At 39.3% G+C, this 144,179-nt stretch overlaps 1 protein-coding gene across 1 annotated transcript; it reads left to right on the top strand.

The window, feature by feature from the left end:
• Window positions 1–63,085: 63,085 nt before the first annotated feature.
• LOC149146534 (xyloglucan galactosyltransferase XLT2-like) lies at window positions 63,086–65,312 on the top strand. The gene has a single exon (XM_089447399.1). The coding sequence runs from the start codon at window positions 63,455–63,457 to the stop codon at window positions 65,060–65,062; it is 1,608 nt and encodes a 535-aa protein (XP_089303525.1). The 5' UTR covers window positions 63,086–63,454; the 3' UTR covers window positions 65,063–65,312.
• The last annotated feature ends 78,867 nt before the right edge of the window (window positions 65,313–144,179 follow it).

Raw genomic sequence — 144,179 nt, 5'->3', positions numbered from 1 at the left:
ATTGGGTCATTTTACACCTTGTTCATGCTTCAGTTGCGCCTAGGTAAGGTTCATTTCCCTCTCATAGGGTTTTGGAGGTAATTTCTCTTGGATGGTCAAATCATCAGTAAAACTTGTATCCTAATGTTCATATACCTTCCCCTATCCATAATGTACCTTATTAAACACTTCCCATCACTAAAATCCCCCAAATTCCTCATTTTCGCACAAACCCTAGTTTCTTGCTACAACATGACAATTTTCTAGGTTGGGCCTATGTTTAGCCCTTTTGGACCCCTTCCCCTCACTCAATTTCTGAGATTCCACTTTCCCCTAATTCCTAACATCCCTCCCTACTTCCAAAATTTTCTCAAGAATTTAGAAGCCCCTTATCCCCTTCATTTCGCTTCATTTTGACAAATCCCTTGTTCCACACACTAGGATAGGTTTTACTCGAATGATGTTTTTGAGCAAGAAAAGATGAATTTGGGAAAACTGGGAGAGGTTTTTTTCCATAATAGGCTAAGAAAGAAAAAATTCCTTCACTTTTTACACAGGTGTCATGGTTTTAGAGAAATGTCAAAAATACAGTTGCCTCGGGAGAATTGATGCACCTCTGAAGTGACCTTGGAACAATCAAGATTTCTCCTAGCTTGGTTCACCAAATGACTTTTTTGATGAGTAAAATGATACGTAGACATAAATATATTTCCAATTAGCTATCATGAGCTCAATTTGGAGTTGCGGAAGCCCTTCAAAAGTTGACTGTAACAGCGCTCTGCCTTTAGGCAGCCTCATTTTGCACATTTTGACCAGTCTTGGGAGATTTAATTTTTGATAGGGAAAATAAACTCCAAATTGAAAAAGTCCAGTTTTTTTGGAAATTAGACTCCAATACCTTTCCAACGAGCTATTCCATGCCTAATTTGGACACCGGGAAGGCCTCCAAACGTTATCTGCAAAAAGGCGCAGCGCACCTGGGTAGTGGCGCGGCGCATTCAGTGGTCCGCACCTTTAACGCAGGAAAAGTGCAGTCAAGTCCACTGGATACATGACCATTAGGTGTGAGACTGTAGGTAATACATAGAGGAAGTGCAGACCTAGAATTTTTTTAGCAAAAAGAGGCTTTTCTTCCCAATGCGCCGCGCCACTTGGCGCGCGCTTATGATTGGGACATCTTCTGGAGGAAAACTTTATATTTTTGGGTTTGTTATGATAAATTATGCATGCTCAGGAATGGCCGAGAGATTTCATCAAGTTTTGGTTGGCCTAAAGCATCAAAACCACCTTGAAAATAGCCTTTCTACCACTTTTTCCACACACAGGAAGCAGTGTTGGGAGAACTGACTTTTGGATGGGCAAATGGAGGCCAAATTGAAAAATTCCACTTGGTTTGGAAAGTAGATAGGCAGGGCTTTCCAACAAGCTATCTTGTGCTCAATTTAGACTCTGGGAAGGGCCTAAAATTCAGCTCCAAAGTGGCATGATGCATATAGGTTTCAAGCGCGGTGCATAGAGGATTTTTGCCTATTTTTCACTCAGCATCTCAGAAATTCGCCCAGTTTTGACCAGTTTTACTTTTTGATGTAATTATTGATCTATCTTGATGTAACTTGATGACTATGATGTAATTTTGGCACATATTTACTTTTTCTAGAAGATTCATTCACTAAAAAGTGAAAATTAAATGAATGAATCAGTTTCCTAGCATATAGGGGTAAGTTGTTTGACTACCTAGATTTCAGTTCCTTGTTTAAAATTAGTTCAAACAGCTCCTAGAATGATGAGCTCGGCCCCTAGAGGCAAGGGAATAGGTTTGTCTTGTCTATATTATGTAATTTCTAAATCATTTTTAGGGTTGGATACTTGGGATTGCTTGGCACTCTATTGTACATTTCATTTCTGCAATTTTGGCAAAGGAAAGACCAAGGTTTTGCAGCACTTGTTGGGATCCATGTGGCTCTATGTTTTGATGGTGTGTTTCTCTATGTATTTTTAAGTTCACTGATGTTTATGTGTATCATTTTCCCTTCTCTTATCTTTGCAATTAAACAAATGAGTGATTAAGGTAGAATTCAATAGACTGCTATTCTCTGCCTTGAAATTTTGTTTAATTCTTCATGCTTTCATCTGTTTGAGGAGGACTCTTGAGACATTATTGCCCTCCTTAGCCCCTCATCGGTCTGATCCATCCATTCATTCAATCCAAAGCATCAAAACGATTTCCTTCCTTACCCCAATCAGAACTCTGCAAAAACTAGGCCTCATCCCCAGACCCAAAATTTGCCTGTCCCTTTTTTCCAACAAAACCCCCAAAAACTCAAAACAAATCCTTGTACTTCATACCTAGCCTAAAATTAGTTTATATTTCAGTCATCTCAAGCCCCATAGATCATCTTTCGCTGAGATTGACCTTGAGAGAGCCCTCTCTTGTCCTCGTAGGGCTAGCTACAAGGCTGAGCGTGGTTCAATGTGGACCTAGGACCTTGTCTTTTCAGCCTGAGGCAAATCTAGGCTCTAACATAACCCAGCCGACCTAACAATAATGATATAAAGCCACAAAAATAACAATAGAGGGACTCTATGGGGCACAATAATAACAATATGGGGACAATAGGGGCACAAAAAATATTAATAAGGGATACAACTACAATAGTAATGGGGTAATCACTAGTATTATAGGGACCCAACAGGTGTGTACAAGGTGACCTTGCTCTCATCAATGTCCTTAAGCACCTTAACCTTTGCCCCTACGTGGAGGGACTTACTTAGGAAATTTAGTAATGGGGTCAAACACCTCAACTTCAATGTCCTCTGTATCTATCCCAAGATCCTCATCTTCCATTGGGCTATCCTCAATTTATTCCTCCTCCGATTCATGGTTAATGGTTTTTCCCTTTTCTTGAGTAGTGGGATTGTCCTTCGGTAGGTTTCTCCTAGGTGACGCATGCAGCAGTGGTATCGCGGCCTGCTTTCCTTTCTTGCCTTTCGCGCTTTCCTGGTTCTGGGTAGGCCTTGTTCTAGGAAACCGTGGTGACTTAGGTATCTCTCCAACCTTTGGAGCAGTTCCCTTTGCTTCCATAGCAACCTCTGGCACAGCCCCTCCGGTTGTCACTACTTCCCCAATATCTACAGTTTCTGCTGGTGTCAACATGACGCTATTCAATAGTTCTTGTGTCTCCTTTGGTAATTACTCAAACGTCGAACTCGCTATCTGAGCTTCAAAGAATTCACGGTTCATACGCATCTGAGAGCTCAACAACCCAATGCTCAAAATGCCAACTGTTCTTTGTTGGGTAGCCACATGTAATTTATAGACCATTTTGAATTCAAATCAGACCGTTCCCCCCAAAATCAGTTCATTAATGCTAGATTAGCAGTAGATTTTCAAGGATCTTGCGCATAAATTTCATCTTAAATGTCGCCCCCTCACTCCATTTGGTTGTTTTTTCGTTGTCAAATCATGAGCAGTGACTTTAATGGTCACTTTCTAGCTGACCTGCATGATTTTATCCCAGGTAGCGCAGCCTTCTGCACGCTCTTGTGGTCTCTGTGACATCTCCTCATTTCGTGCAGTTTCTTCATCACGCAGTTCCCCGACCCGGGCAGTGTAGTTTGTAGTCCCACGCTTCCTTTTAGATGCCTGGAGTGCTAAGATTGTGCTTCCTTCATATAGTCACCTAGCTGGATCACCAGTGTATGGCTTCAATCGGCTACCATTCACCTTTCCTGGGAAGGACTCCCCATTTAACTTAACCAACTGAACTGCTCCACCATCGGTAATCTCTTTGATGACACAGGGCCCCAGCCAGTGCCTCCTAAATTTTCCTGGAAATTTACCAAACTTGTTTTCATATAGCAAAACCAGATCATTTACGTCGAAGGTGCACAATTTAATGTGCCAATCATGTCATGCCTTTTTGCGCTCCTTTTGGAACTTCTTGATGAAATCCAGCTAGAAATCGGTCCTCCTCAAGCTCTGCTAGCTGTGCGAGCCTCTATTCCAAGGCTCCGTGGTCTGCCATTCCTATGATTTCCGCTATGCACAAGCTAGGTACAATGTATTCCATTGGCATCACAGCTTCTATGCCATACACAAGTCTGAAAGGAAATTGGCCAGTCAACTTTTTGCAAGTCGTTCTGTAGGCCCATAGCACCGCTAGTACATGCACATCCCAGTCACTTCTCTGAGCATTACATACCTTTGTTAGTGCATTCTCTAGTATTTTATTGAATGATTCCATCGTCCCATTGGCCTGTGGGTGATAAGGCGTGCTCTTCTGATGATACACCTGAAATTCTTCCGTCAACGCGCTGATTGTTTCATTCAGGAAGTGTGTATCGCAATCGTTCATCAAGATATTTGGAAAACCAAATCTTGTCAATACGTATTCAAAAAGAAACTTCGCTATTGTTGCGCTGGTACAGTCCTTCACAGGCTACGCCTCTACCCACCTGCTCAAGTACTCTATCACGGTGATGATGTACCTCGCACCTATTTTCTTTCCTGGGGGCTGAATTGGCCCCATAAAGTCAATCACCCATTTCTCAAATGGTTGTAATGTCACCTGCAATGTCAATGGAATTTCATCCCTTCGCTATGGCCTGCCAGTCCTTTGACATGCATCATAGGCCCTACAATATGCTTTCGCATCCTTATGCACAGTTGGCCACCACAATCCAACATGTAGAACCTTCTTCGTTGTCACTTTTCTTGCATAATATCCTCTTGCAACTCCTACATGAGCCTCTGTGAGGATGCTGCTTCACTCAAAGTCAGGTACATAGCGTCGCAATATTTCGTCCGACCCCATTTTGTATAGATGTCCTGCAATGACGGAGAAGTCTATTGCATGCACTACTAACTCCTTCTTCTGCTGGCTTGCCCTTCTGGAGCAGTCCTCGTTGTCAAGAATTGTATGATATCTTCAAAGTGACTGTCGATGATGCGTATCGCAAAGAGTTATGCGTCAGGCAGTCCTTCTTCCAAATTAGTGGGCTCCTCTCCTATTTCAATGTGCGACAGATGATCTGGTCCCGCATTCAATCATCCAGGCTTCACAATAACTTCAAAATCATACTCCTGGAATAATAACAACCACCTGTAGATATTCCCCCCCAACACAGGCTTATTAACCAAGTATTTTAACACAGAATGATTCGTATACATCTTAAAATGTCCACCCAACAAGTAGTGCCTGAACTTTTGGAGCGCATATACCATGGCTAGTCCTTCGCGCTCTGAAGTGGAATAGTTCTTCTTAGCCTTGGACAGCTTCCTGCTCGCTAATGTTATAGGATGGTCCAATTCCCCCTCACGCGCCTATGTCAACATGACCCCCAGCGCGATACATGAGGCGTCCACGTGCACATGAAATTCCTTCTTCCAGTCCGAAAGGACTAGTATTGGAATAGTGACCAATTTCTCTTTCAGCGCATCCAAGCTCTTCTGGAATTCATCATTCCAACAGAACGTAACATCCTTTTTCAACAACTTCTCCATGGGCACGGTGATCTAGGCATAGATATTGATGAACCTTCTATAGTATCCAATATGCCCCAGGGTCGCATGCATCTATTTCACATTCCTTGGTGCCTCCAAGTTGATTATCACTGTGATCTTTGTGGGTTCTACCATTAATCCTTGTCTGCACACCACATGCCCTAGCAGGATCCCAAAAGCGACACAAAACAGACACTTCTTCAGATTGAGCGCAATCTGGTATCTTCAACACATATCTAACATTAAGCGCAGACTTACCACATGACGCTTGACTAATCCAAACACTGTCTAATCATCAAAGTACACCTCCAGGAACTTATGAATGAAGTATTTGAATGTCGGAATGACTACGCGCGAAAATATTGTGGTGCATTCTTCAGCCCAAAAGGCATTACAATATACTGAAAACATCCCCATTATATCACAAAGGTCATCTTGCTTCTATATTCAGGCGCCATTTTGATCTGACAATACCCAAAGAACCCATCAGTGAAAGTGTATGCTTCTTGGCCACCTACATTATCTAGGACTTCATCAGTGAACGGAGTCGGGAAGGGGTCATGCACGCAAGCATCATTCAACTTCCGGAGATCCACGCATATCCTTATTTCTTATTTCTATTTATTTTCCTAAACCACTATCGGGCTTACCCAATCAAACTCCTATACTATTTCAATAATTCCTCCCACGGGCATCTTATCCAACTCAGCACGAACCCTTTCCTTATAATTAGGATTAAGGCGGTAAGGTCTTTGTTTTACATGCTTCACATATGGTTTCAGGATGATCTTCATGACACCCAGGTCTCCTATTATCCCTTTTAGATTAGAAAACTTTGTGGGGAACAAATCCTGATATTTGCGAAGGAGCTCAGCGACCTTGTCTACTATCACATCATCCCAATAGTCCCCAATATTTGCAAATTTTGGTTCTGCCTATTTGCCAATGTTGACCTACTTGGTTTTCAGCGACGTGGTTATTTCAGGATCCTCTATCTTCAGACCTTCAACCTCGCGGTGACCTTCAGTTTCCGGAATATCAATTTTTCGAGGATCCTCATCTTCTTCTTCAATGGTCACGTTATAGCATTCTAGTGCATGACTAAACTGGGTAGTCCAATCAGGTTGGATCAGGTCCAAAGGATCTTGTCGTATCCTAAATATCGCTTCTTTAACCTCCTGTAGCATCGCGTCAATACATTCAAACCCATCCTCAAAGCTGAATGTCATTAAATATCCTTAGTGCAGGATGTCCCATTCTTCCGTTCCATGGTAGAGTTCGATCTCCAAGTACCAATTCATTGGTATGACGCCAAGGGTATGAAAAAACAGATGCACCCATTCAAGTTGGGGCTCCGCGCCATAAGCCTTATTCCATTTAGCTAGGTGGTCACGTAGGTCATCTCTTCCATCATACTTATCTGTCATTCACAATTTTGGTTGCCCAAAACATATTCTCAACATCCTCCTATAGTCATGCCAATCACTGAAAGTAACCTTGTGTGTCCCCCACCATCTTGCAGGCGTAGCGCGCAGTACCCAGTCCAAGGCCTGGAAGTGATGTTTCTCCAGTACTTTTTCAAATGCATCCAAAAAGAAATCAACATCAGTTAGCCCATCATAATGAGGCAGATCCCTGACTTCGAATGACACACAACACAGCGACTTTGTCATCCTATTGCAATGCAACATCAAAACTTCATGCAACCGGTTCTACCAATACTCCAATTCTTCATCTGATTCTGACGTGCAGGAGCTTTCGCGATCCCATGCAATGCGTCTGTCCACTATTGGATTCACCCAATCCTGGTCTTGCATCATTATCTTGTAAATCTAGTCTAGATCTTCATTTCTTTCATAATCTCGGACTGGTTCTGTATAGCATGATCCCTTCACGGGATCCAGTGGCACCACTACATGGAGTGACTTGTTTTCAAATGTCATCTTCCACTTCTTCAGGTTGATTACCCCATTCATGTCATTAGCCCAATCGATTCCAAGGAGTGTAGGGTAGGATTTCTATCATCCACAATCTATATTACCTCAAAATCCACCAGCGTGCTTGCACCCTCAATGTCAACTGTGACCCCTTGTAGCCTCCCCATTGGGATAATTTTCTGTTGATTCACCATTCTTAATTGTATCAGAGACCACTAGAGTGCAGGTCTCCCCATTCTCTCCCAGGTATGTTTTGGCAAAACATTCGCATCGGACCCCAGATCTAGGATAACTTGGTCCATCTCATATTCCCTTATCTGTGAGGTGAGTCTCATCTCCCGCCTGGTCCTTGCCTTGTGCTTTCCAAGCTTCCTGACCATGCATGGTTCACTAGTAGCACCATCCTTACCAGCACATCGAATGATTAGTTCCTGCAGGCCCTTCACAGCCTTACTATCAAGGAAAACCCTTATGCAGGTCTCCAAGAACTTGGTAATCATGGACGGGTCCATTTCTTCAACTAGTGTCTCCTGAATTCCGGAGGTAGAGGCCTCAGTGAAGCTTTCCTTGCTTCCACAAACTTTTCTTTTGCATGCTCCAAATCAAATCCAGTCTCCTTTTCTGGTGCTTTGCAGACCCATACACCTTCTGCAGGTTGCTCCCTTTATCCTCTCCAGTCATGGTTCCACTCCGTAGCATAATGTTTAACTTAGGTTCTTCCTCATGAGGATCAGCCCTCATCATCTGGAGTTTTTGTGTCGGCTACGCCCCCTTTTCGTGAATCGTAGCTAACAATATTGCGTAATCCTTAGTTGCATGGGCAAACTGAGTACATTAGCAGCATGACAATCGTGTCGGATTCGGACAGTCCCTTGTGTAGTGTCCTGGGCCTCCGCAATTGTAACAAATCAGCTGCCCTTGGCCTCTCCCAGGCCCTCCTTCCCCTTGACCTTGGCCGTGCCCCTAATACTCACCCCATGTTTCCCCAACGCCTTGGTCTGGAGGCCGCATTTCTGTTTGCACTCTGTATGCAGGTGTCCTATCCATCATCAATTCATAACTTCGACAATTGTGCTCATCATGGCCTACTGATTGACATAAATTGCAGAACAGTTGTTGCGGTGTTTGTGCAAATTTTTGTAGCAAATGGAAATTATTAGTCATATGTTTCCCTGCTACCTGACATATAGCACACCATAGTGTAGGCCCTACACTTGGCCCTGCCGCGGCCTTTGATTGTAGAGTCATTGGTCCTCCTACTACAATGTAGTTCATGAAAACTGGGTAGTGATCCTTGTCATGCCCCTAACCCTTGCATTTTATGCACCAAACCTCTTCGCACGCCTTCGGCCGAGCAGTTCTGTCCTGCTTCAGATTTTGCATTTCAAGAAAAAGGTTTTGCAATTGTGCATGAATCTGTTAAACCCCCATATTTGGATCTTGCATCGGTGTTTCATACAGTCTGTTAGGACCCTATACTACTAGTGCAACCCCTTATTTTTATTAGTATAACCCACTTATTATATTGATGTACCCATGTAGTGCCCATATTGTTACTATTGTTCCCCATAGAAGCCCACTATTGTTATTATTGTGCCCTTACATTATTATTGTTATGTCGGCTCTGATTATGTTATAACCCCTTAGACTCCTATATATATAAAGGAGGTATTTTCATTTGTATCATCCAAGAATTGTTCATTTATGTAATGTAAAGGAGGTTTCCCCCTCGAAGAGGCTGAATTCTAAGGCGTGGATCTATCTTTTCTATCTTTTCTTGAGCTCGTTCCATAACATTTGGTATCAGAGCTTTGGATTCTAGGGTTTCGCTGCTCCAAACAGGTCATCGTGGCATTTTCGCTATAACGTTTTTTCTTTGATTTTTCAGAAGTCGCAAAAAAAACCCATTTGAGAAGAAATCACGTTGAACCTTGGGTCCGAATTTTAGAGCTTTTCGCGCGATATTTTCGGAGATATGATCTGAGGAAGTTGGTCTTTTTGCAGACTCCTGAATTACACTCAAAATAGGTGACCTGGGGAAAATCGTCATAACTTTATTTCTGAGCATCGGATTGAAATTTTGTAAGAAGGTGCAGAAAGAGGACGGATTGTAGTTTTCTTTTATACAATTTTCAGAGTCAAAGGTTGAAGCAGTGACACGTGGCACTTCATACAAGTTAGCTCTACTGAAATAGTCTATCATCAGGTCACTGCGGGAGATTGTGCATAACTCTTTCTTGGAGAATCCAATTTGGATCAGACTGGTGGCATTGGAAAGAGGACACAGAGGGATACTACAAATATCAACTTCAAAACTTAAATATCTGAAATTACAGAGCGACAATCGTTTCAAGATCGAGGTCCTAAAATCAAGAAAAAGCAAGATGAGGAAGTTTGATGGCAAGGATCCGGTAAATTGGATACTTCAGATGGAGCAATATTTTGATCTACATGGTGTACCACAGTTACAAAAGGTATGTATTACATCTTCATATTTAGAACCGGATCAATTTTTATGGTATAAAGGGCTTTGTTCTCGTAAACAACTTGTTACGTGGTCAATTCTCACGGAGGAAATGATAGCACATTATGAGGATACAAAGAGCAACACCTTCTTTAGAGCAACACCACAACAATTGGAAAGAGTAAAAGGGCTTTGTGACATATTGGAAAGTAAAATTATGGCAACAAGGAAGTCTACCCCTCACAACTATAAAGATGGAAGTGTTGTTTCTCCTAGCCTTCCACAACCTACAAGGGTTACACCACAACAATTGGAAGAAAAAAGAGAAAAAGGGCTTTGTTACAATTGTGATAGCAAATGCACTAAAGGTCATAAGTGTGCCGAGAAGAAATTATTTTACATAGAGTATGAAGAGGAGGAAGAAAAGGATCAAGAAACATCAAAAGAAGAGGATATATGCCAGGACTCAACCCCAGAGAAAGAAGAAATGAATCAGACCATATCTTGTAAAACATTGGCAAGAATTACCACTCCTCAAACTCTCAAGATAGAAGGACATATCAAGAAGAAAAAGGTGCAAGAAGTGAAAGATCACATCGAGAAAGAAGAAATGAATCCAACCATATCTTGTAATTCAATGGACAAATTTATCACTCCTCAAACTATGAAGATAGAAGGACACATTAAGAAGAAAAATGTTCAAGAAGTGAAAGATCACATCGAGCATCAAGAAATGAATCCGACCATATCTTGTAAAGGACTGGAAGAAATTACCACTCCTCAAAAGATAGAAGGACATATCAAGAAGAAAAAGGTTCAAGCAGAGAAATATCACATCGAGCATCAACAGCAAGTTCTCCAACTTTTAAAGGATAACGCCACTTCGGTGCAAAATCAAACGAAACAACAGGTAGATCAACATCGTAGTGAAAAATGTTTTGATGTAGGTGATTGGGTATTTTTACTGCTACATCTCAAGCAAGCTATTTATGAGAAGGAAATGTTGGCAATACTACATGCACTTAAAAAATGGCGACCTTACCGAATGGGAAGACTCTTCAAGGATGACGATGTGGAAGCATTGTTTTGTGCTATTTATATTATCCAACCAAATTGGATAAACGAAGCAAGGGATCAATGGAAGAAGGATGAAGAAGTAGGGCCACTTATTCAAAAGTTGGAAAAGATCCCAATTCATGCAATATTGCCAGAAATTGAAGAGGAAGGAAAAATCATATTGGAACCTGGAGCAGTCACAGAAACAAGAACCCAACAGCTACAAAATCAATCAATTTCAGAGTATCTCATCAAGTGGAAGAACTTACCCACTGAATATTCCACATGGGAGGACAAGAATTTTATACAGAAGCATCAAGAACTACTCAAGCGTTGAGGACAACGCTTTTTGAAGGAGAGGGGCATGTTAGGACCCTATACTACTAGTGCAACCCCTTATTTTTATTAGTATAACCCACTTATTATATTGATGTACTCATGTAGTGCCCATATTGTTACTATTGTGCCCCATAGAAGCCCACTATTGTTATTATTGTGCCCTTACATTATTATTGTTATGTCGGCTCTGATTATGTTATAACCCCTTAGACTCCTATATATAGAAAGGAGGTCTTTTCATTTGTATCATCCAAGAATTGTTCAATTATGTAATGTAAAGGAGGTTGCCCCCTCGAAGAGGCTGAATTCTAAGGCGTGGATCTATCTTTTCTATCTTTTCTTGAGCTGGTTTCATAACACAGTCTCATTTCAATCTCCAAGGCTTCTGCCTGAGTCATAATCTTCTGTTGTGACAGCGCAACCCTTAGGTGAGGCAAGAGTGAAGTCATGAACCATTTGCAGTGCCATCAAATTCATATTAGCTTCGCAGATTTTAAACTTCAATCTCTGATCTAACTCCAAAGGGGTATCACATTGTTTCATTGTGATTTCCTTGAATCCCACAATCGACTGTGCTTCAAACTTAGGCCTACTGAATTCTTTATTCAGTGTAGTCTGGATCTCTACCAACGTAGTTGCCTAGTTGTCATTAGAGTACTTGATGTACCAGGTTATTGCATGATCCTGCAAAGCACTAACCAACGTCGCCTTCTTCATGTGATCATCTGCGATGCCATGACCTTTCCATATAGCCTTTATGACGAACCAAAATTGGTCCGGGTCCTCATTCCCTATGCCCTTGAATTAAGGTAGTTTTACGGAGTTCGACATATTGAACAGTGTAGGTGGCGGTGGTGTGGGTGATGGGGTGAGTGGTGGAGGCGAGGATGGAGGTGGTGTGGATGGATGTGATGAGGGTGGAGGTAGTGTAGGTATCCACGGGAACCCTTGTCTTATCAACTAACTAGCACTTAGGTTAGAAATCTATGGTGTTCCTTCGTTGTCACTTAAAGGGGGTCCAATCGGTGGGCTATACTCAAGACCTTTTCTTCCTCTATCCCTGAAAGGTTTTCTGCTTCACGTATCTCTAAACATCAAGGTAACCATATAACCCGTTGTTCACACAAGAGCATCTTAATCCATGTATTCAGTGATTTTAAATACTTACCTCGCGGTCCTTTGAAGAAGCGGCACTCTGCTTCACTATAACTGCCATAGGTATCGACCGCGAACTCGGTTACAAATCCTCCGATGATGCGGTTGAGCCAATGGTCGACAGCGCGCGTGATCTTATCTTCAGAAGCTTCTAGCCTCCTTACTAGCTCCAGTGTCTAAACAATTGGCTTGTCAAACCTCCACCTTCCTTAATTGTCTGCCAACTTCGCGATCCACTCGTATAACTCAACCGGGAAGGAACAGAAGAATATTTTGTGTATTTCTGTGTACAGGTATCTATCCACCACTGTTCTTTCGAATCATGGATCCTTGTTTTCTTGTGCTATGAATTCATGGATCTTTCTATCGAACCAGGTTTCAATTTCTTTCTTAGTTGGATTCCAATGATACAACATCACACATCTTTCATGAAGATCCCAGTCCCAGCAATGGAACCATTTTTTGGCTTGATGGGCCCTGACCTAGGTTCATCGTTAGTCAACCAAACAAATCCTTACACTACTGGCCCTTTCGGCATCAGCCCGTGGAGCGTGAAAAAAAGTCTCACCCGAAGCAGTATGGGAGGATGCAGGAACCAAGTTTCCGCACCCTGACATGGTCGTGATGTCGATCCATACTTCTTGATCCTGCCTTCATGCAGATCAATAAGCTTTTAGGGCTTATTGATGTTCCTTCTCTCCTGTCCTTTAGTACCTCCACGATGGTACCCAATTGATCTTCACGCAACCATAACCCGAGGTACAGGAACTTACGTGCCTCTATGACTGCATTACTGTATAATTTCCCAAGTTATTTTAAGTTTTACCTAATATACCATGCATTTACAATTACCTTCATGTAATACTTTGTTCTTTCTTGCATTCATTTAATAGATATAATCGAATACATTCGCGCATTAAATAATCATTATAATGTAAACCCAAATCGTATCATAATATAAACAGATGCATTAAACAGAGACAAAATACACAGTGATTTGCAAAATGTTTCTCTTTATTGATATCTCAAGTTCAGGACAGACTCGATCCATCTTATGCACACAGCTGTAGGGGTTTGCGCACTCAGTTGTGTACTTCCACTCTAGGCTTATGTGCACTTAGCTGCAGAGCCTCTACCTATGCTAAGACCAAATAACACTTAGAACTTCTTACCCCAAAATCCTTCTTACCTTCTACTTCTTACTACCCTCTTAAACTCTTCTAAGACTCCCTTTTTATACAATCCCATGGTCCGCAGACCATGGGTAGATCTTTACAGCCGACATGAGACTTCACAAAACAAGGGAGGACAACCCTTTGACCTCTTCACGCTCCGTGACCACAAATTGCAGAGGCTTTACATCTTTATTACAAAATTTGGGCCTTCTGCCCCAAAACTGGCTCTTGGCGGAACCCGTTCCCAACATTTAGTGTAGTGTTACACAAAAATATCGTCACCATGATTATTTGTAGTCATTATGGGTCTATCATCACTTGTACTATCCTCCTAAGCAAGTCTCAGACATCAGCTCTTCAAATCAAGCTTTGGAAATGAGAGAAAGACATTAAAAATCAACGTAACTCTGGTTCCGCACTTTCTCTCATGGTCACCTACGGTCCCGCACCTTCTATGTACAAAAGCTGCGGACCTGCCCGCTCTGTCCCTAACGGTGTAGGTGCGGACCCCTGTGAAAGTCAAAAGGCGCAAGTTTTATCTTAAAAAACTCACTTTGGGTTAATTCTAGAGGTTTCTAGAAGGAATTTTGACGTGGATTGTTCGCTCTGAGGTGGTTCATGCATCCCAAAAGAGAAGGAGCTAATCCCTTGATGAGAGGAGCTATCCCTTTGAAGGAGGGCTTTATCCCTTTGAAGGAGGACCTAGTAACCTCCCTCCATTGCACTATAAATATAGGCATTGGGCTGGTTGCTAGAGAGGTTAGAAGCTGAACATTTTTGAGGGTAAATGCTGGTGAAATCAAGACTTCCTAGTTAAGCCTAAAGAGGAGAGATCACATACCTTTTTGGTTTCATTGGGGAGTGAGTGAAACTTGCCAAAGTAGAGGAGACTTCTTGCTAGACCCTGGGAGGAGCTTTTACAGTGTCAAGGCAAAGGTTGTAAGGTTCTTCTTCTTTTGAATTAATACAAACAAACTCATTTTTCTCAACAAGTATCTTATGTTATTTGTTTCATGGACTCCTTGACTTTCATGTTAAATATGTTTTATGAAATTGGCTTTTCAGGTGCTATTTAATTTGTTTGCCTTGTTTGTGTTTGCAGATTCGCGAAAAGGAGCTCATTTGGATCGAAGAAGCGAGGGCATCCAAAAGCTTGTGTTGGACCTAAGGTAGGCCCTAAAAACACTTGTTTGCTATTGTTTATTAAAGCATATTTAGAGAAAGATAGTGTCTGGTTGGTTTGCTTGTCATTAGGTCTTCTTTAGATTCTAGGAAGGTCTATCTTGTCCACAAGATCGACTTATTCCGTGTGACAAAATGGCGACCATACTGGGGACTTGATTGTTTTCCTTGTTTTACTTTGACCTGAGAAACTCTATTTTTGTTTCTGTTTTTGGCTTGATGATTGTGGGATTGGGTGGATTTAGTTAATTTTGAGTTAGTTTTTATTTTTCATAGTTTTGGGAGAAGTACGCACCCTCTAAGTTAAGCACAGTGCGTACCTGTACACGCTTTTGCTTTGTGCACAGAGCGTGAACGCACCTGTGTAAACAGGCTGCCTGCGTACCCTGTCAAAATTTTGAGAAATTTTAAATTTTTCTCTTTTTTATCAGTTTAGAATTTGTTTATAGGTTTTATCCATTGCCCAGACCTGTGTGTACCCTATCAAAAACTTTCCTTGGATTGATTTCACTAGTGTTAGGGTTTTAGGTGAAATTCCTAGGAGTTTTGCTTGTTGGGTTTGTTTTTCATTTTGGTTGTGTAGTGGCTCTGAGCTTAGAAGCTGTAGGGACTTCAGATCACTTTAGTGTCTACCAGCCTTCTTATGAGTCTGACCATGTATGAAATCTCCCCTTGTTGAGGAATCTGCTTTGTATTTTCTCATTTCAAAACTTCGAAAAGCTTGTGTTTGAGAGTTTGGATTTTCATTTTCAAAAAGAAAACGAAATTGGTTGTTCTTGACTGATTTGTGATTCTACATAAATTAGTCCTTAGCTTGCATCTAGCTGAGTAAAACATACTTAAAAAAGACTTTTAGTAGGCTTTGACTTCAAATAGGTTTTTGTAGTTTGTAGCTCTCAAAGTTAGTCATTTTTATTAGTTTTAGGTGTTTTATTTACAAAATATAAAAAAAAAAAAAAAAATCTCTTTTGGAAAAGTTTGTCTTTTGTAGTGTTTGAGTGCTTTGAAACGAAAAGGGAAATTTTTGTGAAATAATTATTTGTCTCGTTTTGAGTGCTTTGGAAAGGAAAAGCTCTTCTTTTAATTTGTTTAATTGAGAAAGATTTGTGTTTACAAAGTATTTGCATTCTCGAAGTCTTTCTTAGTTTAGAAGTTCATCGAAGAGAAAAAGATTGTTTAGATCATCTTAGGTTCATTTTTAGTGATTTTGAGTCGAGTCTTCATACCACGAGTTTCATCTCCACACCTTTGGACTTAAACAAAAACCACTAAAATTAACGCTTAAAGTAAAATTCACCTAGTAACATTTTTATTTATAGGGATCTGATACACCAACTTAGCTTAGGCTAGTGTCTTGGAGTAGGATAGTAATTAACTCTCCAAGACAGTAAAAACAAACAAGTAGCTGTATCTTGTGGTGGGGAAGAAATCCAATTGTTGCATTTATGCTCTAGGAAAGCTCCTCTTAAAGGAGAAGCACGAGATCGTGTCCGAACCAGTGTGGGAATCAATCCTTCCTCATTGGGAATGGCGCCAGATATTCACATATTAAAAACGGTAAGCCTCGGATTAACCATTGTCGAGGAGCCTGGGGTCACTTGTTGGTAAACCTTGGATTATGTCAAGGAACCTTCAAGGGGATTGAGCTTGCTACTCTGCCCTTGCGTGCGTATCGTATCGTAGACTATTCCCCCAGGTGTATTTGTCTCAGTTGGTAACCTTAGTGGCCATATTCTTTAGGACTCTTCCTGAGGTGACAGTGGTGGGAAGATCCCACTGTACCTGGAGCATACATCGGCTAGACTCACTTGGATTTTCTGGGGGGTTCACTTCACTCGAGACGGTTAAGTGGAGGAACTTGTGCCAATCTATTCATTAAGCAGGTTGCCGGGGTAACTGTTCCAACCGCCATTTCTGTGCTGAACTCTGCGACGTTGGATTTCATCACCAACTAGTGTTTTCGGTCCAGAAAGTTACTGTTTGTGTGTGTTTTGATCTCCTAGATTCTTTAGGCGTATGATTCAAATTTGTTTGGTTCTTTAGAGACTTTAGGTGCTTTTCTTGGATATTTTACTTTGTTTGCGTGTGAAGTAGTTAAAATTCTTTAACTGTGGCTGAATTACCAAGACAGTCCCATAGAATTCGGGGCCAGTCTCCTGAGATTATAAACGTGGCTGAGTTACTGAGGAAGTCCCGTAGACTTCAGGGCCAACCTCCTGAGGAAGTACAGAGCCAACTTGAAGGCTTAAAAGTCCTCGTAACTCCTAGAGATAGTAGAGTTGGGTCACCGTAAGAAGGAGAATTTTCTTTGATTGTACATCCTGATTTTCAAACGCCAATAGCATAATATAATCCACAGTCAGTGTCTGTCTCCGAAATCGGTGGTAGCTTTTCATCTACTAGTGATATAGGTGAAGAACCCGAAATATCTGAGCCTGAAAGTGAATTTGCTGCTACTCCGACATCGGGGTTTGTTTCTCCAATTTTTAGTGGTCCTGATTCACCTAGGGTAGAAAGAGTAATCACTCAAGATCTTCGTTCTGAACTTATTTCTATTGAAGAACTTGCTCCGGAAGAAGAAGAAGTAGGCATCCCTATCCCTGAAAATCAACCTGTTATTGAGCTAAGGGAGCGTGAATCAATTTTTTACAGTCCACCTAGGAGTAGTTCTTGGTATCTTTCTTTGACTAATTATTTAGAAAACTCAGGGTTAAGTTTTTCACCACCTCGTGCTCCTTATCACTCAACACCTAGAGGTTTTTATACTCCCGTAAATATGTCAGGACAGTCGTCCATGTTTACTCAATCGCTCGAATCTTTTTTGTACGGCGGTCCATCTGTTCCCTCTGGGTATCAGTCTCTTTCTGGTACTTTTTTGGGAGCATCTCCTCAACCCATTGAGCAAGGGTTATTAACTGGAAGCAATGGTGCGAAGCTGTTGAGCGTAGAAGACATTCTTATGATGTCACGTTCTATTCCCAATCCTCAACCTCAAGGTGGCCAGTTACCGCCTGGGGGGCAGCCTCAATTAACGCCTGGGGGGCAACCTCAAGGTACACAATTTGCATCTGGGGGGCAACCTCAAGGACAGTACATACCTACGGAACAGTACGTTCCTCAAGGTCAACCCCATACTCAATATGTACCCCAAGGTCAACCCCAGTATCAATTTATACCTCAAGGTCAACCCCAGTATCAGTATGTGCCTCAAGGGTATCAACCCCAAGGTCAATACTCGAACCAAGGTTTCCAACCACCCCAAGGTCAAACGTATGTTCAAGGAACAGGAAATGTACCTTTCAATTATCAATCCTACCCTCAACCCGGTTATGGTCCTCAATATTCTCAACCAGTTATGGGTCAGTACCCCGGAATGAATATAGCGTGGGATCCATCGCAAACCCAACAGGTGTTGTAGCCAAGTGTACAGTTGTCATCTCAAACTGGACAACCCCTAGTTTCTGGTACACCCCAGCAACCAGTCCAGTCTAACATTCAAACTTCTGTACCTTCGGTAGTTTCTCAGCCTGGGCCTAGTACACCTCGTACTCTGCCTCAAACGACTGCTACAACTGCCGCTACATCTGTTCAATCTACCCCACCTACTTCTGGAGTATCGACAACTCCGATTTCTACTGTTCCTGTATCTACTCCTCAGACATCTTTACCACCATCTAGATCTATGATTCAAACTTCAGTTCAGATGCCTGTAGGACAACCTGGTTTAAGTACGGTTGTCACAAGTCAACCACAATTCACCTATCAACCATACCAGGGACAGTACCAATTCGGTCCTGCTGTCCAGCAGCCAATTTATCAGTATCAACCATATCCTGGGTACACTTATCAACAACCTCAACAACCCCAGTACGGTCTGGTTAATCCTGGTTTTCTGGGAGGATACAATATCCCGAACGCGATTCCTATTCCTAGTTATCCTGGATATCCTCCTCCTAGGGCTGGTCTCATGACCCAGAGTTTTAGGGATCCTAATCGGCAGTTACCGTTTATCGCAACTTTGGACTTACCTGACTTGTCGCGCCTAACGAACGATCCCATTAATTATCTTCCGTTTCTGCCACCAATGCCGAATAAGTTGCCCAGTGACATTCCCAAGTTCGAAGGTAAATCAGGAGAGGACCCGTCGAACCATGTGATGACTTACCACCTCTGGTGTGCATCTAACTCCATTACAGATGATTCAATTTGTCTTAGACTTTTCCAGCGCACTCTAATTCGTCTCGCATCCAAGTGGTACATTGAGTTACCGCGAGGCACTTTTTATAATTTTAGTCAGTTAGCTACCTCTTTTTAACTTATTTTCAGTTGCCAGCCTGATATGACAATGGCATGGAATTGTTAACTTCGCTAAAACAATCGACGTCCACGTACATTTCAGATCATATTCATGAGTGGAGATGTCGATGGCGTTTAGTGAATGTATTTATTCCGGATCAGATCTTGGCTGAGTGGTTTGTAAAATCTTTGTTGCCAAAGATCACTGAAGATGTTGCTAAAGCCGGAGTGGTTACTGAGGAGCAAATCATTGCTCAAGCACAGTACCTTGACTTGGTATATACTCAGTCGGGTACGTTGCACAAAAAATCCCCGATCTTCCCAAGCAAAATCAAATCGCTGCAGCTCCTTCGGGATCTCATGCCGTTGATGGTATGATTGGCATGGTTAACAGTAAAAGTAAGAAGAAGTCTTCCAAGAATTCTTCTCCTATCATAACCTTGCATGATTCCCCAACAGGAGATTCTTCTGCAGAGATTTCCGTCGATATTCACGTTGTAGAGTCATCTACAGCCAAATCAAAATCGGTGGGAAGAAGAAAGGAAAGAAGAAGAATAAAACGGACAAATATTCAAAGGAGAAACCTGAAAAGGCGGAATCCAATGACGAAAAATGCAAACCTCGTTATCCTTGTCTCATTTGTGACGATGAACATTTTACAAGAGACTGCCCTCATCGTGCAGAGGTTGCGAAGATTGTCAAGGGTTCCCAAACTCCTACTGTTTTGAAGGATCCTTTTCCGGCTCAAGACAGCAAGATGATAGGTTCATCCTCGAGTGCCAATGAAGAACCCATATTGATGATGTCCCATGTTAGGATTGCGACTCGATCGCAAGATTATGTTAGTAAGAGTCCTATTGATGGTAAAGAAGCAGAATCTTCTCATTCTAATCCATCAACCTCAACTCCCGGTTCCGATCCACTACAGATCGAGAAACCTAATCCAGACTTGGTAATCAAACCACCCACCAAGGGTATACTTCGAAAGTCAGCTTTCAATCCACATGCGAGAGCGGCTCAGAATTATAACATTGTTGAGGATTTAGTTGTTTCACCCTCAGCAATGTCGGCTTTGGAAGTGCTGCAATCATGCCCAGCACAACGTAAATTACTTTTGTCGGCTATAGGAGCTGTTGATGTTCAGGATCCGAACCTAATAATTTTCGATCTAGAAAATAGTACACCGCGTTTGCCTCATCAAATGGCTTTCCAGATTCCAGTGATAGTCAAAAACAGGCCTATTCATCGGACTGTAATTGATGAGGGAGCCTCAACGTGTATTATGGCGATACAGTGTTGGAGATCGCTTGGTTCTCCTTCACTAAATCAATCCCCGATGATTCTAAAGGCCTTTGATGGCCGTGGGTTTCATCCTTTTGGCATTCTACAGGATTTGCCTATAGGGGTTGAAGGAAAAACCGTTAGTCTAGATGTGGAGGTGGTTGATGCCCCTCTAGACTACAACCTTCTCTTGGGTTGAAGTTGGTCTTACGCTATCACAGCGGTCGTTTCATCGGTCTTTCGAGTAATAAAGTTTCCACACAATGGAAAGATCGTAACAATAGACCAGCTGGCTTACTTTTCATCCGACCCAGCCTCTTCGGAGAGTATTTAGCATGTTGGTAAAACGACTATCCCATATAAGGATGTTGGAGTAGGATTAGTTAAAGATGCCAGTTTACTGGGACCTTTTCCTTTTCCTCCAATCAATGCATCATCTTCATTTGCAACCATTCATATGATTACATCAGACACCATTATTTATGATGATCCTTGGATCATTCCTTCTGAATCTGAGATAGACTCATTTGGTAATTCCATGCCATTGAGTCCATATGAAATTGCCTATGAAGCCGTGCAGTCGTTTGCCGACCTGTGTTCAACCGAAAATGACTTAATGAATGTGGTCCGTGAGGAATCACTTTTCACATCAACCTCGGATTTAACTATGTTTTCTGAACTTGTTCACTCTGATGAACAAATTCGTGAAATCCTATGCGTAGATGATTTACCATGGGAAGATCTCCATCACAGATCTTCGTTTTTATTGAGGATGATCGTTTTGAAAATGATTTCTCATCAATTTTTACAACTGAATATGTCAAGGAACCTCAGAATCCAATGAAACATCCCGATTCAGAGTTAAATTTGGGAAACATCTCTCGAACTATTCCTATTGACATTTCGGTTAAGCCCGGAATTGTTGAGAACATTCATATAGGTGCCTCGTGTACAGATGACGAAATTCAATTATATAAGGCCCTATTTCAAGAATTCCGCGACGTGTTTGCCTGGTCCTATGAGGAAATGCCAGGAATTGGTCCCGCGATTGTTGTTCATGAGATCAAAACTTACTCGGACGCTAAACCCGTCCGGCAATGTTTGCGTCAGATTCACCCACAAAAAGCTGCTGCAATTAAAGCAGAAGTTTAAAAACTGTTGAAAGCAGGTTTCATTTATCCGATCCCGTTAACAGATTGGGTATCGAATATTGTTCCGGTTAACAAAAAGCAGGGAACAATAAGAATATGCATCGACTATAGGGACATTAATCAAGCCTGTCCAAAGGACAATTACCCAACTCCCTATATCGATCAAATCATTGATGATTGTGCCGGCAGCGAAATATTCTCCTTTATGGATGATTTTTCCGGATACAACCAAATCAACATTCTACCTGCCGATCAACCAAAAACGGCTTTCATTTGTCTATGGGGGACATTTGCTTATTGCAAATTACCTTTTGGGCTTAAGAATGTCGGAGCAACTTTTCAAAGGGCGATGTCTTATGCGTTTCATGACATCAAGCACATTGTGCAACCATATCTCGATGATTTTCCTGCTCATTCATTACATCGAGCTGATCACCTCATCCATTTACGAGCAATCTTTATGAGGTGTAGACATTATCAGATTCGGTTGAACCCACACAAATGTGTCTTCTGTATAGAAACGGGTCGATTGTTGGGGTTTGTAGTTTCGAAAGCCGACATTCGCATCGATCCCTCGAAGGTCGAAGCTATCATCAAATTGCCTCCTCCTTCGAGTCTTCGCCAACTCCAAAGTTTGCAGGGGAAAGCAAACTTTTTACAACGATTCATTCCTAACTACGCCGAGGTTACAAAGGGTTTTACCCGGTTGTTGAAGCAAAACACTCAATTCTATTGGGATGAGATAGCTCAGAAATCTTTTGATGCACTCAAACATGCGTTGACCCATGCACCGTTGTTGCATCCTCCCAACTACAACCAGGATTAATTCTTGTATCTCGTTGCTTCTCATTCCACCATTAGAATGGTCTTAGTTCAAGAAGATGAATTAGGAACTGAACATGTGATATATTACCTTAGTCGAACGTTAAATCCAACTGAGCTAAAATACTCACATGTGGAGAAATTGGCATTGGCAGCCGTCCAAGCTGTCCAACATTTTCGTCACTACATTTTACTATGTAAAACTACAGTAATTTCGGATTGCAACCCTATGATCTACATTTTGACCAAGCAATTGCTAGGGGGCAAGTACTCTAAATGGATCATTATCCTACAAGAGTTCGACTTGGAATTTGAGAAATCTAAGTCTAAGAAATATTTAGTTTTTGCGGAGTTAATGTGTGACTTCCCGCGTGCTGACACGGAAACTGTGGCGGAGGAGCCCATTGCGGATGAATCCTTGTTTCTAATCAGCACTTTAGATCCGTGGTATGGGGATATCATCGTTTATCTCCAGACCCAATCCTTTCGGCCGGAAATTTCAAGGTCAGAACGTCGGAAAATTCGATTCCAATCCCAAAAATTCAGAATTATTGGAGATACTCTTTATCGCCGTGGGACGGACTCTGTTTTTCGACGTTGCTTAACTCACAATGAAGCTGAAAGGGTTCTAAATGACTATCACTCTGGAGAGTGTGGCGGTCATATGTCTGGATATGCCACAGCCCAAAAGATATTGCACGCTGGCTACTTCAGACCATCTTTATTTAAAGATTGTATTACGGCGGTCCCAAAATGCCAGAACTGCCAGATTTTTGATCGTAAGATGCGCGCTCCACCTGCTCCTCTCCACTCTATAATTGTCGTTGGTCCTTTTGCCAAATGAGGTATCGATTTTATTACATGTAACCCTCACTCGGCTGGGGGGCATGCGTATATCATCCTTGCGGTAGATTATTTTACTAAGTGGGCCAAGGCGATACCTACATTCGAGGAAGACAGCAAGACAGCTGCAATTTTCGTGTTCAATCATATAATTGCTAGGTTTGGTGTCCCGCAAGCGATAATCACTGATCATGGGCATCATTTTCGAAACGTTATGATGACCGAACTTACAGGCTAGCTTGGTTTACGTCATGATAGTTCAACCCCTTATTATCCATAAGCGAATGGTCCGGTTGAGTCCATCAACAAAGTTTTAGTTATCATGATTCGACGAATCATTGGGATTCATCGGTCGAATTGGCACAACATGCTATTTTCAGCACTTTGGGCGTACCGAAATTCAGTAAAAACATCAACAGGGTTCACTCCTTTCCAACTAGTCTATGGTTTGGAAGTCGTGTTACCCATTGAATGCGAAATCCCGTCACTGCAAATGGCCATCGAGTTACTTCCAGCCACTTCCGAAGAGGAAAATCGTTTGTTATACTTAGCTCAATTAGATGAAAATTGACGTGATGTTGCATTGGCGATCGAGACTCACGCAAAACGAATGAAAGCTCAGTATGATCGAAATGTGACCCCTCGAAATTTTTCGGAAGGAGATCTAGTCTTAGTGTATGATCAAGCTAATGATAAATTAGGCGCTGGAAAATTCGTTCCTATGTGGCATGGTCCCTATGTTGTCAAGCGAAAGCTAGCCAATGGGGCTTATGAATTGGTAGACTTTGATGGGGACTCTTTGGGTAAATCCAGAAATGGCCTTTACTTGAAGAGGTATTATGCTTAAAAGAATGGGTATGGAGATTTTTAGTTAGGATAGTTTTTCTTTCTAGCTGGTGTGTTTTAGTTTAAACAGTGTGCTTAGCTTAGAGAGTGTTTTTTCGTCATTATTCCTGCTTATCTTGGCTTTACTCTTGATATTGCAGATGTCGATGCCTTTCCAAACATACACTGGTTTCGCTGATGGTGCTTGTCGTAATACACGGAACATCTCTTCCGCAGCTTGGGTTATCTATTGGCCCTCTGACGAGTTAGTATCTATGCATGGGGTAAGCCTCGGTCAAACAACAAACAACATTGCCGAGTATAGTGCAATGATTGAGTTATTGTCTGAATCTATTTCATTTGGGATTCGGAGTTTGATAGTGAGGTTAGATTCTGAACTCGTTGTATTACAGCTTAATAGAGTGTATGCCATTAGAAATCCAGTGTTATTAAGATTATTTTTGAGAGTGCGTCTCTTGGAACGTGAGTTTGATTACATTGAATATCAGCATATTCCAAGGTCTTTAAATACATTAGCAGATGCAATTGCTTCTCGAATGTTAAATAGACATTTGCAATAATCATACATGTGAATTTAAAATCATTCCATAACATGATTTACAAGATAATCCGGTAATAGTGATATATATATATATATAGGAGTGTGTCAAAAAATACATCGTCCTCGATCATAGGTTGAAAAACACCATATGATTGGCAAAAATGATAAGTACAAAAAACAAAAATGTCACATGTGCCCACAATAGGCGATCATCCTATCACTGGTGATGATCTCTATAAGAAACCACTGCACGGGCCACCTTGCAAAGGAACCTCCTAAAAGGTCCTGGGACTCCAATCACATAGCGCTGAAGTCAACGAGGAATGTCGTCTATAGTGGTCTCAGGAATATCTCCTATCAAGCACTCGAGATGACCCTCCAACTTGGCCAAAACCTCTGCTGATTCGTCCTGTGGGGCTGGCGCGGGTGCAACTGGTTGCCTCCTCCCGAAAGGCCGAAGAGCGGTTGGTCACTGTGGACCCACATCTGCATTTGAAATTTTTACTATCAGTTTTGAGACGATGAAAAAATAAAAAAAAAATTAAAATAGGAAAATGTTGGAAAGGATTTTACCTGACTCGTCCCACTGCTCTCCTGGTGGAAGAGCCATGTCTGGGTCACCATGAAAATCTATCCCAGCTTAAGGGAAGTCCTGAATGGAAAAGACCTGGTTTTCCAGCCATTGGAAATACTCAGGTTTGAATCGAGCAACCTTTGTCCTCTCGTCCGGGTGACGGGCCATGACTGTGACCCATCACATCAGTTTGGGCTCTCGAGGAAGCCCAGCTCCAACAGTAAGGTGTTGTGGGATCAGCATAGGAACCCTCTCCAGGCCAAAACTCATGACCAAAGCCCCATAACCAAATGTCTTTAGTCATTCGTTCTTGGCCTTGGTCAGTTGGCCTTTCACATTGGCCAACACGGCATCGCACAAGTTTAAGATGGTGCCTCGAAAGCAATCAACTGCCATACGCATCTGGGATCCGGTGGCAATATGTAATGCGGCAGCTCCGCAAAATCTGGTGACAGTAAATGCAATCACCATGAGTTCAGGACGGGATATGGTCTTTATGTCTATCCCTTTGTCTCTAGCATGGCTGTTGTAGTACTCTAGCCGGAGGCTATCGACAGACTAGCCACCTGGCCTAGTCCCGTGCAGAGTCAAGTCTTCGCCTCTCTTAGGCAAACCAGTCAAGAAATAAATGTCCGCCGGCTCGATTTCGAGCTGGTGGCCGCCAATGAAGAAGCACTGGTCCTGTATGCTCCATCTGTCAACCAGCCACTGTAGGAAATCCACCTGAGCCCTCATGCCAGGTGTTAGTGTCAGTCTTTCCAGCCTTCCTCCAGTGATCAGATATGCTCTTACAAAGTGATTTTGAAGTGTCAAGGTCAAATTTTGTCATTTCAAAGAGTTTTCAAGCAAAATTTGATCACTAGGCATTAGGTCTAGGGTTTGCTTTAAATCCTTCTAAAGTTGTCAAAATGTCGGTCCATGTCATTATTCAGCTGAGTCTATCATCATTCATAGGGTTTTCATTATCATCTCAGTGTCTAATGAGTCATTTTACACCTTGTCCATGCTTCAGTTGCGCCTAGGTAAGGTCATTTTCCTCTCCTAGGGTTTTGAAGCCAATTTCTCTTGGGCGGTCAAATCATCGGCAAAACTTGTATCCTGATGCTCATACACCTTCCCCTATCCTTAAAGTACCTTATCAAACACTTCCCATCCCTTAGATCCGCCAAATTCCTCATTTTTGCACAAACCCTAGTTTCTAGCTACAACCTGGCAATTTTCTAGGTTTGGCCTGTGTTTTGCCCTTTTGGACCCCTTCCCCTCGCTCAATCTTTGGGATTCCACTTTCCCCTACTTCCTAACATCCCTCCCCACTCCCAAAAATTTCCCCAAGAATTTAGAAGCCCCCTATCCCCTTCATTTCGCTCCATTTCGACAAAATTCATTGTTTCACACATCGGGACAAGTCGCACTCAAATGATGTTCCAGAGCAATAAAAGATGAATTTTGGAAAACGGAGAGAGGTTTTTGTCCACAACATTCCAAAGAAGAAAAACCTCCTTCACTTTTTGCACAGGTATCATGGTTTTAGAGAAATGTCAAAATTGCAATCGCTAGATCCAAGGAGGTTGGCCAAAGCACAAAAACGAAGAAAAAGGTCCGACCCCCTCCACATCTTGGCTGAGGCTTCCTTGAAGGAGCATGGCACTAAATAGCTCAGCCCCAGCACAAATTCCAAGAAATTTTGAGCATTTTGGGTGATTTTTGGTTTTTAAGGCAAAAAACAGGTTTTTCCGCTTGACGGGTCTCACCCCCCGCGCGACTCTTTCACTTGGCAACTCTATTTTCAAAAAACTCAGCATTTCTGGATTTGGCATGAAAATTTACACATGTTCACCCATTTCCAAGAGATTTTATGAAGTTTTGGGCCTCCTGAAAGTCAAAAAACAAGCAAAAAATGACTTTCTGCCACATTTTTGACACACAGAAAGCAGTCTTGGGAGATTGCAATTTTGGAGGGGCAAATGACAACCAAATTCAGAAATTACAGTTGGGTTGGAAAGTCGACTCAGAGACCTTTCCAAAACGCCTACTCTTGCCTCATTTGGACACCTGGAAGTGCCCCAAAAGTGCCCTCAAAGGCGCACGACCCGTCAGGAAATGGCGCGCGACCCATCAGGCAAATTTCTCAAAATTTCAGTGTACAGCTCAGCAAAACGCAGTTTTGACTGTATTTGATTTTTTGGAATGGATTTTCATCCTCCTTGATGTAAATAATGTAATTTTATGACACTTTTACACTTATGTATCTCTTCTAGAAGATTCATTCATGAAATAGGTGAAAATTAAATGAATGAATTGGTTTCCTAGCTTATAGAGGCAAGTTGTTTTGACTGCCTAGTTTTTAGTGCTTAGTTTAGAAGTGGTTGAAACAGCTCCTAGGATAGTGAGCTCGACCCCTAGAGGCAGGGAAAGATGTTAGATGATCTATATTATGTACTCTCTTGCTCATTTTCATGGTTGGACTCTTGAGGGAGAAGCTCTTATTGTATTATTCACTGTATCTCTGCAATTTTTGGCAAAGGAAGACCAGGGTTTTGTAGTCCTTTTTGGGATTCTTGTGGTCACATGTATTGATGGTGTGTTTCTCTTTGTACTTGTAAGTGTGTTATGTGAATCATTTCCTTACTTTTCCTTCTGCAAATTAGGAAAATGAAGTGTTAAAGTAGAATTGATGATTGTCATGCTCTGCTTTTAAGTTTGCTTAATATCAATGTTTTCAACTGTTTAAGGGGAATTCAAGGTTATTGCTTGCTCTCCTTAACTCCTCACCAGTCATTCTCATCCATCCATCTCTATCAAAGGCATCAATACTGTTTCCTACCTCGCCCCAAAGAACTCCCTGCGAAAACTGTGTCCAATCCCCGCACCCGAAATTGCCATTCCCCAATTTTCCACCAAAACTTTAAAAATCCCAAATTTAAACCTCTTGATCAGTTTACTAGCCTAAAATCAGTGTTTTATTGGTCATCTCGCCCATTGAAGATCTTTACTGAGATAGACCGGAGAGAGCCCTCTCCTGCCCTGTAGGGCTAGCTACGAGGCTAAGTGGTTTGATGTTGCCTTGAAGTTTACCTTTCTTAGCCTGAGGTGAAATTTCAAGCGCTAACATATTGGCGACCATACTGGGGAGAAAAAACTTGTTTGTGGGTTGATGTGTTTGTTTCATAAGTCTTAGACGGAGCCTGAAGTTATGCCAGGTAGCCTTCGAAAACGCTCTGGTTTTACATCAGCGTTAGTAGATAAACGCTGCTTCAGTCAATCTCTGTGAGCTTGTGAAAACAACACTTCGATGGCATTTTACCCCAGTACATGTATCAAGTTCAGATCTGATTGTTGATAGTGGACAGCGATCAGACACTGACAAGGCTGAAATCATTCACTGGCGACTCCTTCACTGAAAACTCCAGAGATCAATGCTTCATGGTGACTTCACTGCAGAGAGATCAGTAGCTTTGAGCTTTTCAAGATGGATCGGATCGCAAGAAGATATGCTCCCTTGAGCCGAGATTACATCCCTGGTTTTCCAAATAAAATTCCAAAGGTAGATTGGTTAAGGAATTTGCCTACATTTAATGATGATGGTAAGAAGGATGCCGCTTTACATCTAGCTAGATTTCATATGCATATTCGCAAGTTGAAGGTGGATTTTCCTGAAGATTGCTTGATGAAGATATTCCTGGACACTCTGGAAGGGGAAGCCCAATCATGGTATGAAAGTTTGCCGCCTGCTTGTATTTACTGTTTAAAGGATTTCCATGCCTTGTTCATTGAAAGATATAAGGACTCTTATCCATCATTAAATTTAGTTCATGACTGTTGTAAACATGCTTCAACTTTTATTGAAAGCCTTGAGACATATTATGAAGATGATAATTTTATGGACGTTGAGATTACGGAGGCTCTGTATGAGAATCCATTTCAGCAGCATAAAGAAAACTTAGAGAATTCCCATCAAGATGATCAGGACATTTTGCAGCAGAATCAAGATCAGCAGGCTGAAGATGGTCATATAGTGGAAGATGATGAAAGAGAAGAGCTTGTTTCAGATCTGCCCACAGAAGAAGACTAGATTGCAGAATGTGATAATGTTAGGACAACTACTTCAGAACAACATTTAGATTATGATGACCAGGAATATCTTGTGTTGAAGCCCATCAAAGAGAGCTCTACTGTTGAGATCATAGACAGAGTTTTGGATTCAGATGTTGAACATCAAGGTGAGATCTTTGTACAAGTAAGTGATGAATCTCCTTTCAATAAATCAGTAATAAATGATAGTTTGAGTGCCCTATCATATGAAGATAATTATTGTTTAAGCAAAAGAGAACAAAAGGCGTTGTCTCCTTTGTCTGAAGAGGAGATAGATCAGCTTTTGAAAGGTCTTGTTACAACCCAAGCTACAGCAGATTTGCAATGCACACATAGTCAAGAAAGTGTTGGGGAAACTTCTTCCTCTATTGAAGAAGATGATTGTCTTGTAGATCAGCAAATGGATAATGTTTTCCTTCACAAAGATGATAATCCGGCTGTCATATCATTTGAAGATGACCTACCATATTTCAGACTACAGAAGATCAGAGCATACAGGATTACCTTTCAGATTCTTCATATGTTTCATGTGCTGAAATGTTTTTCCAAGAAGAGATTTTCTCATCCATTTGTTCGGAGTTTTTTGAAGCTTATGAGCATACTTTTACTGAAGCACATGATGAAGGCAAATCAAAATTTGAAACAAAGGACACCTTGATCTTTCAGCAGGAGGTGGCAATGGAAAATCTTCATGTTTTTTACGATCCTCTAGCAAGTTTGTTGCAGCCAGCAGTGAAAGTGTTTATTACAATGTTTTGTTGCAGCCATCGTCAACTATGTTTTTGGATGCCCAGTTGCCAGTATTCATTGTTGACCAGAAGATCTAATCAGGAGAATCAATCAAGAAGGCATCTGCTTGATTGGTTGCATTGGCATTTTGATATAGTTTGATGTATATTGTCTTGTAAGAAACACAGGTGGTTGTCATCATGATTTCAAATCTTGATGGACTGCTGCCCTTCAATAAGCTTTGTAAGTTCTTGTTTTCGTTAAGTTAGTCATGAGTCATTTGTAAGTCAGTTTTCAGTGATGTTGGTTTCATAATTGTGTTGGCTTGAGTCAGGTTTCAGTCAATAAATGAGTCAAAGTCTTGTGTCGTTTGCCGAAATAATGACTCCATTGCCCAATGGTTGAAAGCACTGGTCTGCTCTCCCATAGGTTTGCGGTTCTTGGCACCTCCGAGGAGCTACCATCCCCATTGGAGCCAATGTTAGTGTCAGTCTTTCCAGCCTTCCTCCAGTGATCAGATATGCTCTTACAAAGTGATTTTGAAGTGTCAAGGTCAAATTTTGTCATTTCAAAGAGTTTTCAAGCAAAATTTGGTCACTAGGCATTAGGTCTAGGGTTTGCTTTAACTCCTTCTAAAGTTGTCAAAATGTCGGTCCATGTCATTATTCAGCTGAGTCTATCATCATTCATAGGGTTTTCATTATCATCTCAGTGTCTAATGAGTCATTTTACACCTTGTCCATGCTTCAGTTGCGCCTAGGTAAGGTCATTTTCCTCTCCTAGGGTTTTGAAACCAATTTCTCTTGGACGGTCAAATCATCGGCAAAACTTGTATCCTGATGTTCATACACCTTCCCCTATCCTTAAAGTACCTTATCAAACACTTCCCATCCCTTAGATCCGCCAAATTCCTCATTTTTGCACAAACCCTAGTTTCTAGCTACAACTTGGCAATTTTCTAGGTTTGGCCTGTGTTTTGCCCTTTTGGACCCCTTCCCCTCGCTCAATCTCTGGGATTCCACTTTCCCCTACTTCCTAACATCCCTCCCCACTCCTAAAAATTTCCCCAAGAATTTAGAAGCCCCCTATCCCCTTCATTTCGCTCCATTTCGACAAAATTCCTTGTTTCACACATCGGGACAACTCGCACTCAAATGATGTTCCAGAGAAATAAAAGATGAATTTTGGAAAATGGAGAGCGGTTTTTGTCCATAACATGCCAAAGAAGAAACACCTCCTTCACTTTTTGCACAGGTGTCATGGTTTTAGAGAAATGTCAAAATTGCAATCGCTAGATCCAAGGAGGTTGGCCAAAGCACAAAAACGAAGAAAAAGGTCTGACCCCCTCCACATATTGGCCGAGGCTTCCTTGAAGGAGCATGGCACTAAATATCTCAGCCCGAGCATAAATTCCAAGAAATTTTGAGCATTTTGGGTGATTTTTGGTTTTTAAGGCAAAAAACAGGTTTTTCCGCTTGACGGGTCTCACCCCCCGCGCGACCCTTTCACTTGGCAACTCTATTTTCAAAAAACTCAGCATTTCTGGATTTGGCATGAAAATTTACACATGCTCACCCATTTCCAAGAGATTTTATGAAGTTTTGGGCCTCCTGAAAGTCAAAAAAACAAGCAAAAAATGACTTTCTGCCACATTTTTGACACACATAAAGCAGTCTTGGGAGATTGCAATTTTGGAGGGGAAAATGACAACAAAATTCAGAAATTCTAGTTGGGTTGGAAAGTAGACTCACAGACCTTTCCAACAAGCCTACTCTTGCCTCATTTGGACACCTGGAAGTGCCCCAAAAGTTCCCTCAAAGGCGCGCGACCCGTCAGGAAATGGCGCGCGACCCATCAGGCAAATTTCTCAAAATTTCAGTGTACAGCTCAGCAAAACGCAGTTTTGACTGTGTTTGATTTTTTGGAATGGATTGTCATCCTCCTTGATGTAAATAATGTAATTTTATGACACTTTTACACTTATGTATCTCTTCTAGAAGATTCATTCATGAAATAGGTGAAAATTAAATGAATGAATTGGTTTCCTAGCTTATAGAGGCAAGTTGTTTTGACTGCCTAGTTTTTAGTGCTTAGTTTAGAAGTGGTTGAAACAGCTCCTAGGATAGTGAGCTCGACCCCTAGAGGCAGGGAAAGATGTTAGATGATCTATATTATGTACTCTCTTGCTCATTTTCATGGTTGGACTCTTGAGGGAGAAGCTCTTATTGTATTATTCACTGTATCTCTGCAATTTTTGGCAAAGGAAGACCAGGGTTTTGTAGTCCTTTTTGGGATTCTTGTGGTCACATGTATTGATGGTGTGTTTCTCTTTGTACTTTTAAGTGTGTTATGTGAATCATTTCCTTACTTTTCCTTCTGCAAATTAGGCAAATGAAGTGTTAAAGTAGAATTCATGACTGTCATGCTCTGCTTTTAAGTTTGCTTAATATCAATGTTTTCAACTGTTTAAGGGGAATTCAAGGTTATTGCTTGCTCTCCTTAACTCCTCACCAGTCATTCTCATCCATCCATCTCTATCAAAGGCATCAATACTGTTTCCTACCTCGCCCCAAAGAACTCCCTGCGAAAACTGTGTCCAATCCCCGCACCCGAAATTGCCATTCCCCAATTTTCCACCAAAACTTTAAAAAACCCAAATTTAAACCTCTTGATCAGTTTACTAGCCTAAAATCAGTGTTTTATTGGTCATCTCGCCCATTGAAGATCTTTACTGAGATAGACCGGAGAGAGCCCTCTCCTGCCCCGTAGGGCTAGCTACAAGGCTAAGTGGTTTGATGTTGCCTTGAAGTTTACCTTTCTCAGCCTGAGGTGAAATTTCAAGCGTTAACACCAGGAATGGCCCAGAATTTGTACAATGCGCATGCCCTCAAAGCATCAAGTGAAGGCTGATGATTCCATGCGGCAGCATCCACATCCTCATGCTCTCGTTCACGCCAATATAGCATGATGTACTCTCTGCATCAAGTATAAAGATTAGTTAAATTGCTAGAAAATATTTTGATTGGTCCATTTTTGAGAATTTTTGGGTCCAAAACCCTTGCGGTGGGGTGCGCACCCTCCGGCTTAGACACAGTGCATGGGACCGCACTTTGTCTACATGGAAGGTGCGGACCCAGAGCTTTTTCCCAATGGAGAAAAAGTCGGGGTCCGCAGGCCCGCGCGGGTTTTGCGCCTAAAAACCCTCCCAAAAATGAAATGAAGGACTAAAACAAAAAACTAAACGGTTGAAAATGAAGAGTAGGATGATGTGGATTACCTGGAGAAGATGGCGCTCGATTCCGACGGTTGGATTTTCCGCAATCTTCACGAGAAGTTTTCTGAGCAAAAGCACTATTTTCTCACCCAAACTCAAACGGTAAAAATGAATTGACAAAGGCCCTTTTTATAAGTTTTTTGAATAAATAAATCGCAAATTTTTTTATGTTTCACTTTGAAAAGGTATTTTGCGACATTTTTATCCATTTCAAACAGGTATGAGTAATGTTTGTGTTTTTGTGCAGAATAAATGATTATTCAGGTGAAATCTATCATTTTCAACAGAAAAACATGTAGAGTCATCTTTAAGCTCTTTTCTGACTCCTAAAACATGAAAAGATTGCTGAGTGTTTCTTTTAAACTTGTTAAAACGAAATTAAAAGACGGTCCCCTTACAGCTCTTTTCCGACCGTAAAAACATGAAAAGATTGCCAGATTTTTGTCGTTTCAAATTCGATATTGGTTATAAAACGACGTGTCATTGATCGCTTTTTTACTTTTTTGGGTCAAAGGCACTAATGATGAAAAGTACTCCTTGGTCGTAAAAGATCAAGCGGTTCTCTCAAGTATTATTTTATACTTTTTCGGGCTTGGGAGACACAAATTTACGAAAAAGGTCAACCCTGGAGTCTTCTTAAGTTTTTTCAGACTCTCTAAAATTGAAAAACGCCGAGTTTCCCCTATACTGGACTCGTTAAAATTTCACAGTAAAGGACCTGTTCAATTACAAACAGGAACGAACCACTCCTTCTTAGGGTTCAAATTTAAACTAAGTTGGACTCATCCGAAGGATGAGCTTACAATCAAGCAAATGTTATCCTCCTCAAGCTTGTCAAAAATAAAGAGGTACTTGCCAGAAATGGTGGGGGAAAAGAGAGAAAAATGAGCCTGTTTGTCATACTTTGTAACCACTCTTGAACACGACACTTTTATTCACCTGGGTTGGGAAATCCTTTGCCTAACAGTTGATCAAACCACATTGAAAGTCTTTAGCCAGTTTCTGGGTATTAACTTTGGGTCAATTGTCACCAAATCATCTGTCATATCGTTATGTGTTCAAGAGGTCACTGCCAATAAGCCATTCATCTGCAAAATATCTGTCATCCATCTTGACCATCCCTGAGTCAGTCCTTGCAACTAAATTTCTTCAATTGGATCTATGATTTCGTGTTGTGGGCTTGCCTACGACAGATCGCTTTCTATCGACATCAGCTCATTATCTAGAAAGATGATCTAGGAATCGTCAGTACCTTGAGATCTGCATGCATCAATGGCAGGTTTCTCACCTTTGACGATAGTTTACATCATTGACTTTCGATCAAAGGATTCCGTGACATGCTCGACATCAACACATTTATTCGCATCTCATGGATTGTAATGAGTACTTTGAGAGCCATTGACATCACTGGTGGTTTCTCTCACACTTGTTAACAGTTTACATCATTGACTGGTAATCAAGTGGTTTCTACCATGTTCGACATCAACACATTCATTCGCATGGATAGAATCGTACTATTTTGGGAAATAGAAATGAAGACCCTGGATCTAGTTCCCATAATCCAGGCTGCGAGGAATTTTGTATTCATTATATAATGGACTATTCATAAACAGATGGCTGCGCCCATACTATGTTCACATGAGTCTATACTTGTGATGTTTTACAAGATCATTCCTGTATCAGAGCAGTAGTTAGTTTTTCTAGACAGTTTTGATCTGAGCGTGGGAATGCCTACCTCAGCGATGATATGATCTCATATATATATTTTGCATTGAATGTTTTTACAGGTTCCAACCGGGTTCTCCACAAGATGATCCTCGAAATGATAAAGTACTTCACTCTTCCTAAATGATAAGAGATCCTCATCTACTACAGACTTCGCACTTTAGGGGGCAATCTGTTACACAAAAATATCGTCACCATGATTATTTGCAGTCAGTATGGGTCTATCATCACTTGTACTGTCCTCCTAAGCAAGTCTCAGACCTCAGATCTTCAAATCAAGCTTTGGAAATGAGAGAAAGGCATTAAAAATCAATGTAACTCTGGTTCCGCACTTTCTCTCATGGTCACCTGCGGTCCCGCACCTTCTGTGTACAAAAGTTGTGGACCTGCCCGCTCTGTCCCTAACGGTGTAGGTGCGGACCCCTGTGAAAGTCAAAAGGCGCAAGTTTTATCTTAAAAAACTCACTTTGGGTTAATTCTAGAGGTTTCTAGAAGGAATTTTGACGTGGATTGTTCGCTCTGAGGTGGTTCATGCATCCCAAAAGAGAAGGAGCTAATCCCTTGATGAGAGGAGCTATCCCTTTGAAGGAGGGCTTTATCCCTTTGAAGGAGGACCTAGTAACCTCCCTCCATTGCACTATAAATACAGGCATTGGGCTGGTTGCTAGAGAGGTTAGAAGCTGAACATTTTTTAGGGTAAATGCTGGTGAAATCAAGACTTCCTAGTTAAGCCTAAAGAGGAGAGATCACATACCTTTTTGGTTTCATTGGGGAGTGAGTGAAACTTGTCAAAGTAGAGGAGACTTCTTGATGGACCCTGGGAGGAGCTTGTACAACGTCAAGGCAAAGGTTGTAAGGTTCTTCTTCTTTTGAATTAATACAATCAAACTCATTTTTCTCAACAAGTATCTTATGTTATTTGTTTCATGGACTCCTTGACTTTCATGTTAAATATGTTTTATGCAATTGGCTTTTCAGGTGCTATTTAATTTGTTTGTCTTGTTTGTGTTTGCAGATTCGCGAAAAGGAGCTCATTTGGATCGAAGAAGCGAGGGCATCCACAAGCTTGCGTTGGACCTAAGGTAGGCCCTAAAAACACTTGTTTGTTATTGTTTATTAAAGCATATTTAGAGAAAGATAGTGTCTGGTTGGTTTGCTTGTCATTAGGTCTTCTTTAGATTCTAGGAAGGTCTATCTTGTCCGAAAGATCGACTTATTCTGTGTGACATGTAGTTTCTATCACAATTGTAACAAAGCCCTTTTTCTCTCTTTTCTTCCAATTGTTATGGTGTCAACCTTGTAGGTGGTGAAAGGCTAGGAGCAACAACACTTCCATCTTTATAGTTATGAGTGGTAGGCTTCCTTATTGCCATAATTTTGCTTTCAATTTTTCTTGCCAACCTCTATGCCTTCTCCAATGAATTAGGATCCTAGAGGTGAACCTCATGTTGGACGTTATCATTTAAAGTCCCTATGAAGAATTCAATCCTATGCTTCTCTAAAATATCATTTAACTTATATTCAATTTTTGGAAGTCCTCAATGTGCTCTGCCATTGAACCCTTTTGTTTGATATTTATTAATTGGCTAAAGAAGGTGTTTCTCTTTGTATCCTCATAATGTACTATCATTTCCTCCATGAAAATTGACTGGGTGACAAGTGGGTTACGAGAACAAATCCCTCTATACCATAAAAACTGATTTGGTTCTAAATATAAAGATGAAATACGTACCTTTTGTGGTGGTTGCACATCATGTAAATCAAAATATTTCTCCATCTATAGTATCCAAGTTACCGGATCCTTGCCATCAAATTTCTTCATATCTATATTTGGAATATGGTGGGTCTTAAATCCAACATTAGAGTTTATGAAATCATGATTAACATTTCTTTTGTTCTCATCATGAATTTCCTCTACTACCTTTTCGACATTAGGAAGCCTTTCTTGTAGTGACTTTGTCCCACCTTCCTTCAAACCTTCAATGTCTTTCTTCAAATCTTCCATGTTGCCATTCATTTTTTCTTCTATACCATTTATCTTATTGATAATATCTTTGATCACATTCTTAAAATCATCCCTCCAATATTGTTTACTAGGTGTTTCTATTTTCTTGATCCGAGTCATTCTTTTTCTTGATTTTAGGAGCTTGATCTTGAATCTATTGTATCTCTTAAATTTCAGAACTCCAAGGTCGTAAATTGAAACCTATGGTATCCTTCTGTGTCCTCTTTCCAATACCACTAGTATGATCCAAATTGGATTCTACAAGAAAGAGTTATTCCCAATCTCCCAAGACCTAATTATATACCTTTTTTAGTAGAGTGAACTTGTACGAAGTTCCACGTGTCACTATTTCGACCTTCGTACCTGAAAACAATAGAAAAAAATCTAGAGTCCATCCTATTTCTATAAATTCTTACGAAATTTCAATCTGATGCATAGAGAGAAATTTATGATGAATTTCCCAAGGTCACCTGTTTAGGATGTAATTCGGGATCCTGCAAAAACCCTAACTTCCTTGGATCATATCTCCGAAACAATAGCGAGAAAAGATCTAAATTTTGGACTTGAGGTTTGTTGAGATGTCGACTCAAATGAATTTTAATTTTAGCTTCTGAAACATCATAGAAAAAAATTATTGTGAAAATTCCACGATGACCTGTTTGGAGCAGCGAAACCCTAGAATCCAAAGCTTTGAAACCAAATGCTATGAAACCAGCTCACAGAAAGATAGAAAGATAGATCAACAACTTCAAAAGCATCCTCTTCAAGGGGGAAACCTCCTTTACATTACACAAATGACCAATTCTTGGATGATACAAATGACAAGACCTCCTTTCCATATATAGGAGTCTAAGGGGTCCCAATACAATTAGAGCCTACATAACAATAATATTGTAGGGGAACAACAATAACAATAGTGGGATTCTATGAGGCATAATAATAACAACATGGAGACTATATGGGCACAATAATACAATAAGGGGGTTGCACTAGTTGTTGGGTGTGGAGCCTGATTATCTTCTATATTCAAAGGTTTTAGCTGGATGTATACCCTAGGAAGACTGTACACCCCTCCACGCGGGGGGGTGCAGGGGGCACTTGTCCCCCCTGCGGGGGTCCAGGGGGCTAATCCCCCCTGGCTGAGGGGTCCAGGGGCCAACGGTCCCCTGGCAGGGGTTCGGGGGCAGCACCCCTGAAGCTAAAAATATATGAAAAATTGCTTTGTAAAAGTCTAGTAATTTCTAGTCAATCTGGGTCGTTCATTAGGTGAATGATCTGACGGTATAAGTTATGTTTAATTTATGGTTTCTTTCCCTAGAAGGCAACCCCTCACTATATATGAGGAAATTGTATTGCATCTAGGTGTATCTGTATTCTGAGTGAGGAAGAGAGAGGAGATTGAGAGCGAAGAGGGTGTTACAGTGGATTTGCTGTAGGTTGTATCTCTTCAGTTTGCTGGATAATATAAAAGGAAGGACTTGTTGTTTCTCCGTGGACGTAGCCCATGTAGAAATTTTGAACAATATGACACTTATTCACAGAGATTATCCTGATTATACATTATTTCAGAATACATGCACAAAACATAATCTCCTCTACGTTGATCATCAATTTAGAAGCATTAAAAATAATGAAACATCAATCGCATGCACACATTAACACAGTATATATCCAGGGGAAAGCTTACAGCTAAAAACCCCACACTATATGTATATTAATGATTGAGAACATGTAACAATACATAGTACAATACTCCTCACAAGTACTTAGTACTATCTCCACCTGTTACACACAAAACTAGCTCAGATCCGAACAAGTCACAGGTTCAAATCTCCTCCGCTGCTTTGCCTGCCTCCACTGCTCAATGCTTCAAGAGAATCACCCACACTGAAAATCACATGAACATAGGCTATAATTCCTTGGTATTGGCCCACATTGTGCAGTCTTCATTGGCATAACTCAAACCCATTGATTGTGCAAGATCTCATGCACAACTATAGTCACAACTGATAGCAATCTCAACCTCTAACACCTATCTCCACTGAACTATACATGCACTGACATGCAACTAAGTTAACTAATGTATTATTTAGTTGCTTCAAGAGTTAATAATTAATTCACACAACTCATCACTAGTCTATTTGCAGTTAGACTAATTACAACTAGTTCAACCAAGTCAAACTGAACACAACTCCATCAACTCCACATCCAACTCCACCAAACTCAACTGCTTGAGTTCTAACTAAAGTCCTGCATGCAATAGCTCAACTGACCCACAAATAAATCGTATTTCCTTTTGACAGCTACATGTGCCACATCTGTAGCTAAATCTGAAGTTCTCCAAGAGGATAAGATAATGTGTATAGTCTAAATATTATTATGAGACAATAATATTTGACTTTTCTATTTTTAGCCTGGCAGTCTAAAAATAGACTCCGATCACTCCGATATGAACCAAAAATAGAAGTCCATCTATTTTTCCCAACATGACCAATCATCCATAAACAACATCCTACAACTCATAGACCATGATCCATATGTCTAAAAATAGACATAGTCTAAAAATAGACTTTGCGCCAAAAATAGCCTGCAGGCCCACTTAGTGAAGGCAACTTCTTTCCACTAAGCTCCATCATCTTGTTGCATTCTAAACACTCCCTCTCAACAAGATATGGATTATCAGCAACCCCTATCCTGCCTCGGTGGTATTCGAATTTGCTCTTGGTGAGCGCCTTCGTTAAGATATTAGCATCCTAATCCTCCGTTGGAATGTCTGAAAGTAACATGATTCTCCACTGCACACAATCTCTGATATGATGGTACTTGATGTCAATGTGCTTAGATCTATCATGAAAAACAAGATTAGCCGAGAGTTTAATGCAACTCTGGTTATCACAATAAATCATAGTAGGCTCCAAGTGAGAACCGAACAAACCGACCAGAATCTTCCTCATCCATATAGCCTCGCATGCAGCCAAACTTGCTGCCATATACTCGACCTCTGCTGAACTGAGTACCATGGATCTCTGCTTCCTGCTGTACCAATAAACTGCTGTCGACCCGATAATGAAGACCCCTCCTGATGTGCTCTTTCTGTCCGTTGGGCTGCCTGCCCAATCTGCATCCGTGAAGCCACATAGCTTCACCTCATCCTCCTGTCTGTACCACAATCCATATCCCGATGTGCCTCTCAAATAATGCAATACATGCTTGCCTACCTTCCAGAAGAGCTTGGTTGGCTTAACCATAGCTTGTGAAAGCTGGTTAACAGCATAGCATATATCAGGTCGTGTATTGACCAGATACATAAGCGACCCCACCAACTGTTGATAAACAGTGGCATCCACTTCTTCTACTGAAGTGGCATCCTCCTTCCTCCAACCTCCAAGAAGAGGAGTATCAACAAGCTTGTAGCCATGCATGTTGAACTCCAGTATCTCCCGAGCATACTTACCCTGAGAAACAAATAGTCCATCACTGCGCTGCCAAATTTCCAATCCCAGGAAATAATGAAGGAGGCCCAAGTCCTTCATCTCAAACTCCTTAGCAAGATCATCCTTGCATGAAAGTATCAACAGCTCATCACCCATTAGAATCAAATCATCTACATAAAGTACAATGATAAGCAACTTACCCTCCACCACAATCTGGTATAGGTTAGGATCCGCCTCACTCTTGGAGAATCCAAGTCCGGTGAAATAGCTGTCTATCTGTGTGTACCAAGCACGTGATGCTTGTTTCAACCCATACAGCACTCTCTTGAGCCTGCACACATGCGACTCGCTGCTGAAGATCTCAAAACCTTCGGGCTGTTCTATGTACACCTCCTCCTCAATGACTCTGTTGAGGAACGCAGTCTTCACATCCATATGATGAATGTGCCATCCCATCTGCACTGAGAGAGCAAGAATCGTCTGTATGGAAGAATACCTTGCGACAGGTGCAAAGGTCTCCTCATAATCGACTCCCTCTATCTATGAAAAGCCTCGGGCAACAAATCTCGCCATGTACTTCTCCACACTCCCGTCAGCTGCCTGCTTAACTTTGTAGATCCATCTCGAACCCACCACTGATTTCCCTTCTGGTCTATGAACAATCTCCCATGCATTGTTTTTGACAATCGAATAATACTCTTCCACCATGGCATCTACCCATGCGGGATCCTCCACAGCTTCCTCGAAAGAGGATGGCTTAGTCACAACACATTTGCTCATAAGAGCCATGTATCCAGTGTACCGATCAGGTGACTGTCTCTGCCTGCGTTGGGCTGTAGGTGGTCCTACAACTTTCTCTGCATCTTGAACAAGTCGCTCAGCGTCTGTCAAGCGCTTTCGCCCTCTAATGGTTGGTGCTGCATGAGTGGTCTCTTCCACTCCATGAAATTTTTCCTGTGGCTGATCCACATCCTGAAGCTCATCTTTAGGAACTAATAGCTCCTCATCTGCATGCAAGTGTGGCTCCCTCTCAAGCGAACACTTCATGGCTTTCTCCTCCTGAAATTTTATATCCCGTCACACAACAGTCTTACCACTATCTGGCAAATACACGCGATAGTTGTGGGGTGTATCAGTGTACCCCACAAGTATCCCAACCTATGCGGTAGGCTCCAACTTCTTCCTGGCATCCTTCGTCACATGCATGTAAACGTTAGCACCAAAAATCCTCAAATGAGAAAGATCAGGCTTCTTACCAGAATAAGCCTCCTCGGGTGTACTCATGCCAAGTATCCTATGAGGACAATGGTTCTGCACATAAACTGTTGTATTGCATGCTTCCACCCACAAGTGAAGGGGTAGGCCTTGATCATGCAACATCGCCCGTGCAGCACCCACGATCGTTCTATTCTTCCGCTCAGCAACCCCGTTCTGCTGTGGGTTATGGGGAGCTATGAGCTCTCTTCGAATCCCTTCTACACTACAAAAGTCCTTGAACTCACCAGAGATGTATCCACCACCATTATCGCTCCTAAGAGCCTTCACCTTCTTCCCCGACTCCTTCTCGACCAGTGCTTTGAACTCATAGAACTTTGAGTATGGCTCGCTCTTCTTCTGCATGAAGAAGATCCAGCACTTACGAGAGAAATCATCAACAAAGATCACATAATACCTGTGTTTTGCTGTCGAAGCTACTAAGAAAGGTCCACACACGTATGTGTGAATTCTCTCAAGGATCATAGTGGTGCGACTATCCTTCTCTTGAAAGGTGGCTTTCACAAAGTTTCCCAAAGTACACCCCTTGCACTGATCTGACTACGCAAGAGTGCCTTTAGGAAGCCCTGTAGTGATCTGCTACAGTATCTTCAAGGCTCCATGGTGAAGGTGACCCAATCTCCTGTGCCACAGCTCGCCATCATCCCGGCTCACCAATCCTTCTGCCTTGCATGCCATTGTTGCGCAGCCATCTACATGCAACTGATAAAGGTTCCTCACTCGAACCCCTATCTTTCGCGTTTCTCCAGTTGTCTTACTGCGCAGGAAAGCCTTTCCCTCGCTAAAAGCAACATCATATCCCTTGTCTTTTAACATCGCCATAGAGATAAGATTCTTCTTCAATCCTGGAACATGCATCACTTCCTTCAATACAAAGGGTTTACCAGACTCCCTCTCAAATTAAATGGTACCGATACCGGTCGCACTGTATCTACCATCATCACCCATCTCGATGTGCACTCCAAGATCTTTGTCCTCCAGATCAGAAAACAAATCTCGATCTCCTGTCATGTGAAAATATGCACCACTGTCCAAGAACCATACCGATCCCATCACACTTGAAACCAAGCATGCGATCAATGAAAAATCAAGATCAAACTGCGAGGCTAGAGCCTCTCCTGCTGCCGATCCAGCAGCTTGCTTGTTCTTCTTCTTCTGCGGACAATTAGTGGCATAATGTCCGTGTTGGTGACAGTGAAAGCACTTCACCTTGGACATGTCCTGCTTCTTGCCTTTCACACCAGACTGAGAAGCTTTCTTGTTCTTCCCCTTCTTTGCTTTGGCAGCCAAAGCGCAATTTTCTTCATCGATTCCCTTTGATGAAGATCCATCCCTGGTATTCCACCTGATCTCCTCCTGCACAAGATCTGACCAAAGTCTTTCCCATCCTGGAAATTTCTCCCGGCCATTGATAGAGTCCTGATAGGAATGCCAACTCTTCGGAAGACCAAGGAGAACCAAGCTCACCAAGTCCTCATCATCGACAGTCACCCCCACACTTCCCAGCTCATCCCGACACTGAGTGAATTTCGTGAGATACTTGGGCATACTGTCTCCCTTCTCACATTTGATGTTTCTGAGTTTATCCTTGAGCGCCAGCTTCCTCTGATCACTCTTGATTTGGAATAGATCTGCCAACGCTTTCCACACCAAGTATGGAGAAGCCTTTCCATGCAGGCTGGACACAATGTGATCCTTCACGCCCTCCAACAGAATCCTTCGACACTTTGTTGTCTTCTTTTGCCAAGCATCAACTTGTGCAGTATCAATAGGCTTTGGGACCTCAACCTCTATGAACTCCTTCTGCTCATTATCATCCAACACTGCCTCCATCTTGTCCTTCCATGCAATATAGTTCGAACTACCCTCAAGAGCATACTCCAATCGCAATCCGTTGAAAGACATTGCCATGTTGATACCAAGAAAACATTGCTGCAAATTCGAATTCCACCAGCTCCAAACTCAACCGCCTCTGATCTAGAATTCATGAGAACAAAGTATTTCTCGTACAGAGATTGACTGTATGGGCTTTTACCATATATCTCACCTTCTAAAGGAAGGATGAATCCAGAGGCTACCTGGCCCGATTACAGACTCTACCTGAAGAAATAGAATGTAAACACTTTCTGAATAATAGATCTGATGATCAACAACTCTAATACCATGTAGAAATTTTGAATAATATGACACTTATTCACAGATATTATCCCGATTACACACTATTGTGGAATACATGCACAATACGTAATCTCCTCTACGTTGATCATCAATTTAGCAGCATTAAAAACAATGAAACATCAATTGCATGCACACATTAACACAGTATGTATCCCGGGGAAAGCTTACAGCTGAAAACCCCACACTATCTGTATATTAATGATTGAGAACATGTAACAATACATAGTACAATACTCCTCACAAGTACTCAGTACTATCTCCACCTGTTACACACAAAACTAGCTCAGATCCGAACAAGTCACAGAGTCAAATCTCCTCCGCTGCTTTGCTTGCCTCCACTGCTCAATGCTTCAAGAGAATCACCCACACTGAAAATCACGTGAGCACAAGCTATAATTCCTTGGTATTGGCCCACATTGCGCAGTCTTCATTGGCATAACTCAATCCCATTGATTGTGCAAGATCTCATGCACAACTATAGTCACAACTGATAGCAATCTCAACCTCTAACACCTATCTCCACTGAACTGTACATGCATTGACATGCAGCTGAGTTAACTGATGTATTATTTAGTTGCTTCAAGAGTTAATAATTAATTCACACAACTCATCACTAGTCTATTTGCAGCTATACTAATTACAACTAGTTCAACCAAGTCAAACTGAACACAACTCCATCAACTCCACATCCAACTCCACCAAACTCAACTGCTTGAGTTCTAACTGAAGTCCTGCATGCAATAGCTCAAATGACCCACAAAGAAAGCGTATTTCTTTCTGACAGCTGCATGTGCCACATCTGTAGCTCAAACTGAAGTGCTCCAAGAGGATAAGATAATGTTTATAGTCTAAATATTATTATGAGACAATAATATTTGACTTTTCTATTTTTAGCCTGGCAATCTAAAAATAGACTCTGATCACTCCGCTGTGAACTAGAAATAGAAGTCCATATATTTTTCCCAACATGACCAATCATCCATAAACAGCATCCTGCAACTCATAGTCATAATCATGTTTATTGTCATCTCATAATGATTTTTAATTTCAATAATTAATTAATTAATTTTTTTTATAATGATAACTATTTTAAATAAGATTAATAATGATAATTAAATAAATTGTAATAATAAAAAATGATCATCGTGGAGTTGCAAGTTTCAATGTTATAGTCGAGCTTTCTGGACACATCCTACATAATAAACTGCGAGTGAATGCATTTGTAGTCAATAGTTGGGTTTACACCTTTTTTGAATGATCATTTGTAATGTTGTCTAAATTCACATGCAAAAGGTTGCTTTCCGTGGAGATGCAGGTTTCAATGTTGTAGTCTGGCCTAGAAATATCGTGCACAATAGACTGCAAGTGCCTATATTTGTAGTCGGTAGTTGGGTTGCACGCCTCTTTTGAGCAATCATTAGTAGTGTTGGAAGTCGAGCTAGATGGAGAAGTGACATGAAATTAAAAATTGAAGGTTTCTTGAAAAAAATTGCAAGCTACTTTATGTCTTATGGGCAATGGATCGAAATTGCAAAAGCACATAAACTTAGTAATTTTAGTTAAGTGTTGTAGATATAACCAAAGAAAAATAGACAACATGCAACATCATAAAACAACAATTTGATGATAGAGTTCACTCCTCCTGGGCTACGTCTCTGGGTCCAGCTTCCAATGTTGGCCCTTTAGATTATATGCTCAAAATTTGAATTAAATCAATATAAAATGCTCAAATCCAAAAATAATGCTACCATTGTGTCTAGAACACCCAAAAACCCTTTTTAGGCTCTTCTTGGGCTAAAAAAGGCTGAAAATGGCCATGTTAGGCCTCCTTCTCCATTTCCATATTATCTGTCCTACAAATTCACAAAACCAGCAAAAATGGAAACGTTTTCCTCCTTTAGTGGCTCCTCCAAGCAACAATTTTGTGTGTTTTCGACGCTAATTCCGTCATTAATTGTGCAAAATGTAGGATCGTTAGTTGGCCTCCGCACCTAAACTCCTCCCTTTGGTTTCAGTCATGTGGTGCTTATGTGACTGGGGAGCGTAGGATAGAGGACACATGCCCCACCACTCTGACACTTGGTCATATTATGGGTCATGTGGTCGTGATTGAGCCACGCTCCATCCCTCTAGCTCTGAGCCCTCTGCCAATGGTCTCATGATTTGAATGTGACCGAGGCCAGGGCTTCCTGCGCTGCCCCTTCCGTCATTCTCTCAATCATACCAACTACCATGTGACTTGGGGTTGGGGCCACGTGCCCCACCCCATCCACCAACGCCAAAACAGTTTCATGTTAAATGAAACTTGCCCACTATACATAAATGAACATGTCCAATGGTTCAAAAATGTAGTGGTTGGTTAATTACAGTGAGGTTGTGGGGTCGAACCCCACTGGGTCGATCGACCGACCCAACAATATTTTGTACAAATACCGAGGGCCATGTGGCAACCTCCCATTAGGCCATGTGGCGCCTCTTTATTGGTCCAGCCAAAACCAAACAATCAATAAAAATTCATCAAATCAACCTGTACGACTTGTTAGTGTTAGCATAATATTGGCCCATTTGACTACCATACCTGTCCAGCCAAATTGCTGATTTTAGTGCCATGTCACTGTATGGCATGCCTAATCAAAATCCCAGTCAACCCTGCAAGTTGAATTTTTAGTCATTTGCCAAAAACTTCAGAACATGATAATTTTCACATACGGTGTCAGCGTGAGGCGATTCAAGCATCGTTGGAATCAGAATGACAAGACTTACGATTTGGCGCTAGTTTTGAGTGATTCTAAGAACTTGATTTTTTTAGCATATTTTTTATCCCCTAGATCATTCCTCCTCACTAGAAGCTTTTGGACCATCAAAAGTCTATTTTTACTCAGCAAGTAAGTGAGGGTACAACTCCCTAACTTTCCCAATCTTAATTCACCTTGCTTTACTTGGATTGATACCTTTGAGTCCCACTCGAAGGTATTGTACATTACCTCTGCGTGAAGTCCCCATTTTCCTGTCAAGAATTAAGTCTTCCTATAACTCATCTAAATATTGAATAGATGGAAATTGAACATTCTCTTCATGATCATCAATCATTGGAGGCTCATAAAATCTCAAGTTTTCCACATTCACAACAAAATAAATTTGCATATAAGGTGGCAAATCTAATCGAAAAGCAGTGTTACCAATCTTCTTTAAGATTTTGAAAGGACCATATATGATTGTCTTGAGATTTTTACCTTCAATGTAAAGTCTTTCCTTGCTGATATACAACCAAACTTGATCTCCCACTTGGAAATCATGATTAACTTGATGCTTTTCATGCCTTTCTTTGTACTTCGCTTTGATTTTCTCAAGCTACCTCGTACTCTTTGATGCACTAGCTGAATTTGTTCAATGAAATGCTTGTCTTTGTCCACATCACTATGTCCATCTACTGCAATATCTTTACCAAAGATTAAATCCAAAGGAGACTTTGGAAAATAACCCAAACAAGCTTCAAATGGAGATACTTGCATAGATGAGTGCTTGGAGTGATTGTAGGCATGATAGATGTAATTAAAATGCTCATCCCAAATATTAGGGTGCTTACCACAATATCCACAAAGGAGATGTACTACTGTTCTGTTTACCACTTCTTTCTGGTCATCAGTTTGTGGATGAAATTTTGTGCTCTTCTTCAACTTTGTGTCCATGAGTTCCCATAAACTTGACCAAAATTTCCTGAAAAATCAAGAATCTCAATAAAAAATAATAGAAGTGAGAAACCCAAAGTGAAGCCATACATTTTAGAAGAACATATTTGTGGTCCGTTCAGTTGTAACTTGTTTCTTACATGGCATCAACACACAAATTTTGCTAAAATGATCCACACCAACATATAGATAAACATGATCATTTCTTGACATTGTTATTCCTCCTAAAAAATCCATAGAAATACTTTCCCAAGGACGAGAAGGAATAGGAAGTGGAGAATACCAACCCAATTTCCTATTTCTAGGCTTGCTAGTAGCACACATGGAACATCCCTTTACATATCTTGAAACAATTTCATTCATGCAAGACCAATAACAATACCTCTGAATTTGCGCAACTATTTTGCCTACACCAAAGTGACCAAAAATAAGAGAAGTGTGGGCTTCCCTTATGACATTGACTCTTTCACCCTGTGGAACACATAACTTTCCAAGATGATACAAAAACTTGTTATGAACATGATAATGGAAATCTTCAACATGATTGTCTTGAATCAAAATTGCATAAACATCTTTAAATTTGTCATCTTGAGCATACTGTTCAATATAACTTTCATGCATAATTGATTTATGCTTAAGAATGAAATATGCATTAATAATAGGCCTTTATAACATATCAACAACTTTGTTGTATATACCTTTCTTGTACCTGATTACCAAATGAAATTGTTGTAGGAATCCCATCCACTTGAATGTTTAGCTTGTTGTAGCTTGGTTTGTGATTGTAAATATTGCAAAGGTTGATGGTAAATATGAATAATCGTTTCTTTACCCATCAAATAATGCTTCCATTTCTTTAGGATTTGTACCAAATCATATAACTCTTTATCATAAATTGGATAGTTAAGAATTGCATTGGTAAAGGTTTCTGAATTATAACAAATAGGCTTACCATGCTGCATCAAAATTTCTCCCATAACATAATCACTTGCATTGGTTTGAATCTAAATTGATTGCTTAAGATATGGTAGTGCTAGAATTGGTGTTGTACTAATTTTCTCTTTCAATGTGATGAAGGATTTATGTTGCTTGCCTCCCATCTAAAAGACTTGTTTCACACTTGTCAAAGCATGTAATGGTGCTACAATGAGTAAGAAGTTAGCTATAAATTTTCTCCAATATTGGGATGCTCCAAAAAATCTCCTAACTTTTGTTGCATTATTGGGTTTAGACCAATTCACAATGACTTCAATTTTTGAGGGATCAATCTTTAATTCAACCCCTCCTACAATATGACCCAAATAAACCAAATAGGTTTTCCCAAATTCACACTTATACATATTCAAATACAATTTCTCTTTCTTCAAGACATCTAAAACTTGTTTCACATGCTTGAAATGTTCTTCACGAGCCTTACTAAAAATCAGAATATCATCTAAGTAGACTAAGACAAAATCATCAAGGGATGGTCTCAACACATCATTCATAACTCTCATGAATGTTGCAGGTGTATTGCAAAGCCCAAAAGGCATAACTAACCATTCAAACAAACCTTGTTTTGTCTTGAAAGCAATCTTCCAAATGTCATCTTCAGTAATCCTTATCTGATTATAACCGCTTCTCAAATCTAATTTAGTGAAATAAACAACATCCTTTAACTGATCTAGAACATTACCAATGTAAGGAAGATGATAGCGATTCTTTACTATGATATTTTTCAAAGCTCTAAAATCCTCACACATACACCATGTACCATCCTTATTTGGAACCAAGACAATAGGAGACAAACAAGGAGATTTGATAGGCTTGATGACCCCTTTGTCAAGTATCTCCTCAATTTGCTTCTTGATTTCTTTATTCTCCAAAACTGACATTCTATACATGCCAATGTTTGGAAATGGTGCATCTTGCTACAAATGAACCTCATGTTGGATTCCTCTTTTAGGAGGCAACCCTTCAAGTTCCTAAGACATCTTGTCATAAGCGTTAACAACTTCAACCAAATCATGTTTGAGTTTAGAATCACATCCTGTGAAAGCTTCATATTCAATAGTATCTTTAGCTTTAATCATCAACAACACAAAATTCTTACTATCATTTACAAGCCTTTTCATCTAACGGACACTTATAAGAGATAAGTTCATCTTCTTGTGATGTGATCTAACAATATACTCAATTCCATATTTAAAAATATGATATTTGTTCTCATGAAGATAGAATATGACTTTTTGTTCATACAAGTATGGACTCCCTAAAACAATTATGCATATGTCAAGTGGTGCAACATCAAGCTCTACCTCATCAATAAAGTTTGGAGTGATGGCGGATTTGAGTTTACATTTTCTTGTCACTTGAAAGTTGGCATCTTCACATACCCAACCCAAAGGGTAAGTTTTAGTATGACGTATAGTTTCTTGACAATAACTTCATAAATAAGATTGACTTGGGATCCGCTACAAATAATGTATCAACTTTGGTATGTTTTGTAATGACCCTGATATGGAAAAGATCAATTCTTTCTTTATCATTTTGAGATTCAATAGGCTTACTAGAAGAACTAATACTTGCATAGAAGCTTTACCTTTCATTCCCATGGTTGTGATTTTGTTTCATCACCTAAATCAGATCCTAGATCTTGTTGAACTTCTTTGGTCTCATTTCTGGATGTAATTTCCAACAATGGTCTTCATCATGGCCTTCTTCTGAACAATGTTTATAGGTAAGCTTCCATCCCTCTTTCTTGAATGTAGCATTATTTTTGCCTTTGCCTTTAAACTTCCCCTTTCCTTTGTCTCCAGATTTGGAAGGTTTCATGCTAGTCTCTTGAGGAACATTCTTGCCTCTTGATTCTAAATGAGTTCCCTGAAAACGTACTTCATCTAGATTGGTGGGATTAAACATAAGCATACTATGTCTCAAACGATTATGTAATCCACCTATGTATTTAAGGAGAGTGTCTTGCGAAGGAAAATCAACACTTCAAATTAAAGCTATTCTTCTAAATTCTTGCGTGTAACTTTGAACACTCTGACCTTTAGCTTGTCTAAAAATTTTCCAATACATAATTGCTTTTCACATATAAGCTAATGGATAAAATTTCCTTTTTAATACAACTATAAAATCATTCCAAGAATATATAATTTTACCATTTTTCTTCAAATCTTCTTGAGTTCTGGCCTCCCACTAAATGAGGGTTGTACTTTCCAAATGAAGAGAAGCAAGTTGGATCTTTGAAACATTATCCTTAATATTTTAAATCCCGCAATAGACTGTTGAAAATTGGTAACAAGAACTTGCTAAAAATAGTAGTTTGGGCATCAGTGCTAGATTTGGCAACAGGGAATGAAAAATGGAAGTGCTAAAAATAGAAGTTCTATTTTTAGCAGTTCAGGATGGATTCCTATTTTAGTCAGTCCCTGGACTAAAAATAGGAAGTAAAATTTGAATTTGATATTAGCAACAATTTGAAAATTAATTAATTAATTCATATTGAGTTAATTAGTTAAGGAAAATCAAACTTGAAGTCTATGTGAGGACATGCAACAGTTTATCTATTAATTGAGGAATTTATCCATCAGTTAAAGAGATAAGGATGAGTTATAATTTGAGTAGTAATTAGTTGACTCAGTTAACTGAGTCAAATCCAGTTATATTTGATTTAAACAGTTTGTTTAAATTAATGTGAGTTCAGTTAGTTAATGCTCGCATGCATGTAACTGTTTCACTTCAGATAACTGAATATTCTCTCATGGATAACTCATGCATGTTAGTTCAGACAGAGACCCAGTTGAGATCAGAGAAGGGACAGTGTACTATCAGTTGGATGAATATTTTTCCTATAAAGGAAGTTCATCCATGATGAGGATTTATCTCCTTCAGGTTTGTGCAGTTATTTCAGAGGTCAGTGTTGTGTGTGAGGTGAGAATCACACAGGTTGCAGCTGGAGGACCCAGGAAAAAATGTGCATAGAAATAGGAGGCTTGGAGGGCAGAGGAGAAGGTTTGTGAGAAGCCTTTGACTATCTATGAGCAGCAGAGGGATTTTACTGAGAGCTGGATAGCTTCCGAGCTAAGGCTTTGCGTAATCCGGACTATATTTCCACTTGTATGATAATACAGAGATGGGGTTTTAGGTAGGTGCTTTCCCCGGGTAAATTCTTCTATGTTATGTGTGATTGATTCCTTATTATCAGTTATATGTGTTCTTGTTGATGATGCTCATGGTTGATTAAGCTTCTGCTAAATTTTTTGTACAAGTAGATCAAGTGTTTTGCTTTAGTACATTGCATTACCAGGTGATCTACAGGTGGGAATTTCTACATGGTATTAGAGCTAGCTGATTTGTAGAAAAAATTCTACATGATATCGGAGCTAGCTGATTTGTAGGAAAATTCTACAAAATTCTACATGGTATCGGAGTACAGGTGATCAAGGAAAAACAATATACAAGAAGAGGAGATTTCAAAGTTTTGAGTTTTGGGCCGAGAGTTTGCAGAGTAGATCTGAAAATTTATGTACAAAATTTTCAGAAAAAAATAGCAGATTTGGATTCCTTGCGGAAAAATACCCAAAATCAAAAAAAAAAATGGTTGAATCGGAGTTCGGAGTTCGGGAGATATCGCTGATTTAAAATCAGCTCTTTTTCCAAAAATTTCGTGACGACGGGAAATATGAAACAGATTGGTGTGCTAGCCAAGAACTTGTATGCACTTCAGGTACAAGATGCACAAAGCCTTTAGGAGCAAGGCAAAGGTTAGATACTTGGTGGTTGAGAGGGAGAGTAAATTACCACTCAACATGCAACACCAGAAGAAGTCTCAGACGATTGTGGAGGAGCCACAATTGGTGCAGTAGCTTTAGGAGGTTGTGGAGCAGTCACAATAGGAGAAGTTGAGAGGAGATCGGGTATAGACATCTACTCATGCAGAGACCTCTAGTAGGGGGAAACTTCGAGCCAGGTGGGCAGAGGGATCACATGCAGCCATACCTCCAAGTAGGAGGTGGGGCGATATAGAGTGGTCATCCCAAGGAGGAGGGGTAGGATCCTTGAGGTACCCAACCTCTTGGATGAGACCTTGCTACAGGAGCCCCGATGTGGAGTAGCAGGAACTGACTGATTGGGTAGAGATAGATGTGGATGGAGTGGCAAAGAGAGCTACAGTGTAGGGAATCCCAGGACAGCGCAGAGCATGTAGGCTGCAGCAATGCGAGAGGCACAAGTGTGTTGCACAGTGCAGGGTAGCACAGAGAAGGGTGTAATGGTGCGAGATGCATGGAGATGTTGTAGTAACGTAGAGGTTAGAGAGGGAGCACTTGTCAGCAGCAGGTAGAGCTTCAGCATTAGAGTATGTTTCTAGCCCAACGGAGAGGTCAGTTGGGAGTTTTTTTTGTTCCGAGAGTTGCTGGACCAACCACACTTGGTAGATGTGTTGCATGCAAAACATTCTAGAGGTACAGGATTGGGTTCGAGAGGAATCCTTTCTTGTTGAGAGGGAGTGTTGAAACTTGGCAACAAGAAATTACTAAAAATAGAAGTGCTAAAAATAACACTGCTAAAAATACGAGTTTGGGCATCAATGCTGGATTGGGCAATAGGGAATGAAAAATGGAAGTGCTAAAAATAGAAGTTCTATTTTTAGTAGTTCAGGATGGATTCCTATTTTAGTCAGTCCCTGGACTAAAAATAGGAAGTAAAATTCGAATTTGATATTAACAGCAGTTTGAAAAATAATTAATTAATTCATCTTGAGTTAATTAGTTAAGGAAAATCAAACTTGAAGTCTATGTGAGGACATGCAACAGTTTATCTATTAATTGAGGAATTTATCCATCAGTTAAAGAGATAAGGATGAGTTCTAATTTGAGTAGTAATTAGTTGGCTCAGTTAACTGAGTCAAGTCCAGTTATATTTGATTTAAACAGTTTGTTTAAATTAATGTGAGTTCAATTAGTTAATGCTTGCATGCATATAACTGCCGCACTTCAGATAACTGAATATTCTCTCATGGATAACTCATGCATGTCAGTTCAGACAGAGACCCAGTTGAGATCAGAGAAGGGACATTGTACTATCAATTGGATGAATCTTTTTCCTATAAAGGAAGCTCATACCATGATGAGGATTTATCTCCTTCAGGTTTGTGCAGTTATTTCAGAGGTCAGTGTTGTGTGTGAGGTGAGAATCACACAGGTTGTAGCTGGAGGACCCAAGAAAAACTGTGCATAGAAATAGGAGGCTTGGAGGGCAGAGGAGAAGGTTTTTGAGAAGCCTTTGACTATCTATGAGCAGTAGAGGGATTGTACTGAGAGCTAGATAGCTTTCGAGCTAAGTCTTTGTGTAATCCAGACTATATTTCCACTTGTATGATAATACAGAGATGGGGTTTTAGGTAGGTGCTTTCCCTGGGTAAATTCTTCTATGCTATGTGTGATTGATTCCTTCTTGTCAGTTATATGTGTTCTTATTGATGATGCTCATGGTTGATTAAGCTTGCACTAAATTGTTTGTACAAGTAGATCAAGTGTTTTGCTTTAGTACGTTGCATTACCAGGTGATCTACAGGTGGGAATTTCTACATGGTATTAGAGCTAGTTGATTTGTAGAAAAAATTCTACATGGTATCAGAGCTAGCTGATTTGTAGGAAAATTCTACAAAATTCTACTTAGACTTCAATTTGACGAACCCAATTATCCATCGTTTCATCATTTACTTCCCCATTGTACATAGGAAATTCAAACTTGACATCAATCTTAAGCAAAGGAGACTTAGGTGTTGAAGGAGATGAAGAAGGAGGTGAGGATGGAGGTGAAGATGGAGGTGAAGGAGGAAGGCGGTGGAGGTGGAGGCTTGCTCCCATCACCCCATTACCTTTTTGTTGATTTGAAATTTCTTCTTGCAACTTTGTTGTCCTTTCATTGTACAACACTTTCACCATCTCATATATATCATAGAAAGCATTTCTAAATGCTCTCTCATCCTCAAACATCAACTCTTGTCCTTCTTCATGTGCCATGACTGGTGGAGTTTTTGGAGTTTGTGACCTCCTTGAACTAATTTGAGGGTTTGGTTCTTCAAGCACTCCTCATATTTTCAGCTTAGACCTTGTAATCATTCAAAAACACTTGCAAAAATAGTCAAACCTTCAAAACAACCATGTTCTAATACCAAATTGATCTGAAATTAAAAATTGAAGGTTTCTTGAAAAAGTTTACAAGCTAGTTTATGTCTTGTGGGCAATGGATCGAAATTGCAAAAGAACATAAACTTAGTAATTTTAGTTAAGTTTTGCAGATATAACCAGAGAAAAATAGACAACATGCAACATCACAAAACAACAATTTGATGATGGATTTCACCCCTCCTAGGCTATGTCTCTGGGTCCAGCTTCCAATGTTGGCCCTTTATATTATATGCTCAAAATGTAAATTACAACAACATATAATACTCAAATCAAAAAAATAATTATATTATTGTGTCCAGAACACCCAAAAACCTTTGTGTAGGCTCTTCTTGGGCAAAAAAAAGATGAAAAATTGCCATGTTAGGCCTCCTTCTCCATTTCTTTGTTATGTGTCCTATAAATTCACAAAACTGGAAAAATTGACAATGTTTTCCTCCTTTGGAAGCTCTGCTAGGTGACATTTTGGTGTGTTTTCAGAGCTAATTTCGTTGTTAATTGTGCAAAATGTAGGACCATTAATTGGATTGTGCATCCAAAATCTTCCCTTTTATTTCGATTGTGTGGTGCTCATGTGACCGGGGAGCACGAGATATAGGCTGCACGCTTCGCCGCCCAGACACCTAGTCATTTTATGGGCCATGTGGTCGTGGCTGGGCCACGCGCCAACCCTCCAACTCCTACCCCTCCATCGACAGTCTCGTGATTTTAATGTGACTGGGGCCAGGGCTTCCTGCCATGCCCCTTTTGTCACGCTCTCAGTCATACCAACTATGATGTGACTTAGGGCTAGGACCACATGCCCCGCCACCTCCACCAACGCCAAAACAATTTCATGTTAAATGAAACTTGCATGCTATACATAAACAAGCACGTCCGATGGTTGAACGGTGTAGTGGTTGGTTAGTTGCGATGAGATCATGGGGTCGAAGCCCGCCAGGTCGGTTGACTGGCCCAACAATATTTTGCACAAATAACGAGGGCCATGCAGTGCCCTCCCATTGGGCCACATGGCGCCTCTTAATTGGTCCAACCAAAACCAAAAAACCATTAAAAAATCACCAAATCAAGCATGGGATTGCCCCATATAACCATTACCGCAAAATCATTGTACGACCTACCTAGTTAGCAACCCAGTCAACACATGTAGTGTCAGATTGAGGCAATTCAAGCGTCGTTGGAATCAAAACGACGAGATCTACATTTGGCACTAGATTCGAGCAATTTTGAGCACTTTGATTTTTGAGCACATTTTTTATCCCCATGATCAAGAAGGATTTTGCGTTGTCTGAGTGATGTGATGATTATGCTTAGTTCAATTCAAATTATGGAGAGAGATTTATTTTGAGTGAATGTTGTAGATATTTTTGTTCTTTTTTCTTGTGTCCGAGTCTATCCATTTCTTCACTTTAGTGAAAGTGAGAGCATCTAGATTCTACCATAAGTTGAAGCGGAGAGTTTTTATTTTTAGATGAACAAACAAATCTTATCTTATTTTATTTTAGTATTTATATGACCTCTTACATTGGTGTAAGGGTTGATGAATTGTAGAAACTCAAGACTTGTATTTTATAATAAGATTTTGACGTGAAGTTTTTTCGAAGACCAAATTCAGAGTTGAATATGTTTATGAGTTATGTAGTTGATATCATGTCATCATTTTAATTATTTAATGGATGCATCTGGTACTCATTCTCTATCTTTCTTCATATTTGCCTATGTTGAATGTTAGGATATTCCGATTGAAATCTCTTATGATATGTTACAGTTTATTTTGTTGTCAAAGGAAAATTATGATTTGTTCACTGTTTATATTTTTATTTGATGGTAAAGTTTGATATTTAAACAATAGAACATTAGTATGCTCTTTCTTTCAAGATAGATTTCCTTTTTAAGTTCTTTATTCCAGTTATTACACACAAGTAAAAAGAAAATATTAAAAACATACATTGGGCTTTTGATTTAAAAGTCTTCTCAAATCATCCTGTGTGGTAAGTTGGACCCAAATTCCAACCAAATTCAAACACACATAATCTTTTATTTTAAATATTATGTTTGAATGAGTTCCCCATCCCTCCATCCTCATTGCTAGTTAATCCCTCGGGTCACAACTAACTTGTACACACAATAGTATGTACATTTTTGTGATTAATTGTAAATACTAATCTATGTCATATATTTCCCCTAAATTTTATTTTAATTTAATTTAATTTAGTTATAGTTTAAATTAGAATATGCAACCAAGCCTTGGTTTCGGAAACTATACAACCACTTAAATGAAAAAGGGTGTAATTGGGACCTTGATCGGGCCAATACTCAACTCCTTGCACCTAGGACTTCTTCCCCCTATCAACAGGTTCATGACTTTTATTGAAAGAACATTTTTTTGATGTATCCCAATGCCTCATGAATTTTCCTTCCCTCTAAAAACCCAAATTGTTCTCCAAATATTATTTTTTGACAAAACACTTTTCAATCTTCTAGCAATTACCTTTAATACAATTTTATAGATTTAGTTGCATAATGAGATTGGCCTACATTTCACATAGATTATTAGATAATCCTTTTTAGGGATCAAGTCTATAAATTGTTGTATTGAGCGCTCCCAACAATTTTCCTTGAGTTCTTATAGTCTTCACAACTCTTCTTAAGTATTATTCTATAAATTCATAGCATCCTAGGAATAATTCCATGTGAAGACCATATGGCCCAAGACTTTGTCCTTTCAAAAATTCTACAAGATCTTATACAATTCTTCTTTCCTAACTTCCTTCATTAGGGCTTGATTATCCTCGTGATTGATAAAGTTATGGAAGGTTTGATAGTGTTATTACCATTGTTATTATAGCACGAGTGCCCTCTTTGAAATGGGAACGAATTTTATTTACTTCTTCAGTTCCATATCCTTGAAGTTTGTTTCCCAAGTACCATCACCCTTGTCATTTTTCCATAATGAGTTAATGTTATTTCTACAATTTAATATCTATGAAAAAACTTTGAGTTCTCATCAAATTACATGTAGCCATAAGGCGCTACTCCTGAACGTCAATTCTTTCTCTTTATCCAAAAGTATATGCCTCTTTTTGTCTTCCGATAGCTTTACCTCAAGTTTCTATCTCACCTATATAACCAAAACCCTCACTATTGTGAAGTAAATCAAGGACTTCTTCCACTTCTTTAAGAGTTCTTTCATCTATCTACTTCTTGTCTCCTACTCATTTAATAGCTACCTTTTTTGCTTCTTTTAGGTTCTAATGAAAATGTATGTGAGCACATTCTCTAAAGTTTATGTTATAATGTTTCTGGACAACTTTGATTTTATCCCATGAACCATTCTTGATTCAATATGAAGGAGTTGTCAAGTTTCTTTTGTGTAGATGTAACTTCCAACATTATATGATTATGGTTAGAACCCCCTCTTGAGGTGACCCATTGTTTAAAGTTAGTTGCAATGAATGCTTTACAAATCATAAACAATTAAGCCTCTTAGAATTTCTAGATTCTTCCACTCTTTTATTCCTTTTGGCAAGGGACTATTTAGCTAGTTTGATATATAATAAGCCAACTACTTCCAATTTAATAAGAAAACACCCTAAAAAATAGTCTAAAATTACTCTAATTACATTTTGCTACCAAGTGCCCATAATTGTGACATCACCCATACTTGAAAGGTGTACTTGCATAATCCAAGCTTAGATAAAATAGGCCAATACCTCTTTTAATGTCCATTGTCTCCACTAGACCTTTACTAATCTCCAATCCCACAAATATCTTAATTATTCCATAATACCCCAAATCTCAAAATATTCAGTGTATTTCATAATATATGCATAAGGTGTTACTTATTTCCTCATACTTCTCTTCATACCATAGTATCAAAGGAAACCCCGGAATTTTGACCCACACTACGAGAATATCCACTTGAGTCAACTAAGCATCAAATTATATATGCCATTTCTTAAGAAAAAAGAATTTTTGAACCCCACTTCCAATGTTGGTGTTAGATTTTCTCAACTTCTTCCATAGTCCTAAACACCCAAACCATCCAACCAACATCTAACCAATTATCAAGATCATAGTTCATGGGACGCACCTCACAATGTGTTCAAAGTTGAATTTTGTCCAATCCGTTAGCACCTTCCTATTCATCCTTCTTCCTATAAAGTGACCTACTAATTCCTGATCCCCCAAATCCATAATGTCATTAACTTGGTTTTTCCTCTCAAATTCAAGCTAAAACCTACAATACATTTACAATATTTAAATTTCCTTACACTCACTAGAGACTGTGATCCTAACATTTCTGTGTAATTTTTGAAGCTCCATTCACATGGTTATTTCCAACATTTCACAAATAAACCTTCACTTAGATAACCCATCTTTCCTTCAAATTACATTACAACAAGATAGTTTGAATTCAGGGTAATAATTAACCAAAAATTAATGAAATCAAATCCTTCATATAATTGCCCCAGTCCAATTCATACGGAGAATAAAATAATAAAACATTATTAACTAATTCATACAAACAATAAAATAATAAAACATTATTAATTTGATTCTTTAAGTAAAATACATCTTACTTTAAACCATTGCAAATAAATTTTCATTTAAATTATTTTGTTTTTATAACATGTAAGATGTAATAAAAAAATCTTTCAAATATAAAATCTAAAATTTCTTACCAAATACATTGGATAAAAGGATGAGATAAAAGGATCTTTCCTATAAAGTGCAGTTTAAGATGTAAAGTTATTCCCTACTACGAAGCTACTTGCATCCTCCCCCTGTACAAATATTCCTTATTCCCAAGTTCCCACAAGTAAAATATTGTAAAGTTTTGTGTAAAAGTAAAATAATGTATAGTTTTGTTTAAATCCAACTCAACTTAAAACACCTTTTTAATGGAAATCCTCCACAACCTAGCAACGCAATGGGGAACAGTGGTTGGGTTTCTCAATTTTTAAGTATTTATTTTTTCTATGTTTTTAATATTTTTGCGTGACATAATTTTTTAATTTTACTTTTATATTTTTGGTTACTTTATTCCTGATTCGTAGAATTAATATATTGCTAACAAAAAATTGTTTTTAATATTTTTTAAAGTTTTTTTATAGGTTTTTTTGTCTATTTTTTTTTTAAATTGGAAAAAATTTATTGAAAGCACAAGTTTGATGGGTAACCCCTGCACAATAGAAGTTTCCTAAGGGTTTTTCACGATGTTGAATCGAGTTTAAATAACACAAATCAAGATTTCAAGTCCAAAAAGTCGCACTAAAGATAACTAAAAAAACGGAGAGGTATGTAAGTCATTAAAAGTCATGTAAATTTTATGCCAATTTTTAATATAGTTGATTTTTAAGTGTATTTTCCTTAGGAGTTGTCTATAGTGCGACTTTTTGGAGATTCCGGTGACGGAATCCGGCGGAAGAAATTGAGGTTAAATCTTAATTTGTTGCAGTTAAAATGGTTTTTTAACTGCATATTTGGATTCAGCACCCTCGAAAACCCTTGGGACGCTTTCATTGTGCAGAAACTACCTATCAAACTTGCGATTCCAATAAATTCCTGCCGGATTTCGACCGAAAAAACCCGCCGGAAAAGCTTTCAAAAAGTCGCGTTATAGACAACTGCTTTTCCTTATAACAACTACCATGTACTGATGGGTAAGTAAGTCATTAAAATCTACTAGGGTTTTCCTTATCACAACAACCAAGTATTGAGGGGTAAGTAAGTCATTAAAATCCACTCTTGAATTTAAGGGGTAAGTTAGTCATTAAAATCCACTCCCAAATTTAGGGTTTTCCTTATCACAATGACCAAGTATTGAGGGGTAAGTAAGTCATTAAAATCCATTCCTGAATTTAGGGGTAAGTAAGTCATTAAAATCTACGCCTGAATTTTAGGTGTCTCCTCCTTACCATAGAAGCCAAGTATTTAGGAGTAAATAAACAAAATCTAGGCTAGACCATACTAACTCTTAACATGGTTGAATTTTAGGGTCTCCTTTTTATCATAGAGGCCAAACTTTAACATTTCTAAATTTTAAGTGTCTCCTCCTTACTACTATGAATCACAATAACATTTTTTTAAAATCAAGCAAACAAAATATGAACTTTAGCTATCCTAAACTCTAACTTCTAAAAAGTTCATATAAATTTTTAAAATTATTACAAAAACAATGAAATTAAATACAATTTCAATCTAATTTTTGAAAATATGTTAAATTTAGTTTTACATTTTTCCACTATTCAAATCCAATGAGTAATATATATATATATATATATATATATATATATATGAAATGGTTGGAGGATGGGGTAATTGGATATAATTTTATTTAATTTTTCTAGTGTTATCGCTAGAGTGTCGCAGTTCCATCACTGTAAATTTAGGGAAGCCCATGAGATTGAAAAAAGGCCGAGCAATCTCAACAGAGAGAACGGCTGGAAAATCAGTGGTTGTTGGGTGCGAACCCTCACCTCCTAGTTGCTTCCTCCCATCCCTCTTTTTACAGCTGGTTCTAGTTTTCTTTTTTGTTTCTTTCCCCTTATTATCCTGTAACCTTCTCTCCTTTGCCTTTGTTCATATAGTAACATTTGTTATGCTATTATTAATTATGACAATAATACGAAAAGAATGACTTTAATTTTAAACTCAATTTTATGTCTTTGATAAATTTGTAATTATAATAATCCAGCAACTCAACATATAAATATATCTAAATCTATTTCAATAATAAGATATATATGTATATTTATAATAATTATTTAATAGTTAACTCCTTTATATATATTTCTTTTATCTCCCCCTCCCTTTTGTCTTTTACCCCCTCCCACCACCCTCCCCCCTTTATTAATCTATAATTAATTTACAATTAAAATAATTGAACAATTTAACATATAAGTATATCTAAATATTTAGAAATTCTAGAAGTTTATTCGTATACGTAAATTTATAATAAGATATAGATGTATATTTATAATAATTATTTAATAGTTAACTTGTCTTTTAATTCAATAACACAAAAAAATAATAAAATAATAAATAAATAATAATAATAATAATAATAAATATATAAATAAATATGCTATCTCTTTTTTTGATCGCGTCCAACTAGCCGTTTCTAGTCAAATATAGCCTTTAGTTAGTCATTGTATCCATTTCCTAGTCAAATATAGCCGTTAGTTATAGTTGGATGTTCTGCTCTAACTATTTAACTTGTAAACTAGATGAACCATACTAGTTGGTTCGAAACGGTCCAGAAATGAAATTTCTTGTAATTTACCCCGAAAAATCGCTCATAAACTTAATTTTTCTATTCAAAATCTCCAATCATGTATCAAGATTAATTAAAAACTTTGGATTGAAGTGAGTATCATTAATATCATTAATTTTAAGTACTTCTAGTGTTCCTTAGTAAACAATCTAATTATAGGTATGCTTCTTGTTTTACAAACAAAAATGATTTTTACACCAAATTAGTGTCTAGCTTTACCATGACCTTAAAGTTAAATTATTATTAATAATTTGGTTCCTAGCTTTACCATCACACCGTTAAAAGTTAATTTATTATTATTATTGTTATATTTATTTTAATTACTTTTTAAAACAATCTTTTTATTTTATGATGAATAATTGGTTTTTAAGACCATCTTTTTATTTTATGATGAATAATTGGGGAAAGTAAAGTCTAAATATTCTACATTTTAAGTGATAAATTTTTGGAAAAATATGATTTTCATTATTTAAAATAAATTTTTGAGATTCGAAATAAACTACACATCTCAAATTTAAAATTCTAATAAATAACTACCAACAAAATTGACCAAAAATATTCTCAAATAAAAAATTCAAAACATAAAAAATTAAATTCCAATTTTTAAATCTTTAAAATTTAATAATACACCAGCCTATAGTTTCTTATAGTCCAATCATGCCTAGAACTTAGGCTCAATTCTTATTGAATTTAGAACCCGAAAAAAATCCATTTACGACAAAATTAATTTCATTTTCGAACGTTTTAAATTTATTGTAGCTATAAACCTACATTTTAAAAAATATATTTTATTGCCTAATTACTCGTCTTCCAAAACAATTTTCCTAATTCCTCTGCTTAACAATATAAGCAGCCATGTGGACTTTTTAACCTGCACTTCTCCTGATTCCACAGTGAAAAATGTGAACAGCATACTCACTATTCGAGAAATAAAATTAATTTAAAAACAGTTGTTCCAAACGTGTCCATGTTGAAAATCTCAAAAAATTCATAATTAACCAACCACAGATGAATCCATGTGTATGACGGTGTCCCATGCATGAATAATTGTCAAGCAAATACCAGGAACATGGGTTGGCTGTGTAATCAACAGGGACCGGGTTGCGTTTCAACATTGGATTTGCCAGCTAATCTAAAGTTGTTAGATTTCCATGGCAGTGGAGTACGGGCAAGAAGATTACTGAGACTATAAATGATAAAGTGGCGAGAGTCTCTCTACGTGTTCGGTGGGGATTGAAAGGGGGAAAGGTCACTGTTTGGGTTCCTGAGCACCCAAAGGTATGTGAATCTCCACCGGCTTTCTGCACCCTGTGATTCCAGAGATTGCGTTGGTTGTGGCTGTTCACTCTGATAATCAGGTATTTCAAAAACCCCAACTTTTTCTTTTCTGTTAGTCACTTTCATGTTCAGAGGCAAACAGTGGTTTTCTTGAGCTATTGGGCATCCATAGCTATGAAGTCTGGAATGACCCACAAAAAATTAAAGGCTGAAGAGTTTGAGTTGGAGCCAAAGGGAGGATGGGCAAGGTTTTTCATGGGTACTTTCATGGGAATGGCTCCTCTGCCGCGCTTTCTGCTTGTTGCGTTGCTGGTTTTGCAGCTTGTCATACTTGCTATTGTAAGAGGGTTGCCTGTGTCAGTGCCCTGGTTGAGCCAATGTCCCCCAGGTGTGGCAGTAGATGTTGATGGGAACGCTGTGGTGATAAAAAATGCTGGCGTGACAAAGAATGTTAGTACTGAGATCAGTGTTTCTGCAGAGAATGTTAGTAGTGAGATTAGTGTTGTTGCAGAGAATGTTAGTACTGAGATCAGTGTTGTTGCAAAGAATGTTAGTACTGAGATCAATGGTGTTGCAAAGAATGCTAGCTGTGAGTTGGGTTTGGTTTATGTTTACAGTCTTCCTGATGTCTTCAACTCTGACTTGCTTAAGAACTGTAGTAGTTTGAGTGTATGGCATTCCTTTTGCCCTGCTATTGTGAATTCTGGGTTTGGAGAATTGGTCACAAGTTCAATACTGCCAGTAGAACAGGAGGGGGCTTGGTATAAGACTGACCAGTTTACTGGGGAGATCATGTTCCATAAAAAGATCCTGGAGCATCCTTGTGTGACAGATCGGCCTGAGCTGGCCAAGGCATTTTATGTGCCATTTTACGCCGGATTGGCTGTGGGGAAGTACCTGTGGTCTGAACACTCTGCGGAGGACAGGGACCGACATGGGAAGATGGTAATAGAGTGGTTGCAGGGGCAGGAGTATTGGAAGAGGAATTGGGGCTGGGATCACTTTCTCATGATGGGGAGGATCACATGGGACTTTCGCCGATCCCGGGATGAGGACTGGGGCAGCGGTTTCCTGCACATGCCTGGGATGCAGAATGTTACCAGGCTACTGATTGAGAGGAATCCATGGGATGAGAAAGAGATGGGTGTCCCATACCCTACTGCATTTCATCCAAGGAGTGAGGAGGATGTTTTGAATTTGCAGAATTATCTGAGGGGCGTGAAAAGGAGTAAGCTTTTTGCATTCGCTGGGGGGAGCAGGAAGACCATTCCCAATGATTTCAGGGGCATCTTGCTGGATCAGTGCAGGGACTACAGTGGCTGCAGTTATCTGAATTGTTCCGGATTGCGCTGCGCTTCTGACTCCATGCCTGTTGTTCGTCTATTCCTTGACTCTACCTTCTGCTTGCAGCCAAGGGGAGATAGTTTTACAAGGCGGTCTATCTTTGACTGCCTCATAATGGGTTCCATACCAGTGTTCTTCTGGCACAGGACTGCCTATTGGCAGTATAAATGGCATTTACCTTCAGATCCAAGTAGCTATTCTGTTTTCATCTCAAAGGATGATGTGAGGAATGGAACCAGAGTAGAAGAGGTTCTGAAAGCAATACCTGGTGAGAAGGTGCAGAGGCTAAGGGAAACAGTCATTAGCTTAATTCCCGGATTTGTGTACACTGCTCCTGGACACCGGTTGGAGAGTATGAAAGATGCAGTCGACATTGCCGTGGATGGAATATTGGATAGGATTAGGTCATTAGGTCTCAATTCTCAGGGTGATGTTTAGGGAGAATCAAGTTTACTTGTACAGATCATATTTATTTTATATAAAGTGAGGTTCCTTATTCTTCAAGGACTTATAAGCTATGATTCAAGCTTAAAGGATTACGGAGGACAAGGAAAATTGCAGAATTGCAGGGTATTGTTCGACATCTAAACAGTTCTAGGGTTAATATTCATTCTAGGGCCATTTATGATTCTTTCTCATAATTGTTGCAATAAAATACCTGATAAGGTATAATTTATTTTGAAGTTCAGTAGGTGAACCGTCATCTGCTTTTCAGTCTGGCATCCTTTCCTGTCAGATTGCAGCTTTGCAGATATGCTATAAATGCAGGTTTCTTATCACTGGCTTCAGTTATTTCCTTACTTTTTTTGAATACCCACTTTAAGAATTGTTTCAATTTTTGTTTTTTGCATAGAATGTTTTAAGTTTCGTATTATTACTATAAGCATCTTGTAACTATCCAAGATAATAAAGACCAAACTTGGAAAATTAAAGCTGGGATCTATTTCAGTATTCAACTGTATGAGAATTGATTTGATATACAGTAAACCTGTGCATTTTCTAATGTACGAAGAAGTTTTTTCAATTGCAATGGGTCATTAATTCTGCTAAAAAACCATGTTTAGTCATGCAATAACAAGTTCCTACTTTGTATCAGAATTGTCTAGTCTAGTACCATAATAACTGGGTCTCTGTTCAAAATGTAGTCCATGCCTGTTTTCAAATTTCATCTTTTTTTAATCGACATTGGCAATAGCCGTTAAACAAGGTTGGTTTGTGAAGTACAAAATGAACCAAAAGCTTTGCTGATATTGAAACTGGCTTTGGGATGCAAGTTCTCAGGTTGATGTAATAACATCCTCCCTCACATTGGTCAGAGCTGCCGTTCGACAGGGTTGGTTTGTGAAGTACAAAATGAACCAAAAGCTTTGCTGATATTGAAACTGGCTTTGGGATGCAAGTTCTCAGGTTGATGTAATAAGTTATAACATCCTCTTGAAACTGGCTTTGGGATGCAAGTTCTCAGGTTGATGTACCATCCTCCCTCACTCTAGTATTAACATTCTTCAGAGATGTCTGTGTGTTTGTGAGTATTGGTCAGAGCTGCCTGTGTGTTTCCGAGTTCCTTTTGTGTTTGTTCATTGTGCTTTTTTTGGGTGATGCCTTCGTAGTTGCACGCTTCTTGAAAACATGGCATATCCCTTGTTGAGGATATGAACAGGATCTTCATCTAGTTGAAGAGAAGTAAAAAGTACCCTATTTCAATAGAACCCTGATATACTCTGAAAATGCAATAATGAGTAAATGTTCAGGTTTACAGCACTGCAAGCATATGACAGCCATTACAATTGCACAAGTATTTGCTTGGAATACTTTGACAACGATTACAATTCACTGTTCAGTAGACAGTGTTCTTGTTCTACAAGTGAAGTGAATATTAATCCCCCAGTGTCTCAGCCATAAAGTCTAAACCCTTATATATCTACACTGAGAGAGGTGAGGTTGCGTTATAAAACCTGGGTCTAACATGCAGTTCAAAGTTGGAGAGCATAACTCAAGTTCCAATATTTGATACATCAGCCATTTCTGTGAACTGGAGATATGCAGCCTGATTGAGGTGCATATCAGACCTGGGTTTAGATGGATCTGGACTGTTATTTCAGTGAGATTGCCTTCATCAAACTGTTGTAGATTCGGTTATTGAGAACCTTATTTCAAGCAGATATACTCCCATGTAATTGATTGATAAAAACTGTTTTATTTTGGAGAGGGGAGGTGGGGATGACTCCATTGCTTCTGTGAAATTACACCTACATTATGTACCAGGATACCATCAACCAGATAAAACATCATCGGTGGACATAAATACTTGGGAATCATTGATTGGTCATCATCGGTGGACAGAAATACTTGGGAATCATTGATTGGTCATCGTCGGTGGACAGAAATACTTGGTGGACAGAAATACTTGGGAATCATTGATTGGTTTAAAATTTTATATTGGTGCATTTACAAATTGATCAAATGGCTCTGTGATGCATATAGTAATGACAGTATTCCTATACCCACCTGCCCCTGATAAAGGGCAGGTGAAGTCCAAGGTTCACATTATTCATATCCCACTGCGTCTGAAAAGTGTCATCATTCAAGGAGGGCTAGCTCCCCACATTTCTCAAATTGCTGTATATTTCCAAAATTGGATTATTATGATCTCCCATATTTTGAAGCATTAGATGAAATCAGCTTTTATAAGTGGGGTGGCCCGTTGAAAATGGTACCCAAATGGAGAACTCCACACATCATTAAGCTCACCAGGCATCTCAGCTATGTTTGCTCAGATGCTACAATCGTTGTTCTTTCAATCAGATATAAATAACTATGTAAAGAGGATTGAAGGTTTATTAGATATAAATAACTATGCAAAGACGATTGAAGGTTCGAATATTAAAAATATTTGAAGAGAATATTTATGATATGCATAATATTGATTTGATTTATAGGCTATTTGAAAGTATGCAAAATATTAAAATAGTTCCTCCCAAGGCTCAGTCATCACCCCAAAACATTATAATGTCTAATGGAGCCCAAAACATTATAATGTCTAATGTCTTCCACAAGGTTGGGTTAGAAATATGCAAACATTTTTAAGAATGTAGCAATGCCATCTTTCATAAGTAATGGAATGCCACTTAGATTAAGAATGTAGCAATGCCATCTTTCATAAGTAATGGAATGCCACTTAGCTTATTTATAATTTCAAGTAACAAAACAAACAATAATTTGAAGTATCAAAACAAACAATTTGAAGTATCAAAACAAACAATGTCTTAGTTTACTTCTATATCCATGTTTATATCTATGAGAAGTCTTAGTTTACTTCTATATCCATGTTTATATATTTGAGAAATTTTACTTCTTCTATATCCATGTTTATATCTATGAGAAGTCTTAGTTTACTTCTATATCCATGTTTATATCTTTGAGAAGTTTTAGTTTACTTTTATATCCATGTTTATATCTTTGAGAAGCTTTAGTTTACTTTTATATCCATGTTTATATATTTGAGAAATTTATATCCATGTTTATATATTTGAGAAATCTATATCCATGTTTATATTTCTGAGAAATCTTGGTTAGCTGTAATCATAAATGAATTTTGAATTTTCATACCTGCATTAATAAGATAGATATGTCTAAACATGTCATATATTCCTGATTCATTGCTTTACAAATAAATTTTTATGTTAACCATGTTATATTTGATCCATGAAAGATATCTGAATGGAAATATACAAGCTAAAAAAATATTTATAATATAACAATTAAAAAGCCAAGCCAAAGATGTATGACTTACTATTATGAAAAAAATAATTTGGGAATGGGGAATGGGGAATGCATGCAATTATATTAGGTACATAACTTTATATTCTCATATATTTTGTAATTTACTAGTTTATTTAAAAAAATTAAGATATAAATTTAATTATTTTTTAAATAATAATAACATTGTTGTTTAATTATTGAAATCAAATTTGATATATCAATGTTTATGCAAATTAAATTAGATTTATTAAATATTAGAAAAATTAAAGAAAATCACTTAATTTATTTTATAAGTTTATTTTTATGTTCTATTTTTTTTTAACATTTCTAAATTATCATAGTTTTAATGGATTAAAAAATCTTAAACAAGGGTAAGGAAATTAGTTGATTTGTTTTGCAAGTTTATTTTTATTCTCAAAATTTTAAGAAAATTATTTTTAAATTATCATAGTTTTGACTATAAGCTTTGTGAGAGTTTTTTTTTTTTTTTTTAACAATGTTGTTTTTCTCTTTTATGTTACTCAAAACAAGGAATTTTTTTTATCTTCTAAACTATGGTTGATGACATTTTTTTTTCCCATAGGAAACCCTGGGCAGATCAACCCCGAAGGGAATCTTTTAAAACCCGTTGGCCATACTAGCAAGGCCTAACCCCAAGGGTGTCGAGGAGAATTGACCATGTGACCTCTCAATCAGCAAGGTACTTAACAACAGGGACTCGCCCAGTTGAGCTAACCTTTGGGGCTAGGTTGATGACATTTTATTGTATTTTAATTTTATATATATATATATATATATATATATATATATATAATAATAATAATATTTTTAATATCATTATTTTGTAGTATGATTTTTTCTTTGATATCCCAATGGTATCTAAGACTTGACATCTTTATGCCAATTCTTCTTAAATTGAATGTGGTTTTGACCAAAGTTCGAAACAATCCTAGGAAGCATATTGTCTTCCACGTTGTTTATGTTGTTCTTGTACATTAGGTACTTAGTCATAGTCATGCTCTTAATATGGAAAAGAATTACTTCCAAGTGAAAGATATGATGGAGTGTATTGCTTTTAATTCTGAAAATGTAAGTCCATAAAATTTTCCACTCTCTATTTATCATTTTCTCAATGCTATAGTTCCAATTAAGCTTTGTGATGAATATCAATTTTGAGGTATTTGAATGAAGTCACTTCATCTAAGTTTTTTTCAAAATACATGATATTAGTACAAGTGATCTTTTTCCATTTAGTCATCATAATCTTTATTTTATTACCATTAATAGTGATAAGCATACTAGAGTATAAATTCTTGAGATTTTTTCTCTTGCTTATAAAGATCACAAGGACCCTTTAACATAAAAATATATCATTAACATATAAAAGGATGATGATCATACTAGCTAGAGTCAAACTGACACAACTTGCTTCTTCCAAACAACTCTCTAACTTGTTGATGTATGTGCCAAAAGAGTAAGGGATAGGGGGCAATCTTACTTGAATCCTAAATTATTATTAATTTCTTTCGACCAACCCATAGTGTTGTTTGTACAACCTTATTGCAACAATTCAACTCATAAGGAACTTTTAGATCTTCTAATCTATTCCAAAGGTTAGTCCTAGGCATCATGTCAAATATTTTTCTAAAGCCAATGCATAGTAGATTAGTTTTATTATTGCAACACTTCTGCATAATGATCCTAAATGTAACAAGGTGCTCTGAAGTTAAATGATAGCTCATAAATATGGGTTGGTCATTAGAATTTTTTTTTATTTTTTTTTTTGTTATGGCTTTTTAGCCATACATTGAGCTTCTTTTCCGAAATAATTTCATGGAGCATGTCTAAAAGGGAATTAATCCTAATGACTACAAGTATAGAGATTGTTTTAGCCCCACTTTTAAAAATAGGTACAATGAGGCTTTCAATCTAGTGTTTATGGAAGCCTTTGCTTGACTACCAAATTGAAGATCCTTTGGGTTTGAGTAATGAGGATAGGTTCTTCAATTTTTAATACTTTTACCTTGTAGCCTTCTATGTACTTAGCTTTATTTTGTAAGTCGCTTAACCCCGAACTCTATCTTCTATATAAAATCTGCTCCAAGTGTAAAAAAGTTTTGAATGTTATCTATGACATTAGGGGTTCTATAAAAAAACTTAAGGTAGGAATTCCAATCCTTCAAGAGAATCCTTTAATTTTACAAGTCAGAATTTGACTCCAAAAGTTCCTAGGATCTAACTTAAAGATGTGCAAAATATTATCTTGCTATCTATTTGTATAGTACTTTTCTTCCCTTTTAATTAGGGCTTTGCACCTATTTATCTTATTAAATTTTAAAGACTTGTTTTTTCCCCAAAGGAAAAATCGTAATTTCCATTATGTAAATGATGAAAATTACATGTTAAAAGTGTTTGAAAGCTCATCAACAAGAGTTGTTGCTCCAACCAAGGATCACGTGTTCATCATTAAAGGAAATACAAAAAAATACTAACTGTCATATAAACATCATCTATGAGACTCCATCCACTACATCATACAAAACAATATTAACTGGAACTATAAAAGATAAAGATAAAAACCAAATATCTGTTAGGAAGTTCAGGTTGCATCCATTTGTAGATCACCCACAAAGGGTTTGTGGTAGTACTCATAATTCTCATTGTCATTTGTTCTAGAATCTGCCATGTCCCTTGAGCCTGTTGTGCATCTTCCTTAGAAAGGAAATCATAAATGGTATTCCTTTCCTTGTATATATTTGCAAGAAATGAATTCAAACAAACCCTTTATCCGTAATATCTCATCCACAATGGGGCTAAGTGTGTGCACGTGACAAGGAACAACATAATTGAACCAATCTACCACCACTCGAGAATCCCCAAAAACCTGTAGCCGATGACACCCCTTTTCTAAGGCAAAAAGAAGAAGAAGTTTTAGACTAAAGAGTGTTGCAAATTTTTTTTTTTCCCAAGCCCAACCCACTCCTTATCTTTCTAAAGACTTGTTAAAAGAATTTCTAATGGCTTTTCTAGCAATCTCATTCTTTTATCTTCTTTTTAAAAATGGAACATATAGGGATATTTATATTAATAAAAGCCTATATTTTGGGTTGGTAACCTTACATATTGAGTCATCCACAAAAGGGATATCTTAAAATGAGAAAACAAAGTGTTTGTTGTCTCCATGACTAACAATACTCTTTAAACATAAAAGGTGTTCTTCATAATTTCTACAGAAAGAACCAAACAAAAAGCGAAAATTGCAAGCTAGCATAGCTAAAAATTACATGGCAAGAGCAAACTGATCCATAAAAAACTATTTTCATGACCAAGACGAGAAATCACCATGAGCCACGTTCATTTTCTTCTAGGCCTCAAAGACAATGAGTCCTCTCACGCTGCCCTCCTCAGCATCCCTTCTATCACACACATTTGAAATTTCCAACATCACCACCCGCTCGTTGAGTTGTTTAACCTCGATACTGAGCCTGTCCAACGAGGACTCCATGTATGCATGGTGCTCTAGAAGCTTATCCTCCACAAAGGATTGGAATGAATATCATTGTTGCTTGATCAAATTCTCCAACTTCTTGATTGTGGAGATCAAGGTTTGTGTGGAATCCAACAACTTGTCAATCAAATTTGAGGCTTTGATAGTCTCGTGAAGCTCCTCCTATTTGTCCAGTCCTACCATGAATCTTGATGTGGAGAGAGCAAGGATTTTCCAACCTACCTTGAGAGGGTCAAGAGCAAAGAGAGTTAAAGAACCATCGCATGTATAACTTAAGTTCCTAACACCTATGGCGAAGACCTAAGAAAAGAGACGAGGATACCAATTACCTCCATGGAACCATATATATTTGAGCTTGAAATTGAAACACGAGCCAAGCTGAGGCCTTACTTCTCCCATCACGGTGAAAATCACACTAGGACAAAAGCGAAGTGACATGATATTCATGTTGGACATTGAAATTGAATCCACCCTGATACGAAATGAAGGGATCACCACAACCAAAGTAGAGAGCAATAAATTAGTTCCAGAGATAGTTAAGGCGATATGAAAACAAAGAGTGAACAGAATCCACAAAACGAGCCATCTGTTCGCCGGAGAATGCCACTTGTGCAAAGGCCAATTAAAAGATTGACCCGAAAAAACCAGTGGAAGCCTTCCGTTGATCCAAAAAATTTAAAGCCTGGGGAGTGGAGTCCATCAATTGCCCTGCTTCGAACCTTAGAATATAATGATTATAGTTCATTTATGGAACTGGAGAGGAGAATATTTTTGCATTAATTTCAAGGATCCCTTGAGTCAAGTTGGCCCCTCTTTTTGCTAATTCATCATCATTTGAATTCATATTTCTATATATGTGATAAAAATTAACTTGATCAAATTTTGTCAATGATGCCTGTATCCCAAGAATCAAAGGGCGAGATAGGGAGTTGATAGTTTTCTTCGCTTTAGAGAATTTCTGAATAACTAATAGGGAGTCCCCAAAGGGAAAGAAACTCGACATGATTGTTTGTGGCTTTTTTGAGTCCCCATGCATATTGCAAAACCTTATGTTCATGAGGGCCAAAAATGACCCCTCCCCCTCGAGCCTCCACAAATCTCACTCTTTTATCTTACTAAGGGTTGATAATTCTATTTTCTTTTGTATATGACACTCTAATACGGGACTTCTCAATAAAAGTAGAGAGGGTTGTCAGACAATTATGAAAAGAGTTTTCAATATTGTCCTTATTTGATAGGAGAGTTAATTTGTTATTTAAATCCTCTAAAAAAATATTAACTTCATTTGTCAAAAATCAAGTGCTCTTGGTTATAAAAATTCTCTTTTATGGGGTTTTTGTGCACGACAAAGATTAGAGTTATGGCTAAATATCTATGCTTAGAGTCAGGCCCATGGTCGTATAGGATGTCAAAATTTTCTTGGTTATACATAGGTTAATCAAATATCATGTAATTTACAAAACTATTGTGAGACCCTTGAATACTTTTCATCTAGTTGGATTTTAGCCACTTCAAATTATTAGATCTTGAGAACTATAAAACACGATAAACTCAATACCAAATAAATTCTCAACCAATTCTTTAAAGTTTCTTTTGTATCCAGTGACAAAAACAATGTTCTCATTTAGCCATATAGGATTAGAGTTGGAATTATTGTTTAAAATAATAGCTTGATTAGTAGTTGTTTTAGCATTAAAGACTCCTAGCAAGAGGACACTGACTTCATTTCTCACACTGCAAATATCTGGTTCTAAGCCATTGTAAGGACAATTTTTATTTTGAATGTTTTTCTTATAGAAAGTAGAATCAATAGACGTGAATTAAACACATTGCTATGTAAACATTCTTAGTATTAATATCTAAAATATCCATCCACATGTACCGATTGAACTCATCTTTATTGTGAAGCCTATTATGAAGAAATATGTTCATCTTTGTATAGTAAACCACGTCTCTTTACTATAAAATATCTTGTTCTATATTTAGCACAAAACAAATCCTTCTACATCAGGGGCCTTAAATTCTTCATGCTCTCAAGTTTCAACAAGGAGTATAATATCAATTTCACTCCAAATCCAACTTAACATGGACCCTTTGTTCCAGGGAAAGCCAATTTTTAGAATCTCCCACATTTATATTTATTATTATGTTTTTTATCTCTAGCCATAACAATAATTTTTCGGTTCCTAATTATTATCCATTTTCTTTCCTTCCTGCCTTCTTTTATCTTTTGAGCTTCATTCACTAATTCAATTAGGTATTTTAGAACAAGGTCTTCATTATTAATATTGCCTAACCCTTTTAACTCAAAATTTTACTAACCATGCTATATTTATGATATTTTTTCCTTCCAAGCTTCTTTCCCTTTTTGAATTCAGTGATTAATTCAACTTGATCTTCGTTTATTAATATTGTCAACCCTTTTAAACTAAGAGTTTTACTAACCATGTTATATTTATGGTCATTAGAGATTACCTTAACAAGAATTAGCTTATCTTTGCTCAATTATTTGGCCTAAACTCCTTGCTTCTTTAAGACAATTTGTTTCAATTTGTAATTTATTTTGTAGTTCTTCCTAGACTAATGCTAGTGTGTCTTAGTCTTTTTTCTCTTTTAAACCAAAAATTATGAGGTTCAAGGCTCTTTTGTGACACTCATGGTCTAACTCTATAAGCTTATTGAATTCCTCTTTGAAAATTTTGATATCTAATTCGCCTTCCAAACTATTAAGAACCAAATTATTATTTAGTTTTCTTAACGCCAAATTATTAAAACCAAATTGTTAAATATTTTTTCTTAAATTTTCTATGTTACTAAACTTTTTTTAAATTGATTTTTTTTAAGATTGTTTTTTTAATCGAATCTCTATTTACAACTTTTTTTTCTCCAATATTAATATTTCATCATCTATTTATTTCTAAATCATATTTTCAATATATAAAAACTTATTATGAAATGTTGACTTTTTTTTTAATAATTTTAAGTATTCCTCAGTTTATTGAAATTGTTTTATTACCTTTCTATTAAAGAGTTTTAATAAATACAATAACTTATTCATATTAAAAAAAAAAAGTATAACACTACCGAGAGAAACAACTTGTGATATTGATTAAATCAAAGTTATAAAAATATGCCCACTAAAAAGATTACACATAAATATCTCCATAAAAATGTTCCATAAAATGCCCGGATAAAAGAAAAGGTCCAATAAAAATACCTCGCTGAAAATAATTCTTAAAAATGCAAATGACCATGACCCATAAAAATACTCTAATTAAAAAATGTCGAAAGAAACTAAAAAGGTACAACATTAACTTTAATAAAGAATTTACCACCTAACTTAATATATTTTTTGATAAGATTCTTTAAATGTTTTAAAGAAGTTCAAAACGCTTCATAAATTAAAAGTTTTAATGCAGTCTCAAGCATAAATCTTTTTAAAATATATTTGGTTCAACTGAATTCGAAGAATCTTTAAATAATTTTTAAATAATTCCAAAGACTTTAAAAGTTTGCATATTTTTCGCTTTTAAATACTCTTCCATTGTCTTTTAAGATTATATTAAAAGAGATTTTAAATGTTTTTTAATTGTGGGAGAGAGATTCAATATAGAGTAGACCTGTGAGGTTAAATTTATTTTTTAAAGTTTGATTTTTTTATATTGTAATTTTGTTTTACTAATAAAATTACAAGTAATTTTGTATATGAAAGAAAATCATAATATATATCATATTAAAATATATAACATATAAATAATAATAGTTATAAATTAAAGTTTATTTTATTATATAAATTAAATTAATGATTTCATAAAAATATTTAAATTTAATTAATAAACACATAAAAAAAATTAATATTTACAATATAACAAGATTTTTAATCATAAATATTCACTCGCATTATACTATCGATATTATTAACTTTTAAAGATGCTTTTTTACAATACCTTGGGGCAATACCGTGGTTTGTCAATACCACATACCCAAAATCCATAACTCATATCAAAATATTTTTTTTTATAATTTTTAAATTAAAACTTAATACTTTTTTTTCCAGTGGAAAAATCTATAACCTTTTATTTAAAAAATGAAAAGTTACAATTGCAAATGCATAATGCATTTCCATAAGCTGCCCAATGGGCACAAGTGCCGTGGCACCCAACGCAACGTTACATAACTAACGTGCAAATAGTGAGAAAAAAAGAATAGAGAGAAAGGAAAAAGAGTACAATTACATCAAAGCCTATGCTTTTCTGCCCTTCTTCTTCTCCACCCTACGCCAACCCTGAGAGTCGGAAGGGGGGACAATGATGGCCTGTGAGTATTCCTGCGTGTTCACTGGGTAGTTTTCCTCTGTGTCCACTGGTTGTTCTTTGTCCGAGTCTGTTCCTTCCGGGCTATGTGCTCGTTTGGCTCCGCTTATTTCCAGCTGTAATTCTTGCTGCCGTGCCAGGCTATTTGTCTCCAATTTGGGCTCTTCGATGTTCTCCTCCATCGTTTTTTTCTGTCTTCTCTGTGCGTCTGTGGGTTCCGTGTTCAGAGCTACCTCCTCCAGTGGTTTGGTGTGCTGCCATCCTTTTGGTTTTTTCTGTTGTTTCTTGTTGCCTTTAGACTCCCTACTAGCTAGTGGACATGCACTTTGTAGGTGCCCTGTCTGCAAGCAGCTGCGACATCTGAATGTCGTGTTCTCATAATCAAGTTGTTGCGTCCACTGTGCATTATTAAAATTCAATAGGATGTGATCTGGGAGTCCTTGACTTAGATCCACCTCTACACATATTCTGGCATATGTGAAGATGCCTTGGTTAACTCTGTCCTCATCTATTTTAAGGTGTTTTCCTAAGGAGTTCCCAATGGCTGTTAATGCTTTCCGATGCCAGAAGTGGAGTGGGAGGTTATGTAGCCTTACCCAAACTGGCGTCGTCGAAACTACCATGGTATTGGCATCAAAATCCGGGAACCAGGGGGTGATAAAGAGACCAGCATTGCCCCAAAACCATGGCCCCTGATTGATGATACTGTCTCTTTCCTGTGCTGTGTTAAATCTGACCATGAAGAACCCTTTAGGGCATAGATATATTTCACATTTGGGTGTCCATGAAGTGAAAACCCATTGATGCAGTGCATCGGCTTTGGGCCAATAACCATTAAATCTGCATATAATAGCATTGTGAATTAAATCTGAGTATAGATCTATTACCTCCGGCATTGTTATTGTAAGCTCAGGTGGTTCTGGCCTCTGTTCCACAATGTAGGGCCCTGGAATCTCAGATGTGGGTGCTGGTCTGTGTTGTAGTGGTTCCTTTCCTTTGACTGCATCGCGGAAAGAGCCCGTATTCTTTGAGCTATTTCCCTGGCATCCGCCTCGAAGTCTCAGATTAAGGGTGATAGTTGAATCTTTTGCTATTCCATAGTGCTGGAGGGTGTGTTGGTCCTGCATGCAGAGTCCTGAAAATAAAAGATTTTGGTATATTGTCGGAGTGCCCATTTTTATCTGGATCTGCTTTTTTAATTCCAGAACGCCCATCCCTTCCTTGATTTGTATACAGTAGTGTTTGCCTTCTACCGATCTGATGAAAATTTGTTTCAGATCTGCCGGTTCCGCCTTAACCAAACCCTGATTTATCTGTTTGAGCTCCGGATCTGACGAAACGATGGTGGTTCTAGGTTTTTCCAGCTGCAGCCGTAGCGGATCCGGATGCATCCGTAATAGATCTGGTGTTCCTGCGGTCACTAACGGCCAGATCGCTGCTCCCTTGCCTTTGTGCTTACTTGATTTCTCAAAACCAAATTGATTGTGTATTTTGATTCGCAGATCTGGGCGGAGGTAGTCTGCATCGTCCTTGCCCTGCCCTATTGAATAAAAAACAGACTGCACTCTGTATGGGGAGCCCTTGTGCAGGCATAGTGGGCTCGTCCGTAAACTGGAAGATGTTCGAGCTGCCACCAGAGACCGATCCGCCGTGAAGGGGAGCCAGATCCATGGCGATGAGACCGATTCCGTTAATCTGAAGCGTGGTATCCTGCAGGTATTCCCTGCGTTTGCTGCGTCCTCGGAGATGAGTTTTGCGTCGGCCGTGATGAGATTTGCGTCGGCGGTGGCAGCACCATACAGATCTTTTGAAACCCTAAGCTCTCGAACTCCTGCCATCCTGATCCCCCTCAATTAAAACTTAATACTTACAATAAACATATAATATAACAAGATTCTTAACCATTCTTCATGTATACTGCTCCAAGATGGGTATGACAATTAATACCGACAAGAATAAAGTCATGATCATTAAATCCAAAAATCTCACCCATGGTAGTTTCGTCTATGATAACCATTGTCTCGAGAAAGTTTCTTCTTATAAATACTTGAGTATTGACTTTACTTATCAGCTCAACTGGAATTATAGCATCGAGAAAATAATTATTGGAGGTCGGAAAACTTATTATGAGCTTGAAAACAATTGTAAGTCAACAAATCTTTTACATTTGGAGTAAAAAAAGGTTCCTCTTTGAGACTCTCGTCACCCTTGTTATCTTATACAAATGTGAAGGTTGGGGGTGCAGTATATCTAGGGATTCGTGGAGAAAGATTGAGATGATCCAAAAGAAATTCATAATTTATAACCTCAAGATCAAGGGAAATACTCCCTATCCTATCCTCTTGATCGAAGTTGGCATGTCCCCTATTGAAAGTGCTGCTATGTTTAAATATCTGATGTATAAGAAGATGCTTCACATAATAGAATCCAAGAGACTCCCAAAAATTGCTTCTAACTTTAGTCAAAACCCCCATTTGCGCCTCAAGTGAGGGTGGCACCAGGATGCTCAGTCTTGGCTCAACCTTTGGGGGATTAAGAAGGAGCTCATTATGGGAAGCAAGGAAAATATCAAAGATACCATTACCTCCAGTTTTAAGGACAAAATGTGGGATGCTAAGGAGCTGGAGGGTAAAAGGAAGATAATGTACAACTAAGGTACTATAAGGAGGTGATCAACCCTAACCTCGATAACCATAATTATCTCTCTATGTTGACTAGCACTAAGAAGAAAATGAACATAGCTAGGACTAGAGTTAACTCTCATTAGCTTGAGAGTGAGACCGGGTGGTGGTTTACTCTCCTAAGACTCCTTGGGATGATAGAATTTGTCAGATTTGTGATACTAAGAAGGTGGAAGATGAAAAGCACTTCCTTTTAGACTTCCCGACTCTTGCCCACATCTGCTCTCAATTCCCTATCATCAACCACACCTCCAACCTTCTTGACTTGTTATGACAACCCAACTATAGTGATCTTGGAATGCTTCTTTCCTTGTTCTTTGATCACAAAAACAAGATTTTGAAGAATCACAGTTAGACTCTCTTTTCTTGAGGTAGATAGGCCACATTGGTCTTAGTGGAATTTAATCATCATCATCATCATCATTAATTTGTAAATATACTTTGTTACAATACCATTTGCATAAAAATCATAACTCATTTCAAAATCAAAATATTTTATTTTAATTTTATTTTATAACATTTAAAAAATTAATTCTAAAAACAAAAAGCTATGGGGAGATATTGTAGTGGTGTAAATGTTGTGAACATTTAGATGTGATAGTGAAAAAAAATAAAAGGTTAAAAGTAATTTCCTAGAGAAGTGCTCTCCAGGGTGGAGATTTTGTAATGTCATGTAAACATTTTGACTCTGTCAAAATAAAATAAAATAAAAATAAAATTAATTCATAAATAAAATAAACTAAATGATAACCATTATTATCAATAATTTTTTTGACTTGGTCAAATGACATAAAACTAAAAATAAATAAAAAAATACATTAAAAAATTAATAATTATAATTAATAATAAAACTAACCTAGATCCATCTTCACTTTTGATCTACCAAGTGTTGAGAGAGATCAAATCTCTTGAGATACAAACCTCTTTTAGAGTGAAAAGAGATTTGATCGCTCTGGACACTTGGTAGATCCATAATTAAGATGGATCTAGGCTGGTAATTAATTAATTTTTATTTTTTCCCAGAGGACAAAAACACTGGAATATATTATATTATGAAAGTCCAGTAATAGTTAACATATATATTCATGCATTCATCTCAGCAAAATGTCTATAGCAGTCTTCGTCATTTACTACATAGTACAAATTTATCAAAAATATAGATTCTCACAATATTTCATAATTAAGGTGAGCTATAGACTATGGGATAGGGATCAAGCCCTCATCTATCATAATATCATCTTCAAAATACTTGTATTTCATAACTCCTCCTACTGACTTTAGTCCTCTTATGATAGTATCCACCACCATATTAGATTCTCTGAAGATGTGCTGAAAAGTGATAATCTAGAAAGATAATTTAAGAGTATTGATACGTTCCAGCCAACAACAGAGGTTTGGAGGGTCAAAGTTAGTGTGCCCCAATATTCCATGGATGAGATATTTAGTTATCACATACCCATATCAAAATTTTCTTTTACTTTCATTTAACTATATGATAAATACTGATTTTAATTTTTCAACATAAATATAGAACATGAATTTCATTATTTGAATTCGTTCCTAGTAGTATGAAGGTAAATAACAATGATTTTACCGCAATAGTTAATTGCTTATGGCATTGCCAGATATTTATTTAAGTCATACTAAATTAATTGAACGAACCCTAAGTGAATTCCAGTCGTATGATTTGTTTTCTGAGCTGAATTAATACCAAACGTCAGTTGGTACAGTCATTTAACCACTTGTTTAATTTTTGGGCAGATGACTGCCCTAGGTTTTCAGACCCCCCATCTCTGGAGCCTTCTCCATGGTCTCTAAATGGCTCTACTTCTTATGGATGCTTGCACTATTTCAACGGTACTCCTTTTCCCTTCAGATCGAACGGTGGAAACGCTCTCTCATGGACCTAAGCTCTAGTTGGGTGAGGATACACAGCTCTTGTTTCATTTGCTGACCGTTGGATTATTCTCTGGTTCTAGTGACGATTTCCATCCAGTAAGCGATTCCGTTGATATCTTTTCTTCATCCGATGGTGTGCTTAGTCCTGCCTTGAAATCCTACCATTGTAACTAAGGATTTCTCTCTATTTCACAACTTTCCTGTCATGGCTATACTTTCTTTTGGTTACAATTCAGAGGTGACTTCTGTCGAGCCGGGTAAGAGTTTTCCTTTCATCATTCCTATAAATGTTATTTGTTTCCTTCACTCCAGTTTTGTGCGCATACTGAACCTATTTGTTTGTGCTTGTCAGGTTTTGCATGCTCAAGTACTCGAGAGTTTGGTGGCGCAACTCCCTCTACCGGGATCTCTAACCATCATGCCATTCTTTACCGGGTATGCATGGGAGTCTTGATCTATACAGGAAGGGTTTATAGTTTTCCTTTCGAGTGACATATTGGAATCTGGAACTGTAATATATGTGTAATGTTATTTAAGGCTCAGAGCCTATATTTTGTTTGAGGGCTTCGGCTAGAAGCCTCTGTTCTATTTTATACTTTTCCGACTGTAATTGATTCACATTGTTTGGTAGAGGCTACTAAGTGTTGGGTCGTTTGTCGCTTAAGGGGTATAACAAAACCCCGAATGAAACTTAGTTGCTCTCGTCTGAAATCTTGATGTTGTAATTCAGAGGATTTTTTCTCTATACTTGTTATCTCTCCCTTAGTAATGGTGATAATGGTATTTGTTTTCCGTAATTGATTGCTTGGTCAGGATATTTGTAACTCTAAGAAACTATGTTAGATGAGAGTTCTTGTAAATGCTATATTGGGCTTTTTGTCGTGTGCTACATTCTTGTATGACTAGCATCTTCTGTTGAATGATATATAACCGGTTCTTTATGATGGTTAGGGTTTCAAGTAACCAGGTCATATAATAACGACAGCGGCATGTGCTGAGTTTCTTAGTCTGGAATTTTAGTATTTTTTTTTATAATAAAGGCATTTCGTCTTTGCCTATTTTCTGGTGAATTTAGTTCTTGAGGTTTCTTGACCTAATTTCCTTAGCCTGGAATGTCAAATTTTTCAACCCCTCTATTATAATTTACTAGGTTTAGGGTTTTCCTAATTCTTAAACTAACATAGATTTAGGTTTTCGTTCCCGTCCTTATAGATTCTGAATTTAACTATCTGGGTTTTTGGTGGCATTTAACTGCCTTTCTGATCTAGGTGGATGTTGGTGGCCACCCACCTATCCCACTTGGACCCCCACAACTGTCTCTTTTAGTTTTTCAGTTTCCTCAATTGTAGCACAATTTACTATTTTTAGCAGTTATTCGGGTCCTGAACTTCTGGAGCCGTTTTGAGGCTCTAAACGACGTTTTTTGGGAAATATGAGAGAAACATGGGTCCATGGATTGATGTTTCTCTTCCCAAAGTTGTAGTCCTCAGATATATCTTTCTAACAATCTATTGTGCGCGTCAAACAGAGATCGTATACCAAAGTTACGACCCCAGGAAGTTGATGTACCAATTTACCCGGAACGGGGCCCACAGTTTGGTGTCTCATCTCCTAGGGTTAGGTTTTTGGATGTTTAGGGTTTTCCATTGTTTCTCAACAATAAATAGGCGATCAAGCCTCATTGTAACATAATTTAGAGGCATGTAACCGCCACATCTCTTCTCAAAGATAAGCTACCATCACCCTAGCTGGTTTATTTCCATTTCTGTTTGTAAGCATATTTCAGTATTTTACCTTAATGAAATGAAGTATTATTTCCGCTACATCTCTCTATATATGGGTATTTATGTATTTCGTTGTCTTCCTGTTTAAATCCGAATCACTTTCCTCATTTTCTAGTTTACCACAGTATTTTCTTTCTACATAGTTCTGTGTTTTTTTATAGAGTTTTTGAGAACTTTAAGAAATATATACATTCAGTTGTTCTTTTCTTTTCAAAAATCTAAACTTTATAGTAGCTAAAGTTCACACCTATCTTAGCTATAGGCATCACATAAGATACCTTTAACATATACACTGTTATCTGTAAACAATTTCTAATAAAGTTAATTGAAAACATATTCACCCTGTCATTCAGTAAATGGATTCGATGATTAAGTGTTCAAGATTCCAGAATATACTCATTTGACTAGCTTAATCGAGCTTAATATTTGATTTTGTCGTGCCTCCCAATCGTGAGACCAGCGCTGCTTCACTTTCTGTCTCCCCGTGAGCTACCCCTCACAGGGTTTCTCCTCAAGAACTATGGCCTTGAACAATAATCGCTATCTGGTCTTAACTAGACTTAGCTACTTTAACATTGTCTATCCTCCCAACATAGTTAACTGCTTTCTTTTAATATCCCTCAATCTTTTTCCATCCTGATCTCAGATGCCTTCATCCTCTTGATCCCTTGGAATAAATCTCTCATAGAAGTAGTTAGGGTTGGTAACCGCCCAACCTAACTATTTGAGAAACAAAACTGTCGCCCTTTAGACAATTCTTTCTCTTTCAAGTTTAATCAAACAATTACTGCCATTATTATGGCATTCCAATTTTCATGCATTTTAATCAAAATTAACTAATTATATAAACTTAATCAGTTTTTAGTTTGTTTAAAAGTGCAGTAAATAAATATTTACATATATGGGAGACATCAAATCTCCCCCCCCAATATTGAACATCGTCCCGATGTTCCTCTATTAGAAATAACTTCAGAAAAATTTCCCTCATAGTTTGTGCATCTTCTGAGGTAGCCTCCTCAGGCCCAAAGTGCTACCACTGTACTTTAACTTGGTGATAACTCGTCTTCGCAAAATTACTTCTCCCTGATCGAGTATACCCATTGGTTTGACCAGGAACTCGCCTTCCGGTTCGACCTGTATATCCTGCCAATTTATTATGTGTTTGGGGTCATATATATATTTCTTTAATACAGAAACATGAAAACCATTGTGCGCACGAATATGGTTTGATAAGACGAGTTGATAAGCCACTGGTCTAGTTTGTGCTAAAATTTGAAAAGGACCGCAAAATCGAGTGCCAATTTGGCACATCCATTCCATTGCAGTGTACTTTTCTTGGCCTGAACATGAACATAGACATGATCCCCCATCTGGAATTCCCGAAAACTTCTTTTCCGATTAGCAAAAGTCTTTTGTCAGTCTTAGGCGGCCTTTAAATTAGTTCGTACTTCTTTGACCATTTCTTCCATTTATGCCAGCATATCAGGCCCTAGCATTAACTTATCTTTTGGGCCACCCCAATTTGAGGGAGTCCTACATTTATGCCCATACAACACTTTAAAAGTGCTCATTTGTGTAGAAGTGTGATCACTATTGTTATAAGAAACTTCTACCAGATGTAAATACTCTTCCCACTTAGATGGTTGCTTCATTACATAAGCTCGAAGCATATCCTCCACTACTTGGTTTACTCACTCAGTCTACCCATCCGTTTGAGGGTGGTAGGTAGTACTAAAATGTAGCTGAGTGCCCAGTCCTTCAAACAAGGCTTTCCAGAAGGATGATGTAAATTTTACATCACGATTCGAAATTATAACTTTTGGTATGCCATGCAGCCTAAAATTAATTTGCATAAATATATTAGCAATCTGTACTACCTTATAAGTAGATTGTACAGGTATGAAGTGAGTAGATTTTCTCAACTTATCAACTACTACCATTATTGAATCGTTATGCTTCCTTGACTTGGGCAGCCCTATTATAAAATTGATGGAAATAACTTCCCATTTCCATTCTGGAATAGGTAATGGGTGAAGTAAACTAGCTGGGTGACGGTGCTCTATTTTGACTTGCTGGTATTCCAAACAGTGGGCCAAATATTCAACCACCTCCTTCTTCATGCTGAGCCATAAATATTCCTTTCTAAGTATGGTTATCAATTTTTGATATTCGGGATGGACAACATATGGAACCTTGTGATATTCGTCTAAAATTAAATCTTTAATAACCTTTATGTTAGGTACATACATTATTTCTCTATAGATCAACATACCTTCTTGATTTACCTCATATCAAGGCTATTGTTATTTATTGTTCGGAATCTTAGTTTGTTGCCACAGATATTGATACTCCAGATATTGTATTGTTGCCTCCTTGATTTGTTCTTTAAATGTGTTTTGCACTTCACTGAATGACACTTCATAAAAAAAATTGACTTTCCTACTTGGTGCATCAGCGACACGGTTCTCATTTCCTTTTAAGTGCTTAATTTCAAAGCCGAACCTGCATAAAAAATCAACCCAACGAACTTTTCGAGCATTCAAAGTGGGTTGTTTAAAATAGTTGGTCAAACTATGATGATCAGTCATTAACATAAATTTCTACCCATCAGGTAATGTCACCACATCTTTAAAGCATGAATGAGTGTTTTCAGTTCTAAATTGTAGGTTGAGTACCTTTTCTCATGCTCCTTAAGTTTCCTGGACTTGTAAGAAATGACTTTGCCTTCTTGCATTAGTACGTCACCTATGCCTTCCTTGCTAGCATCCATACAAACTACATAATCTTTATTTGGATCAACAATGTTTAATATGGGCGCATTGGTGAGTAAATGTTTAAGCTAATCAGAACTATTTTGGAATTCTATACTCCACTTAAAAGCTTTTCCTTTCTTTTGCAGTGAAATAATAGGATAGGTGTTGGCTGCATGGGGCCTGACCCAGGTTCAACGTTAGTTAGCCAAACAAATCCCTACATTACTGACCCTTTTGGCATCAGCTCGTGGAGCATGGATCAAAGTCTCACCCAAAGCAGTATGGGGGGATGCTAGAACCAAGTTTCTGCACCCTGAGATGGTTGTGATGTCGGTTTATTCCTTCTATTCCTGCTTTTGCGCAGGTCGTTGAGTTCTAGGGCTCTATCTGTCTAGCCCTTTACTCCGCCCTTCGGTACCTCCGCGAAGGGGTACGATTGGCCTTCACGCAGCCCTAACCTGCGGTTCAAGTACTTTCACACTGCTAGGGCAGTGTATCGTGCAAATTCCCAAACTAGCTTAAGTGTCTTACTTATCTTATTAAACAATCACAATTAGTGCCACGTAAACATATATCCTTATTTGCATTCAATTATCCAACTTATCTTATTAAACAATCACAATTAGTGCCGCGTAAACATATATCCTTATTTGTGTTCAATTATCCAACGTAATTACATACATTCGCGCATCACATAAGCATTATAAATGAAATTCATACACAATATGACAAGATGCATTAACAGGAAATAAAGACACATAATTTGCAGAATGATTCTCTTTATTGATGTCTTTAGATGATTACAGACTCTATCCTCCCTGTGCACACAGTTGTAGGGGTCCGCACACTCTGCTACGGACTTCCACCCTAGGCCTCTATGCACTCAGCTACAGAGCCTCTACCTACACTAAAACCTGAAACTTAGACTTCTCTCCTCATCGCTCAAGACTTCTTACTTCTTCTACAACTTATTACTTCTTAGAGCTTACTTACTTAGCTCTTTTTATACAATCCCATGGTCCACAGGCCATGGGTAGATCTTTACAGCCGAATTTACACTTTACAAAATAAGGTTGGACAACCCTTTATGAATCATGAAACTTTCGCGCTACGCGACCACAAAATGCGGAGACTTTACAACTTTATTACAATATTTGACCTAAAACATCGGCTTTTAGCCCAAAAACTGTCCTTGGGGGATCTCGTTCCAAACAGGCCCTTAACACAAACATCATGAATCACCCTCAAGTCACTTGGTAGGCACGGAGATCTTAGCGTGAAGACCTCCCAGCTCGACCTGTATGACCGCAACCTCAGCAGTGCAGTGTGCGGCCACCTGCTTCACGTCTTCAACCATCTGCTTGATCACTGCTCTTGAACTGTCGGCTTGAAGCTTTTGCTGAGTTTCTTGTAGAGTCGCAAGATTTCCTTCAACAGAGGATGTGACCATGTAAGCCTCATCCAGCCAGGACTTCAATCATGCCTTCAACAGTGCTTCCTTGTGCAGCGCTGCATCCACCTATTCTTTCAGCTGCTTGGCCTCCTGCAGCTTTGTCAGTCTCTGTGTGAGTACGACGGTTTGTGTTGTGCCTTTGACCTCATTATAGCGCTGTTGTAGCTTGCGCGCTTCTGTCTCCATTCGCTGTACATTGGGGTCCTACTGCAAGCTCATCAGGACCTCGAACGATTTCTCAAAAGGTTGTGTGCAGTATACTACTGCACTGTCAACCGCCACTATTTCCTCTGTGATAGCGTTGCATGCTTCTCCTTTACTTATGGTGGGGTTGAAGGCTGGGCATTCAACTGTAACTCAGTGATCTGTAGGTTCAATTCAAACTGAACCCTTGCCATTTATATACGAGCGTCGCGCACCCCTGTAGCCAACTTGCGGACACGCACCTTGACTGGTTCTTTCTCAGGAATGACAAACTCTGGGACCATTCGACATGCCTTCTCCACGACCTGAAGTATATGCTTGTTCTGGTTGGTCACCTCGGTCATGGCAGTGATGGCAGAGTCTCGCTGTAGTTCCATCTGCCCATTGTTAATCTACTGCTCACTAATCACCTGGAGGGCGTGGTGCTCACGGGCCCTCAGCTCTGCAATCACTCCATCCTGCAAGAGGTGGAGCGCTTCGCCAGGGAGCACTGCCAGGTTCAAGCCTAATCCCTTGAGGGCGCTGACAATGAGCCTGTCAAATTCATTTTCCGTGGTCAATACTCCATCAGGTAGCACTATTGCGCTGGAGGCCTTTGCACATAGCATCACGATAGCTTCTGAAGTGCTAACATCAAGGCTGGTGGACACTGTACTAGCCTGTGACGCGTGGGTCTGTAGCTCTTGCAGACCTGTCTGGATAGCCCGCAATATTAGTTGCTACTGATGCTCAAATTGTTGTAGGGCCTCCGCAGTGACATCTCGCACCGTGTCGCCGATGTCATGAAAATTTCTCTCTGTGAGGGTGATTGGGTCCAACGATGTCTTAGTGGCCTTGGACTTCTTCCTTGACCCTCCTTTCTCTTATTCCCTTGGATGCTTGATGCGGGCGGACATCGCCTATGGGTCCATACTGTGCTGCTCGATCTGCTTGTCTGTCTCTTCCTCTGTCTCAAGTGAAGGTGACCTCATGCCTTTGTCAGAGCCTCGCTCTGTTCCACCTGTTTGCTTCTCCGACTGTTGAGCGGCATCACGCTTTTCCTGGGCCTCGTAATCGACCTCCTTCTTTCTCTTTTCGGTCAGTTGTGTCATCTTGAGCTTGGCCTCATCCTTCTTGCGCTGCACCGCAAATTTTCTCCCTCCCACTGCCAAGTCTATTGTAGTGTGCCATTCTTTCGGCCAACGATTAAGTACTGCATCAATGGCATCATCCATTGCCAGGTAAGGCAAGTCATACCATGTCTGCGCAGGGTCCTTCCGTGCCCTGATGGACACATGGTGAAAATTTGCTTTAAACTCTGTGTAGCTCTGCAGGTTAGCAAACACCGTAAGCGATATCCGTGATTTGCGATTGATGGCCATGCGGATGTTCATCTCCATCAAGATCCAGAAGATCTTGTTGTCCTTAATGCGTTGTGCATCCTTGGTCACCCACAGCGAAGCGTACTTTGCTGCTTCTGGTAGGTCTGGCACAACCGAAGGGAATTGGCTGTCCTCTGGCAGCTCCCATGCTACCAGCACAATAGACAGCAAGAGCCACGCGTAGTGGAAAGTCTTGTTGAGCTCCTGTGCTTCGCGTCAGATTGCAAGGAACTCACTGCGGAGATAGTTCGCCCAATTGAACTGAACACCTTCGGTGCATTGGGCTGCTAGCGCGACGACAAGCACTGACACGTCATCGCCGTGACACTTCCTCATCACCTTCCCTGCTAAAATCTGCGTAGCCACCTTTACATTTAAACTTTTCTTTAATGGCCTCCGATGGGCCTGGTCACCACCTTTTCCACCAAATATCATGGCTGAATTTTCTTCTGTGTGGGGCAACCACGTGATCCTGTGGATTAATCTGTCAGTGATGGGTATTGGCTCCTCCAGCCATAAAAGCCCATCATGCACCAAGCATAGCGATGCTTTATGACCAATACTTTAACCGGGGTGCGGTTGTAGTGTGATACCCATAGGAGGTTGAGCAAAACTACCTTGCTTACTCCTCTGAGCCACCTCCGGGACTCTAATGCAGTCATTCCGGTGGTTGTATCAATAATGCGACGCATCAACTGCTCAGTCACCAGGTGTGGGAACTTCTCATGGTTAACCAAGTGCTAGTCTTCAAGTTTTAATAGAGGAACCTGCCCCAAGTGCGGTCCTTCAAAAATAATCTCATCCGGCAACAGAGAGGTTTGCAAGGGGACCTTGCTCTCATCGATATCTTTCGGCATCTTAGTATTGCCCTTGCGTGGAGGGACGTACTCAGGCAACTGAGTGATAGGGTCAGCACCCTGGGCTTCAATTTCCTCCATGTATATCCCCATATCCTCCTCATCCATCGGGATGTCTTCGATTTCTTCCTCCTCCGGCTCTAGATTGATGGCTTTTCCCTTTTCCTGTGCGGTGGGCTTATCCTTCGATGGGTTTCTTCTCGGTGATGCATGCATCGATATTGCAAGATGCTTGCCCTTCTTATCCTGTGTGCTCTCCTTGGTTGGGGTGGGCTTTGGTCTCAGCGTCCTTGATGATTTGGGGAGTTCTGCTAATAGTTTGCCAACCTCTAGAGCAACTTCTTCGGCCTCCATAACAATTTCTGGCATATCCTCCTCAGTTTTCATTGCTTCAGTGTCCATATTTGTGGCAGGTGTTGACATAACGCTAATTAGCAATGCTTGTGACATCTCTGGTAAGTTCTCAAACGCTGAACTCGCTATCAGAACCTTGAAGAATTCTCGGTTCATGTGCATTTGAGAGCTCAACAATTCAATTCTCAAAATGCCAAGTGTTTTTCGCTCGGCAGCCACTTGTAATTTATAGAGAATTTTGAATTCAAATCCGGTTGTTCCCCCCAAATTCGATTCATTAATGCCAGATTGGTGGCAGATTTTCAAGGATCTGACCCATAAACTCTATCTTAAATGCCAACCGCCCACTCCATTTGGCCACATTTCTATCGTCAAATCATGAACAGTGACTTTAATAGCCACTTTGTGGCTGACTTGCGTGATTTCTCCTTGTGTAGCGCAGCTCCCTTCGCGCTGCCGCGAACCCTGTGACACTTCCTTGCTTCACAAAATCCTCCAATCGCGCAGCTCCCCAACCCGGGAAGTGTAGTTTATAGTTCCGTGCCTCCTTTCAGATGCCTAGAGCACTAAGACTATGCTACCTTCATATAGTCACATGGCCAAACCACCGGTGTATGGCTTTAGTCGACTACCATTCACCTTTCCCGGGAAGGGATCTCCATTCAATTTGACCAGCTGAGCCACTCCTCCGTCGGTAATCTCCTTAATGACATAGGGCCCTAACCAGTGAATTCTAAATGTCCCATGAAATTTATCAAACTTGTTGTCATATAACAAAACCAGATCATTTACCTTAAAGGTGCGCAGATTAATTTTCCGATCATGCCATGCTTTTTCGTGCTGCTTTTGGACCTATTGGTGAAATCCATCTAGAAATTTCTCTTCCTCAAGCTCAGCCAGCTACACGAGCCTTTCTTCCAGGGCTTCGCAATCCGTCATACCTGTGAGTGCCGCTATGCGCAAACTAGGCATAATGTATTCCATGGGCATCACTGCTTCAACACCATAGACAAGCCTAAAGAGTGTTTGTCCAGTCAACTTCTGGCACATCGTTCGATAGGCCCATAGTACTGCGGGTATGCGTAGGTCCCAATCGCTTCCCTGAGCGTTGCAAACCTTGGTCAATGCATTCTACAACACTTTATTGAATGCTTCCACCATTCTGTTAGCCTGCGGGTGATAAGGCATACTTTTCTGGTGATATACCTGAAATTCCTCCGTCAGCGCGCTGATCGTTTCATTCAGAAAGTGCATACCACAATCACTCATCAAAATATTTGGACACCCAAATCACGTCAGTACATACTCAAAGAGGAACTTTGCAGCAGTCATGCCTGTGCAGTCTTTTACACGCTGTGCCTCCGCCCATCGAGTCAAATACTCCGTGACGGTGATAATGTACCTCGCTCTCGTCTTCTTCCCTTGGGGCTGAATGGGTCCCACAAAATCTATCACCCATTTTTCAAAGGGTTGTAATGTCATCTGTGGATTTAGAGGCAGCTCATCCCTCCACGATGGCTTGCCAGTCCTTTGACATACATCACACGCTTTGCAGTACGCTTTTGAATCTTGATGGAGGGTTGGCCACCACAACCCTACACATAGAATCTTCTGCGCGGTTTCTCTTCCTGCATAATGTCCTCCCATGGCACCTCCATGAACGTCTGTGAGGATACTGCTCCTTTCAAACTCTGGTAGATATCATCGCAATATTTCATCAGACCCCATTTTGTACAGATGCCTAGCAATGACAGAAAAATCTACCACACGCACCACTAACTACTTCTTCTGTTGGACAGTGTATCCTTCTGGGGTAGTTCATGTTGTTAGGAAGTGTATGATATCTTCAAAATGACCATCCATGACGTGCACTGAAAATAGCTACGCATTAGGCAATCCTTCTTCCAAATTAGTGGGCTCTTCCCCTGTTTCGATGCGCGACAGATGGTCTGGTCTCGTGTTCAGTTGTCCAGGTTTCACAATAACTTCAAAATCATATTCCTGGAACATTAACAACCACTTGCAGGTTCTTCCCCCCAACATAGGCCTATTGACCTGGTATTTCAACGCAGAATGATCCGTATACATATTAAAATGGTCACCCAGCAAATAGTGTCTAAACTTCTAGAGCACGTATAACATGGCTAACCCTTCGCGCTTGGTGGTGGAATAGTTCTTCTCCACCTTGGATAACCTTCTGCTTGCGAACGCTATAGGATGGTCGAAGTCTCCTCCGCCAACTTGTGTCAGTACTGCTCCCAATGCTATACATGACACGTCAACATGTACATGAAACTCCTTCTTCCAATCCGGGAAGACTAAAATCAGCGCGGTGACCATCTTTTCTTTTAATACATCCAAGCTTTTCTTATAGTCCTCATTCCAGCAGAATGTGACATCCTTTTTCAACAGATTCTCCATAGGCGTGATGATCTGGGCATAGCCTTTGATAAACTTTCTGTAATATCCTGTATGTCCTAGGGTAGTGCGCAGCTGTTTCACACTCCTCGGTGCTTCTATGTTAAGTATCACCGCGATCTTCATGGGATCTACCATAAGTCCCTGTCTACAAACCACATGACCCAACAGTGTCCCAAAAGGAACACAAAACAATAATTTCTTTAGATTCAGCGCGATTTGGTATCTTCGACAGGTATTTAGCATTAGACGTAAACTTGCGACATGGCGTTTCACTAGCCCAAACATAGTCCAGTCATCAAAGTACACTTCTAGGAACTTATGAATAAATTCCTTGAACACCGCAACGACTACACGCGAAAAAATTGCATGCGGGTTTTTTCAATCCAAAAGGAATTATAGTGTACTGAAAACACCCCCACTCAGTCGCAAAGGTCATCTTGCTCCTATCCTCCAACACGATTTTGATCTGATGGTACCCAGAGAACCCATCAGTGAAGGAATATGCTTCCTGACCACCTACATTGTCCAACACTTCATCATTGAACGGAGTGTCATGTACACAAGCGTCATTCAACTTCCTGAGATCTACTAATATACTTATTTCATCCTTCTTCTTCTTTTCCTGCACCACCATTGGGCTTACCCAATTAGATTCTCCTACGAGCTCAATGATGCTTGCTGCGAGCATCTTGTTTAGGTCTAGGCAGACCTTCTCCTTATACTTCGGATTGAGATGGTAAGGTCTTTGCTTAATCGGCTTCGTGTCGGGTTTCAACGTGATCTTCATAACACCCAGGTCTCCGATTATCCCTTTTAGATCCGTAAAGTTGGTAGGGAATAAATCCTGGTATTCACAGAGCAATTCAACAAATTTATCCACCTTCGTGTCATCCTAGTAATATCCATTCTTCATGAATTTGGACTCTGCCTCCGTACCAATATTTACCTGTTTCGTTTTCAATGGCATAGTTATATCAGGATTCTCAATCCACGGTCCTTCAACCTCGCGGTGACCTTCTGTTTCAGGGATGTTAATCTTTCACGGATCCTCATCTTCTTCTTCAGCGATTACGTTATAGCATTCCAGCGTGTGACTCAGCTGAGTAGTCCAATCGGGTTGAATAAAGTCCAAAGAATCCTGCGACATCCTAAAGATTACTGCTTTCACTTCTTGTAGTGCCTCATCAATACAGTGAAACCCGTCTTCAAAGTTGAATGTCATCATGAATCCCTCGCGAATAATATCCCATTCACTTGTACCATGGTGGAGCTATGTTTCTAAGTACTAGTTCATCGGGGTGACATCCAGGGTGTGACAAAACAAGTGCACCCATTCAGGTTGGGGCCTCGCTCCATAAGCTGTTGAAAATAACAATAAGAAATGATAAAAATAGAATCCAAAAATTCCAATTTTAATTTGTCCTTGAAGTAAAATTGAGAATTAAAATTAGAATTTAGTCTCACCAGCTGCTTGGAAAATAATTAATTAATTCATCTTGGATTAATTAGCTGAAGAAATTCAAGCTAGAAGTCTTTGTGAAGTCATGCAACAGTTATCCCTTAAATTTAGGAGATTATCCCTTAATTAAGGAGATAAGGATGAGTTATATTTGATTTGTAATTAGTTAGCTCAGTTAATTAAGTTATGTCCAGTTAAATTAGTTCCAAATTGTTTGAGGAACTAATTGTGAGTTCAGTCAGTTAATGCATGCATACATCAAAATAGTGTACTCTAGATAACTGAAGATTCTCTCATAAATAACTCATGCATGTCTATTCAGAGAAAGACCCAATTGAGATTAAAGATGGGGACAATGTACTAACAGTTGAGATTAAAGACAGGGACAATGTACTATCAGTTTCAAGAATTTTCCTATAAGGAAAACTCTTGCATGCAGAAGGAATTCATTCCTTGAGATTTGCGCAATTTTACAGGGTGTAAGATCAGTGTGAGTGATCAGTGTTACACTTGGTAACAGCTCGATCACCCAGGGAAAACAACGCAAGGAAATAGGAGCTTGGAGGGTAGAGGAGAAGGCATATGAGCAGTCTATTTTGTCTATGATCATCAATGAGTATTGTACAGAGAGCTGGATAGATGTGAGAGCTAAAGCTGTGTGTAATCCAGAGATATTTCCACTTGTATGATAATGTAGATAGTAGGGTTTTTTAGCTGAGGCTTTCCCCTGAGTATTCTTCTGTGTTTTGTAGAAATTTTGAATAATATGACACATATTCATAGAGATTATCCTGATTATACACTTATAAGTGGAACATGCATAATACATAACCTCCTCTACGTTGATCATCAATTTACAAAAGCAGAAACATTCATAGGCGTACATAGAAGCATCAATCACACATATCAACACAGTATTTTCTCGGGGAAAGCATCTCGCTAAAAACCCCAACTATCTGTATATTATATTGATTGAATCATGTAACAATACATAGTACAATACTCATCCCAAGTACTCAGTACTATCTCCTCATGCTACACACAATACAGCTCAGATTTGATCTCCAAATCTCCCCCGCTGCTTTCCTGCCTCTCCAGCTCAATACCTGCTCAAGAACTGATGAGAATGGCTCACCAAACTCGTATTTCACCTCAAAATAATCACTCACACTTTGTTGGACGTGAGCAAAGGCTACAATATTTGGTAAATACGTGAACAAACTCATTGGCATACTCAATCCCTTGATTGTGCAAGATCTGGTGCACAACTATAGTCACAACTGATAGCAATCTGATTCTCTACCACCTGTCCCTATTGAACTGAACATGCACTGACATGCAACTGAGTTAACTGATGTATTCTATAGTTGTATTATGAGTTAATAATTAGTTTAACAACTCATCATTAGTATATCTGCAGTTAGACTAACTACAACTAGTTTAACTAAGTCAAACTGAACACAACTCCATCAACTGCACCTCGAGTCCACTAAACTCAACTCACTTGAGTTCTAACTGAAGTCCTGCATGAAAATATTAGTCATCCCATAGGTAACCACGTATTTCCCTTTGGGATCTGCATGTACCACATCCGTAGCTCATCCTGAAGTGCTCCAAGAGAATAAGATCAAGTTTATAGTCCAAATATTATTATGAGACAATAATATTTGAATTTTCTATTTTTGACAGCCAGTCTAAAAATAGACTTTGATCACTCACACTGTGATCACTCACACTTTCATAAAAAATAGAAGTCCATCTATTTTTCCCAACTTGACCAATCATCCATAGACAGCAACCTGCAATCCATAGACATGATCCATATGTCTAAAAATAGACATAGTCTAAAAATAGACTTTCGCCAAAAATAGCCTACGGGCCCACTTAGTGAAGGCGATTCTTTTCACTAAGCTCCATCATCTTGTTGCACTCTCAACAAGAATTTCTTGTTGCACACTTTTCAACACTCCCTCTCAACAAGAAAGGCTTCCTCTCAAACCCGATCCTGTAACTCTGGAATGTTCTCCATGCAACACATCTGGGCGGTCCACTTGCTCTGTCATCAAAGTCTCTGACTGCTATTGCCTCTGTCGATTGAAACTCTGCATCTCTATGCTCTTCATTATCTGACTGCTCTAGCCTCTGTCACTTTGATCTCTAACTGCATCCGTGCTGCTACTGGTTCTATCTCCCAGCATTGCATCCGCACTGCACCTCCCAACTGACCTCCCTGTTGGGATAGAAACACCCTCTGATGCTGAAGCTCTACCTGCTGCTGACAAGTGCTCCCTCTTTGACATCTGCGCTACTGCAACATCTCCATGCATCTCGTACCATTGCACACGTCTCTGTGCCACCTAGCACTATGCAAAACACTTGTGCCTCTCGCATTGCTACAGACTACTAGCTATGCGCTGTCCTGGGATTCCCTGCACTGTCGCTCTCTCTGCCACTCCATCTGCATCTGTCTCTACCCAATCAGTCAGTTCCTGCTACTACACATCAGGGCTCCCGTAGCAAGGTCTCATCCAAGAGGTTGGGTACCTCAAGGATCCTGCCCCTCCTCCTTGGGACAATCAATCCACATCACCCTACCTCCTACCTGGAGGTATGGCTGCATGCGATCCCTCAACCCACCTGGCTCAAAGTTTCCCGCTACTGGAGGTCTCTGGATGAGTAGATGTCTCTACTCGATCTCCTCTCAGCTTCCCCTGTTGTGGCTCCTCCACAACCTCCTGAAGTTGCTGCACCAATCGTGACTCCTCCACAATCATCTGAGACTTATTCTGGCTCTGCATGTTGAGAGGTAATATATGCTCCCTCTCAACCACCAAGTCTCCATCAGTTGCCTCGCTGCTCAAGGCTTCGCATGCATCTTGAACCTCAAGAGCATACAGGTTCCTGACCCGTGAACCAATCTCATGACAACGAAAGCATCTCACCTTCAACTTGTCAACCTTCTTCCCATCACTGGAAGAACAAGATTCGGAAAGAGAAACCTTCTCCTTCCCCTTCTTCACCTTACTCGCTAAGGCACAGTTCTCCTCATCCTGCATGGATGAAGAACCGTCTCTGGTGCTCCGTCTAATCTCCTCCTGCACAAGATCTGACCATAGTCTTTCCCATCCTGGCAATTTCTCCCTTCCATTCATTGAGTCCTGGTAGCTATGCCAACTCTTAGGAAGGTTAAGGAGTGCTAGACTCACCATCCTCATCCTGACAGTCACCCCCACACTTCCCAGCTCATCCCGGCATTGGATGAACTTCGTGAGTTACCTGGGCATACTGTCTCCATTCTTACACTGAATGTTTCTGAGTTTTATCTCTTGCTTTGGAATTAAATTCGAATTCCACCAGCTCAAAACTCAACCGCTTCTAATCTAGAATCCGTGAGAACAAAGTATTTCTTGTACAGAGATCGACTGTATGGGCATTCACCGGATATCTCACCTTCCAAAAGAAGGATGAATCCAGAGGCTACCTAGCCCGATTACAGACTCTGCCTGAAGAAATAAATTGTAAACACTTTCTGAATAGTAGATCTGATGATCAATCCTCGCTTTGATATCCTGTAGAATCTTTTTCTACAAATCAACCAGCTGTGATACCATGTAGAAACTTTTTCTACAATTATCTAGTTGTGATACCATGTATAAATTTTGAATAATATGACACATATTCACAAAGATTATCCCGATTATACACTTATAAGCGGAACATGCATAATACATAACCTCCTCTACGTTGATCATCAATTTACAAAAGCAGAAACATTCACAGGCATACATAGAAGCATCAATCACACATATCAACACAGTATTTTCTCGGGGAAAGCATCTCGCTAAAAACCCCAACTATTTGTATATTACATTGATTGAATCATGTAACAATACATAGTACAATACTCATCCCAAGTACTCAGTACTATCTCCTCATGCTACACACAATACAGCTCAGATTTGATCTCCAAATCTCCCCCGCTGCTTGCCTGCCTCTCCAGCTCAATACCTGCTCAAGAACTGATGAGAATGGCTCACCAAACTTGTATTTCACCTCAAAATAATCACTCACACTTTGTTGGACGTGAGCAAAGGCTACAATACTGGGAAAATATGTGAGCAAAATCATTGGCATACTCAATCCCTTGATTGTGCAAGATCTGGTGCACAACTATAGTCACAACTGATAGCAATCTGATTCTCTACCACCTATCCCTGTTGAACTGAACATGCACTGACATGCAACTGAGTTAACTGATGTATTCTATAGTTGTATTATGAGTTAATAATTAGTTTAACAACTCATCATTAGTCTATCTGCAGTTAAACTAACTACAACTAGTTTAACTAAGTCAAACTGAACACAACTCCATCAACTGCAGCTCCAGTCCACTAAACTCAACTCACTTGAGTTCTAACTGAAGTCCTGCATGAAAATATTAGTCATCCCATAGGTAACCACGTATTTCCCTCTGGGATCTGCATGTACCACATCCGTAGCTCATCCTGAAGTGCTCCAAGAGAATAAGATCAAGTTTATAGTCCAAATATTATTATGAGACAATAATATTTGACTTTTCTATTTTTGACAGCCAGTCTAAAAATAGACTTTGATCACTCACACTGTGAGCACTCACACTTTCATCAAAAATAGAAGTCCATCTATTTTTCCTAACTTGACCAATCATCCATAGACAACAACCTGCAATCCATAGACATGATCCATATGTCTAAAAATAGACATAGTCTAAAAATAGACTTTCGCCAAAAATAGCCTGTGGGCCCACTTAGTGAAGGCGACTCTTTTCACTAAGCTCCATCATCTTGTTGCACTCTCAAAAAGCATTTCTTGTTGCACAGTTTTCAACATGTTTCATGTGCATTGATTCTTCTCTGGTTATATGTGCTCCGCTTGATCTTGCTCAAATATTTAAGCTTCCACAAATTGATAGTAGAAGTAGGTTATAGTATTTTTCTTTAGTTATATTGCATTATCGGGTTAATCTACAATCAGATTTTCGACATGGTCTTAGAGCTAGATTTGTGGAGAATTTGTAGAAATTTATACATGGTATTAGAGCAAAGTTTATTGGAGCGGTGAACAGTATACGGAGAAGAGAATTTGAAGTTTGAAGTTTGGGGTTGCAGGTGAAAATTGAATTCATCTCATACTTCAAGGTTGGTCAATGGCGTTCTATGGCTTGAGACTCGAGTATGCCTTGGATGGAAGCTCGAATTGCATAGCATGGAAAGATCGCATGGAGGATGTATTAGAAGACAACAAAATGAAGGATTTCATTGATCAAGAAATCCCAAAGGCAGGTTCAACTAATGCACAAGAGTTGGCTGAATGGAAGAAATGTGTGGCGAGGGTGAGACGGATCATCCTTGAGGGAGTTTGAGACAATATTGTCTCGAGTCTCCATGGGAAGGATACTCCATATTCAATGTGGAAGACATTGAAGGACCTCTACTAGAACAATAGCGACCAAAGGAAATTGGCGCTCAAGGATAAGCTTCGAAGAATCAAGATGGAGAACGATGATACTATTTCCATATATCTGAACAAGCTCACCACTTGCAGAGATGAGCTTGGAAGTGTGGGAATAACTACTACCGATGATGATATGGTGAGCCTCACTCTCCTTAGCCTTCCAAAGAGCTGGAATAGCTACCAGGACTCTGTGAATGGAAGGGAGAAACTGCTGTATTAGGAATGACTGTGGTTGGATCTCATGTATGAGGAGATCAGGAGGAGCACACGAGATGGTTCTTCATCTAAGGATGATGATGAAGACAATATGGCCTTAGCAAGTAAGGAAAGGAAAGGTAAGGGGAAGGCGCCCCATTTTGAATCGAATTCTTCTCATGGAGGAAAGAAGGTTGACAAGTCTAAAGTGAGATGCTTTAATTGTCACGAGATGGGTCATTATGCGACTAATTGCCCATCGAAGAAGTCCAAGAAGGGATCCTCAGAAGGATCGGAAGGTGAGGAATTAGCCTCTCAGTTCGAAATGGACTTTACTCTAATCACATGCATGGTGTCATCGATGATGGGTTGTGGTTGGTTTCTTGACAGTGGATCCTCATTCCACATGACCGGCGATAAAAGTTTATTCAGTGCCTTGGAGGAGAAAGACCTCAATATGCGCATAGAGATGGGTGACGATGAAAGGTTTAGTGTTTCAGGAGTGGGCACGGTTGCTTTTTAGAGGGAGCATGGAGCTCCTATCACCTTGACATATGTGAAGTATGTGCTTGGAATGAAGAAGAATTTCGTATCGATCGCGATGTTGGAGGAAAAAGGCTACGATGCTGTCTTCAATAAGGGAAAGGTTTTCCTTAGACACATCACTCGACAGGTGAAATAGATTGGTTCACGAGTCAAGAACCTGTATGCTCTTGAGGTTCAAGATGCATGCAAAACCTTGAGGAGCAAGGAAAATGTTAGAGACTTGGTGGTTGAGAGGGAGAGTAAATTACCTCTCAACATGTAGACCCAGAAGAAGTCTCAAACAATTGTGGAGGAGCCACAATTAGAGAAGCCGAGAGGAGACTGAGTGGAGGCATCCACTCATGTAGAGACTTCCAGTAGAGGGAAATTTCGAGCCAAGTGGGCAGAGGGATCACTTGCAGCCATACCTCGAGGTGTGAGGTGGGGCGATGTGAAGTGATAGTCCCAAGAAGGCTGAAATTGGGCAGGTTCCATTGAGAGGTTTTATCTCATGGATCGTACCTTTCTACGGGGGCCCAAAGTACATAGTAGCGGGAGGAATCAGTGGGATTGATGTAGTTAGAGATGAAAGTGGTAGAGGCTAGAGCAGTCAGATACTGAAGAGCGCAGAGAAGGATTGACAACAGTGCAGAAAGGTAGAGTCAGCAGAAGCGCAAAGTTTTCAGTCAACAGAGGCAATAGCAGTTAAAGACTTTGATGACAGATGCATCATACTGATTCAGGTTGGATGTTTTTTTTGTTTCTGGAATTGCTAGAGCAACAACACTAGAGAGAAGTGTTGCATGCAAAACATTCCAAAGGTTCAGGATCGGGATTGAGTTGAATTCCTTTCTTGTTGAGAGGGAGTGTTGAAAATAACAACAAGAAATGATAAAAATAGAATCCAAAAATTCCAATTTTACTTTGTCCTTGAATTAAAATTGATAATTAAAATTTGAATTTAGTCTCACTAGCTGCTTGGAAAATAATATCTTGAATTAATTAGTTGGAGAAATTCAAGCTAGAAGTCTTTGTGAAGTCATGCAACATTTATCCCTTAAATTAAGGAGATTATCCCTTAATTAAGGAGATAAGGATGAGCTATATTTGAGTTGTAATTAGTAAGCTTAGTTAACTGAGTTATGTCTAGTTAAATTAGTTCCAAACTATTTGAGGAACTAATTGTGAGTTCAGTCAGTTAATGCATGCATGCATCAAACTAGTGTACTTCGGATAACTGAAGATTCTCTCATAAATAAATCATGCATGTCTATTCAAAGAAAGACCCAGTTGAGATTAAATATAGGGACATTGTATTATCAGTTGCAAGAATTTTCTTATAAGGAAAACTCTTGCATGCAGAAGGAATTCATTCCTTGAGATTAGCACAGTTTTACAGGGTGTAAGATTAGTGTGAGTGATCAGTGTTACACTTGGTAACAGCTGGATCACCCAGGGAAAACATCGCAAGGAAATAGGAGCTTGGAGGGCAGAGGAGAAGGCATATGAGCAGTCTATTTTGTCTGTGACATCAGTGAGGATTGTACAGAGAGATGGCTAGCTGTGAGAGCTAAAGCTATGTGTAATCTTAAGATATTTCTACTTGTATGATAATACAGATAGCAGGGTTTTTTAGCTGAGGCTTTCCCCTGAGTATTCTTCTATGTTTCATGTGCATTGATTCTTCTCTGGTTATATGTGCTCCGCTTGATCTTGCTCAAATATTTAAGCTTCCGCAAATTGATAGTAGAAATAGGTTACAATATTTTTCTTTAGTTATATTGCATTATCGGGTTAATCTACAGTCATATTTTCTACATGGTCTTAGAGCTAGATTTGTAGAGAATTTGTAGAAATTTCTACATAAGCCTCGGCCAATTTGGCCAAGTGCGCACGCAGATCATCCTTCCCATCATACTTGTCTGTGATTTGTACCTTTAGCTTCCCAAAGCGTGTTCTCATCATCCTCCTACACTTGCACCAATCATCAAAGCTACCCTTGTGCATACCCCACCATCTTGCCGGCGTAGCACGCAGTGTCCAGTCGAAAGCCTAGAAGCGCTACTTCTCTGGTACTTCCCTCTCAAATGCATCCAAAAATATATCTACATCATTCAAGCCATCATAAGTGGGCAGATTTCTTACCTCTGACGACACACAACGTAGCGACCAGGTCATCATGTTACAACTTAGCGTGGTTACTTCATGTAACTAATTCAGCCAGCACTCTTATTCTTCATCAGATTCTGAGCTACAGGAACTCTCGTAATCCCATGTAATTTTTCCATCCACCATTAGATTCACCCAATCTTGGTCTCACGCTGTTATCTTATAGATACAGTCCAAATCATCATCGCTCTCATAATCGTGGATTGGTTCAGTGTAGCACGGTCCTTCAGCAGGATCTAGGGGTACTATTGCATGGAGCGATTTCTTCTCAAATATCATCTTTCACTTCTTTAGGTTGATTATCTCATTCATATCAGTAGCCCAATCAATGCCAAGGAGTGCAGGGTAGGGGTTGCTGTCATCCAAAATTTCTATTACCTCAAAGTCAGCCAACACGCTCGCGCCCTCAATATCTACAGTCACCCTTGAAGCCGCCCCATGGGGATGATCTTTTGTTGATTTACCATCCTTAACTGAATCAGAGACCATTGCAGCGCGGGTCTTCCCATCCATTCCCAAGTCTGCTTCGGTAGGACGTTCGTGTCTGACCCCATATCCAAAATAACCTAATCCATTTCATATTCTCTTATCTACGTGGTTAGCCTCATCTCTCGTCCTGTCCTTGTTTTATGCTTACTGATCTTTCGTACCATGCGCAGTTCACTCGGAGTGTTCCCGACGCATCTATTTATAAGCTCCTGTAATCCCTTCATGACCTTGCTATTGTGCAACAACTTCATGCAAGTCTCTAGGAAGGTCGTAAGCATAAACGGGTCCATTTCCTGATCAGGCTTATCCTTGCTTCCTGAGGTGGAGGCCTCAGCAAATCTCTTCTTTGCTTCCATGAATGTTTCACATGCGCGCTCCAAATAAAATTTAGCCACCTTCGCCGAAGCTTTGCGAACCCATGCGATGTCTTCGGGTTGTTTCCCCTTATCATCCCATGTGCAATTCCACTTTGGAGTACTATATTCACATTCGAATCCTCTTCGTGAGGCTCAGACCTCATGATCTACAAGTTCTGAGTTGGTTGAGGTGGTAGTGCCCCTTTGTTGCATATCCTTGCTATCAGCGTAGGATAGTCCTCCATTTCATGATCAAACAGAGTGCAATATTTTCACGACGGACGCGTTGGGTTAATGCAATCATGGGCATAGTGTCTTGGTCCTCTGCAAGTGTAGTAGATTAGCTGTTCTCAACCTCTGCCAGGTCATCCTCCTCCTCGGCCTCGTCCGCGCCATTGAAAGCCTGTTCCCGCCATCCCCATGCTCTGGCGAGGGGGCCGCGTTTCTACCTAAACCCTGTAGGCGAGTGTTCTATCCATCATCAATTCATATATTCTGCAGTTTTTCTCGTCATGCCCTACCGACGTACAGAAGTTGCAGAAAAGTTATTGTGGTGTTTGTACAAACTTCTGTAGCAAATGATAGTTATCTGTCATATTTTTTCCTGCTACCTGACATATAGCACACCACAACGCAGGCCCCACGCTTGGTCCTGCTTGAGCTTCTGGCCTGAAAGGCATCAGTCCCCTCCTACAATTGTAGTTCACAAAGACCACGCAATGGTATTTTTGATGCCATTGAACCTTGCATTTCAGGCACCATACCTCTTCGCATGCCTCTGGTTGAACTGTTCTGTCCTGCTTCAAACTTTGCATTTCAAGGAAAAGATTTTACAACTGCGCATGGATTTGCTGAACCCCTAAATTCAGATCCTGCATCTGTGTTTCATGCAGTATCATTGCAATCTGTAAGGCCTCTGCCTGAGTCGTTATCTTCTATTGTGACAACCCAACCCTTAGGTGTGGCAGGAGCGAAGCCACGAACCACTCGCGGTGTTGTCCATATGTTAAGTTCATATTAGCTTCACGGATTTTACACTTCAATCTCTGATCTAATTCCCAAGGTGTCTTGCCTGATTTCATCGCAATTTCCTTGAACCCCACAATTGACTGTGCCTTGGATTTAGGCCTACTGAATTCTTTATTCAGTGCGGTCTGGATGTCTACCAATCCAACGGTTGGGTTATCAATAGAGTACTTGATGTACCAGGTTAGCACGTGATCCTACAGAGCACTAACCAATGTTGCCTTCTTCATGTGATCATCCATGACGCCCTAAGCTTCCCATACAACTTTCATGATGAACCAGAATTGGTCCGGGTCCTCATTTCCCAAGCCTTTAAACAAAGGTAGCTTCACTAAATTTTCCATGCTGAACTGCGGTGGAGGTGGAGGTGGTATGGGTGAAGTCGCAGGTGATGGTGGTGAAGTTGGAGGTGGTGTGGGTGGAGGTGGCAGTCATGGGAATCCTTGTCTTATTAACTGAATAGCACTTCGCAGAGAAGCCTGCGCTACTCCCTCTTCATCACCCAATCGAGGTGAAATCACCACTCCACGTAGCTCCGAACATCAAGGTAGATGCATAACCCATTTTTCACACAATATCATCTTAATTGAGGTATTCAAAGACTTGAAGTACTTACCTCGCGGACCTTTGAAAAAGTGTCGCTCCGCCTCGCTGTAGTTGACTCAGGTATCGACCGCATCGACCGCAGATTCAGTCACAAATCCTCCTATGATGTGATGGATCCAATGATCAACAGTGTGAGAAATATTAACCTCAGAGGCTTCCAGTCTCTTTACTAACTCCAGGGTTCAAACAATAGGACCGTCAATTCTCCACCTTCCTTGTCTATTTGCTAGCTTCGCAATCCACTCGTATAGCTCAACTAGAAAGGAACAAAAAAGGATCTCGTGTATTTCTGTATATAGGTACATGTCCAGCCACTATTCCTTTTTCAGTTGCGGATTTCTATTCTCCTGCGCCACGAATTCGTGGATCTTCTTATCCAACCAGTCTCTGATCTCTTTCTTAGTTGGATTCTAGTGATGCAACATCACACATCTATTATGCAGAGTCTGGTCTCGGCAACGGAACCATTTGTTCGCTGTGTGGGGCCTGACCCAGGTTTAGTGTTAGTTAGCCAAACAAATCCCTACACTACTGGCCCTTTCGGCATCAGACCGCGGAGTGCAGACCGAAGTCTCACCTGAAGCAGTATGGGGGGATGATGGAACCAAGTTTCTGCACCCTGAGATGGTAGTGATGTCAGTTTATTCCTTCTATTCCTACTTTCGCGCAAGTCGTTGAGTTTTAGGGATCTATTTGTCTAGCCCTTTACTCCGCCCTTCAGTACCTCCATGAAGGGGTACGATTGGCCTTCACATAGCCATAACCTACGGTTTAGGTACTTTCGCGCTGCTAGGGCAGCGTATCGTGCAGATTCCCAAACTAGCTTAAGTGTCTTACTTATCTTATTAAACAATCACAGTTAGCGCTGCGTAAACAGATATCCTTATTTGCGTTCAATTATCCAACATAATTACATACATTCAGGCATCACATAAGCATTATAAATCAAAATTCATATACAATATGACAAGATGCATTAACAGGAAACAAAGATAGAATTTGCAGAATGCTTCTCTTTATTGATGCCTTCAGATGATTACAGACTCTATCCGCCCTGCGCACATAGTTGCAGGGGTCTGCGCACTCAGTTGTGGACTTCCACCCTAGGCCTCTGCACACTCAGCTGCAGAGCCACTACCTACACTAAAACTGGAAACTTAGACTTCTCTCCTTATCGCTCAAGACTTCTTACTTATTCTATAACTTATTACTTCGTAGAGCTTACTTACTTAGATCTTTTTATACATTCCCATGGTCCGCAGACCATGTGTAGATCTTTACAGCTGAATTTACACTTTACAAAATAAGGGCGGACAACCCTTTATGAATCATGACACCTTCACGCTCCGTGACCACAAAATGCGGAGACTTTCCAACCTTATTACAATATTTGACCCAAAACATGGGCTTTTATCCCCAAAACTGTCCTTGGGGGATCTCGTTCCCAGTAATAGGCTACCTTGGAAAATCCTTCTAAGAATCGCCTGTAGTATCTAGCTAGACCCATAAATGATCTTATATCAGACACATATTTTGGTATCGGCCACTCCATTATGGTCTTTATTTCTTATGGGTCCATGACTACTCCATCTTTAGTAATGACATGACCAAGATATTGGATTTTTTCTTTGAAGAAGTCGCATTTTCTGTATTTGGAATACAATTGGTGTTCCCTTAAAACTTGCAGAACAATACAGAGGTGCTCTTTGTGCTCTTCTACTGTCCAAGAGTAAATTAATATATCATCGATAAAAATTAACACAAATTTATCTAAATATTGATGGAATATACTGTTATTAAGGCACATGAAGGTTGCAAGTGCATTTGTTAACCCAAAAGGTAGCACAACGAACTCGTAATGCCCATATTGAGTTCTGAAGGCTATTTTTTCTATATCCTCTTCCTTGATTCTAATTTGATGATAACCCGAGAGAAGGTCAATTTTTGAAAACACGGTTTCTCCTTTCACTTGATCAAACAACTCATCTATACGAGGTAGGGGATACTTGTTTTTGATGGTTAACTCATTTAGTTGATGGTAATACATACACATTCGCAGGGTTCCATCCTTCTTTTTAACAAAAAGTACCGGGGCTCCCCAAGGCGATACACTCGGTCGAATGTACTTTTTGTCAAGTAGTTCTTGTAATTGCATTTTTAGTTCTGTTAAATCTGCTATACTCATATGATAAGGGGCTCGAGATATTGGAGCAACCCCTAATACTAATTCAATAGTGAAATCTATATCCCTTTTTGGCAGAAGTCCCGGAATTTATTCAGGAAATACATCTAGAAAATTCTGCACTATCGGTATGTCTTCTAATGCGACAGACTTTTTTTTTCAATTAGAGTAACCTACTTGTATTACATAAATTTGGCATCCTTTCCGGATACACTTGGCCAATTAGGAGTTTGTCATTGACCTCAACTTTAATGGTCTTATTATTCCTTGAATTTCCTGTCTCTTTCCTTCTTCATTCATATAGTTAATAGTTTTAATTTTACAGTTAATGAGAGACCAATGTTTTTCCAACCAGTCCATGTCGATTAAAATATCATATGATCCTAAAGGAAACACATTCAAGTCTTCCATAATAGATTGACCTGTTATCTATAGGGGACAATTGCTGACCTTGGCCAACACTCTTCTCTTCGCTCCTATAGCTAATTGCACTAACCAGGGATTTTTAAACTTAATAACTTGCAAACAACATTGTTCTACTATTTTGGGACTAATGTTACTCAAGGTAGCTTCAGGATCAATTAAAATAGACATGGGTTGGTTGAATATTTTACCTTCAAACTCTATCATGGTCGGCTGGTACTCTGCATGATGGTCTTCAAGAGCAGCATTGATTTTAGTCATGCTTCTTACCACTTCTCCCACTATCAATTCTTCTTGAATCTGTGCTGCCTGATCGGTTCCTTTGCGGTGTGTGTTATGTTCCTATACCAATAGGTGTCATATATCATTATTGACTTGGTTTAGCTCTGAAATATGTACATACCTTTGCTTGTTGCAAATGTTTTCCATATTTGTAAAAAATAAAAAAAATTTAAAAATGTAAAGAGGGTATGCCCTAAAAGAAAAATCAAAGGGAAAAAAGAATAAAGAAAAGGTCAGAAAATAAAAAATAAAAAATGAACCCCAAGAAAAATAAAAATACCATGAAAGTGTTCAAGTCAAAATGGCACTACTATTTCACTTTTTGTATAAATTATTGTGTGCAACTTGTTACTTATGCCACAATCCATGGTAACCAAATAGTTCAATCTTGGTTATTCCATGTTTTGAATTTCATGTTTAGAGATAGAGAATAAAATCTTACCAAACTGTTTAATCTTGGCAGATAAGTAGACAGGTAGAGTAAACAAAAGGATGCTCAACAGTTTAATCTGAGCCCTTAGATGTAATAAGGATAGACTTAGACAGAATTCCATTGTAAAAGAAAAGAAAAGGTTTTGATAAAGATTTGTCAGTTTAAGTGCACCCTAATAAAAGAAGAAAAAATGGTAGGATGTGTAGGTAGGGTAAGTAGATGAATGGTTGCAGAATTATGTATGATGAATGATTATCCAGATATCAAGTCATATACTTTCATCATCAAAATCACTTAAAGATATGGATGACAATGAAGACATTTACATCACAGGCAAAGGTCAAACTAATTAACCTCCTCACTCATTTTTTCCCTAAATTTTACTAATTTACCATAAGTACTAAAGGCACCAACAACCTGAAAGTTAAAGGGGCTCAGAGCATTTCTATGACTTTTGGAGGGATCGGACCCTCGGCCCAATAACTTGCAAGGCCTAAGTGCTAAATCCCCTTCATCAAAATTCACCCCCTTCATAATTCATTCATTCCCCTTCAAATCCTTCTCCTAAGGAAAAATCACTCTTTTACTTAGGAAAAATAAATGGTTCTTTATAAAAACCCCCCAAACACATTTTAGCCTAAGTCATAATGTTGGATGATGAATGCATTTTCGGAAACATTTACTTAGCACATTTTCGTTTTCCATGGTCATATTAACTTTAAATTCTTATTATTTATTTAACTCCCCAAACAAATTACCCTTTCCCGTATTATTAATAAAAATCCCAAAATAACTAAATATCCCGTCCCAATGGTTTGAAAAATAAACCATAATAAAGTTAATTAAGTTGGATTAATGAATTGAACTGCGATTAGTTAAGAGCCAAGACCCCTGACATTGTTAAAAAAGGGATTAATTAGTCACCTGGATTAATTAATAGCCTCTCCACCAATACATTCACCCTCGATATCATTAAAAATATTAATCCTTCATTCATCCAATCATTTCATCCCCGATATAATTAAAGTTAATTTAATTATGTTGATTACCCCATCGGGCCCCCTCCATTAACTCCCCAACAATTTCCGTTGTCGACTACCGCACGATTTGCCTTCCCTCAGCCGACGACTCTCGCCTATATCGTGTGGGCCTTTTGGTCGAACGTTAACCACACGATACAAGCTATTTTGACTTTTCGCCAATGCTACGTGTCATTCCATGTGAGGCATCGCGCAACCCTCTGCCAAAACCACCAAGCTCCCAAAAGTTGTGCGATGAAAACCATTACCGCTTCTGCTTACAATGTCCGTTAAACAACAAAGTGTCCCATCGGTTAGTTAACTCCTATTGTCATTTTCTCATTCACCCGCCAAAAGTCATTGAATTTGTGCATAAAAACAAAAATACTCATTGTTTTCCCTTTTTACCGAGAAAAGAAATTGCTGCCTTCCATGCACAGAGTACGTCCTGACCAACAACTTACTCCCAACCATCAACCACCATCAGTTGCTGAACTCCAGGCCACTGCAGACTACTGTGCGCACCTAGTAAATCATTCACCATAACCATTTGTCCCTTTAGTCGACCATAAACAGGTATTTACCACATTTCCTTCTCAGAAACCCTATTTTTGTACTGAAACCTCCACCAAATTTCTCTAAACTCAAGTAATCCAGTACAATTAAGTTGTTTCTTATCCCCAAGGCTTCCCCGAACACCTTTTTTATCTGAAATCCTTGAAAACCCCAACTTTCTTCCTTGAATACACAAGAACCAAGGATGGAAGCTCCTGTCGCCCTAAATGTCACACCAATCACTACTCCCCACAGGGATTTGGACTACCTTCCCTTGGCCGATAAAGATTTTCAAATTAAGGACCTTACTTTTGAGGAAACCCCCTTGAAGTTATACTACAAGTATCGGGACAATTATCTGAACAATGCTGATAAAATAGGTCTTTGGGAGTCAAACCTACCTAAATATCAATTCCCCACTGTCCATATTTTCCCAGATATTGTCCACCAATGCCATACAAATTACAACCCCAATCTGAGAGCTGTAATGTCCCCTAACCAGGAAGTCCTTTTCACCATTACAACTGAGTCTATAAATGAAATGTTGCAATTACAACCTGGCCAGGACTTCACTCCCCTTTCCATTGCTGAATTACTTGATAAATCTTCAAGGTTGTCCAGTTCTGAAATTAACCAAGTCAGTCAGACTTTCATTGAAGAACAATACAGATCAAAAGACCCTCCTCCTTACATGTCATGTGCCTTCACTGGTCTGGGCAAGGATATTGTCACCATGTTTGCTTGCATTCTGGTTATTACCACAAATGAGTATGTAGATGAAATGACCTTTGCCTACATGACTATTTTTACCCCTGGCCAACCACCTGCATGCAAATTTGACTATGCTACATTCATTGCTGATAAGATGTGTGGCCAATTTATGAGATTAGAGAATGAGAGAGTATTTAAATATTCTTTAGTCCTGTATCATCTTTTCCTTTAATACCAAGCTGATAAATTACCTTTCTCTGTACAAAAGCATGACACCAGAGGGAACCCTAGGTCAGTTATCTTTTGGACTTCCATTTTTCACAATTCACCTTCTTCTCCCTATCCTTATACACATTTTATTGATCAATTTGTGCATTCGGTAACTACCATGTTTATAGGAAGTCCCCCTCCTAGAATCAGTGATGATATTAAGAGAATTCTTCAGTTATCCAAGCAATATAAGGTTGGGTACTAGTACTTGTACCAGAACCATACCGAGATCAGGATTTATGGGTGTGAGCTGCCTCCCTTTAAACTGCCCAAATACCTCCCCATGCGATTATTTGCCCTGGAGTACTAGAGGCAAATGATCAAATCTAATTAAATCCATTTTATGAAAGCTAAGAAGAAATCTCAATTAAGGATAAAGGATCACTTAGGACCATTTGTTTGCAACAACAAAAAGGCAGTGAAAGAGGCAGAGGAAATCCTTGAGAGATTGAGATTGAAAAAGAGTTTCATCTGGACTTATGATCCTCATACCTTCATCTGTGATAGAAGACATAAGCATAAAATATCCCCCTACATCCATCATAGAATTCCAGAGATAGAACAGTATGCAAATCAAAATGAATGGGTGGAGGGAACACTTATAGAGCAAGATAGTACACAAGTTGAAGTAGAAAATGTTATGAAAGATTTGGAAAGACAACTTGATCTGGATTCCTTTGTACAGTTGCCTGGAGAATATTCACAGAGACCAACACAGGAGCATAGTGCACAAACATCAGGACAGCCAAAGACTTCAGGACAAGGAAAAGATTCAGGATCACAGAGCATCTCTGAGGAGTTGACCCAAACTAATACAAACATGGGCAACCCTCCAGTATTGCAGACCCCTCTTAATGAGGAGTGAATTCAAAAAAGAAGTAGGAATGAGACTAACCCCTCTACAGTGCCATTGGACCAGGTATATGTGAAGAGACAGAGATTGAATCCTCTGTCTGAGCAAGAATATGAAGAGAAAAGAAGTGACACAGTGCAGACAACACTATCAAGGGAGACACAAACTACCTCTCACACACATGCACTAAACAGGCAGCCAAGTGTAGAAGTGTCATCATTAAGGACAGTTTCAGAGCAAAGCCAGGATTTGAAAGAAAAGTACAAAGAGATTAAGGCTAGGAATGAGTAGCTCAAAGCTCAAACCTATGCCAAATATCTGAAATGGCTCCTACAAATCAGACAAGGTTGATGTCATCCTTTGACATCAAAGAGGGAAAGATGAAGATGAGCTTTTTGAAGTCAACACTATAACAACCAAAGTCCATGGCTGATTATTTAAAAACAAATTTTGAAGTTCTTGCTAGAGACATCCACCCAATTGATCAGATTGAGCTTCATAAGCAAACGGGTGAGATGGTCTGTTCCACATTGACCAGTAAATCTATCATTACACATCAGTTGCAGAATTGTCTAAGTAATACTACAACACAGTTACAGTTGGAAAAAACCTCTTCTCAGGCTAAGGACACAAGGATAAAATCATTAGAAGACTTGGTGATTGAGTTGGGACATGATCCCAAAGATGTTAAAGCAGCTGAAAGCTTGATAAAGAAAAAGAATGATGACATTGCTGCACTCAGGAAACAACTTAAACTACCTCCCCTCATACATCCACAAACTGTCAAAGTAATTGAAAAACAAAATGAGGAAGAACTGATGGACTTTATCCTTAGGTTGAATGAGCAGTTGAAAGAAATAGAGCAAGAACTAGAAAAAGCTTTGCAGTCTAAACAGGTTAAGACAACCACCATGCCTCAGACTGTAATACCCATAATTTATACAGTAGTGCCATCTATTATTGCAGCATCTTTGGCACCCAACATTCCTCCAGCAACAACTCTACTAGTAACAACAACAAAAAGTACATCAGAAGCAACATCAACTTCAACAAAGCAAACAGAGGACTTAATAAAGTCCATGGAGGAAATGAAAATCCAAGCAGCTGAAATAAAGATACTAAAAGAAACGGTTACCAGCTTGGAAAACAAATATGAGCTATCACAGATTAATTACACTGAAGAAGAGAGAAAGAATAGAAGGATGACTGAAAGAATTAAAAAATTAGAAAAGGAATTAATATTGGAAAAAACTTTGAGAGATATTAGAGAGATTTTATTGAACACTATCATTGATTCTATCAATGATATTTGGTCTGCTTTTCAAATCATTTTTGAACAAACTGAGTTAGTTAAACTAGCTACAGAGGCTATGCAAAAGACCAAGGAAGAATTGGGAGAGAAACCTGAAGAGGCAACCCAATTGATCAACTTCTTGAATAGAAAAAGCAAGCAACAACTGTAACAATGGGATATCAAGGATCAAACTGGTACTATCCTTGAAATTAAGAAAGTTCTCACTAAAAAGAACTTAATGTTGAACCTGGAAAGAAGATGTAAAAGTATTCAAGAAGACATAGATGATTTTATGGTAAAATATGACATTCTAAGAGATAAAGGACTTCCAATTCCACTGGTCATAAATCACAAGCTGATGAATCATGAGGACTACATTGAGAAACTGCACAAACAAGCCAAAAGTCAAGCCATCTCTTCCACAGTGAAAGCACTACCTACAGGAAAAGCGTTGTATGATGGTTTGGAAAATCTTTTCTATATTGAGCATGAAGTGAAGCACCTGTTCATAGTCCAGCCCAATATTTCAAAATACACTGAAGCTGACGAAATATATAAGAAATTGATCAGGATGAAGATACCAAATGAAGAATGGTGGACCAGCATGACCGATATCCTATAATTTACTATGGTAACTCTGAGGTAAACAGAAAATATATACTGAGGTAAAGTCTGGTAAACAGGTAAAGAGTATCAGTAGGGAAAAGTAAGCAAAGATCTAGCACACAATTACTAAAGCAACAGTAAGAGGCAAATTCAAAGTTTCAACCTCTAGCTCTTCCATAAATAAAGGGATAGCAGCAATCAGTTTTACATCTGTCTCTATCTTTTTGTAAAAGATATTTTGTATTCCCTAGAATAAATCTCATGTAGTTATGAGATATTTTTGATGTAATTTTTGTATAAATACTTCTCCATTCGAAGTATTGTGGGTGGATTCTATAACATCTTTGTAAATCTATGCTATCAAGCTGAGAAAGCTTTTGTACTCAAATCTGGATTTTTGCTGGAAAAGGAATAAAAGTTGAGGACATTTCATCAGATTCTTGTGCAGTATAATTAAAAATAAGTATTCTATCCTTGTGATTTTATGTGTTTTCTATATGTTTCAATGTTTCATGCATCTTAAATCTAAATGGTAAAATAGTCAAAGTGTATCAGAATTAGCTTTATTTCTCTCTGCTATCAGCAGTCTACCATTTAAATGTTTTCTTCTAAACTATCTCGATAAATGAATTCTTCATTGCTCCTCTATCCTTGTAGTTTTTCTCTAATAAGTCCCTGGTATAGGATTCTTAATTGCACTCTGCTAGGTGACCTATCTTCCCTTCCTCTTTCTAATCTTAACTTGAGGATTCTTGATTGCCCTCTAGTTTTGAGCAGAACTTTCATCCATTCAAGCCCCAAAGTTTGCTTTTATTCTGCTATCCTACCTGTTGAACTCATATCTCAACAATTTGACTTGATCCAATAAATTATCCCTGATTGACTCCATAGCCCAATGGCCTAAAAGCCTAGTTTTCCCATTTGTTTCAAAACTCCACCACTCTCAAACAAAACAACCTCCTTGAACATTAATACTAGCCTAAAATCCTTTCAAACATAGCTAAATCATAAAGAGAGAGCCCTCTCTGGACTAGGTGGGCTAACACCTAAGTCTAAAAGTTGGTTTGTAGTTACCTTGGATACTTTCCTTCTTTTAATAACTTCTAAGGAAAATCTGAGTGATAACATAGTGGCGACCATACTGGGGAAGAACTAATCCTTAGTTGAAACAAACCTTTAAGAAACCTAAAAAGTTTAATTTAAAGCATCTTAAAGGATTATTAGAATTTATTTTGAAAAATCCATAAAAGAATAGCATTGGAAAACAAACTTGAAATCTGGCTTCGGGAAGAACTCATTACACTAGGTGTTGTGGGGAAAAATGCCTATGCAGGACGATCCTATCCACCTAAGGTGTGACAGTGCCTTAGCAACAAACAGAGACAGCTATTCTAGTATTCTTCCTTTATGAATTAAGAATGAAGAGAGATGGATGGACTAACCGGTGTCTTCTGTTTGTCCCTCGATCCAGTTTCTCTTCTCTTTGAGAGTTCCCAGCTACTTGCCTTCTCACTCGCCCAGCTTCAAGAGGTTTCTGCAAGATCACAAGAAGAGAACACTACACAAGACATGGATTCATATTCATAACTAGTTCAGGATTAGAAATAAACTAAACATACTAATGCAATCATACATCAAATATACACCAGTATATAGGAGAAACCAAGATAGCTTTATTGATGAATAACAAGGTTCAGGAAGAGATACAACCCAGAGGGCTCCAATCCAGCATCTCCTTCCCAGCAAATGGAATTCCTATCTTCACCCCCTTCAAAGCATTAAGCACCCAATGATTCCAATCTCAAACCAACATCAATTCTTTGCAATAACAAAATTCTCATGGAGGAGAGATCCATATATAGATGTTTGGAGAGAGGATGAGTCAGCTTGAGATCTGACTAGTGTCCTCTCCCTCTGTCAGTTCATGATTCCACTTGGAGGTTCTTGCTTCCACTTGGAGATTAGGAACCTCTTACTCATCACTAGTCGAATTCACTGAGGCAAGTGTCATTGAGGAAGATTCTGGAAGCTTCCTGGGTCTTGACACCTCTTGGAATGAACTTGCCATTTGTCAAATCTCGCTCAGAGCACCCTGGTAGTGCTTCTACCTGCATTGCAGTGCAGGTAGCCGGTGTTGGCTTTGACATTCAGCGTAGACAGCTAGTGGAGCCACTGAATTGATCCTGAATTGACTTGTTTTTGAGCAGTTTCTGGTGGAGAACTTCTGTGAATTGCTGTGGTTTGTTAGCCTTGTTCCTCTAGGGGTAGGAACAATATGTTTAGGGACTTTGGATCCCTTAGATTATGGACATTTCATTCTCAATGCTGTAAGGCACAAAAATGTCTATAACAGTTGCCCCCTAAAGTATGAAGTCGTTTATCGGGTGAAATGCTTTATCAGGGGGATCCGAAGTTCATCCAATGCTGGGAGGAGACCTGTAATAAGATACAATACAATACATTATTTTTCATACTGCTTTCATGATCTAGCTGAGGCGGGCATTCCCATGCTCAGCTTTATAAATTCATCTTCTTGTACATAGAACAGACAATCGTCTGATGGTAGACTGATAATTTTGATGTAATTATCATCCTTTGCATAGGATGATTATCTTTTGCAATGATGTACATGTCAATGTCTTCATCTTTCCTGAATATATATCGCAGCCCGGATGGATGAAACTAGATCCGGGGTCTTCAAACTCGTTCGATCTTCACTCTAAGTACAAGTCGATCCATGTGAGAAATGTTCTAAAGTCGAACATGGAAAGACATCGCTTGATTACCGGTCAATGAGGTAAACCGTTAACAAGCGCGAGAGGAATCACCGATAATGATAATGACCCTCAAGGTACTGCAGTACAATTCACGTGGTGTGAATAAAGGACTTGACGTCGAACACCACGCAAAATCTTTCGGTCGAAGGTCATTGATGTATACCTGTCGCCGGAAGTGAGAAACTTGCCATTGAGGCATGCAAGCTTCAAAGTACTGAAGGGTTTGTTCCTAGATCAACTTCTTGGATAATGAGCTGATGTCGACAAGAAGCGATCCATCAAAGGAGGGCCTTAATGAATCCCACATCAGTGACACGGAATGAAGCTAATGATTTTGATGGAGGTGAAAACGATCTGTGACATATGATTCAGGGTGGCAGTCATGAAAGGATGAAGGATAATGTACGGCAGTGGATGGGACACGGTTGACTTTTCTGAACGACTTCTCTTGAACATATGGCGACACTGATGCGATGTATCGGTAGCATTACCCCAAATATGGATGGTATGGCGAGACCATGGATGTGACCAGTGAATGAAACAACCCAACTCGATTGTGGTATGGAGGAAAAGTGTCATGTTCAAGAGCGACTTGCTACCATCAAAGTTTTCTTGAGTTTCTCCCAATTTTTCCCCAGTCATTGCTGACCAGTACCTCTTTATTTTTGTCAAGCTTGAGGAGGATAACATATGCTTTTTCTATAACTTGCCCTTCGGGCAAGCCCATCGCTACGTTTTAACGAGCCTAACGATAGTGAAACTCGTTCTCGTCTAAAGACAAGTTTGTCGCTATTTAATGATTTTAACGAGTCTAACGACAAAGATAACTCGGTCCTTTTCATTTTTAGAGAGTCTGAAAAGGTACATAAAGTTAACTCCAAAAGTCCTTTTTCGTCATCTAATCCCTTAAGTCCGAAAAAGTATAAAACAATACAGAAGGGATGAGTTTTCGATAGTTTTAACGAGCCGAACAAAACAAGCGCTCGATCTTTTTGTGCAATAATCCCTCAGGTCCAAAAAGATTAAAATCTAGAGGAGGGATAGCTCTTCCGGTCGCTTTAACGAGCTAGAAGGCCAAAACTCGGCAATCTTTTCATATTTTAAGAGTCAGATGAAAAGAGCTTAAAGAAGACTCGTCTTTTGAGGAACGAGTGATAAAACGGGTTAGCAGCTGATTCCAGGTACGGGTTGGAATTTTCCAATCACGGCAGTGTCACAAGGATGGCTAGTGAAATCACTCTTCGCAGCTGTTCCTCAAAATGGGTAAACAAACAAATGGAGGTGAATGATCGGCCAATGGAAAAGTGGAGGTGACGGTGCAAATACGACCAACGCTTTAATGGCTGATAATGTTACATTCACAGTGGTTATTTACCGGGATAGTTCATTTTTTAACGAGCTTAAACGCGGGTTGAAACACTTGCTCGATCTTATGTTTATTTTTTAACGAGCATGAACTATGCGCTAAAACTGCTCGGATCTTGCGTTTATTTTTTAACGAGCATGAACTGTGTGCTAAAACTGCTCGAAGATAAGTTTGCATGCCCCCAGCATAATAATGCAAATCAAGGTGCATGCATATTGGTCACTATTTAAGCATAGTAACGCTTGAGGTACAACCCATTGCGAGGTTGCGCCAGTGGAATTCCGTCATAATCCATTAACTCGTAGGCTCCTTTTTCCAACACTCGTTTAACAATATAGGGGCCCATCCATAACGAATTAAATTTACCTGCTCCCAATTTGTCGGATTCTTGGTTGTAAAGCAAGACCAAGTCACCTTCCGAGAAGACACGGGGTTTGACATTTTTGTCGAACTGCGCCTTGAATTGTTTCTTATGGGCTTCGTTAGCCAAAGCGGCATCACGACGGGTTTCATCCAATTGGATTAATTCCAAGAAACGGGCCTCTTCTTCTGAAGTTCCGGGGAGGAGATCAATTGCGAGTTTAAGAGACGAGATTTCACACTGGATTGGCAAGACTGCTTCCAGGCCATACACCAGTTGGAAAGGTGTGAACCCGGTCGCATTCCTTACCGATGTTCGGTAAGACCACAAGGCTGAGTACAGGATTAGGTGCCACCTTCTTTTGTGAACTCCGATCATCCTTTGCAACATACGCTTCAGGACCTTGTTGATCGCTTCAACTTGTCCGTTGGCTTGTGGATAATACGGGGTAGAGCTGTTGTGAGATAGCCCTAGCTTGGCAGCTAATTCAACCATCATGTGATTGCGAAAATGCGATCCATGATCTGTAACTATAGCCTGTGGTATGCCGAACCTGGCGACTACATGATTGAAAAAGAAAAGGGCAGCTGTTTCACCAGTGTTATCTAATGTAGGCATCTCCTCTGCCCATTTGGTAAAATAGTCAACAATGACTATAATATACCCGTGCCCCCCGGTCGAGGTGGGGTTACATGTCATGAAATCGATGCCCCATTTGGCGAAAGGCCCAACAACAACTATTGGCTATAAAGGTGTGGGTGGTCTTCTGGTTTTGCTGTCAAAAATTTGACAAGCATGGCAACTTCTGACTGCGGTTATGCAATCTTTGAACATGGTTGGCCAGAAGTATCCTGCTCGTAAGATTTTCTGTGCTGTAGCATATCCAGATTGATGCCCCCCACACACGCCTGAATGACACTCATTCAGGGCTTTTTCGGCCTCCTCATGGGTGAGGCACCTTCTCAGAAATGTATCGATACCACGACGGTAAAGCGTTTCACCGACGATCATATAGTCTTTCGCTTGGTATCGTATACGTTTCTGTTCTGAGTGAGAGGTGTTAGGCCTGAATTTTTGGGTTTGGAGATAAATTATTATATCTCCATACCACTCATTGCTTGCAGATATCAGAAACAAATTCTCATCCACGATTGATTCTTCGGATGTTTCATCGTTGGACGACGATGGGAGATCGCACAATAATTCTGCGAAAACTAAAGCTTTCTTTGATTTGGATTTTACAAATTCCAGATCAAACTCTTGAAGGATCTCTATCCATTTTGAATACTTTCCCCCCAGCAATTTTCGTGACAATATATAAGTCATGGGGTTGCAATCTGATAGAATGGTAGTTTTCCGAAAGAGGACATAATGTCGAAATATTTGTATCGCTTGAACAACAGCGAGAGCTAGCTTTTCAACGTAAGAATATTTTCTTTCTGTATCATTCAAGTTTTTACTTAAATAATATATAGGATGTTCAATTCCATCGACTTTTTGAACTAAAACCATCGCAATGGTCGTATCTGTTGCAGCCAGATACAGGTTAAAATCTCTTTGATAGTCCGGGGCATACATTAATGATGCTCTTATTAGAGAATCTTTCAGAGCGTCAAAAGAAGCTTGCGCCACCTGATCCCAGACAAAAGGTACTTCCTTTTTCAAAAGACGGGTATAACCTTTAGAAAGTTCTGCGTAATTTGGAATGAACCTCCTCAGAAAGTTTGCTTTCCCTTGGAGTTTCTGAATCTGAAGCAAATTTGAAGGTGGAGGCAAATTAATGATTGCATGAACCTTGCAAGGGTCGAGACGAATCCCATCCTTAGAGACTACAAAGCCAAGTAAACGACTAGAACCGATGCAAAATACACATTTGTGCGGATTGAGTCTTATCTTGTAGTGTCGACAATGTAGAAATATCGCTCTTAAATGCTGCGGATGATCAGTCCGCTTTCGCGAATGAGCCGGAAGGTCGTCGAGGTATGGTTGAACGATGTTCTTGATGTCATGGAAGGCATAATTCATTTCCCTCTGAAACGTCGCCCCTGCGTTCTTTAAACCAAAGGGTAATTTTTGATAAGCGAATGTGCCCCACGGACAAATGAATGCAGTCTTTGACTGGTCCTGTGGGCGGATATTTATTTGATTATACCCGGAAAATCCATCCATGAATGAAAAGATTTCACATCTGGCGCATTCATCAATTATCTGGTCGATGAAGGGTGTAGGGTAGTTGTCTTTCGGACAAGCTTGGTTTACATCCCTATAATCGACACACACTCTAATTGTCCCTTGTTTCTTCATAATGGGGACAATATTCGATACCCAATCGGTTAGAGGAACCGGGTAGATGAAACCAGCATGGAGAAGCTTTTCAACTTCTGCTTTAATGGCAGCGGCTTTCTTGGGGTGCAACTGCCGAAGCCGTTGTCTTACTGGTTTGACATCAGGATACATCTTAATTTCATGTTCAATGATACTCGAGTCAATGCCTGGCATTTCATCATATGACCAAGCAAAGACATCTCTGAACTCGTGAAAAAGAGCGTTATATATTTCCAGTTCTGAAGGAGAACAACCTTTGCCGACATAAATATTTTCTACAACATTTGTTTTAGTCGAGATATTTATGGCTATAGTCTCTTCAATATTGGATAAGTTTCGCTCGGAATCCACCGTATTTACAGTGTTTGATAGGAATTCAAAAACTGAAGGGTGGTAAAGGTCCTGTTGAGTATCTTCTTCATAATCCGGAAGAAGGGAACGATGGTGGCAATCATTCCATGGTGCCCCCTCAATCAACATTGATTGTAGGATTCCTTCGTCGGTTCCATGCACTCTCGACCAAGGATCTAATGGGGTACCATATTCTCTAGACCTATCTACCCAAACGCTTGATGAGCGTTGATGTGGGTTCGCCTCCCATGCCCGAAACATTGATTGCTACAATATTTATATAGGGCTTGGGGGCAAAACCATTTCATGATCCATGTTGATATCGTCTTCTGAGATCTTCGTGGAAGATATCATGTTGCAGGCTCTTACCAGCGCCACTTCTCCTATATAGATTGGAGGTGGAAGTGCGAAAGTTCCCATTAATGTGGGGTCTTTCAGTAGGCCTACTCCAATATCTTGAAGCGAATGGTTGCTCCCATGGATCATGGGAATGCTCCCCGTAACTTGTGAACCATTAGGGAGGAAGTCTTGTTTGTCGACGATCGTAATCCCTCCTTGAAAAGGGAATGCGATCTTCCTAAAATAAGTCGACACTACAGCTGCCATGGCATATATCCACGGTCTTCCCAGTAGGATGTTGTAGTCAAGATTCCCATCGATGACTTCAACATCTATTTCTACTGTTTTTCCCCCCAGTTCAACCTTCAAGTTATTTAGGATACCGCACGGGGTATAGGTCCTTCCGTCGAATGCTTTCAATGTCGTCGAAGATCGCGACAAGGTCAGAGACCCTAAAGTTTTCCAGCAACTCATCGACATAATACATGTAGATGCCCCCTCATCAATTATTGTTCGGTGAATAGTCTTGTTGAGGGCTTTCACTTGAATAAGGAAAGCTAGTTGAGCTGGTAACTGAGGATCGTATCCTTTGTGGTCGAAGGATACAAGATTGGAATCCTTAGGATCAACCCCACCAATAGCCAATAACAAAGCCTGCCTTTGGGATGGACAATTTTGTAGTACTTCAAGAGTCGACATAGCGGATGACGATTGGGCCAAATCTTCCACTATGTTATAATGCTGTGCCGCTCTGGCACGAGGATTAAATGTCGACTTGTGTACTACTCCCTTTGGCGGTTTTATTGTTAATTCAGGAATGATGGGCGGTACAACTTCTGTCGAAGTTGTTGTCGAACTACTTGGTTGATCTTTACCTTTGTCATTCGACAGCTGTGGATTCCCGTAATCTTTGTTCCTTGTCGAAATCAAAGCATCATTTTGTTGCTTGGAGATCGACAACATTAGCACTTGTGACGGGGAAGCATTTCCACTATCAACCAGATTTTGACCTGGATATGGGAACGGATCAATTAACACAGCTGAGGTTTGCGAACTTTTGAAGAACCTTTTAAGCTCAGCTTTGTATGGACAATCGCCTGTCCAATGATCCTCATCACATATAAAACATGGATTTTTTGGTTTCCCTTTCCCAGGAGGGTTTGAAGAAGGTTTTTCAGGGGATGACTCACCCTGTTTCTTCTTCTTCCCTTTGTTTTGCTTCTTCTTGCCTCCTGGTTGATTGGTTTCTTTGCCCTTATTTCCTGATACGACATTTACTTCCGAAGCAAGAATTTCTTCTTTTGCATTTTGATCTGAAATCTTACGGGCCTTCTTGGAGTTGGCCTTTGTCGATTTCGCGTTTGTCGTGCCAATCACGCCATCGCCGACATGAGAGTCACTGTTCGATTTAGGAGGAGGAGGAATTGAGAATTCCGGTCTAGGGGCGTCAGATATTTTGTCGTAGAGCGTGCCAGACTGAGTGTAGACTAAGTCTAGATACTGCGCACGAGCGATAACTTGCTCTTCCGTTACGACCCCCCCTTTTGCCACATCTTCCGTTATAGCAGGAAGTAACGACTTGATAAACCATTCAGCTAATAACTGATCGGGAACGTACGTTTTTACCATCCTACGACGACGACGCCACTCATGTATATGATCGGATATATGAGTGGCCGTTGTCTGCTTGAAGTTGGTTAAGATTTCCGTTCCCATTTCATACCTTATCGGTAATTGAAAATGGGTTAAGAAAGTCGTGGCTAGGGAGCTGAAATTGTCGAACAAGGCTCCAGGTAATTCAATATACCATTTTTCCGCTGGACTCGTTAACGTCCTCTGAAAGAGGCGAAGCCTTATCGAATCATCGTTTAAAGTGTTTGATGAACACCATAGATGAAAGGTCATCACGTGATTCGATGGATCTTCACCCTGATTTCCATTAAATTTAGGAATGTCCAAAGGAAGTTTGTGAGGAATCGCTGGCCACCAAGGGGCGTAAGCAATTGGATCGTTTGTTAACCGGTGTAAATCGGGTAACTCTAAAGTTGCCACGAATGGTAACTGTTGATTCAGGTTAGGTGAAGCATACCCAGGGTACGATGGAATTTCCTGAGCAGTTGGCCTTTGCATACCAACATAATGTAATTGATGTTGGTATGACTGATACGGTTGGTGGACTTGACCACTGTAAAGTGGTTGATTTTGACCATTTTGAATGTACGGTTGTCCACTGTTCGCAAAGATCTGCTGCTCAGAACCTTGGTACACTTGCTGGAATTGTGGTTGTTGGTATTGCACCAGCCACAGTTGTGAAGCCATGTTCTGTTGTGCTATACTAACCGTTGGACCAAGGTGTGGGGTAATTGTACCCGTTTGGACCTGCGTCGCCCCACCAGTAGGCGATTGTGGTTGAGTCACAGGGTCAAGGGGCTGTTGCATTACAACCTGAGAAATCTGAGGTTGGCATACAACAGGCAACGTTTGAACTTGCGACACTGTCACAATAGCCGGTGTGGTCGGGATGTTCGACATAGGTACACATTGTTGCATAGAAGACACAACCCTTGGTTGTTGAGGTAGCATAGGTACCCAACCACTTGATGTAACTCCAGTATAACCTGAATACTGTTGTGAACTCCCGTATGGATACCCTCCCGGAGGGGGTAATGAAAGGGCATACTGCCCCCCATACGGTAGCAATCCGGAACTCAAGGGGATTGTTTGTCCTTGGGGACTGGATTGCCCAAATTGAACTCCAAATGGATCAATCTGGCAAGTTTCAACATAAGAGTTGCCGGATATTATCCCGGAGGAACAAACTGGAACGGACCACACTGTCGAAATAGTCCCTGGGTGGACTCCTTCTAGCGGTTGAGAGCTAGTCGGGACAGATGGTATGCCGACAAACATTGTTGGAGTGACGGCAGGGAGTTCTGCTGTCGCTGTGTCATTCGACACAGTCCTAGATGTTGACGGTTTTTCAGACATTTTGAGTCTATCCAAGAGATTACCTAGCGATTCTACAGGAACTTCCACTGGTGGTAGACTAACTTCTGATGTAGAAGGAAATAGAGTGACCCCGACTCCAAAATGTGTTGGAGTACTTGCTTGCGGATCTTCTACAATTTCCTCTATCGCAATCAAACCAGGTGGAAGGGGAAGACCGTCAGGTCCGTAAAATATTTCTGGTGCCGAAGAAGGGGTTGATTCGACAACGACAGTTGTTTGAGGAGCAAGACTCTCTGGACCGGTTGCAGATGGAACTGGTTCAGTAACGCAAGTATTTGCTCTCAGACTAGGATCAGTGTCACTGTCCCTCTGTGGCTGTTGAACTTCTCCTGTAGAGGCAGGGATTCCAGAAATGTTTGGAGTAACCTGAACCTTCGATGTCGTCAGAACACTCATTCTAACTTTAAGAGGAGATTTGGAACCGGTTAAACGAGTTCACTTTGTCCGTACTGTTTTCGATTCCGGAGACAAAGACGGTTGACTCGTAAGCCTCCGCGAACAACGGGGTTTCAATTGACTTTCTTCCATGATTGCGGATTACTCGATCAACCAAAATACAAAAGGGGAAAATGTATTTCTGAATTAAATGAATTTTTATACGCTTTTAGACACAACTTGCTTTTTCACTTTTAAAGAGTCGAGAAAAAGCTAAAGATGACTCTAGTCTCCTTCGATGTTTTAACGAGCCCGAAGTGACAAATGCTCGGATGGACTTTTTCCGTTATAGAGTCTGAAAAAGGCCAAAAGGAACTGCTCTGGAGTTCTAGGTAGAGGGTGTGCCAAACTTTTCGCAAAACCGCAGAATACTTTTTAAGGTACGGGCGGTCGATCTTCCTGAATGCTGTGTTCAGTGCATTGCGATCAATAGGGCGGTCGACACTGCTTCCTAAGGATAAAGGTTTTATGCCTATAGGGGTCTCCCAATATATACGCGACGGTACGTGGGAGCACAATCCGTACTGGCGCTATCGTCCCTCAGGAGGAATCACCCACCATCAACGAGATCGACAGTCACCAGGCTTTACGACGCCAGAACACGTCTCTAGCCTAGACCTCTATGTTGTGCGTTATGTTGCAAAGCGTTGTTAAGTTCATTCAATTTATTTTAGGTTGATCTTTTTAGAAGTTTGCCTTTTGAGGTTCACCACGAGATGTATGATACAATTCCTAAATGCAGTCTAAAGATGATAAACAAGCTTTATATCTTTTCAACTTATGAAAATCCTAGCTACAAAGGGAAAAGAAAGACACCATCTTTTCTCAAAGATCAATCAGCACACTCTAATGCACTTTTCCTAAATCAAACATGCAAACTATCAAGATGCAAATGCACAATGCAGGTGTTTGTTTTCCGCATTCTTAGTATTGATGCCTACAAAGAAAGCTTTTTGTACAACTTTGAATTTGCTTTTAAATGACAAATACAAACAAGTTTACTTTTTTCGAAATCAGAGAGGGTAGAAGAGATTACAACACTTAACGATTTCTGAAATGAATACTTGTTTCGACACTTAAAAGAGACAAACTCAAACCAAAAGCAAAAGTAAATGTATAATCAACTGCAAACAGCCAATGAACTCTCTCCTAAGATCACAATCAACAGATCTGAATCAAGGGCTACAGGATGACTATTTCACTCTTGCAAAGGAAAACTGTAAATGACACCACAAACACATAAAAACACTCACAGTCTTTTTGTACAAAAGGAGGAAGAATTTAAGCAGAGAAAAGGAGTTATCAGACTGGTACCTATGCTGGTTACAGGCTGCAAAAATCAGAGATCAAAACAAGGCAAAACAGAGCAGAGAACCCCAGCTGCACAAGGCCTAACTGGATCAGCGCAACCTCAACACAGGGGTTTTGACATTCAGCGCAGGTAGCCTTCACGGGACTTGCGTTGAAATGCAGAACCTCTTCACAGGGTCTGCGCTGAAGGAGAAATGAGAGTTTCTCACTGGGTTCTGGGTCACAGATTGCTATTTAATCTACTGTTTCAGGCCAAATAAAAGAAACAAGTAAGGTGCAATCAAAGGGATGCTTTGAGGGAGTACTAAGATCTATCACAAAGGATCATCAAATCATTTGTGAGTCCATTGTTCAGATCATAGACAAGTCCAGCGATTGGATCAAAGCAGCAACTGTCTACTTTGCATCTGGGAATAGCAGATGCAGTTCGATTGTTGCTGTCGAGTCTATGAAAAAAACAATGATAGAGACACAAATAAAATGACTAAACAGATCTCCCCAGCGGAGTCGCCAATTTGTTGTGGGGAAAAATGCCTATGCAGGACGATCCTATCCACCTAAGGTGTGACAGTGCCTTAGCAACAAACAGAGACAGCTATTCTAGTATTCTTCTTTTATGAATTAAGAATGAAGAGAGATGGATGGACTAACCGGTGTCTTCCGTTTGTCCCTCGATCCGGTTTCTCTTCTCTTTGAGAGTTCCCAACTACTTGCCTTCTCGCTCGCCCAGCTTCAAGAGGTTTCTGCAAGATCAGAAGAAGAGAACACTACACAAGACATGGATTCATATTCATAACTAGTTCAGGATTAGAAATAAACTAAACATACTAATGCAATCATACATCAAATATACACCAGTATATAGGAGAAACCAAGATAGCTTTATTGATGAATAACAAGGTTCAGGAAGAGATACAACCCAGAGGGCTCCAATCCATCATCTCCTTCCCAGCAAATGGAATTCCTATCTTCACCCCCTTCAAAGCATTAAGCACCCAATGATTCCAATCTCAAACCAACAGCAATTCTTTGCAATAACAAAATTCCAGCCTCTAGATCTCATGGAGGAGAGATCCATATATAGATGTTTGGAGAGAGGATGAGTCAGCTTGAGATCTAACTAGTGTCCTCTCCCTCTGTCAGTTCATGATTCCACTTGGAGGTTCTTGCTTCCATTTGGAGATTAGGAACCTCTTACTCATCACTAGCCGAATTCACTGAGGCAAGTGTCATTGAGGAAGATTCTGGAAGCTTTCTGGGTCTTGACACCTCTTGGAATGAACTTGCCATTTGTCAACTCTCGCTCAGTGCACCCTGGTAGTGCTTCTACCTGCATTGCAGTGCAGGTAGCCAGTGTTGGCTTTGACATTCAGCGCAGACAGCTAGTGGAGCCACTGAATTGATCCTGAATTGACTTGTTTTTGAGAAGTTTCTGGTGGAGAACTTCTGTGAATTGCTGTGGTTTGTTAGCCTTGTTCCTCTAGGGGTAGGAACAATATGTTTAGGGACTTTGGATCCCTTAGATATGGACATTTCATGCTCAATGCTGTAAGGCACAAAAATGTCTATAACACCAGGGCTAACCCGGATCCAAATCCTCCCCCTGTGTTTGAAAATCCGAACCTGATTCCAAGAATCATTAGAAGTAAGAATGTTCATTAAGTCCTAGACCTTTGTTCAGATCACAATCATGTCCTGTTGAGTGGCTTTTCCTAGAAGATCTTCCTTTTGATGAACATTTTGAACTCTCTCTGTTCATAACCACATCTAACAGTGAACTATTGGACCTCGTCCAAGATCCAGAATTCCTCAGAGAACTTGAAACCCAACAAGCCAATTTGTCAATTGATCGATATCTGTAGAATTCCACTCAGTCATCTCTTACCACCAATAGAACACCTAAAATTTTTGAAACTACTTCTCTTTTTGCTAGTTCATCATTATTTCCTCACTCTTCTAAAATCCATTCCACCCCTCCCTTCATCCCTTCACTTCCTCCCCACCCAATCATCACTCAACATCCCACTACCACCTCTAGTTCTTCTTCCACAACCCAAACACCTCCTGTTACCCCAACTCCCATTCATAATACTACCCAAACTAGAATCATGGCCAATAGATATGCTCCCCTTGTGATGCCTGCTCCCCTAGGTGCCATGCCTCAGGACTATTAGAGTAAAATTACTACTTTTGATGGCACTGGAACATACATAGCTCAGCAGCACACTAAGAAAATGACCGACTATTTTGAGATATATGAAATTGACACAGTTGTCGTTCAAATGAGAATTTTTGTTCAGAGTGTGACTCGGAAAGTTAGAACTTGGTTTAGATCTTTAGCCCCCCAAAGTATAGATAGCTTAAGAGTTCTCTACCAGAAATTCTTGAATAGGTGGGAGAAAAGGAAGGACCCCCTGTAGATTTTATCTGAATATGAGAACCTTAAAGGGGACCTCATGAAACCGTTCAGGACTATTGCACTAGGTTCAATAGTGTTTATAGTGCCATTCCACTTGACCTTAGACCCCCACCTGGTTTAGCCGTGATCAAATTTCCTGATGGATTTGATTCAGATATGGCTTTCCGTTTAAGAGAAAGGAACCCCCCCACTCTGGAAGAAATGTAGAGTGTAGCAGTAAGTGTTGAGGCTAACCTACTTTCCAAAAGAGCCAAAGCTAGGAATGAGAGAAGAACACCTATAAAAGAAGAAAATACACCCTTTGAACAAAAGATGGATGCTATAGTTAAAGGAATGGATAGATTGTTGGATAGAGTTGAAATCATTGAAAGAAAATCTCCTTGGGATGGCCAATAGGCTAATTCAGGGAGAAATCCTAACTTTAGAAAAAACCAGAACCAAAATGTTGGAAAGAATATTCTTGACCAGAATATCAGACCACCTTTCCAAGAAAACTATGCAGAGGCCTCCCGCTCAGAAGACCCTGAACACGACACTCAGATAAATTTAATGGGTCTAGATGATGAGGAAGATGTCTTCCTAACTCAAGACGACCAGGAGTCCCATGTAATCCGACAATTCCAGACCCAAACAGGAGAGTCATTTGATTTCAGACAGGGATATGATTATGCTATTTTTGGGGTACATAAGCAGTATAATTTAAGAAGCAAAAAAAGCACTGATGCCCCGGAACCAAACTAGAAAATAGGTCCTTATCAACCTAAAAAGGGTGAAATAGTTCCAATGACAAAAACACTTCAGATCCTTTCAAGAACAACTCAAAATCCTTCTAGCCCCACCATAGAAGATGTGTCTAACAATCAGCCCAACAATGAACAACCTTCCACTTCACTTCCCTCCAAGGAAACAGTGGAAGAGTCTCCAAAGATTGGATTATAAAAATGAGCAAAGAATGTCCCAAATCCTAAAAGAGAAGAAAACATAGAAAACACTGCTGCCAGAAATCCAAAAGTTCAAACAGACAAAGTAATCTTGTCCTTTAATCTTGGAGCAAAGGTGGCCAAGCTCAAAATTTCAGTTCTTTTGACAGAACTGGTAAAACATGATACTTACAGGTCTCAAATAAACAAATCATTAAAAATAACTGAGAATGAAGATTATGTAAATCTTTTTGGTGACCAGCCTAAGTTAATTTTTGGCCCTGAAGTAAATAGGAAACCAATGGAATGGGGGATACCACCTTTCTATGTCAGTCTCAATATCCATGACAATATTTTGCATAATGCCATGTTCGACTCTGGTGCCTCGCACAATCTCATGCCCAAGTCTGTTATGGAGAAACTTAACTTAGACATCACTAGACCCTATAGGAATTTATTTTCCTTCGATTCGAGTCAAGTGAGGTGATTAGGGCTTATAAAGGATTTATGTGTTTCTTTGGTCCAATACCCTGCCAAAACTATACTCATGGACATAGTGGTAGCAGACATTCCACCCAAGTATGGCATGCTGTTGTCCAGATCCTGGGGTGCCAAACTTCAGGGGTCTCTACAATTAGACATGTCATACGCTACCATATCTGTTTTTGGACAACCAAAGAAGCTATATAGAGAAACTTTAATGAAGTATGTAGTGAGTAGTCAGGAGAAGCCTCAAAACTTTCCCATTTACTCAGTGCATTCTGATATGGATTCCTTTATTCTCTATAATGCAGAAACTAATCCAGAAGATACTCCAAATGATATAGCAGCAGAACCAAAAGAAATTATAAAAGAAAAGTCAACTATCCAAATTCAAGAGATATCAGATGACAAAGAAAATCCAGATGCCTTAGCTAAGAAAGATTCCACTACCCCGGATGAAAACTATGAACATGAAATTTTATGGCATTTAGAGTTTGATGGTTCAGTAAACAAATTAGGTGTAGGAGCAGGAGTATGGATCTATAACTTAGAAAATGATCATGCAGAAGGTCATGCCTATCGATTAAATTTCAAATGCACAAACAATATGGCAAAATATGAAGCACTCCTGCTAGGCCTCAAGCTAGTCAAAAGATTAGGAGCTATTAGGGTATCAATCATGGGAGATTCTGAACTAATAGTTAAATAGATTAATGGAGTTTACATAACCAGAGACCCTAGATTAGGACTTTACAGAGGTACAGTTGTAGAAATCCTTAACACTTTTTTAGAAACCAAGCTTGCAACCATCACTAGAAAACATAACATGCAAGCTCATAGCCTGGCTATGTTTGCCAGCACCTACAAATTGCCTTTTTAGCCCAATCACTTGTATACTGCTAAGGTCAGGCATAGGCCAGCTATACCTGATAATCTTAAGAACTGGCCAGTTTTTGAAAACGATAAGTAGATTAATCACTTTCTGACATTAGATGAAGAATTTTCTAGCATTGATATAGATGTAGACATAGTTTCAGATTTTGATCAAACTAATGAGTTAGAAATTAACAAATAGGAAGAAAATTCAATAAACATTCTTCACCCTAGTAAATTCATAAAAACATATATTCAGAACTTAAAGCAAATGGATATTGATGAAATAATTGACGATGAAACTGAAGTCATAAATCTCAAAGATAACCAATTACCCAAGGGATTGACTCCTTTGGAGGACTTATTTGACTCCAATGATATTCCTAAAAAGCCTAATATGGAGCCCTTGAAAGCAGACATTGAAGAATGCAACATAGGAACTCAAGAGAATCCTAAGCTGATCAAATTGTCTAAATCATTACCCCCCAAGGAAAATTTGAAATATTTTGAGTTAATGAAAGAATTCCAGGATGTTTTTACCTGGAGTTATAAAGACTTAAAATCCTATGATATTAGTATTATACAACACACTATCCCTTTGAAAGAAGATCATAAACCTTTTAGGCAAAAGCTATGAAGAATCAATCCTGTTTTATTACCTTCCATTGAAAAGAAGATCAAATGAATGCATGAAGCAGGAATCATTGCCTCCATTAGGTTTTCAGATTGGGTATCTAATCTTGTCCCTACAAGAAAGAAAACAGGAGAAATCAGACTGTGTGTTGACCTTAGAAATGTGAACAAAAGTCTCACTCAAAGACAATTATCCCTTACCTAAAATGGATCACATACTGCAAGGGGTAGTAGGTTCTACAATGATTTCACTTTTAGATGGATTCTCGGGTTACAACCAAATTTTAGTCCATCCTGATGACCAAGCAAAAGCTGCATTCACAACCCCATGGGGCACCTTCATGTATGTAAAAATGCCCTTTGGATTGAAAAATGCAGGAGCCACCTTTCAAAGGGCAATGGATATTGCCTTTGCAAAGGAAATCCATGATTTCCTGGTTATATACCTTGATGATATAACAATTTTTTCTAAGTCAGATCAACAACACCTGGATCATCTCAAGCAAGTTTTTCTTAAATGCAGGAAATATGGCATTTCTCTGAACCTAAAGAAATATTTATTTGGTTTGGAAGAAGGAAAACTGTTAGGCCACATTATCTCTAAAGATGGAATCCAAATTGACCCAACCAAGATTGAAGCTATCTTGCAAATACCTCACCCAAGAAATATCAAAGAACTTCAGGAATTTTTAGGAAAAATAATTTTTTTAAGGAGATTCATCTCTAATTTAGCTGAACTAATTAGATTGTTGAATAACATGTTGAAAAAAGATTCGACTATTAAGTGGACAATAGAGGCTAAACAATCGTTCGAGGAAATAAAATTAGCCTTAACTCAAATACCAGTCCTTACAAGCCCAAAATTTGACAGAGACTTCATTATCTTTTCCTTTGCATCAGAACACACCATAACTGCAGTCTTACTACAAAAGGATGATCAAGAATGTGAAAAACCAATAGCCTTTTTCAGTAAAGCTCTTAGTGATGCCTCATTAAAGTATAAAATAATGGAGAAACAAGATTTTGCTTTGGTAAAAGCTATTAAGGATTTCAGAGTGTATATATTGTATTCTCATGTAATAGCTTATGTTCCCAATGCTGTAATCAAAGATATCTTGACACAGGATGGAGTTGATGGAAAAAGGGGAAAATGGATAGCTACTATTTTAGAATATGATATGAATATAAAACCTACCAAGTTAATTAAAGGTCAAGGGTTAGCCAAACTTATGGCAGAAACAAATTGCCAAGCCCTAGACATAAATCTTATTGCAAAACTGGATAACGAACAGGAGATGGCGACTCCACAGATCAGCCAGGCCTTTCTAGACTCACCCTGGTATGCTGATATTATATATGTCTTACAAAACCTGCAGGCTCCTCCAGGGTTATCTAGAACTAAAAGTAGGTTTTTGAAAATGAAAGATTCGAAATTTTGCATTATGGATAATACTTTGTTTTGGAAAAATCATGAAGGTATTTTGTTGAACTGTTTATTAAAAGAAGAATCTAACAAAGTACTCCAAGAATTTCATGCAGGGGATTGTGGTGGACATCTCTACTGGAAGTCAACTGCTGACAAAATTTTAAGAGATGGATTTTACTGGTCAACTTTGTTTTCTAATGTAAAAAAGTTTGTAACATCCTGCCACAAGTGTCAGATCTTTGAAGGAAAACGAAAACTTCTCCCTTTACCTTTGAAACCAATTTCCACAGAAAAACCTTTTCAACAATGGGGTCTTGAATTCATTGGAGAAATCCATCCACCCTCTTCTGCTCAGCATAAATGGATACTCACTGCAACTGATTACTTTACCAAATGGATAGAAGCTATTCCCTCTAGATAGGCCACTTATACTGTAATAATAGGTTTTCTAGAGGCTAATATTCTGTCTAGGTTTGGTTGTCCTAACAAAATCATCACAGATAATGCTGCAGCCTTCAAGTCAAAGAAAATGATTGATTTCTGTCACTAGTATCATATAACACTTGGTCATTCCACGGCTTACTATCCTCAAGGGAATGGACTTGCAGAATCCTCCAATAAAAGTCTTATAAATATTATCAAAAAACTATTGGAAGACAATAAGAAAACTTGGAACAAGAAATTAACCAATGCTTTGTGGGAAGATAGACTTACAACTAAGAAATCCATTGGAACTAGTCCCTATGAGCTAGTGTATGGAATGGAGGCAGTTTTTCCCTCATCTTTAGGAGTTACAGTCATGAAAATTACTCCAGGAAGCCCAAGTGGAACCAAATGATATACTTAACCAGACTATCCGTTTACAGCAAACCAGGGAGGAAGTATACAACAGAAACCAAGTACTGCAAGAAAAACTTAAGAATATTTTTGACAAAAGGACCAAAGCAGAAGACTTCTATCTGGGAGACAAAGTGTTAAAGTGGGATTCAAGAAGAGAGGACAAAGGGAAACATGGGAAGTTTGAATTCCTATGGAAAGGACTATACATAATATATGCCTTCAGAAGAAATAATTCATATTTTTTTAAAGAATTGGATGGTGTAGAGATTGAAGGAGGACCAGTCAATGGTCGAATGTTAAAGCGCTACATTGATCCTAGTTTCTAACCTTACTAGGTTTTTAAACTGTATATATTATATCCTTTTGCACTTCAGTATTGATTGGATGGTAAAAGTTTTGAAGTTGAAGCCCGAAGAGAAGGCCCTAAGCTTCAGAAGTATTACTATCATTCATACCAATAAAGCAGCAAGGAAAAGGAGATTTGCAGAGCACAATCAAAGTCTTTCAAAGGCCATTGATCTACAGTTCTTGACTTTCCACCAGGAAAAGCCATCCCCAAGTGGAGCCACTGTTATGTTCCTATACCAATAGGTGTCATATATCATGATTGACTTGGTTTAGCTCTGAAATATGTACATACCTTTGCTTGTTGCAAATTCTTTCCATATTTGTAAAAAATCAAAAAATTTAAAAACGTAAAGAGGGTATGCCCTAAAAGAAAAATAAAAGGGCAAAAAGAATAAAGAAAAGGTAAAAAAAAAAATGAACCCCAAGTAAAATAAAAAGACCATGAAATTGTGCAAGTCAAAATTCCACTACTATTTCACTTTTTGTATAAATGATTGTGTGCAACTTGTTACTTATGCCACAATCCATGGTAACCAAACATCTTAATCTTGGTTATTCCATGTTTTGAATTTCATGTTTAGAGATAGAGAATACAATCTAACCAAACTGTTTAATCTTGGCAGATAAGTAGATAGGTAGAGTGAATAAAAGGATGCTCAATAGTTTAATCTGAGCCCTTGGATGTAATAAGGATAGACTTAGACAGATTTACATTGTAAAATAAAAGAAAATGTTTTGATAAGGGTTTCCCAGTTTAAGTGCACCCTAACAAAAGAAGAAAAAATGGTAGGATGTGTAGGTAGCATAAGTAGATAAATGGTTGCAGAATTATGTATGATGAATGATTATCCAGATATCAAGTCATATACTTTCATCATCAAAAGCACTTAAAGATATGGATGAAAACGAAGACATTTACATCACAGACAAAAGTCAAACTAATTAACCTCTTCACTCATTTTTTCCCTAAATTTTACTAATTTCCCATAAGTACTAAAGGCACCAACAACCTGAAAGTTAAAGGGGCTTAGAGCATTTCTCTGACTTTTGGAGGTACCAGACCCTCGGCCCAATAACTTGCAAGGCCTAAGTGCTAAAGCCCCTTCATCAAAATTCACACCCTTCATAATTCATTCATTCCCCTTAAAATACTTTTCCTAAGGTAAAATCACTCTTTTACTTAGGAAAAATAAATGGTTCTTCATAAAAACCCCTCAAACACATTTTAGCCTAAGTCATAATGTTGGAAGATGAATGTATCTTCGGAAACATTTACTTAGCGCATTTTCTTTTTCCATGGTCATATAAACTTTAAATTCTTATTTTTTATTTAACTCCCCAAACAAATTACCCTTTCCCGTATTATTAATAAAAATCCCAAAATAACTAATATCCCATCCCAATGGTTTGAAAAATAAACCACAAAAAGTTAATTAAGTTTGATTAATTAATCGAACTGTGATTAGTTAAGAGCCAAGACCCCCGACATTGTTAAAAAAGGGATTAATTAGTCACTTGGATTAGTTAATAGCCTCTCTGCCATTACATTCACCCCTGATATCATTAAAAATATTAATCCTTCATTCATCCAATCATTTCATCCCCGACATAATTAAAGTCAATTTAATTATGTTGATTACCCCATCGGGCCCCCTCCATTAACTCCCCAACTCTTTCCGCTGCCGACTACCGCACGATCTGCCTTCCCTCATCCGACGACTCTCGCTTATATCGCGCAGGCCTTTTGGTCGAACGCTAACCATGCGATATAAGCTATTTTGACTTTTTGTTGATGCTACGTGTCATTCAATGTGTGGCATCGCACAACCCTCTGCTAAAACCACCAACCTCCCAAAATCTGTGCGATGAAAACCATTACTGCTCCCGCTTACAACCTCCGCTAAACGACAAAGTGTCCCATCGGTTATTTAACTCCTATTGTTGTTTTCTCATTCACCCACCAAAAGTCATTGACTTTGTGCATAAAAACAAAAATACTCATTGTTTTCCCTTTTATCGAGAAAAGAAATTGTTTCCTTCCATGCACAGAGTATGTCCTGACCAGCAACTTACTCCCAACCGTCAACCACCATCAGTCGTTGAACTCCAGGCCACTACAGACTACTGTGCGCACCCAGTAAAGCATTCACCACAGCCATTTGTCCCTTTAGTCGACCATAAACAAGTATTTACCACATTTCCTTCTTAGAAACCTTTTATTTTGTATTGAAACCTCCAGCAAATTGCTCTAAAATCAAGTAATCCAGTACAATTAAGCTGTTTCTTATCCCCAAGGCTTCCCCAAACACCTTTTTTATCTGAAATCCTTGAAAACCCCAACATTCTTCCTTGAATACACAAGAACCAAGGATGGAAGCTCCTGTCACCCTAAATGTCACACCAATCACTACTCCCCATAGGGATTTGGACTACCTTCCCTTGGCCGATAAAGATTTTCAAATTAAAGACCTTACTTTTGAGGAAACCCCCTTGAAGTTATACTGCAAGTATCAGGACAATTATCTGAACAATGTTGATAAAATAGGTCTTTGGGAGTCAAACCTACCTAAATATCAATTCCCCACTGTCCATATTTTCCCAGATATTGTCCACCAATGCCATGAAAATTACAACCCCAATCTGAGAGCTGTAATTTCCCCTAACCAGGAAGTCCTTTTCACCATTACAGTTGATTATATAAATGAAATGTTGCAATTACAGCTTGGCCAAGACCTCACTCTCCTTTCCATTGCTGAATTACTTGATAAATCTTCAAGGCTGTCCAGTTCCAAAATTAACCAAGTCAGTCAGACTTTCATTGAAGAACAATACAAATCAAAAGACCCCCCTCCTTACATGTCATGTGCCTTCACTGGTCTGGGCAGGGATATTGTCACCATGTTTTCTTGCATTCTGGGTTTTACCACAAATGAGTATGTAGATGAAATGACCTTTGCCTACATGACTATTTTTACCCCTGGCCAACCACCTACATGCAAATTTGACTATGCTACATTTATTGCTGATAAGATGCATGACCAATTTATGAGATTAGAGAATGAGAGAGTATCTAAATATTCTTCAGTCTTGTATCATCTTTTCCTTTACTACCAAGCTGATAAATTCCCTTTCTCTGTACAAAAGCTTGACACCAGAGGTAACCCTAGGTCAATTATCTTTTGGACTTCCATTTTTCACAATTCGCCTTCTTCTCCCTATCCTTATACACATTTTATTGATCAATTTGTGCATCCCGTAACTACCATGTTGATAGGAAGTCCCCCTCCTAGAATCAATGATGATACTAAGAGAATTCTTCAGTTATCCAAGCAATATAAGGTTGGAGACTGGTACTTGTACCAGAACCATACCGAGATCAAGATTTATGGGTGTGAGCTGCCTCCCTTTAAATTGCCCAAATACCTCCCCATGCGATTATTTGCCCTGGAGTACTACAGGAAAATGATCAACTCTGATGAAATCCATTTTATGAAAGCTAAGAAGAAAGCTCAGTTAAGGATAAAGGATCACATAGGACCATTTGTTTGCAACAACAGAAAGGCAGGGAAAGAGGCAGAGGAAATCCTTGAGAGATTAATATTGAAAAAGAGTTTCATCTGGCCTTATGATCCTCATAGCTTCATCTGTGACAGAAGACAGAAGAATAAACTAGCCCCCTACATCCATCATAGAATTCCAGAGATAGAACAGTATGCAAATCAAAATGAATGGGTGGAGGGAACACTTATAGAGCAAGATAGTACACAAGTTGAAGTAGAAAATGTTATGAAAGATTTGGAAAGACAACTTGATCTGGATTCCTTTGTATAGGTGCTTGGAGAATCTTCACAGAGACCAACACAGGAGCATAGTGCACAAACATCAGGACAACCAGAGACTCCAGGATAGGGAAAAGATTCAGGATCACAGAGCATCTCTGAGGGGTTGACCTAAACTGATACAAACATGGGCAACCCTCCAGTATTGCAGACCCCTCTTAATGAGGAGCGAATTCAAAAAAGAAGTAGGAATGAGACTAGCCCCTCTACAGTGCCATTGGACCAGGTATATGTGAAGAGGTAGAGATTGAATCCTCTATCTGAGTAGGAATATGAAGAGACAAGAAGTGACACAGTGCAGACAACACTAGCAGGGGAGACACCATCTACCTCTCACACACAGGCACTAAACAGGTAGCCAACTGTAGAAGTGTCATCACTAAGGAAATTTTCAGAGCAAAGCCAGGATTTGAAAGAAAAGTACAAAGAGATTAAGGCTAGGAATGAGCAGCTCAAAGCTCAAACCTATGCCAAATATCTGAAAATGGCTCCTACAAATCAGACAAGGTTGATGTCAGCCTTTGACATCAAAGAGGGAAAGATGCAGATGAGCTTTTTGAAGCCAACAATACAACAACCAAAGTCCATGGTTGATTATTTAAAAACAAATTTTGAAGTTCTTTCTAGAGACATTCACCCAATTGATTAGATTGGGCTTCATAAGCAAACGAGTGAGATGGTCTATTCCACATTGACCAGTAAAGCCATCATTGCACATCAGTTGCAGAATTGTCTAAGTAATACTACAACACAGTTACAGTTGGAAAAAACCTCTTCTCAAGCTAAGGGCACAAGGATAAAATAATTAGAAGTCCTGGTGATTGAGTTGGGACATGATCCCAAAGATGTTAAAGTAGCCGAAATCTTGAGAAATAAAAAGAATGATGAAATTGCTGCACTCAGGAAAAAACTTAAACTCCCTCCCCTCATACATACACAAACTGCCGAAGTAATTGAAAAACAAAATGAGGAAGAACTTATGGACTTGATCCTTAAGTTGAATGAGCAGTTGAAAGAAACAGAGCAAGAACTAGAAAAAGCTTTGCAGTCCAAACAGGGCAAGCCAACCACCATGCCTCAGACTGTAATACCCATAATTTCTACAGCAGTGCCATCTACTATTGTAGCATCTTTGGCACCCAACATTCCTCCAGCAACAGCTCTACTAGTAACAACAATAGCAAGTACATCAGAAGCAACAACAACTTCAACAAAGAAAACAGAGGACTTAATAAAGTCCATGGAGGAAATGAAAATCCAAGCAACTGAAATAAAGAAACTAAAAGAAACGGTTACCAGCTTGGAAAACAAATATGAGCTATCACAGATTAATTACACTGAAGAAGAGAGAAAGAATAGAAGGATGACTGAAAGAATTAAAACATTAGAGAAGGAATTAACATTGGAAAAGCCTTTGAGAGATATTAGAGAGATTTTATGGACCAATATCATTGATTCTATCAATGATATTTGGTTTGCTATTCAAATCATTTTTGAACAAACTGAGTTAGTTAAACTAGCTACAAAGGCTATACAAAATATCAGGGAAGAATTGGGAGAGAAACCTGAAGAGGCAACCCAATTGATCAACTTCTTGAATAGCAAAAGCAAGCAACAACTGGAACAATGGGATATCGAGGATCGAACTGGTACTATCCTTGAAATTAAGAAAGTTCTCACTAAAAAGAACTTAATGCTGAACCTGGAAAGAAGATGTCAAAGTATTCAAGAATACATAGATGATTTTATGGTAAAATATGACATTCTAAGAGATAAAGGACTTCCAAGTCCACTGGTCATAAATGACAAGCTGATGACTCATGAGGACTACATTGAGAAACTTAACAAACAAGCGAAAAGTCAAGCCAGCTCTTCCACAGTGAAAGCGCTACCTACAGGTGCTGTATGATGGTTTGGAAATTTTTTTCTATATTGAGCATGAAGTGAAGCACCTGTTCACAGTCCAGCCCAATTTTGAAAAATACACTGAAGTTGACGAAATATACATGAAATTGATCAGGATGAAGATACCAAACGAAGAATGGTGGACCAACATGACTGATATCCTATAATTTACTATGGTAACTCAGAGGTAAATAGAAAATATTTACTGAGGTAAAGTCTGGTAAACAGGTAAAGAGTATCAGGAACAGGTAAAGAGTATCAGTAGGGAAAAGTAAGCAAAGATCCAACACACAATTACTAAAGCAACAGTAAGAGGCAAATTCGAAGTTTCAACCTCTAGCTCTTCCATAAATAAAGGGATAGCAGCAATCAGTTTTACATCTGTCTCTATCTTTTTGTAAAAGATATTTTGTATTCCCTAGAATAAATCTCATGTAGTTATGAGATATTTTTGAATACTTCTCCATTCGAAGTATTGTGGGTGGATTCTGTAACATCTTTTTAAATCTATGCTATCAAGCTGAGAAAGCTTTTGTACTCAAATCTGGATTTTTGCTGGAAAAGGAATAAAAGTTGAGGACATTTCATCAGATTCTCGTGCAGTATAATTACAAATAAGTATTCTATCCTTGTGATTTTATGTGTTTTCTATATGTTTCAATGTTTCATGCATCTTAAATCTAAATGGTAAAATAGTCAAAGTGTATCAGAATTAGCTTTATTTCTCTCTGCTATCAACAGTCTACCATTTAAATGTTTTCTTCTAAACTATCTCGATAAAGGAATTCTTCATTGCTCCTCTATCCTTGTAGTTTTTCTCTAATAAGTCCCTAGTATAGGATTCTTAATTTCCCTCTGCTAGGTGACCTATCTTCCCTTCCTCTTTCTAATCTTAACTTGAGGATTCTTGATTTCCCTCTAGTTTTGAGCAGAACTATCATCCATTCAAGCCCCAAAGTTTGCTTTTATTTTGCTATCCTGCCTGTTGAACTCATATCTCAGCAATTTGACTTGATCCAATGAATTATCGCTGATTGACTCCATAGCCCAATGGCCTAAAAGCCTAGTTTGCCCATTTGTTTCAGAACTCCACCACTCTCAAACAAAACGACCTCCTTGAACATTAATACTAGCCTAAAATCCTTTCAAACATAACTAAATCATAAAGAGAGAGCCCTCTCTGGACTAGGTGGGCTAGCACCTAAGTCTAAAAGTTGGTTTTTAGTTACCTTAGATCCTTTCCTTTTTTTAATAACTTCTAAGGAAAATCTGAGTGATAACAGTGTGGACAATTTTTAACATAACGGGATCCTCTGCGTCTGCAACACTGTATCGGGGGTCTATTTTCCATCTCCACTTCAGTCCTTACTGATTGTTCATTTTTCTTGGTCTCGCTGGGAAATTTGAACCTGGGTTGATTTCTATTCATGTTTCTATTCTTCTACCCTCTAGGGGGTTTATTGACCATAAACTTATTTACTTTATTGTTGGAGGAAAATTTACTCCCCTTTTTGTCATTCCATTTCTTACCTCCTTCCCCTTTTTTCTTATTTTGCTGGTAGCATACTCGAGCCTTCCGTATGACCTCCTCCATGGTTTTCGGGTTATCAAACTCAAGGCACTCTTTCATAAACAACGGCAAGATGCTGATAAACCGATGCTGTTATCGGGAAATCTAGTGTCCACTCGAAGCTGCTAGTCCCACTAAGACTAGTAGCTATCTTAGAAACAAACAAACTAAAACCACTTTCGTTTTCCTTTATGAGAAGTAGATAAGAGGGGAATGAAGGACACCAACCTTAGTCTTGCACTTGGTTCCTTGCTCGGTTCCTCTCCTTTCTGACAGATCCTTGCCGCTTCTCCCTCGTGTACACAACCTCAAAGATCACCTGTGGGATCAAAGCAGCATAATACTATCGAAGAACAGAGATCTACAATCATAAAAAATATAGGACCAGATATATATTGACCACACAAATGCATATATCATCAAACATACAAGAATGTGGAGGAAAACTTGAATAGTTTTATTAATATCAAGAGTAACAAAGAGGATTAAAACCGATTTTTCTGACCCAGCGTCATCCTCCAGCATGAAATCCCTTCTTTCACCTCATGAAAAGCTTAGATCACCCAACACTATGATATTCCAACAAGAAACCAACAACACTTGCTTTCAAGATACAAAATTCCAGCCTCTGGATCTCTGGGATGAGGGATCCATATATAGATGATTGCAAGGGGGTGAGTAAGCTTCTGGGTTTTTGATTAGTGTCCTCTCTCTGATAGTTCTTGATTCCACTTGGAGATTGATGATCTCTTACTCATACCTGGGCAAATACAAAGAGGCAAGTGTCATAGGAGAAGTTTCTGGAACATTCTATAATCATCCACCTCGCAAACTATCTCTGCCATTTGTCCACTCTCGCCCATCGCACCCTATAGAGGGGCTATTAAATATGCATTGCACCTTTTACACTGGCCAGGTGGGATGCATCACACCCTTAGCACTGAGCAACCTGTATGGTCCAGTTTTGACTAGTTCTGAGCAGTTTCATGTGGAGAACTTCTGGGAGATGATGTAATCAGCTGACCTTGTTCCTTTAGAGTATGAAACAAAACTTTTAGGGACTTAGGAGCCCTTGGTTTATGGACATGTTTGATTGGGGTTGCAGTGCCCAAAAATGTCTATAACAGTTGCCCCCTAAAGCATGAGGTCGTTAATCTTTCGATGTCGAGTGAAATGATTTATCATGAGGATCTGAAGTTTTTTCGAGCTGGAAGGCGACCTATAATAAGATACAATACAATACATTATCTTCATAATATTTTTCATTATCTAGATGAGGCAAGCATTCCCATGCTCAGCTTTATAAATTCATTTTCATGTACATAAGACAGACAACCGTCTGTGTGCAGACTGATGATTCTGGTAGAGCCATCATCCCTTGATTCGGATGATCATCTGTTCGGCAATGATGTACATTTGATGTCTTTATTTTGCTGAATATATCGCAGCCTAGATGGATGAAACTAGATCCGGGGTCTTCAAACTCGTTCAATCTTCACTCGGAGTACAAGTCGATCCATGTGAAAGATGTTCTAGAGTCGAACATGGAAAGACATCGCTTGATTACCAGCCAATGGTGTAAGTTGTTAACAGGCGCGAGAGGAATCACCGATAATGATGATGACCCCAAAGGTACTACAGTACAATTCACATGGTGTGAAAAGGGACTTGGCGTCGAACACCACGTAAAATCTTTCAGTCGAAGGCCATTGATGTAAACCTGTCGCTGGAAGTGAAAAACATGCCATTGAGGCATGCAAGCTTCAAAGTACTGAAAGGGTTGTTCCTAAGTCGACTTCTTGGATAATGGGCTAATGTTGACAAGAAGCAACCCGTCGTTGGAGGGCCTTAATGAACCCCACATCTACGACACGGAACGAAGTAAATGATTTTGGAGGTGAAAACGATCTGATGATACATGGTTCAGGGTGGCGTCATGAAAGAATGGAGCGTGAATGTATTGCAGCGGATGAGACACAGGTGAATTCTTTGAGCGACTTCTCTTGAACATATCGGCGACACTGACATGGATTGGTGGCGTTAACCCCAAATATGGATGGTGCGGTGGACCAATGGTGATATGGCTGGTGAGTGGAACAACCCAACCCGACTTGGATGCGAAGTGAAAGTGTCATGTTCAAGAGCGACTTGCTACCAATAAAGTTTCTTGAAGTTTTCTTCCCAATTTTTCCCCAGTAATTGCTGACCAGTACCTATTTATTTTTGTCAAGCTTGAGGAGGATAACATATGCTTGTTCTATAATTTTCCCTTCAGGCAAACCCGTCGCTATGTTTTAACGAGCCTAGCGACAGTGAAACTCGTTCTTGTCTGTATGGACAAGTTTGTCGCTATTCGGTTTTAACGAGTTTAACGACAAAGATAACTCGGTCCTTTTCAATTTTAGAGAGTCTGAAAGGGATGTAAAGGAAACTCCAATAATCCTTTTTCGTCATATAATCCCTTAAGTCCGAAAAGTATAAAATAATACGAAAGGGATGAATTTTCGATAATTTTAACGAGCCGAACAAAACAAGCGCTCGATCTTTTTGTGTAATAATCCCTCAGGTCCAAAAAGATTAAAATCTAGAGGAGGGATAGCACTTCCGGTCACTTTAACGAGCTGGAGAGGCCAATCGCTCGACAATATTTTCATATTTTATGAATCAGGTGAAAAGAGCTTAAAGGAGACTCGTTTTTTAGGAACGAGTGATAATTTCGGGTAGCCGCTGATTCTAGGTAAGGTTTAGAATTTTCCAATCACGGCAGTGTGAAAAACGGAGTTATCAGTGATAGCGTTGGGGATAATAAATGTGTAGAGGTTATTAAAGAGTTACTTAAACCAGAACTAATGAATAACAACGGCACTGGTCATGACAACACATTGATGAGGGCGCAGAAGGATGAAAACAATTACAGCGCAGTTGGCATGGATACTATGGATAGAATGCAGGTTTCCAGGGAAGGTGCTCTTGACTGTGTCAACAATTTCTATGGTGAAGCGAAAATTCATAAATTAAACATTAAAAAGGGCAGATTTATCCAACATGAAAGGGTAAAAAGTAATGCGCCGAGCAAGGGTGACCAGGAGGCTTGTGTTGACAATGAATGCAAAAAGAATACCCCAGATAACAAAAGCAATCAGGATTTAGTGAACTCCAAAGATAGCACGGGAGTCATTAGCAATCAAGACTTAGGCATGAGTTTCCAAGAAGAAAAAAGTATGTCTTCAGAAAACACTTGTGAGTCAATATCAAAAAGAAAAGTGGTCAACCTGTCTTCCCAGGAATTAGACCCGGTAGCCATTAATGTTCTCAGCAAAGGTATGGGGTTTGCGATGGCTCCTAAAAGCCTCCCCATTGAAAAGATGATTTGTAGCATAGAAGATGGGATTAGCAACCTCCCTCTGGAAGACAAAGAATCATTAAGACAAGAGTTTTCTCTCATCATGAGAAAAGCCAAATCTCCCAAAAGCAACTTGAGTAAGGAAGAACAAAAAGCTTTCAAGTCCTTGCGAAATAATGACAAGGTAGTAGTTCTTAAAGCAGATAAAGGAGGAGCAGCAGTCATCTTGGATAAAGAAGACTATGTACGAAAAATGAATGATCACCTAAATTGTGGCAGTTATAAGAAGCTGAGCAGTAATCCCATGGCCAAAATTATGAAGGATGTAAAAAAGATAATCTCAGATTCCAACCTTGACGAAAAATTAAAGAAGAAATTAACCCCCT

This window comes from Pinus tabuliformis, chromosome X, assembly GCF_031772625.1.
Source record: "Pinus tabuliformis cultivar Carrire ecotype Pingquan chromosome X, CPIR1, whole genome shotgun sequence".
Lineage (NCBI taxonomy): Eukaryota > Viridiplantae > Streptophyta > Pinopsida > Pinales > Pinaceae > Pinus > Pinus tabuliformis.
Note: the sequence above shows the minus strand (reverse complement) of the source record. Positions and strands in the feature narration are given on the sequence as shown.

Excerpts from the sequence above, each read along its gene's own strand:
- LOC149146534 (XM_089447399.1), top strand. The coding sequence starts at position 63,455 with ATGAAGTCTGGAATGACCCACAAAAAATTAAAGGCTGAAGAGTTTGAG.